We start from the raw sequence: 142,036 nt of genomic DNA, 5'->3' as shown, positions 1-142,036 counted from the left end.
CCCAGAGCAGAGCTCCAGCAGTGACCACCAGGACGGAGCGGCCGCTCCACGTGTCTGAGCTGGGGGAGGCTGCCAGCGACTTGCAAAGATTGATGTCATGCCCTGCTCTGTGATGTCACAATACCTTTCCCCTGCACCGGCCATAGGACGCCCAGCCTGCCCTGGTAGATTCCCTGGTAGATTTTTTAGATTTGGATCTTGTCAAGGCAGAACATTAAAGCTCAGAGAATTCCTTCACTTGCCACTCCAACAAAGCAGGAAGCTAACACGGCAGTAGCTGGAAGGTTTTGGAAACCTCCATGGACACAAGTTTCATGAAACAATCTGATAACAGCCAGGTACACTGTGCTTTTTTCTAACTTCAGCTTCATCTCCATTTTGATTTCCTATCAGCAGCACTTTCAGCCTAGCAAACTTAAATACGAGAAGCATGCTCTGCTATTCGTCCACAAAAAAAACAAATGGGATTGTCATCTAGATTTGGAGCAACATGGCTCCTGGGCATGGAAGAGGGCCCCCATGCACTCATCTTGGGGATGGGGACCCAACACCCAAATCCCACCTCCCCGTCCCACCTCCGCTTCCTCCCATCCATAGAGTCATAGCAACACAGAATGGTTAGGTTTGGAAGGGTCCTTGAAGATCATCTAGTTCCAGGCATCCACAACCTCTCTGGGCAAGCTGTGCCAGCAACTCACAGTAAAGAATGTCTTCTTAATATATGGTCTAAAACTACCCTCTTCCAGTTTAAAGCCGTTTCCTCTCGTCCTGCCTCTATTTTCTTGGCCTAACTCCCCTGCAATGCACTGCAACATCCACAGCTATATCAAGTTGCCCAAGGCTTATATCCAGCCTCACCTTGACAGTCTTCCAGGATAGGGCATCATCCACACATCTGGACAACCTTTTCCAGTGCCTCACCAACCTCACTGAAAGAGACTTTCTCCTTACATTTCACCTGAATCCACCTGCTTTGAGCTTGAAACCATTTCCCATCCAGACCCTGCCCAAGAGTCTGTCCCCATCTTTCCTGTAGCTCCTCTTTAGATACTGAAAGGCTGCTCTCAGGTGTCACAGCCTCCTCTTCTCCAGGCTGCACAGCCTCAGCTCTCAGCCTGTCCTCATAGGAGGAATGTTCCATCCCTTGGATCACTTTTGTGGCCCTTCTCTGGATGCACTCCAACAGCTCCATGTCTCTCCTGTTCTGAGGACTCCACATCTGGACGCAGTACTCCAGCTGAGGCCTCATCAGCACAGAATAGAGGGGCAGGATCACCTCCCTCGCCCTGTTGGCCAAGCTGTCTTGGATGCAGCCCAGCTTACGGTTGGCTTTCTGGGCTGCAAGGGCACAGTGCTGGCTCAGGTCCAGCTTCCCATCCAGCAGTACCCCCAGGTCTTTTTTGGCAGGGCTGCACTCAATCCTTTCATCCCCCCCCATTGCATTGGTAGCAGAGGTCACCTCAAACTAGGTTCGAGATCTTGTATTTGGATTTGCTGAACCTCAGGAGTTCACCTGCGCCCACTGCTCAAGCCTGTCTAGGTCCCTCTGGATGGCATCCCAGCCCTCTGCTGTGATGACCACACCCCAGAGCCTGCTATCCTCAGAAAACATGTTGAGGGTGCTCTTGACCCCACTGTCAACGTCACTGATAAAGTTATTAAAGAGTTTTGGTCCCAGCACTGACTCCTGAGGGTCACCACTCGTCACTGATCTCCATCATGGAGCCATTGATCACCACTCTCTGGACTCGATCCTGCAGCCAGTTCCTCATCCATTGAACAGTTACCAAACCCATGTCTATCCAATTTGGAGAGAAGAACGTAGTGGGCTACCGTGTAAAAGGCCTTAATGAAGTCCAGATTGATAACATCACTGGCTATTCCCTTGCCTGCCTATGTTACCCACCACGGTGGGGTGGTACACCCTCCTGGAACTTTCTTCAGAAAAGGAAAGCCCTCCTGGACTTCCCTTTTCTGGTTGAGATACCCGTAGAAACCTTTTTTGTTTTGTGCCTTTTGCCAGTTGCAGACGGGCCATGGCCTTCGTGGCCCCATCCCTACACACCCCAGCAGCATTCCTGCACGTTACAGCAGGAGCAGTGGCTGACACACCAGGGGGCCGTAGTGCACAGCACCGCACACAGGCTGAAAGCACGCACACACGCCGGGGACACGCTGGGCTCCTTGGTGGGAAATATGAGAGAAATACGCAGCGCCCCCTCCCTGCCCAAACGCAGGCGGTCACCCCGGGGGATGCGCGAGCGACAAGTGGCCGCGCGTCCCTTCCCAAAACACAGCACTGTGGCGTCCCGTCGAGGGACGAAGGCAGACGGGCGGCCCGAGCCGCCGAGCCGCGGCGTCACCAGCTCCCAACCGCCATCGCAGCGCCGGGCAAGGGGACATTTCTGCGGAGCCGTCTCGTCCGGACGCCCGTCGGACCGGGCAGCGGCGGGACGCGACGAGAGCCGAGGCACGGGGCATGGAGCGGTACTTCTCGGCCTCGCAGAAAACGGAGCAGGAGGTGACGTTCCCCAGCCTGCTGCGAGGGGTCTTCCCGCAGGACGGCGCCGACCCAGGGCGGCGTGGCACGGGATTGGAGATTCATGATCCTTGAGGTCCCTTCCAACCCTGGCCATTCTTTGGTGCCGTGATTCTGTGACCCAGCCGCCGGCGGCCCCGCGGACCTGTATGAGCGCTACCAGCTCCTCAAGGCCATCAAGCCCGTGGTGGAGCGAGGCCTGGCCTCCGTCACCGATCAGAGCCCCACCGGCAATGCTGCCGCCGACACGGCCCCAGATGACGGGGCGGAGGAGGGCGGGAACCCGCGGGACGGGCGGCCGCGGGGGGTGGCGGCGGGTCGGGGAGGGGCGGAGCGGCGCCGCCCGCGTCCCGAGTGGGGCTGGGGGGGCGGCGAGGAAATGTTTCCTAATCGTGGAATCACGGAACAGCCTTGTTTGAAAAGGATCCTCTGGTTTCAACCCCCTTGCCGTGGGCAGGGTGGCCAAATAACACCCAACGTGAACCTCTTCTGACACAACCTCTCATCCTATTGCTGTTACCCAGTAGAACAGGCTGACCCCCACCTCACCATAACCTCCTTTCAGGCAGTTGTGGAGGGCAGTAAGGTCTCCCCTGAGCCTCCTCTCCTGCAGACTGAACCATCCCAGCTCCCTCAGCTGCTCCCCATCAGGTGCTCCAGACCCCTCATAGCTCCGTTGCCCTTCTCTGCATACACTCCAGGGCCTCCATGTCTTTCTGGTGGTGAGGAGCCCAGAACTGAACACAGCGCTCGAGGTGCAGCCTCACCAGAGCTGAGCACAGAGAGACGCTCAGCTCTGCTCCAACAGCGCTGGCTGCACTGTTGCTGGTACAAGTGTTTACCCTTTAACCCCATCTGTTCCTTGTCTTAGATTACAGACTCTCAAAGCCTCTTAGCAATAAGGCCTATCACGGAGTCTGCTGAGCCCCTTGATGAATCCCTCACAGTTACATCCTCCCCAGCACCATACCCTTCTATATTAATAAAAAAGTGTGCTTCATACTTCATAGCATCTTGTACCATTTTCTGTATACGCTGCAGCAAGCACAGAACACAAACTAGAACGCACACAAATGCAGTGAGACAAAAGAGGGTGGACAGTGATAAGAAGAGGGGGAGTAGTCTTAAACTGAGACAGAGGAGGTTTAGGTTAGATCTTAGGAGGAAGTTTTTCACCCACAGGGTGATGAGGCACTGGAACAGGTTGCCCAAGGAGGCTGTGGATGCCCCATCCCTGCAGGCATTCAAGGCCAGGCTGGATGTGGCTCTGGGCAGCCTGGGCTGGTGGCTGGTGACCCTGCACATAGCAGGGGTCTGGATGATCTTTGTGGTCCTTTGCAACCCAGGCCATGCTGTGATTCTATTTTTTGCAAGTTCTCTCTCCATCTTGCCCCCAACGACACCCCCGAATATATTCACAAGTTTCGTTTTTAGCTTTCCATCCTCCCTTATAACTTTCCCCTTTCTCGTTGATTAGCAAACTATTACCACAGTATAAAATAACAGCAGTTATTAATAGCATAATCATCATAACTCAATCAAAGCCTCAATTGATAACATGCTAAACATGAGAGTCACATAGTGGATCACCGTGTTTTGAGTCGATATGCACACACTCACACAGGCATCTGTTTTAGACAATTCCGCGAGTGGGAAATGGAAGCTTCCTAAGCTCATGTATTATTGCCCATCGACCCTTGGGAGACTGCAAACTGCCAAAAGGAGAGAGGAGGAACATGCCCACGATGGGTGCAACAGGCAGTGCCAGCAGGGCATCCCCTGCTTCAAAGTGCTCTGTTCCTCTCTCACCCATCACCGATTCTCTCCTGCTTTTATTCCTCTCAGGGTCTGCAGGGTTTTTCCGTTTGTCCTCCACATCCGCATGGCCAGTGTGTGATACAGAGCCCAGCTGGAATACCTGCTTGTAAAATAGAGCAAACCACTAAATTAGATCTCTTTACAAAACAAAACGTTCACAGAAAGTTATTTACAGCTATAGTCACTTACTCCTATTGTTTCTTGCTTTACCCTTAGATCCATTTTTTTTTAAAATTTAATTGGTAAGCTTTTTCTTGTTGGCCAGTAGCTCCTACTACTGCTACAAAAATCATCCATGGGTGGTAATTCTTGGTGCAGCACAGTGAGAGGCACCCGTATCTACCAGAAAACAAACATCTTTACCCTTCTCTCCTAGCTGCAATCAAATCCTAGCCATTGGTCTGCTGTGATCAAACTTCTCTCTGGCAAGCTCTCCAAGCTCCCTTGCCCGTGCTGCCAGAGGTGCAGACTCCCTTGCTGCTGCAGAACAAGGACCTTTATTGTAGGTTCTTACAACCTTTTATACACACACAACTGGTTACGCCTAGCAGCCTTGTGTGTGAGCTTTTTTATCGTTAGCAAGATCACAGAATCACAGAATCACAGAATCACAGAATTGTAGGGGTTGGAAGGGACCTCCAGAGATCATCAAGTCCAACCCCCTGCCAAAGCAGGTTCCCTACACCAGGTCGCACAGGTCGGCATCCAGGCAGGTCTTGAACATCTCCAGAGAAGGAGACTCCACCACCTCCCTGGGCAGCCTGTTCCAGTGCTCCGTCACCTCACTGTAAAGAAGTTCTTGTGCATGTTTGTGCGGAACTTCCTATGCTGCAGTTTCCAGCCATTTCCCCTTGTCCTGTCTCCACTCACCACTGAAAAGAGTCCGGCCTCGCCATTCTGCCCCCCACACCTTAGATATTTATAGACCTGGATCAGGTCCCCTCTCAGTCTTCTCTTCCCAAGGCTGAACAGACCCAGTTCACTCAGCCTTTCCTCATAGGAGAGATGCTCCAGGCCCTTCACCATCTTCGTGGCCCTCCGCTGGACTCTTTCCAAGAGATCCCTGTCTTTTTTGTACTGGGGAGCCCAGAACTGGACGCAGTACTCCAGATGAGGCCTCACCAGGGCAGAGCAGAGGGGGAGGATTACCTCCCTCGACCTGCTGGACACGCTCTTTTTAATGCACCCCAGTAAGCCATTGGCCTTTTTGGCCACAAGGGCACACTGCTGGCTCATGGCCAACCTGTTGTCCACCAGGACACCCAGGTCCCTTTCCGCAGAGCTCCCCTCCAGCAGCTCATCCCCCAACCTGTACTGGTGCATGCAATTATTCCTCCCCAGATGCAAGACTCTACACTTGCTTTTGTTAAACCTCATAATAATAATATGACTTTCTTATTCCCACTTCCAAAGTTCCTCATTCAGCTTCTGTGATCAGAGGTGGTTCCCTTCCCCCTCAGCTTGGTGCACCTCCACCAATGCTCCATTTCCCTGCTGTTTGCACACTGCTTTCAATGCACTGGGGGCAAAACCCTCCCTGGGCCCTTCCATCTCCTGCTCTAATGCAGCAGCTGCTGTTCTTCCCAATTTCTTTCTTTCATTACAATCCCTGTTTCTGTATACTCTCCAAGCCCCCTCGATTAGTTTATCCGGGTCCTTTACTTTGCTTCCTTTAATCTGTGCATCATGGGGAGAAAATACAGACATTCTCGCTCTGATTAGCAAAAGACCTTGGGAGGTGCAAACAAGTTCAGCAGACATGGAGGGAGAAAACCAGAAGATTGTAACTGTGCCACCAGACAGAACCTATCAAAATGATCACAAGATGTCTGGTTTGTACACCTGGCATGGCTGTGAGCAGATGCTACAAAGGTCAAGCTGAGCAGGCAAGCCCTGCTGAACCTGAGGTGTCTGACAGAAGTGAGTGGCAAGGAAACACGGGTCCACGTGTGACAAAGGAGCAGAAGGTGGGCTGCCAAATAATGGAAGACTCCAAATGTTTTGTGTTGTCCTGGCCAGAAACAAATGGGGGAGATGACCTGTGCAGAAGGTGTGTGGGACTGAAATGTTTCTGCGATTAGAACTAGCAAGGGGAGTATTTTATGGTCTGTGCTGTCACCTAGTGACCTTTATTGGTACTAACAAGTCTTTCTTCATTCCAACAAAGGAGGGTCTTTAATAATCCTCATCACTTGTCCTTTAGCTAAACTTTCCATACTTATGCATGCTCAGTAGTTAAGATGAAATAATAAGTACAAAAATGGCAGCTTCTGTATTATAGGCTATTCTGTTTTGCCCAGAGGCCCTCAGCAAAAGACCAACCTAGGGCCTCTACATGAGCACAAACTGTCCCACTTTTGGATTAGGAGGAATGCAACAGATACCCCCCTACATCTTTCCTTCCAAACTTATCTCTGTCTAAGGATAGCAGGTGTCCAGGAATAGCAGCCTAATGTTGCGTGAGCAAATGTGAGAAGTTAACTAATTAGCCATATATGCTTAGCTACCAAGAATTTATGTTTATCCAATATCTGTATGTTTAGCTGAATGTTGGGAAGATTGTGAACCTGAAGTACTCAACCAGTGAGGAACCAGGGGTGGAAAAAATAAGTGTTGAGCAATAGGGCATAAAAGATGTAGCACTGTTTTGTGCAGGCGCTCCTGCTCCTGCCATTGCAATTGTGGATAAAATCTGCTTTGTCACAGATACTCCCCCACACCCAAATCCTTTCCCAACACACATCTTTCCATTCCACCCCAGGCCCATAATGCTGCATGGAATTGTTGTGGCTAAAGAAGGACAGCCCCTGTATCACAAGACAGTGGAGGCAGGGAGGAGGGCTGCAGGCTCCTTGGGCTGTGCTTTGGCTCGGGCCGGAGAGGCTCAGGGTGCCCATGGATGTGTCACCTCCGGACATCCCAGTGCTCAGTACTGCTATAGAACATGGCTGATAAGAGCTGTGAGACGTTCCAGATCCGCTCTGTGACCTGGGATGAGCACCAGAGGTCCCTGGCAGCCCGGCACCGTGTCCCCAGGCAAGTGTCAGCCCAGGGTGGGATGCGGCTGATAAGAGGCAGGTGGCCACGGGGCGGTCATTGTCCTCATATGGCCAACACGGCTGGGAGCAGCAGGGACAGGCGCAGCAGTGGTAGGGCCATGCTGGGCTCTGCTCAGCTCTGAGGGGCTCCTGGGCGCAGTCACTGCTGCCAGCACTGGGGGGAAAAGCTCTGCTGTTCACAGAGCTTCACCCAGCAGGATGGCAACACTGGAGCTCCATGTGACAACAGGAGATGAACCAGGAGTGAGAGAGCTGGGAGTGCAGGCTCAGTGTCAGAAACGCAGTGGATAAACCACAGTGCTGGTCCCAGCGTGTCACCAGCCACAAACCACCTCATCGGATGACCAGGACACCACGTCCCAGTCATACCACACCACAGCACTGGGGCTACACGTTACCCCGTGGGATGGGGAAAGAGCATCCATGAGGGACACGGGGGGATCCCTAGTGGGGGAGGACATGGGACGATAATTTTTGGTGTGAGGGTAGCACAAGCAGCCCCAGGATGTTATAGGATATCCACTGTTGGGGATACCCATATCCGGGCTGGACACAGGGCTGGGGCACCTGCTCTGGGTGACCCTGCTGGAGCATAGGGAGAGCAGACCATCTCCTGATGGTTTTGGGAGGTCCAGCAGCACACGTGGAGGCTGCATGTAGTGCTGGGGAATTACCACCGCAGTGCAAGAGCTGGGGGATGGCAGTGCTGGGCAGGAAGGGGTGAGAGGCCTCGGGTACCTCACCACCCTGCTCCATGCGTGCCCAGGGACATGGCAGCATCACAGCCAGCTGGGGCTAAGGACAAGGGTGTGCTCAGATGAGGACAGGGGCACAGAGCCAGGGACACAGCACAGCTGAGCCCAGTAGGGCTGGAGCCAAACCCAGCCTAGCAGGAGGGAGCAGAGGGATAGAGGAGCGGGGACGTTCCTTGACTCTATAAAAAGCCTCCATGGGGCCGGGCAGCGGCGGGACGCGAGGAGAGCCGAGGCACGTGGCATGGAGCAGTACTTCTCAGCCACGCAGAAGATGGAGCAGGAGGTGATGTTCCCCAGCCTGCTGCGAGGGGTCTTCCCGCAGGATGGCGCCGACCCAGCCGCCGGCGGCCCCGCGGACCTGTATGAGCGCTACCAGCTCCTCAAGGCCATCAAGCCCGTGGTGGAGCGAGGCCTGGCCTCCGTCACCGATCAGAGCCCCACCGGCAATGCTGAATCCGACACGGCCCCAGATGATGGCATAGATGGGAATCTGGAGGAGCGGCTGTCCCACCACATGAATGGTTTACAGCAGGTTCTGACCGACCTCACCAAAAACACCAAAGCTCTCACCCGGAGGTACAGCCAGATCCTGGAGGAGATCAACCTTGGTGAAGGTCAGAGCAGCTCATGAGCTTGCATGCGGAGAGTGCAAGGTAGGAGCGTGGGGAGATGCAGAGGCAAGGCAAGCTGGTTGGGGGGTAATTTACGTTGTCTTATTGCTCCATCATCTGGGCGTCTTTCCAATGTTTGCATCACCTCCCAAAATCCCAGGAGTTTTGAGTCTCTGTCCTTTGCACTTCGTTGCTCAACAGATTCTGCTGAGTTTGTCTTTCTCAATCCCCCAGTGGCACAGGCTGCGTCACTGAACAAGGGTCACTCTGGGAGTTCCATGCTGACCCCAAGACTCTCCTGCTTGCAGCACAGACAGTGTCTGGCTGCTGCTGGGTAAAAGATCCCAAACCATCCTCATGGAGTAAAGGGCATTTTGGCATTTTCGGTCTCCAGATGCCTAATTTGACATTCCGTCTGCCAACAGCTCTACTACCTCATTCCTCCCCCAGAAAGCCAGCCCAGGCTCTGTGCTGGTGAGACTTTCACCCCTGGGATTCCATGGCCCTTGCACTCCACCACAGACACAGGCTCAAGATCAAACCAAGCTCTGATGGTTCTTGCAGTGAAACAGAGCATAGAAAGGATGTTCTACACAAAAAGTCAGCTCTCATTTTGGAAGATACATGACCAGGAATGAGGACATTCCAACCAAACTGTGTCCATTCTCCCCACAGGGTGGTCTGACATTTGCACCCCAGCGGCAGCTTTACTCCTGTGCCAAGTCCCACCGAGGAACATCTTTTGTGTCCAGCACAGAGCTTGGTGTACCATCCAAGCTGTCACACGGCTGATCCTCCCAGCAAACCTCATTGCTTTGTTTCACCTCCATTTCTAGGGGATTGCCTTGCAGCAGGCAGGGCAGAAAAGAACGTTTTCTGTTACTGCTTCTTAGAAGGCGTCTGTAACCTTGAAACAAAGCTTTTGTTCTGCATGTGCCTAAACCACCTCTCCACTGGTTTCTTTGATAATGTCACCAGTTCCCAAAGTCAGTGATCTGAAATAAAATGCAAAGCCTTGAGAAATGTACATGTGTGTTTTCTACAAGCCATCACTTTTGCAGAGCTACTGTCCCCTAGCCCACGATGACAAGGAGCACCTTGGCCACCAAGGTCAAACTCTAGTGCAGGGAGGTGATCTGGGTTTCTCCTTTGGAGAGTGGGAATTGGGTTTGTGCTGGGATAGTTGTTCCCAAAGCTCTCTGGCTCTCACATTTTGCAAAAGCTTGGAGCAATCCTCCTGGTTTTTGATCCAGGTGCTGGGAGCCTGTCCTCCAGCATCTTTCCCCCCCTTCCTATCTCCTCCTCCTGGATCACCAGCTTGTCCACATCCCAACCAACCTTTACGTCCCAACCCAATCAGTAGCTGCACACATCTTCCCCTATCCCACACTCATCCAGCCCTTCATGCCATCTCCATCACATTGTGCCATCACGCCATCTCCACCACAGACTGCCCTAGGGACAATTCTGCCTCCTCTCCACTTGGTCTCCACTGGGGCTGTGGCACCCTCTGGAGCCAGGCAGAGAAGAGAGCGTGGAGATCCTCTGACATGTTGAATGGGAAGGCGAGGGCCGTGCTCACCCTCCGTTCCTTACTGGGCAGCGGTTTGGTGCTCTTTGCACAGGCTGTGCCCCCCCAGAGGTGTCTCCCAGATCAGTCACTGTGGAAAAGCTACTGAACTGGGCACTAGAGGGAGTCATCCCCATGCCTCTCTGGGCCTCTTCAAAAGAAATCCAACTGCTGAAACACAGATGTTTTGGTTGAACAAACCCCAGTACTCCATCAGGTTTCAGTTTTGATTAAAGAAAACAGAGATTTGACAGCATCTGTGGAAAGAGGATTGCAACTGCGCCCGGGGCTGTGAGCTGTGTTTGTGCTGCACATGCTCTCATGTGCATCCTGCTCTGCTGGGGTTCCTTAGGGAGAGACATTTCCTGTAAGAGGCCTTGTACTACCCAAGGACAAAATAAGGTGTCTACAAACTGCTGTGAAATTGTTCCCAAGCACCCATCAAAGAAACAGGGCAGGAGTGTACAGAACCAGAGCTTATCTCTTATTAGGCACGAGGATTTCCTCTTGACTGAAGATGCAGTCACACAGTCTCCCAAAGGTACGCAGCCAAAGTCTGTTTTCTCTTTCTTCCCTTATTTCTGTGTGCCTAATTTGCAGAACGTGGTCTTATCTCTCAACTTTGCTTTCCCATTACCAGCCCCATGTTTCCTCTTCTCCACCACTGGGAAGAAGTAAGCTGTAGCCTCCGTGAGATCAGGCATAAACCCACTGGCTGGGTTTCCCTTCTCCATAGACTACACCAGAATGCTGTTCTGCAGATTGTCCCTTTCCTGGCTAGACAGACAGCATTAGCCTGAACTTAGACTGGAAACAAGCCAAAGTCCCTCAAGATCCAGCCGACTGGATCCATGCCAATATGTTTAATAGGGTCACTGGGTGAGAAGGAGCTGGGAATTTTGGAATTCAGCTCTGCCCACACCTTCCATGAAGGCACATCAGGGACATGAGGACAGAGAGAAAGAAGGGAGCACGGTTGCATCTAGTTTGGCTTCTTGCTCCAGGAAGGTCTACGAGCCAATTTGAATGTGATATAAAAAGAAGAAAGAAGTCAGTGGGCATGATGATCAGGAGACTAATGTTTCTTAGGAACGTGGACATTGATGGCTTGTTGGGTGTTTCACCAGACGGGAATATGAGGGGTTGAGGCTGTACTCTGGGTATACCTATCCCCATTCATTCACTGGTAATGAATGGAGGTACTCAGCTGTCTTGGCTTTTGTTGTCCTGGGGCCTGTCCAAAGGCACGTGCTAAAGCCACCCAGGCACACAGAGCTGGGTGGAGCAGCTAAATGGCTGGAAGGCCCTGGGTGGAAGCGCTCGTGGTGTTTGCACAGTGGCTGGCTGTTTGACTTAGGAGTAGCTCCTAAGTGCTCCACACTGGTGCAATTTCTCAGCAGATCTATAGCAAATGCTGCTGGATTTGTTTTTTGGCTGTTCTGTGCCTCATCCTGCTAGGCTAGAAATTTGCCTACATTCAAGTTTCCCCATGCTGGAAATTAATGGCTGTACTTAGCAAATGTCCAAGGTGCATCCATGCAGGCTGCAGTCTAATGAATAAGGTAGAGCCATATCAAATTCATGGAGAAGTGAAGACTATGAAGAGATGGGAAGGCAAGGCAAGCTCTGGGGCAGGCTGCCTCGACAGGAACCTTGGTAGGTAATGCAGCTCCAGTGCTGGGATCTGTTTCAGAAACCCTGTAACACTGGCTGTACACAGGAGCTTTTCTCAAAGGAAAAGTGGTGAGATGATAGCAAATAGTGCCCAAATAAGAGTTTAGAATAGCTGTGCCTCTCCTCTTTGCCAGCCTGTTGCTGCTGTTTAATATTACCTGGCTTGTTCCCCAGCTTTCCACAGGAATCTCCTCCACTGAGACCCCTTGGAGCAGGTGGGGGCCCTTTACACCAATTTATCCTCACTCCCAGCAGTAATAACACTAGTGGCTGCAATATGACACAGGAGATGGGGATCAGATCTGGATCATTGCCTCCGTGTCCCAGGCAAATGGACCTAAGCTAAGTGGCTTTATCTCCTCAGGAAACTAAGATGTCAGACGCAAGGAAATAAAAGACAATCAGGAGCTGCTCTGTGCTCCCCTCAGCTGTTTCCCCTGCATTTCTCCAAGCTTCTCATTTCTCTTTCTGATTTAGCAGCTGCTTTCTGTAGCCATTTAATTCTTTTTTTTTCCCCCCATTGGATTTAATGTATTTACTTGTACTGGGGCGCAAAAGCCAAAAAGGAATGTTGTTGATCTAACTCACAAACAGAAGCTGCCAATCCAATGTGCTAATAAATCTGTTAAAAACACTTGTATGGACAATGCTGTTTTCCAATTTGATGCATTTACCAGCACAAATCTGTTCCAGTGCATTGTTATCTACGCATTTATACCATTTTCAAAAACACAAATTTATTCCCCACAAAGCCATTGTCAAGTTCCTCCTTCCTCAGCAGGCACAAAGTTCTCAGCTTGTAATAAAGCTATTCTTGTGACTCATAGCCCGGTTGTTTGCACGTGGCTCGGCTGCAGGGTAATCCTTTTCAGCAATGGAAGGAAGCCTGTAAGAGCTTGCATTCTTGGAGATGTCCTTGGAGATGGGGACAGAAGGAGACCTATTTCTGAAATGCCTACAAAAGCAATGTCAGAAAAAGAAGCCGCTCTAAGGGTAGGCAAGAGGCTCGAAGCATTATTGTGTGCATGGAGCCAGCAGAGGAATGGAGAACATCTCATGGTCCTGTTGCTCGTCCTCCTCAGGTTCCATGGCCCATTTTGGCAGCCAGCCTCTCCAATTGGTCATGGTGACCTTCTCTACGAGAAGAGGAAGGGATCTGTAAAGGTGACACAGCTGCAGGTTATAGCAGTGCTTCAAGCTTCTTGCCATCCTACTGGCTAATCTCTCCTCATTCATAGGGTGCCCCAAAAACCACAGCAATTCCATGTTTTCTCATTCTAGCTCACTCCTTTGATAGGAGAAGCACCAGTGTTCTTCTAGATGAAAGGCAATGGCAACTACAGAAAACAAACACCAGGACCTTCACCCACCACCACATCTTGTTTCCCCCTGGCTATCCCCCAGATTCCCAAGTTCTCAGATCAGCACCTTGCTGATTCTTCTCAATCTACTCAGCAAACTTCCTCAGAGATCTCCTTCCCTGCTCTGCAGCAAGCAGGTTGGTCCCCAAAAGACCATCAGTGCATCAGAGACAGCTTTCAGAAAGGATGAGGGATTTCAGGGATCCGAGTCAAGCGGTAACAATAAAGCCCAGCAGAGACCCTGGGTAGGAATTCCAGCTTAATACAAAGCAAATTTCATTCCCCAAAGGGAGAAAGCCAGCTAAAGTCCCAGAAACAGCACAGTGGTGGCCAAGGCCTCCCAGGGAGTGCGGAGCAAGAGCCACAATGGGGTTGTGGGAATCCCAGGACAGGGTTGCCCAAGGCTACGGAGACATTCGTGCTTTTGGCTTTTCACTTCTCTCCCAAGGGAAGAATGGAATTTGAACCAGCCTGGGTTAGCTGATACCAGCAGCATGGAGTGCTGAGAGCCCTCCAGCCCCCTCCAGAGCCATGATCTCACTTTTGCCTTTCAGTGTTTGCTTCCCACCCACTGGTTTCCTCAGCATCACTTTGACCATGGGGGTAAAAGGAGGAGTGATGAACTACAAAAGTGACTGTTTCCCCTTAGTGCAGGCCCAGAGGGCTTTGATGCAGAGAGATGACTCCCTGCAAAGCTTTCCATGGCTGGGACACCATACAGATCAGATGTGTGGTCCCAGTAATCCAGGCTGCCATCTCTGATGTGACTGCCAAAAGAAAGGCACAGAGGCCCAATGGGTAGGTAGTGGTATGCCAATGGCTTGGGCTGTGAGACAGCTTTTCCTCAGGCCCCTTCTTAGATCAGATGACTATGGCATTTTAAATCAAATCCTTACCAAAAAAGAGAGAAAAAATGTGCATAGCAGGACTGAAAAATGACATCTTCAAGCGAGTGGGATTAAGAAGTTCCAGAAGAAGCCTGAATAATAACAATCAGATTCTCCACATAGGTGGCAAATTCCAGCCAAATATCTCAAAATGCCGATTCTTTGTTCTATAGTGTGCTGGCAAAAGCGTCCAGGATGTAAAAAAGGAGTGAGAGAGTGAGGGAACCTGTCCAGTATGTCCATCGGACTGAAGAAATGGCTGTAGTGGGCCTTGTAGGGTAGAAGAGCTGTAGATGACAGCTAGCAGCTATTCCTTGTGCTGATGTGGTGAGAATCTGATTGCAGCATTGAAGTTTGTTCTCAACCACACCAATCTCCTTTGGTTGTAACACAGGGAAATTGTCCACATTCTGTCCATCCATCCAGTTCTACAGCTGCAAAAGAGAAGGCTGTCATCTCCAGCACTGAAACTGTGTCAAAAAAGTATGGGTTCCACCTCTGTCAGTCATATGTAGGACACTTGGATGAGCAAGATGAATGAGTGGGATTTGCAGGAATTTAAGACTAAGAGCACTCAGATCTTCCAGCTTTTTTTCCAATAAGTGTTCATTTTTAAAGATGTGTCTGAAGAAGAGCAGCTAGCCCGTGAAAGGTCGGGAGCACAGTCTTACAGGGAGTGGATGAGGGAATTGGGATGGTTCAGTCTGGAGAAGAGGAGGCTCAGGGGAGACCTTGTTGCTCAGCAAATCCCTGAAAGCAAGTAGTGGTGAGGTGGAGATCCAATAAAAACGATAGAAAGAGAGGTGATGGCCTCAAGTTGCTCCAGGATGGATATTAGGAAAAATTTCTTCTCAGAAAAAAAATACCAAGTACTGGAAGAGGCTGCTTAGGGAGGCGGTGCAATAACTTCCCTGGAGGTGCTCGAGAACTGTGGAGAAGTAGCACTGAGGGACATAGTGGGCATGGTGGGCATGGGTTGGGCTTGTACTAGATGATCTTAGAGGTCTTATCCAGTCTTGATGATTTGGAAGCATGTCTTGGTTTCAGCTGGGATTGAACTGTTTTCTTTGTATGATGCTATGTTTTGTTTCTAGGAGAAATGCAATGTTGATGACACACCAATGTTTATAGTTGCTGCTAATGAGGTTGAACAGAGCCAAGGCCATTCTCAGTGAAGGGCCTAAGGAACTGGGAGAGAACAGAACTAGGAGGGACGACTTAAACTGGCCAAAGGGATATTCCATATTTATGACATCATGCGTGTGAAGGGGGTGGGAGTTGATCTCGCTCTCTTCTTCTAGCTGGGCACCAGTTGGGGACTGGTGAGCAATTGCTTGTGCATCACTTGTTAAATACATTCATATATATAAATATTTGTCATAATTATTATCCTTTTCTCTATTTTAGTAAATAATTCTATCTCAGTCCATGAGTTCTAACTCCCAGTGGGTGCTCAGCCACCCGGGGCTTAAACCACAGCACTGATTCCCTTTTTCCCTTTTGTTGCTGGTAAAGGAAGCAGCCTGAAATGAAAGACAGCAAGGCTGGTTGAGCAGATAACATTTTTCATGAGACCAACAGATAAAACTGGAAAAAAAAAAAAGAAAAAGCACACAAGTAAGCTGAAAGAGAAGCTGATAGAGAAATCAGAGCCCGTGTGGTTTTGTCCATCTGTACCAGTGGAGATTCAGGACTGGTTTTATTTACCCTGCACAAATTACTCTGAGCCTGGAGACTGCATTGGCAATGAAGAAAATAACATCACCTGGCTTTATGGCCAGCACCCTGCTCTGACACTGCCAGGCACAACGGTGGGATCGGTGAGATGGTTTGGGACACGCATCATTAAAAGAGCAGCATGCAAACGCTAAGAAGCACCAAAAGTGTGTACAGGTTTTGATCCAACTCAGGCAGAGGCTGTGGGATTCCTCAGGAAAGCTGGGCCTTCTTTGGAAGGGCTGATTCAGCTCTGACATCTGCAGGTGAATGCGTGATGGCAGCCAGCCCAAATCCGCCCTGCTGCTGCTTGCTGATTGCCAGAAAACAAACGAGCAAACAGTTCCGCTTCCGTGCTGCTCCCTCCCCTCTGGCCAGACCTGCAGCCCGTGCTGTGCGTGGGGCAATCTTGAATTTGAGGGGCAGCAGTTGGGCAAGAGCCTGACCCACTGAAGGAGAATCTGCTGAAAAGAGGGCTGGAGCACAACGAGGAGAGATGAGCATTTCCTCGGAGCACAAGCCCATCGGGAAACAGGTTGCTGGCAGCCAGCATATGGTGAGTACAGTGCAAGGTTTGGGGGCATGGCCCCTTCTGGGATCAGAGAATCCCCTTTGGGTTAGTTTCAGCATTCTTTTGCGTCCATCTGATACTTTGAAGGCACAGGGACATGCCAGATGTGTGAGCAAGGCGGGAATTCTAGGTGAAAAGCTGTGTTTGACTCCAACCTGTTTGCACCAGCCTGGTTAAAGCAAGGCAATGTCCCTTGGAGGTGCACAAAGCTACAGCAATCAACCTCACTGGTTATTTTTCTCCTTTGCAGACTATGTAATTCATTTGATGTTAACTTTAATTTGCCAGATCCCTGAGTAAAAGCTTGCTGTGTATTCAAGGGTTTTTCAGTGGTCTCCAATGATGAGTAATTTGCTCGGTGCTTAAGATGTGCAGAATTAGCAGGTGGGAGCAGTGGTTTTTCAAGCTTTAAGGAAAATCAGTGTTAACCACAAGACAAGGGGCCTTTTACTGAGCAGAAAACAGACAATGTTTTACTTTTCCCTCCCTGGACCTATTACTAACTGGTTTGCCTTGACCTTCCATCTTAAAAGAAGAGGCTCAAAAGCATGAGACCCTCCTGACAAACAATGCCTGACAGGAGAAGCTGTTGTTACCACTTGGACTAATGGCAGATTTTCTAACTGCTAGGCTTTGCTACAGAAACAGCTTTGGGCCATGCTCTTTACACTACATATTGTCAGACAGAATCCTTTTATGTTCTCTTGGCCCTGGTGCAAATAATTGCCCTGGAGATGAAGCCACCTACATTAGAGCAAAGCAATTCTCCAGCTGGGTCTTTGTTCTGAATCTCCTGTTGTGTCCTGGTTTCCCTACGCTGTGAACTCACTGCAGCTAAACCTTATAGCTTGCAGTCATTTAAAAGACATAATCTCCCTCTGCTATGAGTTGTCTGTTCCTGTCCCCTCATTTTGCTAGCTCTGGTGCTAATTAAATCCTCTGCGAGCCACTTCAGCTTGCTAAAATGAAGGAGAAACAGAGCTGGCACAAAGTAAGAAGCAGGGACAAGGAAAGACAGGGGAGGGGGCAGCAGGAGCCTCCCCTTTGTCCTGGTGTAACAGTGAGATCAGCTCATGTCATCTCATCCTGTGGGTACGTACCCACAGGGCACCACAGGCTGGATCCAGCTAAGCTCTTAGGTACACGCTGAAGCATGTGACTGGTAGCACTGAAGCAGATCGCTGTGTGATCAGATCCAAGAAAGAGCAGGTGAGCTCCTGGAGAAAAGGGTTGTTTATTGACTCAAGCCTTCCCAGTACAGGTGCGGTCCTGGCCAGGCATATGACTTGCATTACTGGACTGGCAGAGGGAGGGAAAAGAACTGCCTCATTTCTTCCTTCTCCTCCTGCTCTCCCAAGTCCTACAAAAATGCAAAGATGGCTGTTAAAATTCTTCAGCATTGAAATAAGTCAGGAATGTCATCAGAAGTGACTCCAGGTTCAGCTCTCTGGGCATTCAGGCCTCTCCTGTTTCAAATAGCAGTGGCATTAATGCACAGTGAAATAAAATAAATAGAGGTAAAAATCCAAACATTAAATCTTAGTTCTTAAATCCACATCAGTTGCACAAACTATTTTGCCCTGTCCCTGCAGGTGTTCAAGGCCAGGCTAGATGGGATCCTGAGCAATGTGATCTAGTGCTTGATCTAGTGATCAGCAACCCTGTCTGCAAGAAAAGGAACTGGAACAAGATGATCTTTGAGGTCCCTTCCAGCCCATAGAAGCCGTTCTATGATTCTATAATTCTATGATTCTCGTTACTTCCTATCAAATGCACAGTTAAACAGATATTGCACTGCACCTCAGATATCAGCAAAATGACCCTTTCCTAAGTCCTAAAGGTGTGGTGAAGATGAATCCATTCAAAAATATCCATGCTTCTGCTGATCTGGGTACGAGGGCCAAATATAAATATCCTGCGGCTGCTTTTAGCAATACGTGGTGTGTGGTGTAGATATTCTCACCTGTCCTCCATGGGAGGGTGGACAGGCACTGGAATGGGCTGCCCAGGGAGGTGGTGGAGTCACCGACCCTGGACCTGTTCAAGGAACATTTAGATGTTGTGTTGAGGGACGTGGTTTAGTGCGAAGTATTGGCGATTGGTGGATGGTTGGACTGGATGATCTTATAGGTCTTTTCCAACCTTGGTGATTCTATGACTCTTCCTGCTTTTTACACTGCCACGAGAGCTTCCAGTTGCAATTGTATTTTTTCCTTGATTCTTCTGTGTTGGCAACCTCCAATGGCTTACATGTGTGGTTTTTCTCCCCTTGTGACATCTGTAGTTGCCACCAATCGTGGAGCTGAATGTCGGCGGGGAGATGTACACGACAGCGCTGAGCACCTTGAAGAAACACCCCGGTTCCAAGCTGGCAGAGATGTTCACCGGCCAGCACAAACTCAGGACAGACTCCAAAGGGAGGATCTTCATTGACAGGCCGGGGACCTACTTCAAATACATCTTGGAATATCTGCGCAGTAACCAGGTGCCCACCCAGTGCATCCAGGATGTCTACAAGGAAGCTTTGTTCTACGACATTGAACCCTTAATCAAGCAGCTGGAGGACTCCCCTCAGATTTTTGGGGAACGTGTGGCAAGGAAGCAGTTCCTGGCCCGTGTGCCCAGCTACAGTGAGAACGTGGAGCTGATGATCCGCATCGCACGGGCTGAAGCGGTCGCGTCCCGCTACTCCAGCGTCATCATATGTGTTGTCAAAACGGAGGAAGACGTGGCCAGGTGTCAGGATGCCTTGAACAGCTTGGATATGGATAAAAAATCCGTGGTGAAATTTGGCCCCTGGAAGGCAGCTCCAACTATTTATGATTTACTGGACTGCATTCAAATGGACGTGAAAGACAAAGGGTACGAAATCTCCTTACATGCTCACGGTGCTGAAAAAGGGTTTCGCTTCAAATCCCAGGATTTCTTCCACATAATCCGGTTCACCTGGTGGTAGCAAAGTGCCTTTCTTGATGGAGAGTGGAAGAAACCAGTTATCAAAACAAATGAACTTGGGCTGTGGAGACTAAGCCCTGGACTACTGGAGGGACAGGAAGAAACGCGTGGGCCCATAAAAGTCTCTTCTTTGGTTGTTTGCCAAATTAAAGAACATTTGAGAGCCACTGTTTTGTTGGGCATTAACGGTTAACTGTACAATTTTCAAGGTATGTGTTTTGAAATGGGAGCCAGACCTGAAGTTGAGCAAACTGCACTCAACCTAAGAGAAATGAGTATGTCCAAATGTGTCTTGTGGACACGGGAAGTTGGTCTCTCACTAGAAACTGGAACTAATTACTACCCCAGAGTCCAGAGTTGCTAGTAGGGTTAGGAGCAGCACGTGGACAGGTCTCCTACTCTGCCTTATTTTGAGTCATAAATACTGAGAGCTACAGAGCCCATTCACCCTAACCTGCTGTCCTCAGAGCCTTCTCCTCACTGTGAATACTTCTCATAAGTTAGGATCTGCTGTATGGAGTGCAGCAGTCTGGTCCACAGATTTATTCTAGGTAAAGACAGACAATGGTCTGTCCATAAAGCACACAGACTAATCTTTAAATGCTAGCTCACAGCTGCAATGTTGGAAAAAAAAACATCTTTGAGAAGCAACAGATCAGATTTTGAACTATTGTTGAGAGAAACGAGGGGAATACATAAAAGCTTTCTTCTGATTAATGCTTCACTTATGTTTCTCATGTATTGCCAGGCATGACCTCTCTGATGAAAAAAATTGCATCTGCACCGTTTCAAGTGGAATCCCTGAAAGCTGTGTAAATACTTGCTCAACTTAGATTTGGATCTTTAATGATCTTATGATTATATCTTTTATGGGCCCCTTCGAACTGGGGATTCTACAATTTTATGAAGAAGAGGTAAAAATCACTGATGAGATGTCACCTAAAGAACCATACTTCTCTCTCATGTCACCCTATTTCAGTCTTTCGTCTTGTGCCATTCACTGTTATCACAACACTATTTTTAAATGTATAAGTTTAGGGAAACCCCCCTGTGATTTGACTGGAAGGAAATGCTACTGAAGTGAAAGCCTGGGGCCCAGAGGCGATTCTTAACAGAACACGAGTTGGTTCCTACACTGTGTTTAAAAAATCTGAGCATTCCAAAGTTGGTATTTTGTTTGTTTGTCTTGTACTTTTTTACTGCAGACGGCCATTAAGATGGTTTTAATAACTCTGGGATGTTCAAGTCATCACAGCTAATTTGATTATGGATGTATTTCCTCTACAATGCTCTCAAATGGTCTGATCTGGACATGAGGAAGTATTACTTTTCAGAAAGGGTGGTCAGGCACTGGAATGGATGCCCAGGGAGGTGGTGGAGTCACCGAGCCTGGGGGTGTTCAAGGAAAGGCTGGATGTTGTGTTGAGGGACGTGGTTTAGTGGGAGCTATTGGGAATAGGTGAACGGTTGGACTGGATGAGCTTTTAGGTCTTTTCCAACCTTGGTGATTCTATGATTCTATGATTCTATCTTTGGGTGGTGCTGTGTGGAGCCAGGAGCTGGACTCGATGATCCTTATGCCCCTTTCAGCTCGGAATATTCTACGTTTCTATGATCTTTTAGCTGATACCGGTGACACTGATAGACAAGTTGGAAAGCTTTATACTCCAATCCCTTCACAGATCATTATATCCCTAAGATGTCCACGTGCAGCTATCCCTGGCTGTCTTACATGCTGTATTTCTAACTGCCTCTAGACAGATACTTGTCACAGGGGCTCTTTGGTGCTGCTGCCCCCCTTTTCCCCCCTCCTTGAAGGAGACACACTTGAAGGCTGCATTATGTGTTTGGCTGTGTCCAATGCACAGCTTGCCTTTAATGTCCCGGAGACACACAAGGTCAGGCTGGATGGGGCTCTGAGTAACCTGGTGGAGCTGTAGGTGTCCCTGTTCATTGCAGGGGAGTTGGAGCAGATGATCTTTAGAGGAGCTGGGAGCGTGCGAGGGGTCACTGCTGCTGGAGGTGCTCAGGTGGGATCTGGCACTGAGGGTCGTGGTCAGTGGGCATGGGGGGCTGGGATGGGGGTGGGCTTGGGGATCCTAGAGGTCTTTTCTATCCTTAATGGTTTTGTGACATGATGAAGAATTTTGTTGCAACTGGGAAGAGAAGGGATGGCTCTTCTTTGTGTGTCCCTGCGGTTTTGCGTTATCTTTTACTGGGCACTGGGAAAAACCTGAGGGAGACACCAGCACTTCTCACACATAATATTAAATTATAAACCCGCAGCTAAGCAGACTCGCTGGGGTTTGTGTGATGGCATCCCCCGTCGGAGCTGCTGACACTCGGCTCCGTACGGCGCGTATTGATGAGGAAAACCGAGCTCCAGCGCACCCGCTGGGTGACGACACCAACCCCGAGGCGGAGCAGGCCGCAGCCGCCATCTTGAACGCAGCGCGCGTTCTCATGGCAACAGGAGGCCTCCCAGCCCAGACCTCCTGACCATAGAGCGGAACCTCCAGCTGGAAAGAGAGTACTCTCCGTTCGCTACGTCACGAGAGGGCGACTCTATGGTATGGCGGCGGGGGGAGGGGCGCGTAGGGCGGCCGCGACATGGCGGCACACCTGAAGAAGCGGGTGTACGAGGAGTTCACCAAGGTGGTCCAGGTGAGCGAGGAGAGCTCCGAGCTCTGTAGGGTGATTCCGGTGAGTGTGGGAAGGGCGGTGGTAGCAGCCTGGGGCCTAATCCAGGGGTGGCTTCCTGGGAAAGGGGAGCGTTGGGGCTGCCTCAGGTTTGGGGTGGGTTACTGCAGGCCTTGGGGGAGATGCGGGGGATGTGGTGGCCTCAGCTCGGGGAGGGAGAGGACAGCTGGGAGGTGTAGGAGAAGGGGTTGAAAGGGGCAGAGCAACTTGAGGAGATGTAGTGCTCACCTGAGGGTGGGAGCTGCCCCACTGGGCTGGGAAATCTAGCCTTGCAGAGAAGAACCTGGGGGTCCTGATGGATGAAAAACAGAGCGTGAGCCGCAGCGTGTTCTTGCAGCTCGGAAAGCAAATGGTATCCTGGGCTCCATCAGAAGAGGGGTGGCCAGCAGGGACAGGGAGGTGATTGTCCCCCTCTACTTTGCACTTGTGAGGCCCCATCTGGAGTACTGTGTCCAGGTCTGCAGCCCCCAGTACAAAGAAGACAGGGAGCTGTTGGAGAGGGTCCAGAGGAGAGCCACAAAGAAGATCAGAAGGCTGGAGCACTTCCCCTACGAAGACAGAAGGCAGGCTGAGGGAGCTGGGCTTGTTCAGCCTGGAGAAGAGAAGGCTGTGGGGCGACCTCATTGCAGCCTTTCAGTGCCTAAAGGGAGCCTACAAAGAGGATGGGAATCAACTCTTTGAAAGGGTAGACAACGGCAGGACAAGGGGAAATGGTTTGAAGTTGAGGGAGGGAAGATTGAGGTTGAATGTCAGGGGGAAATTCTTTACAGAGAGAGCGGTGAGGTGCTCAAACAGCTGCTCAGAAAGACTGTGGATGCCCCGTTCATCCCCAGAGGTGTTCAAGGCCGGGTTGGATGGGGCCCCGGGCAGCTTGGTGTATTATTAAATATGGAGGTTGGCAGCCTTGCAGGGGGGTTGGAGCTTCATGATCCTTGAGGTCCTTTCCAACCCTGGCCATTTAATGATTCTATGGAATGTGCTTCCAGAATAGATACTGTTCTGTGACAGGCAAGGGAAAGGGCGGTGTTTGCGGTGGGGTGCAGGAACTCCCTCGGGCTGCCTTTGTGGGAAGCAGTTTGCTCTGGGAAGGATTTGCATGGTGTTTCTGAATTGTGTTGCTCTGCCTCTGGCCCACAGCAGCAGCATGAGGACCTGTCTGCTAAGAAACTGCGGCTGACCAAGCCCAGCAAGTCAGCAGCGCTCCACGTCGACCTTTGTAAAGCCACCTCGCCTGCAGATGCCTTGCAGTACCTGCTGCAGTTTGCCAGGAAGCCTGTGGAAGTGGAAAGCGTGGAAGGGGTTGTCCGAATCCTGCTGGAACATTATTATAAGGTAATGAAGCTGGGAGCCAAAGATCTGCCAGAAACCCCATTCTGACCTTTTATCTTTGGATAGGGTTGGAGGTAGGATGGGAAGCTGCTGTTTCCTGTGTTGCCATCTCAGTTGCCAACAGTGTTGCGTGAGGACAGTGAGTGGTTGTAGTCCTTCACCTGTGTGGTTACAGCTCATGTCACTTGGTTTTAGCAGTTTCAGGACTCGGTGACAGGGAAGTGAGCCAGGAGGTAATGGCCTCAGGTTGCACTAGGGGAGGTTCAGGTAGGATATTAGAAAAAAATCCCTGAAAGTATGCTTATGTAATGGCACAGGCTGCCCAGAGAGGTGGTGGAATCACCGTCCCTGGAGGTGTTCAAAAGCCATGGAGGAGATGTGGCACTGAGAGACGTCTATGACTGGGTGACTGGTCTGATAGATGAGGGAAGGGCTGTTGATGTAGTCTTCCTAGACTTCAGCAAAGCCTTTGACACGGTCCCTCACAGGCTTCTTCTGGGGAAACTGGCTGCCCGTGGTCTGAACAGGTATACACTTCTTTGGGTAAGGAACTGGCTACAGAGCCGTGCCCAGCAGGTCATGGTGAGTGGAGTGAAGTCCAGCTGGCGACCCGTTTCAAGTGGAGTCCCCCAGGGGTCGGTGCTGGGGTCCATCTTGTTTAATATCTTTGTTGATGACCTAGATGAGGGGATTGAGTGCACCCTCAGCAAGTTTGCAGATGACACCAAGCTGGGAGGTGGTGCTGATCTGCCTGAGGGTAGGGAGGCCCTTCAGAGGGATTTAGACAGGCTGAACCGCTGGGCTGAGGTGAATGGGATGAGGTTCAACAAGGCCAAGTGTCGGGTCCTGCACTTTGGGCACAACAACCCTATGCAGCGTTACAGGCTTGGGGATGAGTGGCTGGATGAGTGTGAAGAAGAGAAGGACCTGGGGGTGTTGGTTGATGCTCGGCTGAACATGAGCCGACAGTGTGCCCAGGTGGCCAAGAGGGCCAACAGCATCCTGGCCTGCATTAGAAATAGTGTGGCCAGCAGGAGCAGGGAGGTGATCATCCCCCTGTACTCAGCACTGGTGAGGCCGCACCTCGAGTGCTGTGTTCAGTTTTGGGTCCCTCACTACAGGAAAGATGTTGGGAGCGTGTCCAGAGAAGGGCAACGAAACTGGTGAAGGGTCTGGAGCACAGGGCTGATGAGGAGCGGCTGAGGGAGCTGGGATTGTTCAGTCTGGAGAAGAGGAGGCTCAGGGGAGACCTCATTGCTCTCTACAACCTCCTGAAGAGAGGCTGTGGTGAAGAGGGATTTGGCCTCTTTTCCCAGGCAACGAGCAGCACACGGGGCAATGGCCGCAAGTTGTACCAGAGGAGGTTTAGGTTGGACACAAGGAAGAACTTTTTCCCTCAGAGAGTGGTCAGGTACTGGAATGGCTGCCCAGGGAGGTGGTGGAGTCGCCGTCCCTGGCAGTGTTCAAGAGGCGTCTGGATGACGTGCTGTGTGATGTGGTTTAGTGCTAGTGGTGGCAGTGGTGATGAGGAGACGGTTGGACTGGATGATCTTGTAGGTCGTTTCCAACCTTGTGATTCTATGATTCTATTACGTGGTCAGTGGGCATGGTGGGACAGGCTGGGGTTGGACTTGGTGATCTTAGAGGTCTTTTCCAACTTGAATGATTCCATGATTCCTGCAGGTGATCTGCATGATTAGTTTGCATCAGCTTAACAAGGAGCAGGCGGCATGACAAGAAGTTTTCCAAGTAACCCAGTTGTCCAAAGCTGGCTCAACTTTATCTAAATCCTGCTTAATTTCTTTTAAGAGTACGGAAATTTTTTAGCTATAGCTTACAATGCAGACCACTTCTAAAAGACACTGCTGAAAAGCAGAAGTGGTAGACTTTTTTTTTTTTTTTCTTCAACCAACAAAAAATTTTGAACAACAAGATAAAAGAATGGATGCTTTATGCTGTCCAGATATTGATCCTTCACTTGATAACTCAAATTTGATTGTTGCTAACAGAAATATGTGCTATTTCTTGTAAACGTCCTTCTGCTATTCTTTCTTTTCTTTTCAATTGGATCTTCTCTACTTTCGTAGAATGGCTTGGGTTGGAAAGGACCTCAAGGATCATCAAGCTCCACCCCCCCTGCAGCATCCAGGGCCACCAACCACCATATCTAATATTAGACCAGGCTGCCCAGGGCCCCATCCAACCTGGCCTTGAACACCTCCAGGGATGGACGGGGCATCTGCAACCTCTGGGCAGCTGTTCCAGCACCTCGCCACTCTCTAAAGAGCTTCCCCCTGACATCCAACCTAAATCTTCCCTCCCTCAACTTCAAACCATTTCCCCTTGTCCTGCTGTCATCTCGCCTTTCCAAGAGCTGACTCCCCTCCTGTTTGTAGGCTCCCCTTAGGTACTGAAAGGCTTTGAATTGATGCTAGAGCTGTAAGGATTTTGTCAGTCTCTGTATTTGTTGTTGGAGCGTGACTGCCTGTTGTTATTGTTCCTTCTTTCGTTTACAGTATGATGGGCAAACAGGACAGTTTGGGATCTGTCCTCTGAAAAGCATCAGAAAAATCATCAGCCTCTTCCTCTATGCTTTTCTGACAGTTTGCTGACAGTTGTTTCATTGTCTCTGGGCTGGTGGCACAGAATGAGCTGGTTGTTGCTGGCAGAAATGGTGTGCCATCAGACAGTGCCTGAACGGATCCCAGAGGGCTCTTTCCAGCTGTTGAGGGTTGTTGGGTTGAGGGGTTAGAGATGCAGTGACTTAAGGGCCTGCTGCTGCTCTTGGAGTCTCTCCTAAACGCTGTTGAAAGGTGTCATTGCTGTGATAAGAGAGGTGCAGAACTGCAGTGCTGAATACAGAGGTGCATTGGAGAGAGTGTAAAATCCAGACTCCTTTGTGTCCTTCTGCCTTCTGTTGGATATCCTTGCAATGTGAGGATGGAAGAGGGCTTCCAATTAGGACTGAAGTGCTGAGTGCACAGGTCTGTGGAATACTCCTATTTACAGCCCTTCAAAATGCATGAGCTCTTAAAGAACTTAAAATTAATGATAATTTGTGAAGCTTATTTATGTAATCACCACATGTGACAGCATTTAGAGATGTATCCAGCTAACATGTGCTCCTATTTATTTTTTTTTTAACCTTGCTGCCTTGGGTTTGTTTGCTTTGTATCTTTCTATCTTATATCTGCTTATATCTTTCTAGCAGGATTCCTCCTTGCTGTGAACTTTTTCTCTAGGCTATGGACCCCAACGTTTAGCTGAAATCCAAAGACCATCAGTGTCAGTTCATCTTCTAAAATCCTCCCATTTGTTTATTTTAACTTACAGGATAGGAACATTTAACAGGGAGTTTTTCAGAATCCTGAAACCCTGATTATTTAAACTTTTATTTTCAAACAATAATGAGTAATTACTCAGAAATTAAGAGGTAAAAGAGTTAATTTGTAGTGTAGTGGAAGCTGCAAGAAGAACACTTTGGTGTGATTGACTTACTGCAAGGTGGAGCATAGAGGAGGAAGGAACCTTATGGCAAAGTTTGGTCCCTTGTGCTGAAATGTGAGTGGATCCTGCCTCCCTGCAGAGTGTTTTGCTCTCCCAACTGAAAAATGAGAGAATAATAGAATTGTCTGGGTTGCAAAGGAGCACAGTGCTCATCCAGTTCCAACCCCCTGCTGTGTGCAGGTCACCAACAGCAGCCCAGGCTGCCCAGAGCCACATCCAGCCTGGCCTTGAATGCCTGCAGGGATGGGGCATCCACAGCCTCCTTGGGCAACCTGTTCCAAGTCTCACCACCCTCTGTGGGAAAAACTTGCTCCTCATATCTGTTGCTTCCTTCCAGGAGAATGATGCTTCTGTAAGACTGAAGATTGCTTCCTTGCTGGGTTTGTTATCGAAGACTCCAGGATTTTCCCCAGACTGCATTGTGGATGATGCCATCAACACACTTCAGAATGAGAGTAAGTTGAGTTTTTTCAGATGCCTTTCAGGCCTTGCTTGAAGTGGAATCTTGTTAGGAGCAGTGTTTTTCCTTAGTGTACTGCAAAGCAGCTCATCAGGGCATTAGTGTAGTAACATTGGTTTTCTAATAGACAGTGAAGTACAGGTGATTCTGTTTGTGTCTTCATTGAAGTCCGTTTTTATTTTCTGTTTTATATTCACTGCTTGTATGTTCTTGATGCAGTTTAATTTTATTTTAGTATCACTTAGTGACAGGTGAATCATAGAATGTCTTGGGTTGGAAGGGACCTCAAAGATCATCAAGCTCCAATCCCCCTGCTGCAGTCAGGTCTACCAGCCTCCAGATCTGGTACTAAACCAGGCTGCCCAGGGCCCCATCCAGCCTGGCCTGGTACCAAGGTGATTGGTGGCTTTAGTATGTTATCTGCAAGGAGAAGCCAAGGAAACTGGGCTTCTTTTCTCCTCTGAAGGAAAAGGCTCCAGGAGGACCTTCCAACCAGAGTGATTCTGTGGTTCTGGAGCTCAGCAAAGAGGTGCATAACCTTTCCCTGCTTTGTTTTGCAGAGTCTCACCAAGTCCTTGCTCAGCTGCTGGACACCCTGCTGGTGATTGGCACAAAGCTCCCAGAGAACCCATCTGTCAGGATGAGGCTGGTGGAGGTAGCTTGCAAGGTAAGGCTGCCTCCCTGAAGACATCAGTACTGCTGAAGGGCAAAGCTCTGCTCTTGCATGCTGAATTTGGATTCAGTCTGTTTTGGGAGAGAGCTCAAGGTACTACATTTTAAAGGAGAGCAACTTGAAACCAAATGTGTTGTGAGCACAGCACTGGGTGCAGTTGACAAGTCTGTAAACAACACTGGATTCACTGCTCTCTCAGTTACTGCCTCTTCCTTCGTATGCTTTTGTAAGCATGTCTGCTTTCTGTAGCTGTTATTTAGAAATACTCTTCCTGTTAATAAGTTGTTGATAGAAAGCGTTAAAGTAATGTTAAGCAAATGTGTTAATAATCTGTTTAAATATTTATCTCTGCCAGAGGAAAAAGTACGTTGTCAGTATTTACTTAATCTTGTTCTACTAAAATATTAATATTTCATAATTGCTGGGAATTTTACTCTGGCTGTTTTGAAGAGAGGAAAGAACAATTAAAAAACCCAATTAGATCTTTTCTTCTCTTGTGTCCCATAGCACCTGACAGATTCTTCCCACGGTGTAAGAAATAAGTGTCTTCAGTTAATTGGCTGTCTTGGACCGGTGGAAAAAGGTGTTGCAAAAGAAGCTGAAAGCCAGGCTGCCAAAGATGTCCAGAAGATCATAGGAGATCATTTTAATGACCAGGACCCTCGTGTTAGAACAGCAGCTATAAAAGCCATGGTAAGGAGTGCTGGTGCGATGGAAGAAATTGTTTGGGGTTTGATAAGAAAGATGGGAAGGATGTGCAAATTAATCCAGAAGGGTCTGGACTAAAGCTAGTCCATATGCTGAACTAGTGCCAGTTTAACACATCAAAATTACTTGGAGAAATAAGGTAAGTTATGAATAGAAGAAGTTCATGAGATCTCAGAGTGATTCATAATGGTATGTTAAGGCAGTATGGTTAGGTTGCAGTTGGACTTGATGATCTTGAAGGTCTTTTCCACCCTGAGCAATTCTGTGATTCAATGAGATCTGCTTCTGCTGTAGCTGAAGAAGCTTTTTAGTTTGGGATATCGTGGTATGATTGCAGGTAAGGTCTAGTGAGAAGTCTGCATTTCCTGATTCAGGGTCAGTTGCCACAATAATAAGCCCCTATTCTGCATTTAATAGAACACTGATTGTGACAGGAAACCTTGTGTGTTTAAATCTGAAAACTTGTGTGCTTTTTTTTTTTTTTTGGCAATGTTTTGGTTACTGATTTTCATGTGGGATTCAGCAAATTCAGAACTTTTTAGCTTTGCAGCAATAGAAGCATAGGCAGTGCATTAAGAACTTTGCTTCGTGTGAGTTCCTGTGACTGTATGGGGGTGTAGCACTTTCTCTGCTACTCTTAAAGTTTATAAAGTTACCCCATCTAACTTGATGGTGATCAAAGGTATTTGAACTGACACCATTGAACTGTGAAGAAGGAAACAAGATGCATTAGAGAGGATCAGACTGCATGTGAGTCTGTCTGGGATCTCCCTCTGCTGGAGGCTGCACTCATCCTTCATTTTCATTCTATTTTGTTGCTTTCTTTTTTTTTTTTCATAGAACTTCTTACACCTGCCACCATTTCTGCAGTGACACTGAATCAAATCCATAGCAAGATTTATGACCTTCAATTTAATAGTTTCACTACAATGTCAGCTGTTTTGCTTTAGTTTGGAGCTTGGAAGCATCCTGAATGAATTCAGGGTCCCTAACTGTTCCTAGGGTTTTTAATCACAGTTTTTCCTTGCTACTGTGTTGTTTGTTTACATTAGGAGTGTTTAGTAGGGCAGGTTTTGCTGTTCCTCTGGCTGTGAAAATGCACCGGTGGTGCTGCTTTTTAGTCTGTGTCTGAGGGAGTGGTTGAAACTGGCCAGTGCTGAAAAATTGCTTGAAGGCTGAGAGAATGGGCAGAGTGTTCATATGAACTGTATTTTCCTAAGCAATCAAAGTGTAAGTGGCTGTGAAGTTTAAGGTTACACTGAAGTCAAGGTTTTCTTTAAGATACAGCCAAGCTTGAGAAGCAGCTGAATTACAATAACAGTTGAGAAATGCAAGCAATTAATTTTATGCAAAGCAGGAAAAACAGTGATGAAAACTTATTGTGTGTTATTGAAAACCATCGTTTGATTTCATTGTTGTTTCTTTCTTTTGTTGTTCTGGTTTTCCCCCCATAGCTTCAACTTCACGAGAGAGGACTGAAACTGCAGCAGGCCATTTATGGTCAGGTAAAACCTCATTTTTTGTTTCTATTTATTTTGTGTTGGTTTGCATACTTTGCTTTTCAGGATTCTGGGATGTTGTGCTTCGAGAGGTGGAAAGCTCTGAACAGAGGGAGGGCATTCTATGTGCATGCTGTGTGTTCTTTGCAGTGCCACATGGTAGCAAATAAAAATGAGCTTTACAACTTCAAGTGCACTAATGTGTGTGCTGTGACTGAAACTGATTGTTTGCTGGGGGGAGATAAGCATAGGAGGAGCAAGGCATTGCATAATTCTTACTGTCATCTTGCAATCTCAGTGTTAAATCCTTGTGCATTGGAGGGTGTTACGTGAGAGGGAATGGCCTCAAGTTGTGCCAGGAGAGGTTCAGGCTGGGTATTAGGAGAAATCTTGTCTCTGAAGGAGTAATCAGGCACTGGCACAGGCTGCCCAGAGAGGTGGTGGAGGCACTGTCCCTGGAGGTGCTCAAGAACTGTGTGGATGTGGTCAGTGGTGGGAGTGGGGTTGGACTTTGTGATCTTGAAGGTCTTCTCCAACCTTCATGATTCTACGATTCTGTGGCTGTTTGTTACAGAATCATGGAGTGGTGTAGGCTGGAAAGAAACTTGAGAGACCATCATCTCATTGCAAATCCCCTGTCATGGACCAGAACGTCTTTTGCTAATCAGGTTGCTCAAAGCCTCATCCAGCCTGGCCTTGAACATTGCCCAGGGATGGGGCATCCCCAGCTTCTTTGGGCCAGTGCCTCACCACCCACATAGTAAAGAACTTCTTCCTTGCATCTGCTCTAAATCTCTGCTGTTTTAGTTTAAATCCATCACCCTTTGTCCTGGCAAAAAGGTTGCAGAGCTGCAGGCTGTATCAGATTACTCTTAGGAAATGTTCATGCTTTGTGTTGCCTGCAGAATGCGGGCAGTTTTGGAGCTATACCTCATGTGATTAACAGTCTTCATTAGGATGATCAAACTTGGAAATACTTGTTAGTAGAAGGGAAGATTTAATTTGTCCTTATTTATGATCTGAACTGATATATGCTAAGGATCATAAATCAGTGGAAATTGATTATATTGGCTGCAAATCTTTCAGGCTTGCAAGCTGTTGGCAGACGATTATGAACAAGTGCGCAGTGCTGCAGTTCAGCTAATTTGGGTCCTCAGTCAACTGTACCCTGAAAGGTATGTGCTGTACACAGAGGGACTCAAAATGGTGCCACTGCAATATCTTAATCCTGGGTGTTTTGTGCCAGAAAGTCTCAGGAGAAGCAGTTAGAGGAATGCTGTGTACCAGCTGCTGACACTTGATGAGAATGCATTCATTCGATTGAAGTTTTTGTTCCTGATGCTTACTGTGTGTTGATGGGAATTCAGCACAGCTCTTAGTTGTATGCCATGCTGGATGAAGCCAGCAAACTGACTGACTTTTTTTCTCTGCTAGCATTGTCCCCATTCCTTCTTCTAATGAAGAGATTCGGTTGGTTGATGATGCGTTTGGGAAAATTTGTCACATGGTTAGCGATGGTTCCTGGGTTGTGAGAGTACAAGCTGCCAAATTATTGGTAAGTCTCATCCTTCTCTGTGGGATTCACGTTGCACTACTTAACTCTTTAAAAAGAAATGGGGAGGAATTTAGAAACTGCTCGCATAAATTCATGTCAGAATTCGAAGCAGGAGAAAAGCTGAGTGTGGGGTGTTGGCTTTGTTTCTCTCGGCTGAACTCTGTGGTGATTCCCTCCTTGAGATTGCAGGGTTGGTATCCCTAAAACAAGTACTTGGAATAACTGCCCCCCAGCACGTTTTAACAACTGAACCCAGTAAAGTCTGTATTAGATTCAGTGAGAAAATAAGCTGTTCTGATAATCCTCAGCAAACTCTGATGTAGGGTTTGAGTGTTGAGCACCATGTGAAGCTATTAGAAAGGACAAATATTGTCAGGTCCTGAGTTGGGATATATCCAGAAATTGTGTGGTGGAATTTAGAGTAATCCTCTTGCTTCCTTTTGAGGGATGTTTCTTTTTCTCTTCAGGGTTCTATGCAACAAGTGAGCTCCCATTTCTTAGAGCAGACCCTTGACAAGAAGCTCATGTCAGATCTGCGGGTACGTGAACACTCAGTGCTCGAGTTGTTTTGGCTGTGTGTAGAGTACTCAAATCACACAACAGGTGTGGAAATGCAGAGCCTGTTTGCTTAGCACGTCCTTGCCTCAGGGCTGCTGAGAGTTAATTGATGATGACAGGTTTTCTGTTAGATTAAAGTCAGTGAAGCAATTGCCAGTTTTAAATTTCATTAACCGAGCCGTGTAATGAAGAGCTTGAGGCCATTCAGGTTTTGTGGATGAGAGGTAAATGTTTGCGTTCCTCTGACGGCCATTTGGCTCTAAGCTTTATTGTGTACAGAAAGTTGGCATCCTAGTTTTGGCAGCAAACTGATTGCAGCATCCTGCAAGAGCTCTCTGGTAGTCATCTCCCACCTTAGGAGCAGTGAGTAGCTGGAGAATGGGGCCCTTGTGCAAAAAGCTTTTCAGTAAAACTCCTTCCTGAAGCAACTTTCTGAAGGTATTGCATTCAGTTTCTCAGGCCTACAAAATAGTAAGGAGGCAAGAGCTTCCAGCTATGCCTGTTTTAAAATTCAGAAAACCATCTACTGTTCTGATCAGTCACCTTTCATGTTTCCCATGGTTGTAACTGTGAGAAATGTATTTGGGCAGAGGAAGCGCACGGCGCACGAGCGAGCCAAGGAGCTCTACAGCTCTGGGGAATTCTCAAGTGGCAGAAAATGGGGAGATGATGCTCCCAAAGAAGAAATCGATACAGGTGCTGTGAACCTGATTGAATCAGGAGCTTGTGGAGCCTTTGTTCACGGTCTGGAAGATGAAATGTATGGTAAGTGTTAATGCTGTGACTGAATTGCTTGGGGTGTATGGAGGGGCCTTTTGTCTGTTTGGGGGTCAGGAGGTTAGAACCTTTGTGTTGGGAGGCACACACACGTGTGTGTTCTGAAACATTCTGATGTTTCAGAATCCAATGAACACAAGTTTTCTTACAAATTCCAATCTCAGGTTGTGCCTAGCCAACTAATGCCCATTTCTTCCGAGCTAGTGGTACTTTTGGGTTAATTAGTTGCTTCTCATCAGGTCTGGCTTTCCTAATGAGGTAAAAGACAAGTTCCATCTCACAGGGGGCTGCATAGGCCAAGCTCCTCTTGGTCCCTGCTGGCATGAATGTTCTTGCGCAGTTGGAACATGTTTTACTTGAAAATGAATTACTGGATTCTTGTGTTTTCAGATACGTAGATTTCAGGTGAGGGCTTGTTTACGTCATGTTATTGTAGCTCTGTTTCTTGAATGGAAATGCCTGCATTTCACCATCACATTTACCTGCTCTGTGGTGCTATTGCACCAGGTCTCATGGTCTTGCTGTGATGGATGTGGAGGCCTTTGTCTCACCCATTCTAGCAGATTATATCTGGCCTGCTCTTTTAAACAGGGGAAATTATGAGTGTCAAATTGGAACACAAGCATTCTTCAGCTTCTGAGCATGGCTGTAGCACTGACTGTGCTGATGATCTCAGGAATGTCTGTGTTCAGCCTTTTCTAGCCCAGCTTTCCTGTGTGTAGAGCAAAGGTTTGCAAAAGCTATTGAGAGCCATGAAGAGGTGCAGCTCTGATGTCGTTCCTGAATTCAATTTTAAACCTTGCTGGAAGGATGGCAGTAAAGAAGTCAGCAGAAAAACACCATAACAAAAATATCTCTGTAAGCTGTGGTGTAAAAGTTGATTTATTATTCTGTGACTCCTGCAAATTAAACCACGTTTTCCCAATAGCTGAACTCTCCCTGAAGCTCGAGCACGCAGCCTTGTTTCTTTCTGACTGACAGTGTGGCTCAATCCATTGTCTGTGAAGCATTCTCCAGTTTGATTATTGGGGAATGTCAGTAAAATGGGCAGATGTGGAAAATAACCAGAACTCTGAAGAGTGTACATATGTCTCCACGGTGGTATTTTAAATACTGCTGAGCTGTATTCTTCCTTACCCACGGCGCTGCTTCGTTTCTTCAATTCCATCCTGTAACTTCAATCTAAATGAATGTGTCAGCTCATGAATGCACTATTGGCAAATGTTTTCTCGGGGTTTTTTCTTCTCTAATGCCTCTAACAGCACCGTGGTCTTAATGACCATGGAGACTCAGCGTTGTGACACGGGCTTTGTTCTGTGGAAGTGGAAGGCTCGCTGTGTTTGCATTTCTCTGCTTAATCAGAATCATCAGGAATCAAAATGTTCTTTAAGAACAATAGGCCTAAACGTTACACGCAAGTTGAAATGAATGTTTGCAAGATGAGCTAATTTGAATGAAAAGTAGAAGTATGTTTTAAACAATGTTTGCAAGACATCTAATTAATCTTCCCTTTTATGATCCCAGCACATGAATGTTATGGAAGCTAGCAGGAATGGCTGTGGGGGGGAAGAATCTTCATGCAAGTCTGTCATATTTGGGTCTTCTTTCAATTCCTACTATGGTTTACAGCAGAAACATTCTCTGGACGCCTCTGTTTATTTTTACTTTTGCTTGAATTATGAGTCATTTTGATAATAGGGCACACCTTTGTCCTTTCTTGTGAGGAAGTCAGGAAGCAGGGAAAGCTCATTCCGTGTGCTGGTAACACACTGGTACTCTTGGGCTTTTCAGCAATTCACAAAGTGCTACGTGGCTACTTAAAAATGCAGTGAATGCTCTTAGCAATTAAAATGTCTGGAAGAATGAAGAGAGCAGTTTAATTATCTAAATTAGCTTGCTTAAGGTACCACAGTTACGGCTACGCTTGCAAAACGTGCCATGAAATGCATAATATTTATTAGCTGGATGGATGTGGCTCTGGGCAGCTTGGTCTGGTGGTTGGCAGCCCTGCACACAGCAGAGGATTGAAACAAGATGATCATTGTGGTCCTTTTCACCCCAGGCCATTCTGTGAGCTCCTGTCCTTAGCCCAGTGCTCCACTGCTACAGGGCCTGGCTGTTGGTGGCACGTCCTCTTAAACAGCACTAATGCCTGATTTCCCCCTCTCCTAATAGAGGTGCGGATTGCTGCAGTGGAGGCCCTCTGCATGCTGGCTCAGTCCTCACCTTCTTTTGCGGAAAAATGCCTGGATTTTTTGGTGGACATGTTTAATGATGAAATTGAGGAGGTGAGGTTGCAGTCAATACACACGATGAGGAAAATTTCCAACAATATCACGCTGCGGGAGGACCAGCTGGATACTGTGTTAGCTGTTCTGGAGGTAAGGCCTTCCCAAGGGGGGAAACATTACATTCTTGCTTTTTCTTTGTGTTGTTTTTTTAAATAAATGATATTCAGATTAAAGGCTCGCTGTCCTTGCTAACTGCTGGTGTGTCACATGGATTTCCTTCTGTCTCATTTTCTGGTCCATGTTTGTGATGTTTCACGTTGAATGCAACTTAATTTTCTTTGTTCTACCACTTCAGTTGTACCTTTTGTTCACTGAACAGAGCCAGCACACTGGTCTGAGATCTCTCTCTACTCTTCCAGCCCTTGATTTCTAGCACTCTCCTTGGAATAGTTCTGGCCTTTCCTGACCATCACTATCTCAGCCAGTTCCCAGCTGCACGTGGTAGACAAATCTCTGCTTCTTTGGGACAATATCTCAGCCTTGGATGGTACTCAAAATGCATTCTGTGTGTCTCTTTACCCACTGTTTGCTTGACCCTGTGCTACAGTGACACCCCTCAGTTGTGCTCCAGGATAAAGCAAACTAAGGCTATGTTGGATGGGGCCTCGGGCAGCCTGGTCTAGTATTAGATATGGAGGTTGGCAGCCCTGCCTGCAGCAGGGGAGTTAGAGCTTGATGGTCCCTTCCAATTCAAGCCGTTCTATGGTTCTCTGATAATCTGCTTATCTGTCTGTAACAAGAGCTGTACGATACGACCTGAGATTGAAAACACAGCAATGAGTGTTGGGTGCCTCTGGTATTTGTGCATCTATTTCATATTTGTTTCACTTGGGAACCTCTGCATTAAGGTATAAACGTGTAGGGCAGTTACACTGGTGTTCCTTTTTATGCTTGTGTTATGATTTGTCGTCTATGTTACGATAGCTGAAATATGAGAATTATCACATTTTCACTGTGCTTGCTTCAGGAAGGTGCTTGCTTACTTGCTTTCTGTTTCAGCAGTAAAATCCAGCTTTTGACACCAAAATAAAGGATTTAGGAGAACAGCATGAACTTTGGTGTCTGAATTGTTAATGGTGATGGTAACTTTTGTCTTCATTCATCTGCTTTTCCTTTACCTGAATAACTATCAACTGCTCCTTGCTTTTTTCACCAAGCATCGCATTCTGCATGTCGTGGTGTTGTGGTTCTCCCTTCCTGTCACCTTGTACACCTCTTTGGCCCTTGGTAGTCTTCTGCCTTGCTCATCTCCGTTCTCCCTTCCCAGCAGTCCATGTAACACACCTGGATTATTTTATTTCTCCAGCCACTGCATCAGCCTTCAGAGCACGTCGTCTCACTCAGTGACAGCCTGCCTTGCAGCACCAAAATAAGGACCAGATGAGCGTAACCACTGCGTTTCCCTCCTTTGTTTGTGTATGTTGGCTGTTGTTGAAGAGCCTCTATGAAGGGGGCTGTTCTTTCTTTTTGTGGAAGACAGTAATGAATGTGCTGTTGATATTTAGCAAATTATGCTTTTAAAAAAATCCTCTATTGAAATGCGTCTAAGACTTGTATCCTGTCAAATTTTCACATTCTGTCCGCCAGTGCCACAAAAATGACAGCAAGGAAGTCTATTGTATTAATTTGGAACTGCAAGGTGGTATTTGGCAGGAGGCAAGTAATGAAGCTGGAGTTCAGCCACGCTGCTTCCAGAAATATGGCTTGAAGGCTGCATAAGCTTCTCTCTGCAATATCACTGGCCTGAAGTTCAGTGGAGGTGCAGTGTGGCTTCAGAAGTGATGCATTAAGGATCCCATGTTGTCATATCAAAGCTGATGATGAGACTTGTAGCTTGTGTTACATGTTTTTTTTTTTTATTGTACACCTATAAACAAATAGTTGGGTCAAGTTCTTTCTATTCTCTTACTGCTCACTGATGCCTCTAGGATGAATTCAGCCAAGGAACAGGATCTCCTGCCTTTAAAATAAGTGTATACCCAGGCTTCTCTCTCTCTGAGCATTCAGAGGCTCTGATTTGAGGGTTTTTGCTTTTATTTTTTAGGATTCTTCAAGGGACATTCGAGAAGCTCTGCATGAGCTGTTGTGTTGCACCAACGTCTCAACTAAAGAAGGCATCCATCTTGCACTGGTGGAGCTGCTGAAAAACCTAACCAAGTATCCTACAGACAGAGAATCCATATGGAAGTGAGCGTGATCAATGTCCTCGTGTGTCTTCTTGCTTTTCTGCTTTGTTATAAAGTGGGGCATTAATGCTATACAGACTGGAAGGAGCAATCCTTGAGAGCAGCCCTGCAGAGAAGGACCTGGGGGTCCTGGTGGGTGAAAAATGGAATGTGAGCCAGCAGCGAGCTCCTGCAGCTTGGAAAGCAAATGGGATCCTGGGCTCCATCAGGAGAGGGGTGGCCAGCAGGGACAGGGAGGTGATTGTCCCCTTCTACTCTGCTCTTGTGAGGACCCATCTGCAGAACTGCGTCCAGGTCTGCAGCCCCCAGTACAAGAATGACAGAGAGCTGCTGGAGAGGGTCCAGAGGAGCCACAAAGAGGGTCGGGGGACTGGAGCACCTCCGCTAAGAAGACAGACTGAGGGAGCTGGGCTCGTTCAGCCTGGAGAAAAGAAGGCTGCAGGGTGACCTCATTGCAGCCTTTCAGTACCTAAAGGGAGCCTGCAAACAGGAGGGGAATCAACTCTTTGGAAGGGTTGATAACAGCAGGACAAGGGGAAAGGGTCTGAAGTTGAAGGAGGGAAGATTTAGGTTGGATGTCAGGGGGAAATTCTTTACAGAGAGAGTGGTGAGGTGCTGGAACAGCTGCCCAGAGAGGCTGTGGATGCCCCGTCCATCCCCAGAGGTGTTTAAGGCCAGGTTGGATGGGGCCCTGGGCAGCCTGGTCTAGTGCTAAATGTGGAGGTTGGTGGCCCTGCATGTGGCAGCAGGGTTGGAGATTCATGGTCCTTGAGGTCCCTTCCAACCCAGGCCATTCTGTGATTCTGTGATTAACCAAACATTGAACTAGCTAAGGAGGTAACAGCATTCCTCCTCCACTCTAACTCTGTTAGAGAGAATAAGGTTATTCTGTTAGAATCATAGAATCACAAGGTTGGAAAGGACCTATAAGATCACCTAGTACAACCATCCTGTTACCATTGCTGCCACAAGCCACTAAATCAAATCTTTTAGCTCCTCATGCAGACAGTTATTCTGTATTATTATTATTATTCTGCAAATACGTGGAATAGCAGGTGTGTACATAGATTGTACGTGTTCCTGACTGACATAGAGACACTGTACTGTTCTTGCTTGCCAGTGTTGCTGGTGGTCATTCAGAACTGATGACCATGGCAGGAAAACCTTATTGAAAGCAAAGCATTCTCAGAGTTTCCAGAAAAGGTTCTTCCAACTTTTAGTAGGAAACATCATCTATTCCACATAACTAATGTTTTGTGCTCCATGACATGGCAATATTCTCTAGCAGTTGCTTGTACTGATTGTGGGAAGTGGGCTGGCTAAGGGTATTGTGCTCTTGGAGGGATTTTTCTCATCTGTGAGTGAAAATAATGAACGTTTTGGGGGTTTTGGGTTGCTTAATGGAGGCAACAAAGGAAGCAATGCTTCCACACACGTGGTTTGAGATGGAATTGTTGGTTATTATTGGAAGCTCTTCTTTTTTTTTGGTCTTCTTTTTCTTCTAGTGTACTCTTACAGTGCTGTTGGAGTTTGGATTTCTGGATCTTGTTTTGTTGTCCTTTTACCTCCTCACACTTCTGGCTTTTCTGAACAAAAAAATGTATGTGCTTGTTAGCGTTTAACTTGCAAGTTTTCCTTAGGTTGTGTGCCTGCAGGTGTTAACTGTCTCTTGGATGGCTTAAGTGAACAGATTTTATCCTGAAGAGGCAGAGTTGCCATGAGTTTGCACGTAGTCTTGAGCAGTAGGATTCTGGTGCTGACCAACTCCTCAAAGTTCCACTGTAATACAAAACAGTAATGCTTTAAAATGTTGTATTTTGCAGTGTATGTGTTTACTAAGAAATATTTTTGGTCCATGTGTTTACAGGTGTTTAAAGTTCCTGGGGAGCAGGCATCCCACTCTGGTGCTCCCTCTGGTCCCGGAGCTGCTGAGCACGCACCCGTTCTTTGACACTCCAGAACCAGACATGGATGATCCAGCTTGTATCCTTGTGAAGAAGGCAGCTGATCTGTTTCACAGTCAAACATTCAGTGGTGTTTTCCCAGTGCTTGAATTTGTTAAGCTGTTTCAAACTAGCACGGTGCTGTAGCTGTCCCTTTGTGACTCAGCAAGCAATGGACTCACTGTCAGCAAGGAAGGTTGAGGGAACTGGGCTTGTACTTGGGCTTGAGGGAACTGACTTGGAGAAGAGAAGGCTCTGGGTGACCTCATTGTGGCCTTCCAATATTCGAAGGGAGCTTATAAACAGGAGGGGGAACGGCTGTTTTCAGGGGTAGACAGTGGTAGGACAAATGGGAATGGTTTTAAACTGAGATAAGGGAGGTTTAGGTTAGATCTTAGGAGGAAGTTTTTCAGCTGGAGGGTGGTGAGGCATTGGAACAGGTTGCCCAAGGAGGCTGTGGATGCCCCATCCCTGCAGGCATTCAAGGCCAGGCTGGATGTGGCTCTGGGCAGCCTGGGCTGCTGGTTGGCAACCTGCACACAGCAGTGGGTTGGAACTGGATGAGCACTGTGCTCCTTTGTAACCCAGGCCATTTTATCATCTGGAACAATCTTCATAAATACCAGAGTGGTGTAATCAGCTTTTTCATGCTGTGTGAATGATCTGGTTATCAAGCAATGTCTCAAGGTTGAGGTTTTGCAGATGAGCCCTTTGATGGGAAAATTAGCTTGCACTAATTTGGGAGATGCTTTCGCTTTTAAATAAGAGTGGTTTTCTGTTTTGTTTGCTTGTTGGTGAAACTTCTACTCCTCTCCCTGTTGTACAGTTTATAGAACAGCACTGTCACTTAGTGTAGCAGTGACTGAACTCCCATAATGCTATAAACTTGGCTTTCTGAATTAAGTAAGTCAGAAATCCTTATATTAAATTCAGTGCTTCCGAGTGCACACTGTGATTTTTGTACCGTTGCTCTTAACAATGGGAGATGCCTCAGAAATGTGAAATACCATTTTTCTATTGTTCATTCTCCTCACTTTCTTTCTGTGCAGCTGCAGAACGTGCTGTTATTTATGGTGCATGCTGAGAGATGTTAGATGGGAACAGCTTGTTTGAACTGCCACGCTGCTCCTTGTTTTTCTCTCCATTTGGAGGCCACCAGCTAACAGATCAAATGAATAGCTGGTGGGGATTGACAAGGGCTGGGATCAGGTGGAGAGGAAGTTAATCTTAATTTGGATAGCAGTGTCATACATCTGTCCTAGGAGTTTGGGATTTAAGGAATTTGGGGGGTGAAAAGCTCTAGTTTACCTCAGTGCACCTTAAAATCATAGAGTGGTTGAGGTTGGGAAGGATCTCTGAGGTCATCTCGTCCAACCATCAACCCATCCCCACTGTTTCCCTTTGGGCCACATCTTTGCAGCTCTTGAACACCTCCAGGGATGGAGACTCCACCACCTCTCTGCTCGAATCCAGGAGATGTTAGTTTAGAAATGTTCTGGAGGTGACTCGCCACCATGTTTTATGGAGAGGTGTTCTGGGAAGCCAGGCTGAGAGCCAGAAACGACAAGGAAGGCCTTCAGTGAATGAACTGGTAGTTAAAAATGTGAGGATTTTAGATTCCAAGTGGCCAGCAAATCTTAATCAACAGTAAAGCTGAATCACTTCAGCTGAAAACCTGGAAGGGATTTTGGGTGAAGGAGAGGAACTGGTTTGGCAAGTTGAAGTCTTTATGCTTGGTAGCCCACAGATAGAGAATATATTCAGGAGATGAGAAATTACGTTCACATCTCTGCTGTGCTTAGGAGTGCATCTGAACCCATTTCTTCTCCGCGCAGGCAAGTGCCCTGACCTCGTCTGCTTTGCATTGGAATCTTTTTACTCCTGCTAGAGATCTTATGTTTTGGGGCACGCTGTTGCAGGTGAATGTCCCAGCCTTTGGACCTGTTGATTGAAGCCTTTGGCTGCCCTCTGTATTTCTATGGCTCTCAGACCATGAAAAAGGTTTTCCTATTCCAGAATCTTTGTCCTGTGGTGTTCCTTTGGTTCACTGTAATTCTGCTGGCCAGGCTGGACTGGGCTCTGAGCAACCTGATCGAGCTGTAGATGTTCCTGTTCACTGCAGAGGAGCTGAACTAGGTGACCTTCAAACACCCTTCCAACTCAAATGATTCTGTGATTCTATGATGCTTTTCAGGGTGTTCGCATGGGAGGAATTGCAACGATTTTCAAAACCTCAGAGGCAAACGTTTAATTTTAAGTGTTTGGGTGCCAAACTGGTAAGCACAGCGTGAGCCTCAGGGGAAGCTCCACCTATTGAGTTGTGCATTTATGATCCTTGGCTCCTATCCTGTGTGTTGCCTCTGAGCCATCCCCCGTTGGCAGTAGCAGCCCTTCTCCAATATGGCCCTGCCTGTAGTGTTTGCACTCTGTACTTCAGCTGCATCTGCTCAGACAGCTGCCTCCTTGGGTTTTGTTCAGCATTCTCCAGCAGTAAAGAACTTACTAAAGAACCACCAGCAAAGAAAGGGTTGTTGAGTTATTGCTATTGGCCTCGCCATCCCCAAAGAACTCTTCTGGTCGTTGTTTATTTTTCTTTGACAATCCGTTTCAATAGACATTGCTGTTCTGGTTCTGATTTTCAATGCTGCTAAAAGTTGCCCAACAATGCCAGCGCTGTTTTCTGATCACACGTTCAGACATTACGCCTATCTTCGTGACAGCCTCTCTCATCTGGTCCCTCCACTACGAGTAAGTTGAACCACCAAGGCTTTTGCTTTGTTGGGAGTATTGTTGGTTTCTTCCATGTCTGCCAACGGGTAATGATTTGACTCTGGATTTCTTTTTCCCCTCAGCACCAGTGAGTGAATATTGAAACGTACCTTAGCTGGGGAGAGCCAAATATTAGATTGTTACGATATGGATTTTGTAATATTTTGTTGAAGAAAAATGTTATTGCTCTCGAGCTGGAATAACACATGCTCTGCTGGTTAGAAAAGAATGCTGGGAGGCAGGATTCCCAGGAGCTGTCACTGCGTGGGGAAGGGGAGCTCAGCCTTTGTGGATGTTACAACATGTAGCACGCTTAACAATTCACAGCATTGAACATATTACAAATCTAGCTGTGGTGTCCCTGTTCATTGCAGGGGAGTTGGACTAGACGGCCTTCAGAGGTCCCTTCCAACTCCAAGGATTCTATGGTTTGACTTAGATCTCACCTAAACAGTTTATTCGTGGCAGTGGTGCGTTCCGTGCTCCTTTAGAGCATGCTTTTCCTGCATGGAAGTACAGGTGGGACTGAAGGCAGTTGTAAGTCTTAGTGCAGTTCATAAACTTGATTGCATGTGGTCTTCCTCTGATTCCACTGTTTCATAGGTGAGGAGGATGCTCAAAGGCACACTGACATTTAATCTCAAGATCTCTAGCTATGAGTGGGTTTTAAATAGAGAGTATTAACCAATAAAGCCCTGGCATAAATGTTGAATCTGAGAAATAAAGTTGGAGATCTCAGTTGGTAGCTGTTAAATAACACAGCAGCGTTTTGCAGTGCTGTTACTGATGTTAGACTTGTCTCTTGTGTCATGTTTGTCTACGCTTAGCTGCCAGGTAGGAAGCTGGTCTCCTCCCCCATCTCTCCCAGCATTGCACCACATGAGGACCCTTCCCAGCAGTTCTTGCACCAGAGCCTGGAGAGGGTGTACAACCTCCAGCACCTCGACCCGCAGGGCATCCAGGAGCTGCTGGAGTTCACCATTCGGTAAGGCTGCTCATCAGAGGAGTCAGGATTTGCAGCTTCTCTGAAGTCAGTTCTGAAGATCGGTGTCATTCTCAGTCCTGTCCCTGCACATCTCTCATTTTGGTCAGATTATTTGTAACGTGTGCACACAGGGCTTTTTGTTTTGGATGGAGAGAAGGGTTTTTCCCCCCTTGGTCTCCCGGTTTCCAGGCCCCATGGCCTCTGATTGCATGGGTGAGAAGCTGCTTCTGCTGCCTTGCTGGGATCCTTTCATCAGTCCTGCTTATAAAGGGGTTGGGTGTTCTTCATGAGTTAGGAATTCAGAGATTTTCCTGAAATACACAGTATTATTGCACGCTGCTGTTGCATACATGAGGGGCCTATTCTGCCTTTTCCATTTATCTCAGCTGATTTAGACAAACAAAACACTTGAAAGGATCATTGCAGAGAGGATGAGAGAGTTATTTTTGAAAGCCAGAAAAACAGGCTCAGATCCCTTATTTGGAACACGAAATCCCGAAAAGGCTTTTCCCTTTTTCCCTACATTGCCCCCTTTTTTATATGTGTAGCTGTAAACTGCTTTTGCACCCGTCTGCACTAGAAATCCTGACTGTGAAAACAACGTGCTTTATCCTCAGCTGCTTTAGAGCTATGGTGCACAGCCCAGAACATCATCTCACAGCATCCAGTGCACAAAACGCTTTTAACAGGTTCTCTCTTGGCAGAGCATCCAGAATCTGACAGGCATAGTGAAACTCTGGGCACCTGAGAGGCTGTGAGTGCCTTTGTTTCTTCACAGCAGTCCTGTCTGAGATGGCCACGTGCACAGCTGTGTACTGCACAGGAGAGTGGTGCTTTGGAGCTGGTGTAAATTGTTATTGTTCCCTGTTGTGAGGTGTGGGAATTAAGCACCAAGGAGCCTGTCCACACACAGCAGCCTACTGAGTATCTGTTCCTCAGGTTTAAGGTTGTCTTACAGTGGCAGCTATCACAGAGTCACAGAATGGCCCAGGTTGGAAGGGACCTCAAGCTCCATGAAGCTCCAACCCCCTGCCATATGCAGGGCCACCAATTTTACATTTCGTCCTAGGCCAGGCTCCATCCAATCTGGCCTGGAATACCTTCAGGGATGGGGCATCACAGCCTCTCTGGGCAGCTGTTCCAGCACCTCACCACTCTCTCTGTAAAGAATTTCCCCCTGACATCCAACCTAAATCTTCCTTCCCTCAACTTCAAACCATTTCCCCTTGTCCTGCAGTTATCTACCCTTTCAAAGAGTTGGCTCCCCTTGTGTTTATAGGCTCCCTTTGGGTACTGAAAGGCCATACCTCAAACGTGCTTGATTGCATGAGCCCACCGTGTTCCAATCAACCTTTCCCAGTATGAGCAGTTGGATTTCCCAGCAGCGGAACACAAATGGGTCATTGGCTGCTGTAGAAACCTGGAGGGTTTTTTTTTTAAGTTAAATCTGGAACTGCTGCCCTGTTTGGTTCCCACAGGGCTGCAGAGCAATGTGGGTTGACAGGCTTACTGCTTCCACTGCTGCGCTTGTGTCAGCCTCTAAGAAAAAAGGAGCTGCCAAGTCCCAGGGTGCAGCCTGTTTTGTAGTGCATGCTTTCCTACTTTTTCTGGTGCTCATACCAGGGATAAGGAAAAACAAGATGTGGGAATGGCTGGCCTCAGCATTGCTGTTGCTGCATTCTGAGCGCATTTAGATTAACCTACTTGCTGTCTCAACGCTTTTTTTCCCTCTTGTTTATTTCAGTGATCTTCAGAGGCTTGGGGAGCTGCAGTCAGAGCTGGCAGGGATGGCGGATTTCACTGCGACGTACCTTCAGTGTCAGCTGCTCCTCACCAAGGTCTGATTCAGCAGGGTGTCGTGGGCTGTGCTTCAGAACGTCCCAGGCAGCTGCACACTGTTGTGGTGATCAGCTGAGAGCTGATCCCTGGTGAAAGTGCAGATTTGGTGGATTTCTGGGGCACCTGCTTCACTTCTGGGGCAGAGAATTGATAAAGTAACTTCAGTAATGAATGCACCATTGCATTTCTGTGCCAGTGCAGAATTTATTTTCTGACAGTCACAGTGTGGAGAACCGCTCTGCAACCTTTCACGTTGAGAGAGTGCTTTTCTTTCTGCTGGTGACCACCGAAATGCTTTTGGTAAAACTGCTCCTGAAAGTGGAGTTTCTGCAGAGTGTGTTCTGTAGACAGCGTTTTTGGCACCGGTGCCAGCGCCATTCTTTAGACTTGAGTGAGGGAAATATCAGCTATGCTTTGCAATGTTGAAACGACCTGTCTGTTCTGTATAAGCAAGTGAAGTGGTTATTTTGATACTGTGGCAGCAGCCCTCTTCAAAGTCAGCTCCTTGCTGAAGCATAAACTCGATTTTTGTTTTGCTTTCCTTCTTGAGCTATAAGCTGGCAATTTACCTGAGTTTCCTAATACTCTTAAGGTGTTTGAATGTAGGTAGGTAAAGCAGGACCTCACAAATGAGTTTCCAAGAGAAATAAGGTAAAAGCTTTGTTGTGTAAAACCGAAAGTGATTTGAGTTTCTTAGCTGAATGTGTAACTGTCAGTTGGGATGTGTTACAGCAGCCCTCAAATCCTCAGAATGCATTTATAACCCAAAAAAAGTATTTTAGAGAGCTGTTGTAGGCTTTGAGTATCTTGATGCAGCAGGAGGTGTCAGTGCCCATCACAGGAGCTTGATCTGCATGGTCTTTAAGGTCCCTTCCAACCCATGCTGGTCTCTGATTCTATGAAACGCAGAGATTTGTCAACGCAGAATGTGCAGTCCATGCAGAGGGCTGGCATTTGGAAGCGGCTTTGTGTTGCCTTTCTCCAGGGCTTGACTGGACTGAGCCATCCTGCCTTAGCTAAGAGAACGTGAATGTTTCTGTTTCTGGCAAAGATGAGTGTTCTGTTTGGGAGAAGTGGGTGAACACTGCACCAAACATTCTTTGCTTGAGCTGCAGAGCAGTCAATAAATACATGGGTGATACAGAGCGAGTAATGTGGCTGAAATTAGAAGTGAGTTTTAATGCCACAGAGTTAGAAATTTCAGTGTGACAGAGAGAACACCAATGCCAGAACACCCTTCTCAGTAGATTTCTTTCCTGTCAAGCTTTCTTAATCCTTTCTTAACATAAACCAAAGAGCAAATTTCTTTTTGTACAAATACCAGCAGCTTTGTTGCACTCAGTAACTTCAGGATCTTGCTGGGGGAGCAGGGAGTGGGAGCTGTCAACAGGAAGGCTGAGGAATATTGGCTGTGTGGGTGTGTTTCTGAGGACAGTTATTGTTTCCAGTATTTCAGTTCCAGGGGTGCAATCTGAGGATGCCCTGCTCTTAGTCTCAAGAAGGTGATAATGGTTTATAATTTCTCTGATCAGTGACTGCATATTATCCTTAAATACTGAAGAATTTGCAGCTTAGCCAGTCTCTCATTCGTAGTTTGGTTAACGTTATTCCCAACTCTGTGTAGGATTTTTTTAATGTGGGTGTTTATACAGAAGTGTGTAGTTTGGAAGCTGTGGTTTCCCATACTGTGTTTAAAAGCAAGAAGAAACCTTTAGCCTGCTCTCTGACAGCTTGTTGGCATATAGCAGAGACAGGGCATGCCCCCAAGCGCTGTTTATCTCGCACAGTGTTACAGTGCTCAGACTGAAATGATTATTTGTCATCCCTTTTTTTTTTTTTAATGGTTTTCTTCTGTAGGCCTTGCAGGAGAAGCTGTGGAACGTGGCAGCTCCTTTGTACCTGAAACAGAATGCGTTGGCATCTGCTGCAGCAAAACAGGTGAGGCTGAAGCACCTGAAGGCGAGTCCTTGGATTCCAGCCTCCGTGGCCTTGCAGTACTTAAAGTGTTTCTGACTTTATGCTGTAGCCTGTCCAAGTAAATCCTAGTTCCCCAAAGTGAAGTAATTTCTTTCAGTTTCAAAAGATCAAATGAAATAGCAATTGAAGATTTAGGACCGCAGGAAAAAAGCAAACATGCCACGTATCTTCCAGAGTAATGAGAAAGAAGATTGGAGAACAGTGGACTGTTGGCCTCTGGGGAACTCCATGGAGTGAGTCCTCTTAGAAGCCGTTTGTGAGCAAATGAAAATCAGGAAGGTGATTGGGATCAGCTGAAATGCATTTTGAAGGGTGAATTATGCCTGACCAACCTTACTGCTTTCCACAGTGACGGCACTGGTGCTGTAGACATTAGATATTGGATGTCACAAAGCCTGACTTTCTCAAACCCTTTAGCACAGTCTCCCATTACTTATTACCAAAATGGCAAGATTCCACATCAATAAATGGATGATAATGTGGATGGAAAATTGGCCAGACTGCCTGGCTTAAAGCATTGCAAATACTGGCACAAAGTCCAGAGTACCCTCCACAACCCTGTGGATAAAACTGAGTTGAGGAGCTGGTCTGTATGCTTGGAGGGCAAGGCTGCTGTTCAAAGGGATCTGGAGCAGACTGAAGAAAGGGGATGACAGCAGCCTCATGACAGCAGCATGGGAGTCCTGGTGTGCAACGAGTTGAACGTGAAGCAGCAAGGAAGGCCAACTGCATCCTGGGCTGTCAGAGCATGCCTTATCCAGCAGATCTGGGAAAGTGATCTGTCCCCTCTACTTGGTTGTGAGGAGATCACATCTGGAGCAGTGATGTGCTCATCTCCATCCAAGGAAGGTAATGCCAAACTGCAGCGAGCTGAGCAGGGGGCCTTAAGGTGGCTGAGGAGTGGAGCAGTTTTCCTGCGAGGAGAAGTTGAGGGATCTGGGCTCATTCAGCCTGGGGAAGGAGGCTGATGTACTGCTCTACACCACTGCCTTATCTGAGGATATGGATCGCACAAACAAGGACTCTTCTGAGATGTGCTGCCGTGGGACAAGAAGCACAATGGATACAAGTTGGAATATGAGAAATTCTGAGTAGATGTAAGGTAGCAAAAATTGCCATGACTGTCATTAAGCGCTACAATGGATTTCCCAGACTGTTAGTGGGGAATCTTCATCTTGGAAGTGTTCACAGAACACATGGCTCTGGGTAATTGGGCTAATTAGACCTGCCTTGAGGAGGGGACTGTGGTAAATGAGCTCCAGAAGTTCCACACAATCCTGGTTATTCTTATTCTCTGGTATTTGATTGGCTGATCCTGAAAAAAAAAACAAAGCGAAACTATTTTTTAAAATAAAGAAATGAGAAAGCAAGCTTTAAATAATCTGGATTTAGGGTAAAAACAAATTTGTGGGTCTGCTGGGAAGCCACGCTGACATTTTGATCCTCCAGTTAATTAAAATGTATTAAGATGCAGCTACTGCTGTGCATCAAACCCTTCTCTGCTGTTGACAATTGTCCCTGGAGATGAGTAGATGCAAAAGCCTATCAGCTTCTTAAATCTTCTCTAATTGAACTGTCTTTCTTGGGTGCCCTTCTTAGTAGTGTGTGAGCCCCCCCGGGAAGGTTTATCTGTTTTGATTCTGAATGTAGATCACTTTCCATCAAGCAAGGTGAGAGGATCTTTATTTAATAAAGTCCTTGCTTCTGTGTGGTTACACTGAATGCAGTGGTGTTCAGTAACGCCACAGCATGCTGTGTAAGCTTTTAACTGTGTCGAAAATAACACAGGAGGATGCTTACCTTGTGATGGTTCCCATTTCTAGCAGCAGCACGTGAAGTGTTGTTGAATGTGAAGTTGTTTCTGTTTAGTCTGGCTCTGAAACTGAACCTGAGCAGAGCCACTGGTGCTGCTCTGCTGTGCTGCTTGGTTTGTATTCCAGTGCAACCAGCAGGAGCTGGTGAGAGCTCCAGCCCAGAAATGTAAAATACAACATCACAGGGTGTGTTGCCAAGAGAGGGAGTGATGGATTTCAGGCGAGGAGTCACAGATTGGTTCTTTGGTATCTTTTAGTATTAAGTACCGCCTCGCACCGTGAAATGTTTCATCACAAGAATGGTGCTCATGGATTAATGGTTCCTCACGTGAGGAAAAAGTGCAGAATCTTGCGACCGTGCTTGGGCAACAATTAACTGAGCCTGATGGTTTGTTGTCGTGTTTGTGTTGTCTGACAGATCTTGGAAGAAACTTACAAAATGGAGTTCATGTACAGCGGTGTGGAAAGTAGACAAGTGGTCATCATTCACCACATGAGACTGCAAGCAAAAGCTTTACAGCTCATAGTGACTGCACGCACCACCAGAGGGTAAGGGTGGTGCCAAGGGTCACCTGCAAGCTTTGTATCCTTGAGCTTTGTTTTAAGAAGCAGCAAGGCTAAATTAGACACTTAAAACACCATGGAAATGCTGATGAGCATTTGAAGAATGAAGTTGAGTTCGTTCTTCAGTGCACGTAGGAGAACATAAATATGTTTGTTGGCATCCATTTGCTGTGCTGTCATAGAGTTCCATGAGATCTGTTATGTTTTAAAGGTGGAAAGTTTGTTTTGCAACAGTGGCTTTGGGAACTTAATGCCTGTGGATGCGAATGAGAAGGATGTATTGTGGAGGGGGTTATGGGTGTGGAGAAGATGACAGTTCATTTTTTCTTTCTCCTGTGGGAATCCATTTGTGGTCTCAGATTGTCTTTAAGGTCTTACAGTTTCTAGGAGCTTGAACTGAATTTCAAAACTCAAATGCTTACGGCTGTAGAGCCAGTTCTCTTATTTTATTTTTGGATCAAGCAGTGTTATCTCATTACAGGGTGGAACCCCTTTTTGGGATGTGTGAGAAATTCCTTCAGGAAGTAGATTCCTTTCAGAGGTGAGGAACAGCATTGCTTCTTCTCTTTGTGCTTTTTTTGTATTTTGTATTGAAGCTGGTGATATTTCTTCCACATGTAACCTGCTATTGAATATGCCACTGGTAGCCAGGGAGCAGAACTGCTCACTTCCTTCCTTTCTTTCCCTCTCGTTAGACCTCAGGATCAGCAAAACTCATCACTTTATCTTAGGAATGCAACCCCTACAGCAGCGATGAATTCCATAAACTGGAATCTGAACGTTGGCAGAGCTTGTTGCTTAGCTGTAAGGTCACCTAGAAATGCCTGTACACACAAAATCCCCCTGTGTAGGTTGTGCAGCCTCAGCATGACAGATGTTGGCTGCACCGCATGACAGAGCAGTAGAAATGTGCTGCCTGTGTAGAGGCAATCACAGAAGCACAAGGGCGCACGGTGCTGCTTACACACTCTTGGAACATAGAAAGGAGCACGTGATTTTCCTCTGCCTTTGCCAAAGCTTCTGTTTAGGGAGTTTGAACTTGTGTAGAGCATTAATGGGATCTTGGAGAATCTCACTTGTAGGGCTTTAGGACCAGAGACTCCTTTTTTGGGGGGGTGGCGGGAGGGGGCGAGTCCACTATTCCTCCCCAGGCTTTTCTAGACTCAGCTGGAGGTGAAAATACAGCACAGTGCTGGGCCTAATGAGCACAGAAGAGCCCATTGCCCAAGAGGCTGCTCCCCTGCAGGAATGGTGCACGTCACTTCTCTCACCGATCGCACCAGGCATTTACTAGGCTTACAAAGCTGTCCTGCTGAATGTGGCAGGCATGTTGCTAACAATGACAAATAAGCCATCAGGGAGTCAGTCTAACAGCATTTTCTGCATGTGGGGATGTACAGGAGAAGACCGATTTTTGCTTCTGTATAAAGAACAATACTGGATGATCTGAGAGGCTCTTGTCCCTTGATATAAAATGAATTCTAGTTTCTGTTCCTCACCTCCAGAGCTAGCTTTTTTTTTTTTTTTAACTGATTCTAGTTTACTGTTAAAATTTCACGGTACAGATGTAACACTCCCTTACAAAGATTGGTAGAGCAAAGCCATTCTCCAGGGAGGTCAGAGAGTTCACGTGGCGGTTACATTCTGCAACAAGTCAGCTGTTGGGTTAGCAGGATGGAAGTGCACAGCATAAAGGATGAGTGTCTTTCCTGAGATGTACTGATCTCAGAAGTTTACAAGGCAGCAGTAATAGGAGCAGCACTGTCACCTGACTGTTTATTTCTTGAGACGTAGGGATTGAATGCTGAGTGCTGGAATTGCCTGTGACCTGTCACTTCATTCAATTAGCATTCTTGCTATCAGAACAGTGTTACAGCTGCACATGCAGTCTCATATAGATAAATCCTTACAGCAGTGAGCTGCCATGAGTGTGTTTTTATAGGCTTTTATTTACCTCAACATTTCTAGCTCGTTCTGTAAATCTTCCCTGCTGGGCTCTGTATTGAGGCAGGACCTAAGAGATGTGTCCTCCAAAGCCCTTGGTGTTGACAACTTGAAAATAAGTAGCCAAAATTATTTTAATATGAGAGTGCATCGGAAGTGGAATCTCCATATCTAATGTTGTCATTGTAACTAACCATAAAGATCAGCTTGGCTAAAGATAATGGGACCACTGAAAATGTTGAAATAAGTATTTCATTTTTTTTTTCTTTAAATTATTTTTTTAAAATACAGATGTTTCATCTCTGAGCTCCCACAAATGCAGGGCAGTTTTGTAGATAAGCTGCTGGACTTAATGCCCAGACTGGTGACATCCAAGCCTTCAGAAGTGGTCAAGATTCTTCAAACGACGCTGCGACAAAGTACCTTCCTCCACCTTCCTCTTCCAGAGCAGGTCAGTTTAGAATGCAGTAGCTTTGCAGACTGTCTTTGGCTGCCACGTAGTTCGTGACGGACCACAAAGCTTTTATGCTGCAGCTTTCTGCTCAGTTGCAAACGTTGGTTCTTCACGCGATCGCTTCTCCTCACCTATCATCTCCGGGATTAAGGCTAAAATTCAAGATATTAATTCTTGGCAGCATGTCAAATGATGTAAAGCTCATGCATAGTTCCTCTGTTAAGAACAACAGTGATTCTTTTTTCCTTTTTTTTTTTTTTCTCTTTTTCCTCTCCTTTATTTTCACCAACAATTTTGCCTCTTCCAGCTCCACAGAGCCAGTGCAAACATCATTGAGCCGACTGGTGAATCAGACAATCCTCTGAGGTTTACATCAGGGTTAGTGGTGGCATTGGATGTGGATGCAACCCTGGAACACGTGCAGGATCCCCAAGGAACTGTTAAAGTTCAGGTAAGCAGCCGGTTGACAAAATTGCAGACAAGATTTTGTTTTGGGGGGAGTTTTCATGAGGACATGAGGATGTCAATACTTCCTGGTTGCAAACAGTTGTACTCCTTAACACTCTTGGACTTCTGTGGTGTAACCTCACATGCAAAACTGTATTGCATATAGTGCCTTGGGCTCACTTCTGTTGCTCTTGGGAGTTTGAGCCCTTTGAAAGCATTCTGTGCTCCGTATGTGCTACACTGCTTTCACATGTGTGCCCAGCACACTATGGACAAACACGGGGGTGAACTTCCACCAGCTTGTATATTGGGAAGAGGAGCAAAAGGAGGTGTTCTGAACCCCAGAGAAGTTAGTATGCCTTTGGCTCTCTGTATTTAACACTCAGTTTTCTTCCTGCTGTTGAATCATTACCGTCAACTAAGCTGCAGCTAAGAAGGGTATGGTGTGATTCAAGTAAGTATGCGGATGTGCTGCTCAGCAGAGAAACTAGAAGCTTGACAGTGTAGAGGAAGAAGGTGATACCTTCTGCTGCATGCCATGGGTTTAAATGGCCAACACAGAATCATGTGTTCTTTACATCTAGATCAACTGGGCTCCTGGTTCTGAGCTAAAGCACAGCTTCTGCCTTCAGACCTTGAACAAAGAGCCCAAAAATTCTGTACATTGTACAAAAGCCCAGTCCAGTTGTCATACATCTGTTTTTGTTATTTATTTTTTGATAGGTATTGTATCCGGATGGGCAAGCGCAGTTAATCCATCCTAAGCCAGCTGACTTCAGAAATCCTGGTCCTGGAAGGCACAGGCTGATAACTCAGGTCTACCTCTCACACACAGCCTGGACAGGTAATGTTATCAATACGAGTTCATGGGATTGTGTTGCTACATATTTGAAAGGTGGGAGTGTGTGATTCCCATCTCTTGTGTGCCCACAGCCTTGGGAGCTTGAGGATGGAGGGGCGTTACAGGGGGTGTAGCATCGCTCAGGTTTCTGTTCTTACAGCCTCTGAGCAGTTGCATCTTACCAGAGGACTTTGAGTTGGAAGGGACCCTTAAAGGTCATCTAGTCCAACTGCCCTGCAGTGAACAGGGGCACCTGCATCTGCGGGGACATCTTGTTTGATAGGATATGGGGTCCTGCAGGTGACAGAGAGGCTGCTGTCCTAAAGAGAAGGCCCTTGCTGTGCACCAGGGGCTGCACATGCAGTCTTCCAGCATTGGGAGCTTTAAAACGGAGCGTGTTACCCATAGCTGTGCAGAGCAGGATTCATTGTAGGAGCCAGGTCTGCATCCTCATTTAAAGGCAGGGAGTCCTAATGAACTGATTCATTGTCATTCATTGTTTTGGATCTGACAGGTATTTGAGCACAGCAGAGAACCTTTGGAACTGTGTGTACTCAACAGCATAGTTTCACTGTTAATTAAACTTTCGCCCTTTGAATGTCCTAAAAAAACACCCTGTATCTCTGGTGACTCCCACATCCACGTTCAGTCATAGATGGCATTCACACTTCTCAATGAAACCGCTGCAGTAATTGGCTTGTGGGCTTCAGACAACAAAAGCAAATATATTTTTTGCAGCTGCCTTTCTCCCGTTTTCTTTTAAACCCTTCACATAATTCAAGTATAGGGTATATATTTTTTTTTTGAGCACTTTCTCCTGTTTAATAGGACTTGGTGATTTATATTTTTAATTAGTGGATTTTTTTTCAGTGCCATGTTCCCTTTCAGTTGCTCCATTTTACATAGCACCTCCATGGTGCGTTCGTTCACCTTGCTTGTCTTTCATTTCTGGAGAAGAAAAATGGAATTGTCAGGAGTATCAGGATTTAAAAGTTGGTTCTGCCAACACAGCAGGAGCTGAACTTGGTCCTTATTTCTGCTTTTGCAGTGTGTGCTGGAAGGGCACTTCAAATGGGGACCTATGGGATTCTGTTCTGTTCCCTTAGCAGTTATTTGAGTTAAGAACTTTGACATTGGTGCTTAGGCGTTTCACAGGTGGTGAGGAAATCAAACTGGGAGGGGCTGAGAGCACAGGGTCAGTTGACAAAGTGGGCAGATTTCCTCAATGCATGAAAAAGAAATTCATTAAGACCATGAAGGACAGTATGGGCTTACAACGGAGGACATCCAAACACAAAGCATAGATTAACTGTTGCATAGCAGAAGCAGTGACTGAAAGCTACAGATTAGAGCTGATGCTGTGGCAGAACAATGAGTTTTAGGGAACTGTTAGCTGAACTGTGGTGTAACTGTGGGAAAAGGTAATTTATTGTGCTCCATCCGGTCAGTCTGTGTGATCAGACATTCAGCATTGCTTCTTGATGACAGCAGCACTTGGGGATGTGGTCAGTGGGCACGGCGGCGATGGGCTGACAGCTGATGATCTTAGCAGTCTTTTTCAACCTCCGTGATTCCATGTATGGTTTGTTCTGTTCTCTCCTTTCAGAGCCGTGTCAGATCGAAGTGCGGCTGCTGCTGGCCTACAATTCCAACAGGAGCAAGGCAGCAGCCAAGATTGCCAAATCCACCTGGAATGAGAGCACCGAGGCTCTGCCGCAGCCAGAAAGTGGCATCGAGGGGACCATCCCCTTCAGCAAACCTGTCAAAGTGTACATAATGCCCAAACCTGCCAGGAGGTGAAGTGTGACGCTACAAGAAACACCTTTGTGGGATTGTTGGATAAAATTGAAAACGATATTCTGTGTTCCAAGGTACTGAAACCAGACGTCGGCCATAAAAGTAAAGCTGATGAAGAACAATTGGGCTCCTCTGCTACACAGCAGGTGGACCGATACAGGAGTTATTCAGATAATTCAGGATGGTTTCAAGAAAACACTGGGGGTTTTTTTTCCCCATATTGAATCAACAAAGACAATTCTCAGTCAGCATTCCAGCAATAACTGCATTGGGCCAAAGTCTCTTCCCGGCCTCTGGGTTTTCTGCTGAAGCTATTTACTACGTAAATGTTGAGGCACATAAATCCATGCTTTTGTAATTCTCAGAAACTTGTGCATTGGTATCAATTTTTTTTTTTTTTTTTTAGCAAAAGCAAAAATAATTCTGAAGTGCTGTTGTCCTGGTGTAGGAAATGAATCTCCAAGTGGAACTGCCAATCGCTGCAGGCTACATCCTGAGATGTGCCCTGTACAGCTGTGCTGGAGTTGGGACACCTGGGGGAGGGCACGGGTTGTTCATGCTGGGAGCTGGTGCAAGTAGCAGAACTTGGTGAGCAGGACACACAGCACTTCTGGCAGGCCTGGAGGAAAGCAAGAGGTTCTAGGGGAAGGAGGGCTAGTGGCTAAACAAAGAGCAAAGAAGTACTTTTCAGTCACACAGAGATTAGTATAAATGGTTACGCAAAACTCATTATGTGCTTTCCTACAATAAAATTGGAAAACTGATCCTAATCTGTTTATTATAAGAGTAAACATGCCAGCCTGCATGGTCTAATAAGAGATTACTGTGAGGCTTTTGTGATACTTGTGACTTTTTTTTTTAGGACTGACAGTTTTATGGCTATGAGGCTTCAGATCCAAACATTTGGCTGCTTTAAGTATTCTAACATCAAATAGCAGTAAAACGAAGAAACCCTCTTACAAACTGTTTGTGTTTCACCTTTAGGGCACTGGCTTGAAAAGCTGCATGTGTAGCAGCTCAGTTGTTACCACTGGACTTCAGCATCCTCAGTTCATTTGTCTGTGGGCAGGGATTGATGCATGTTATTAGAAACTGTACTGCTGCACATTTCCAGTCTTGTGATGAGAGCATCCCATAGCTGGCTTCTCTGCTGGGTACCATCCTGGAGCTTCCTCTGACTCTTAACTTGAAGTGTGGAAGAAATTGGAGCTTCTCCTCTTCATCATAGCTTTCCCCCGCTCAAGCAGGTGTCTGATTCATCACTTTAGCTGAACTGAAATGTGTCCAATAACGCTCTGTGATGATTGGAACATTCAGTACCATATGTGTTTTTCTTTATTGTGATCTTCCCAAAATTCATTTGCCTTTGATTTCCCTGCTGCTTTGATAATCAGACTCATATAGACATCCAGTCTATAAAAGGTTTTGTTAGAGCTTCTGTCTCAGTGCTGACTTTTTCCTCCTTCCTTCCCCCAGCTCTGAGAGGTGCAGGTGTGGCACTGAGGGATGTGGTCAGTGGGCACAGCAGTCAGGTGCTGATGGGACTTCATCTGAGAGGTCATCTCCAACCTCAGGGATGTTTTCTGATTCCGTTCAGGCTTTTCTGCTGAACACTGTTGTAAGGGGTGTTGGTTAGTGGTTTACAAATGTGTTGCTATGCTTACCTTTACCTTAATTAAACGTGGCCTAGCTTTGTGTGCCTTTAATGGGAGCTTCATAACCAGAGCCACTTAAGTTCACTGGAATTAATGAGGTCAGTTCCTTAGAACTTGGAAAGTAAATAATGCAGTCATCAAGAATGCTGAATACATCTATGCATTAAGAATAGAGTTGATGGTTCAGGTACTAACTCAGATGCAGCGTGGCTTCCAAAGAACCATACTTTCATCTTAGTTACATGCTTTTAAAACTGCACACTGCAAAGAGTGCAAAAAAAGACATCCCATCCTCCCCAAAGAAGGAAGAATGGGACAAGCATTGAAATGCAGCCACGTGGCCTCTTCTTGGGCTCCAGAGCATGGGGATGGCTTTCCTCTGGTCTCCTCTTTGGCTGAGTTCTCAAATCTTTTGAAAAAATCAGAGATACAATCACCATTTTTATCTCACGTCACTCGTGTTTGTTTAGTCCTTGCAGCAGGCGCTAGGCTGGGGTGCAGGCTGGGGTTAGCCTGCAGTTAGCCTGCAGTTCACTCACGCACTGTTACTGAAGGCTCACACACAAGTCTGAAGGCTCATAAATGCTGCCTGCCATCCCTTAAAAATGCTGCTCGTGATGCGTTTGGTTTGTTGGAGCCTTTTTACGGCCTGTGTCTCCCTGTTGCCAGCTCAGGCGTGCTGCTCCTCACAGATAAGGGCTGCGGATGGAGGCTCAGCAGTGCAACAGCTGGGTGGAAGCTCACTGGCTGCCAGCCCAGCCCTGCTCTGTGTAATGAGGGTGCCGGGGTGGGAGATCGCTTTCCTGGGGGAAGCATAGAAGGAATGGAGAAGCCCTGCCCTACGAAGATTTGGGCAATGAGATTGTAGTTCTAACAAATTATTGATGGCATTAGCTGAAAGCAGGGGCTTAATAGAGCATTTTGAGCTCGGGTTGAATTTTGATGAATCAGTCCCAGCTGTTTACACTTTGCATCGAGGAGGAAGGAGGGCTTTGGGTAAGCGGAGCAGCCCAAGCTGGGCTGACTTCTGTAGCAACAGACAAAGCTGACTCAGGCAGCAGTGACAGAAGGTAAAGATGGAGAAGACCTGCAGTGGGTTTTCTCCTTGAAATTCTGTACAGGCAGGAGTGAGGCTTCACAATTTACTCTGAAATAGGGAAACCAAGACCTAGCAGTAACCTTCCTCTGCAGGCTGCAACACCCTGCTTTAGAAGTGGAATCTTCTGTCTGCTACTGGTTGCCAAATGAAGGGAACAGTGAAGAGGCTGCAGCACAAAGCTGGGCAGGGCACACCTCTAAGAATCACCTGGCAGTGCAGAGCAGGCTGTGTTCCTGCTCTCTGGAAGGACACAGTGTGTAGCAGCAGTATAGGAGCCAGTGGTGCTTTTCTCAGTGCAGGGACTGGGCCAAGCAGTGCTTTTGAAGGAGGCTTCATCCAAAAAAACTATTTCGGTACCGTATGAAAGTAGAAAACAACAAACAAAACCTGCAGGGAAAAGATAAGGCATTTACTTCTCCAAGCAGAGTAACAGTGCTTAAGAAACTGGAATTATCCCCTTAATGAAAGCCTCTTCCTGTTCAAGGCCCAAAAGATGATGAAATAACACAAATATCGAACTGTGATCAAGAAGCAGCTGCTTTCCACTATCAGCCAGCACAACGAACACAGGGCTGCACACAGTGCAGTGGCAAAGGTGGTTTCTAGGATTCTCTTGAGGCTGCAGAATTCTGGGCCTCAGTTATTCAGAAAAATATCATGGTGTTTGCAAAGAGGGAACACAAATGTAGCTGAAAAGGCAGTTCCTGCTGGTTTAGCTCAGGTTGTGCCTCAAATACAGCTACACTATTAGAAAGAATTGCTGCAATTAAGAGATGGCAAGATAAAACTTACGGGCACTCAACTTTCCTTTGCCTTTATGCCACGCTGTGTTTTATGGATAAAATGATTACTAGAACAAATAGTAAGAGAGTGGAGTATTTTGCAAAGGGTCATTCTTAGGGCTTGGGAAAGTAATTGACTTCTCACACCCATCCGAGCTTCTGTGCTGCCCCCTGGTAGCTCCAAGTACCTCAGGACTTTTCTCAGCATCATCTCTGTTCTTTCGCTTATAGGCACAGACTTCATCTGCACCAATGAAGAATTTAGTGAGTTTGGTGGAAAAGAAAGGAACCCACAATAAGTAACTGGTAATATTAATAGAAGTAGGCGAAACAAAAGGAGAACAGCAACTAAAAGAATTTTAATTTTTTTCAGTGTAACAACACACTTGTAATGTTTACATTAGCAGCTACTGCTGGGTAAGAATTCTACCTCTGTCCCCAGCTTGCTAGCAGCAACTTATACTGATTTCCTACAAGCAATTCTGTGACAGATCTTCCTGATCATTTTAAGCAGGTAGGGAGCTTCACACAGATACATATTCCACAACTCAACATTCACATTTCAATTAATGATAAAAATCTTCAAGGCACAGGTTCTGTTCCTTCCCTGTAGACAGCTTTATCTATGTCCCGTGTAAAGAAAAGTGTCAAGTGATACCCTGAGCGAGTTCACCAGCAGGAGGCAGAGCTGTTGCTCGGGGCTGCCTTGTGTTTTGTTTTATTGAACTCATTTATAAAGTGATCCTTTGCCACCACTTCATAGCTACCACTTGACTGTCATCATCAGATATTTTCTGGCTACGCTGCAGTAACTGATAATGTAATTCTGCACCATTTCATAATGAAAACATTCACAACTTAGTGTCTTAATTTAGCCAAAAATCAACCAGAGTTCATGAATTTAGCCCAAAAGTAACCAGAACGCACACAGTCTACAGAGGAAGATTAGGTCAATCCCAAGAACGTATGCAAATTGTTCTGCAGTTAAAAGCTTTCATTAACAGCACTCTGTTTAAACCCTGAACTCATAAAGTGCCCTCGCGTTTGAGCTTTGCAGCGCACATTAATGCACTGGCACGCACCTCCCCGCTGCGCCGGCTGTAATTCGATGCAGCCGAGGCGTACCCGGCGCTGGCTGAGGTCAGGGCGGGCTGCAGAGCGGCGCTGCTTCAGCACGTTGAGTGGAAGACTCCCCCCACTTTGACGCCCTGAGCAGCCAGGGCATTGTACTCTTGCACTGCCTTCTCTGTCTGCAACACCAACACATCGATCCCGTTCTTCTTAAGGTAGTCCACAGTAGACGGAGGAACCTCAGAAGAGAAAAGGAGAAAGCAGTCGTCAGCTCATTCTCCGATCTGCAGCAGGAGGCTGCTGGCATTGCTTAGCACTGATGCCATCTGTTCGTAGGTCCACTTAAGTTATTGATAGTAGACAAACTGCTAATGTATTTTTAAGATTGATGCCATTTTTTCTTTTCAATGAACCCAGCATATGCAAACTTCCCATTTTTCCTGAATGCAGTTTAAAGTGCAGCTTGTTCTTACAGAAGGGAGCAGAATTTGAGCTAAAGATAATAGAAATGAGGTGTTAATTACTCAGCTCACAAAAACCTGAAGAATTGCTTCTCATGAAGGGAAGCTCAGCCCTTCTCAGCTTTCTATAACTGGCATACCTGCTGCAAGGACACTGCCAACATTCGTGACAAAAAGGCCTTAATTATCAGAGTATTTACAGCAGGCTAGAGCTAGTTCACAACCTCTTCTAAGAGCAGGGACTAATGACACTGTTAGAAAAAAGCTCTTTGTTTAACTTGCTTCTGTAGCAGAACGTAAAACTATTTTCTGTTGACACTGACACCAACAGTGAGGAGCTCAAATGCTGCTGCTTTCAGGAAGAGAATGACTCCTGGCAGCAATTCAGTTTGGTTAATTCAGCAACCCCAAGTTCCTTGCTTTTAGTAAAGCCTCATGGATTTTTTAACCCATCCTCCAGAAGAGAAAGGCAAACAAACAGCTCTAGTTTATGTTTATTGGGGAACAAAAACCTACCTGCAGAGCCTCGCTCATGCCACGGCCAATAACGAGAGTTTTAACACCCTTCTTGACAACTTCTTCAAGGTCAGCAGGCTGCACTCCTGGAGAATGCTAAGTGCCAGGAAAAGAAAGCAATAGTCTGTGTGCTGACAGCATCAGCCAGGGAGGATGTGCCTGTGTTTGGATCAGTCCTTAGAGCAGCAGGATCAAGGAGCTATCCCAAGGTGTAAACCAGCTCTTGTGTGCACACTAACGGTGGCAATTTCAAGAGGTATTTTACCCTCAGATGAAGGATGACAGTAAATCAATGGATGGCAATAAAGACGTTTTTCTTAAGTAGGTAAAAATGAAAAGATATGTGGTACATACCTAAAGCATCTACGTCTAACAACTGGCATTCTATCAGCATTAACACTGAGAGCAATAAATCACAGTGCACTGCTGTTTGTTTTCACAGTGAACAGAACAGAACCTGCTTTTAATACGGACTGTGGCAAGCTCAACTTTACTCACTTGAATTGTAACTAAAATGATTAAATTCCTTGCTTGTTTACTTTGTAAATCTCATTTACCGAAGAGGACTGAAATGCTGCTTGGCTTCATTCCACTTAATATCTTCAATTTCTGCTCTATTCTCAATTTTGAGAAAGAAACTCTGAAACCAAACTTTTTCTAAAGAAAGAAAAATGATCTGTAACAGGATTTTGATTGCAAGCTCATTATAGTACTAATACACTTCAAACATGCAAATCCAGAAATAGACACGTGATATTAAATTAAGTCATCATTATGTCACACTAATTCTCTCCTTAGCTTCAATTTTAATGTATTATATATATATACATACATATATATATATTATTTATTTATTTATTTTTAAACAGGATTCTTAAGTATTTTTTGGGAGGACTGAGACCATCTTCTCCCATGAAGGGAGTAATGCCATAGTGGACTTTTGCAGAACATTATTTTTATGGGGATGCCCATAAATCTTTATCCCCTGCACTCACCGCTACGTTGTTTCAATGAATGAACAGCAACAAGTCTGGCATTTCAGCAAGAGATGGTTCACCTTTCTGGTTCTCCAAGTTGCATTCTCTGTAGGTGCACTTAGATTTGATATCCATACCTAAACTGCCACTTCAGCTGCAGAGCTTTATCAGGCCAAATCATCGCACGTATGCGTTTATGGCAGAACAGGTAATGATTTGCCACTGGGGTTTTTTAAGGTAGACCTAAAGTTTGGACAAACAGGGGCAGTTTACTGCAATTACATTGATTAGATTGCTGGGGAAGTTTGCTATCCTGTAGTAGGTACTGCTGAGCCATGAAAGCCACAGAACAAAAGGATTTGAGCTTGTTACAGGAGGCACTCTGGTAAGGGGGCTTCCATCAGTAGGAAAATTCTATCATTGGAGAAAAGATGCAACATGATGGAATAACTGTGTCACTGCAGGCAATTCCTGTGACAGCAGGAGGGAAGTGGAAAGGGCAGCAGAATTTCTTGCCTGTTCTGCTCTCCGGTCTTCTCGTCAGGACTCTTTTTCTCCCTTTAGCAGATGGCACTGAAATGCAGCCAGTCAGGGAGGCTGCCTTTTATCCCCAAGGGTTAAGGTCATATGAGCTATTTATTAGCGCTTAGTAACAGAATCCTGCACAGCAAGTTGCACAGTTCTTCCTGATGAAATAATTACCTACTAGGCATCGGTTTGATAGCAGAGAAGGAAAAGGTTTACTTCTAGGTGAAGTGGAGGACATGAGGAGCACTGCCTTTCTGCCAAACACGGGGAACAGCTCCACCTAGCCCCAGGTAAAACGTACCCAGCAAATGTGGACACACCGCAGTCTACCGTGAAGAAATACGCAGCAAATGAACCCAGTGAATTCTGATGTTTCCAGCAAAGATCAAATTAAATCCTTTGTAATTTTTCTAGACTCGGAGTTGCAGTCTAAAAAGCTTCTGTATTTGTTGCTTGCATTCAATTTTAAATTGAAATCACCAAACTCTGTGGCTGCCATAGCTGTAAGAGCAACAGAACTGTCCCCAGGAAGAAGCTTTATGAGTAGCCTCTGTGGGAAAACCTGAAGTGGTTTGTTTTTATTTTACTTAATGCTGATGCAGAATATCTGCTTCTTTGAATAACCCAACTAGTCTTCTCTCATTTTCATTTAACAAATCCAACTCTCCTGGTGAAATGGAGGATTCATCCAGGAACTTATCCCGAGTTCAAGTCTTCCCTATCACCTGACACCTTCTGTCTGAAACTTTAAAAGGAAGACACGTCCCCCTAAATGTTAGTAGGTGGTTCTAATCTGAAACGGAGTTTTCAAATAGTTGGAAGGAAATAAAAATGTGATAGAGCTGGAAAGTATTGGGAATTTTTCAGCTCTGCATCTCCAGCCATATATGTATTTGAAGCAGGAAATCATTACTGTTAAAACTTGGATTCCTCTTGACAAACAAAAAAGTTACAGCTCCTCTCAGCTCAGGCCCTTCAAACAGCCCAAAAGTGAAAACTTCACTTTTGCTAATCAGACCATAAATGAAAGGCTATTGAAAAGGTTATATACACAGCTGTATTTCTCTCTGCAAACCATTTATACAGCAACATTACCTTTCACTTTGCATTATACACTCTTTATAGACTGACAGCTTAACAAATTCTATACCCTAGAAGATTATATTGGAAGTTCCCAAACCAAAGTTCTGCCAAAATGAATACAGCAGTGACTGGAAGGGCCTACATGGGTACAGCTGGCTCTAAGACCTGATGTGTTTGCAGGTCTTTTTTGCTTTGACCTTTATGGATTAAGTTTTTCTTCTTAGCCAATACAACTATCTTAGTGTAAGCCCTGATATAGGATGAATTTATCAACATTTAATTCCTAACACAATAGTTATCACGCTGCTTCTAAGTCCGAAACATCAATATTATTGCCTTACTTGGATACATTCTGATAGCATTTAAAGCTAAAGCTTGAGGGATACAAAAATTATAAGGGTATTCACTTGGTAAAGGGCTATGAATACAAGTCCTTGTGTGGTTAGCCAGACTGAGAGCTTTTCATGGAGATACTAGCACATATGACAGTGTATCTGCACACCTTTACTCAAAAATCACTAAGAACCTCAAGGAAAGCAATATAAACTAACCTGCATGCACGGTTCTCTTCCAAACGTGTAAGCTCAGTTCCTGTGGATTTTTTTTATTCACATAAAGATTGTCTTGTGGGATAGAGACTAAATTATTTACTACTCTCACAGTCCCATTTAAAGCGCGGGATGGGCAGAAACAGCAAACTTACACTAGTGCCAGTTTCTCTCCAATCCCAGGTCCGACTTCCTCCCGGCCACACTTTGCAGTCCTTGTATGTTGTAGAGCAGCCTTTCACCTTCATCTGCCCCCAAGAAAGGGAAGCAATTTCAGGGGAAGACATTGCTGAGTTGAACCAAAGTCTGAAAAGTAGATATTTGATGCATAACATCAGGCCAATGTGCACATCTAAGTACTGTCATTGCCCCAAGCAGCTGAGAAGAAACCCCCGTGACAGACTTGATCCGTGTCATTTTGTGGCACCAGAACTGAATGACGGATCAGATCTGTTGAATTACCAGCTGTCCTCCTGAGGGTTCTGGTAGGATTCTGAGCAAATCATTCTACAAATCAACTTTCAAAACAATCCACGGGGTTGAGGTGCCTGAGTATCCTTTCAAATCAGGGTTTTAATCTTTTCCCTTAGGATACAACGAAATCTCTGATACATACACTGTTTCTTTGGCCCTCTAAACCATACTTACGTACAGGCTTATTAATTTAAATTAATAAGGTTAAAACAAACAATCAAACATGCTGTTGCTTTCTTAGCCTCAGCAGGAAGCGAGAAGATTTGGATCTTGAACAGGGAGTTTAAACTAAAGGATTTTTTTGATCTTTGCACTTTTATTGCTAAAAGGCAACACCCAGCAGAAAACAAAACAATGGCATTCCCACTTGCTGTAGCAAAAGACTTTCAGACACCCAAAGGACGAAGCCTTCTCTCCCATGGCATTCCTTACAGACACCAAGTCTCCCCGTGTCACTTCTCAGGATAAGTTAAGCACACAAATAATGTCTTTTTTCATACCTCAGTCCTCATTGTTTCAGATTAAAGCAATCAATCATTTCCAAACATTTTTGTCTTAGACAAGGAAAACAGCTTAGTCTTTGTCTTTTCCACCATCTTTTGCTTTCCTGAAGACTTAAGATAACCATCCTCAAGTCTTTTTTTCTCCCTTTCTTTTAGGTTAAATAAATCTCTGCTCCCTTTGGCCTTTCCATCAGTCACATTTTCTAAATCTCTGCTTATTTTCTCATTTTCCCCCTCCTGACAACCAGCAATTGGTATGCATCTTCCTTTGAAGTCTGTTGCCTAAAACCAGTTAGAGTGCTCCAGCTGAGGCCTTATCAGAGCTGCTATAGAGCAACTGCTTTCTGTTATTAACCACAGTCATTTTCAGACCAGCTATCACAGTCACAGCTGGGCATCAGCACGACAGAGACTGTGCCTTAGAAAGCATCGTCTCACTGCACCATGGGAGTTTACACCCTTTTCTCAGCCCTTCAAGGAACTGCAGTCTGGTTGCTGATGGGATTCTGGCACTGGATGGCAAGACACAAATCAGAGGTACCTTGGAAATGCTTTAGATTAGCACAGCTGCCAGCTGCTGCGTCTGGAAGGTAATGGCCTTCTGAACTGTAAGGGAAGAAGAGGATGGTGTGAAACTTGCATGACAAAGATAGAAGGTTATTTCTGCAGCAAAACTGTGCTCATGGCTCGTCCAGAAACCCTCAGCAACAGATCCTTCCAGGCATCCAGATTCTCAGAATCCCGGTGGCACCCATTAAAGGAAGAGCCCTCAGCAAAGAGAAATCTTTGGATTGTCTTCCTATGCTGCACGCGCTACAACAAGCGGCAGCACGACGTGACATCCATCTCAGTGCCCTGCTTCTAGCAGCACATGAAGGAAAAGCAGCATTACTTTGGATTCAGCGCAGCTCTGAGGCTGCCAGAGAATTGCACACAGGGCAATTATTCCTTCGCTGCTTTGTGAGTTAGTGAGACAGGTGCACTGCCAAAGAGGAAGCCAGGCATGCAGCTACAGGGCAGTGCAATTTGCCCGGGTTAATACGTTCTTGATTTGTTCCTCGCTCATCTGCAATGCGATGGGTTCACACAAAGGTTCATTGGACCACCTTCCCAACAGCGTGGTGAAATAAGATGACAGCGCTGCTCCCAACTGAGAGAAGCTGCCCATTAACCGAGGGGAAAGGCAGAACCGACCACCCAGAAGTGGCAGGAGCTGAGACAGACCTGAAAGCCATCAAATATGATCCAGAGAGCAAAAATATTTCCACAGCACTGACAGGGAGCATCGACAAAGTGTGAAGGAAAGCATGTGAAACCAAAGCGAGGAAGAATGAACTTCTTAATGTGGCCTTTGGACATTCTTCGCAGAGGGCACAGTCCAATCACCAACCAGCAAGGATCGGAAAGGATTTCCTCAACAAATATTGGCTTTGAATATATATATATAGCATATATATGCTATGCTATCTACCGCAATGTGCACCGAAAAATCTGGAGGTATCACGTGATAAAAGCTACGAAGGGGAGAGAGCTCCTGATACCCCACGGGAACGCTAGCTGAGCGGCAAGGCCTAAGCTCCCAGCGTTCGGAGGGCAGCCCTTCAGGTCCCAGGGTCTCCCTCTGCCCCGCGGCCGCCGCTGCCCGCCCGTTCCCGCCTGTCCCCTCAGCGCTCGTGGAGCCGTTACGACCGTTACGCGCCACACTCACCCGCCACCCGCGCGACCCCGACCCCAAAAACCGCCACCTCGGCCTCACGCGGGTGGGGAGCGCCAAGCCCCGCCTACCGCCCCCTCATTGGCCAACGTCGCCTCCCGGCTCCACCCCCTCTCCGCAGCGCTGTCGTTCCGCCTTCTCCCATTGGCCGCGGCGCCCTGAGGCCCCGCCTCCTTATAAATAGCCCCTCCGCCCTCCTTGCGCCCCGCCTTGTTTTCATTCCCGTGCCGCACGCGGAGGAGAGGAGCCGCCCGGAGACGCTCTGGCCGACGCCTCCCCATCTCCCCGCCTCTCGCGGTGCACTGTGGGATCGTGGCGGCGCGCAGCTCGGCAGCGCCCCCTCCCTCCCCGCCCCCTCCTCAGCTCCTTCTCCATCCCCGGGTCCAAGATGGCGGCGGCGGCTCCTCCGGCTCCATCGCCGCCTCCCCCTCCTCCCGCCGGCCCGTGCTGCCCGGGCTCTTGGCCTAACTTCGCCGTCGTTTGCTCTTTCCTCGAACGCTACGGTGCTTTGCTGGATCTCCCCGAGCTGCCTTTCCCCGATCTGGAGCGCGTCCTACAGCCTCCACAGGAACCTGGAGACCAGGGTGAGCGGCCTGGGGGTCCCTTCCCTCAGCTCTCCCCTCCCCTTTCCCCTTCCATCCTTCGTCCCCGCGCCTCAGGGAAGGGGCAGGCCGCGCTGTGAGGGGCTCTGGGGCTGTGTGTATGGGGGGGGGTGGGGGCTGGGGCTGTTCCCCCCCCGCCTCCTCCCAGCCCCGGGGGTGGAGCGCGCTGAGGGAGAGGAGGGGCCTGGGATTCCCGGAGTGAAGCCTCGGGGTGTGGGGGGGGGAAAGATGGAGCCTCCCGATGCCTCTTTCACCCCCCCCTCATATAGGGGTAGTTGTTGGATGGGGGGGGGTGCTGCCTTTCTGCCCCCCCCAACCCTTCAGTGAGGCGTTGGAAGGTGGTGGCCCCCCTCAGTGCTGTGCCCCCCTCCATCAGCTCCTTGTTATTTAAGCTTATCTTAAATAACTATTTGTTTGTTTGTTTGCTTGTTTGTTCAGGCCAATGGTGGCAGCATCTAGTCTTCTCCCCCTCCCTCCTTCTCACTGCTTGAGGGTTGCCACTTTGCCTCTCCCCTCTCCTTACTCCCCAAGCCTGCGTCCCTTTCTACTTCTTCCCTAAACCAAAAAGAGTGCGGAGTGGTAGTGGGCAGTTCTCTCTGCCTCTCCCGTTCTCCCCCCCCTTTCCTTTCTCCTCTACATGGGGTGGAGAATGAAGAGGGGTCTGCTCCCTGATCTGTGTACTTGGGAGGGGGGGGGAAGCACGCAGAAGGGCCTCCCCCCCGCCCCCCTTCCAGCGCTGCTATTGTGGGTGATCTCCTCCTCCTCCCACCCCCCCACACAGCCATTGTGCTGTGCTCCATCCTTTCCTCCCCCCCCCCCTTTCCTCCTCCTCTCACAGCTGGGATGGTGGCTCTGAGCTTCTTCCTTGCTCACCCCCAGTGACACCCCCTGAGTTGGCAGAGACAGGGGATGTCCTGCCTGCTTCTCCTCTCCTCTCCCTTCAGCACACCAAGGGTTAGGTTTCCAGACCCTGATCTCCCTGTGATGGCTGCAGGAGGGCCTTGGGCAGCAGCGCAGGGGCCTAGGGGAGGGATGCCAGCAGGGATTCGGAGGGGAAGGTGCTTGTTGCTCTCTGCCTCGATTATTGGTTTGCTTGTTGCCTCTGCACTCTTGCCACATAGGGAGACTGCTGGGCTCACAGCGCATGCTCGGCAGGCCCCATAGAAACTTCCTGCTGCTGGAGAATCCCAGCCCAGGGCTGCTTTGGGGCCAAAAAGAACGCCTTTCCCCCCAGATCTGACTCCTTCCTTGTCATACAGCCCTCTTTGTAGGGGTTTGGGGATAAATCAGTGTGGGTGTGCTTCCCCATGGAATGAAATTGGTTTCCTTTATGTAAAGTGCACGCATCCTATCTGTGAGTTCATCCCAGCCAAAATGTAATGCGGTTCATTTACTGCTCCTTGTGCTGTCCTGTACCTAATGAATATGAAAAGAAAAAGTGGGATCCAAAAATAGGGTTAACTTATGGAAACATAGGTGTTTATTTTAAATTTCCCTTGCATTCCTCTGCCTGTTACATAAAAGGTAATTCACAGAAGTATTGTTCTGTTCAAGTTTTGCTGAACTTGTGAATAAAAGCCGCTGTCATGCTTAAAGTTTGAATATGTAATGAAAATATCAATTTGAAATAATGTCTGTAAAGATAACTAAGCTTAATGTGTGAAAAAATGTCAATTATCATGTAACTTTTCTTGTGTGCGGACTGCAGAATAAAGTAAAATTAAAGGTTGAGGTAGTGAGCTGTGTTCTAAATGTATATATTTGATAAAAATATTTCAGTTCCTGATGTGTTTGGGGGGGCATCAATAGAAAGACAACTCAGCTTTTCTCTTGAGTAGCTGCTGAATGAAGTTCATGGTAGGGGTGAGTTATGGATGTTATGGGTGCCAACTCTTTGCTTTTCTCTTGAATGGGGGAACGTGGCTGGTAGCTGCTGGCCACAGTATTTTAAGCTTTTGGAAAAACAGTTGCAGAGACTGCATTTCTCTGTGTGATTTTGACACGTTAGTTCCCCAAGTGCTTGTCTCTGCTGTGTGTAAGTCAGAAAGTTGCTAAGCGTTGTTTGAAAACTGAAGAAATGTTCTCCTGAGCATCCGTTGCACCAACAGTGTGTAGTTTTTCTTCGGAGAACAAAAGAGGTTTGCATTTCAGTTGTATGCAATTTCACTTTTGCTACCAAGTGGACAGTGGACTTACATTGACAGAAATATATGTATTAAAAAACCTAAACAAATAGTCACAAAACTTCAGGGTGTTTTTCTTCTAAGCTTAGAATCTTGAATGGGTTTTAAATCCCAACTTGCAGGTAATGTCTCTGAGGAGCTTCCCTCCACGTTCATTTTGTGATGAAGGAGAGAAGTGAATAATTTGGGGTGCACAGTGGTTAGAGCTCATGGTTTTCTGATGGTCAGCTGCTCCATAAGTTTGTGTTTGATTCTTTTTATAGTTCATGTCTGCAGTTAATGTTTGAAGATGTCAGTGTAACTTCTAACCACGCACCTCAAGGAGCTCAAGTTTGAGCATTGTTCATTAGCTGTATAACAGCCTCGCATTTTCCTGTTAATAATGAACAAGCTCTTTGTTCTAATTGCTAAAGAAACAAGGTGTAACCTTCTGCAGGAAGGGATGCTGCGTGGATGTAGAGCTGGCATTACAGCTAGGAAGAGGGCAGATCTTTCTGATAGGACTCTGAGATTTCATTCACGCTCAGTGTTTGAGCTGTGCCATATTACCTCTGCTACAGTGACAACAGTGCTGGAGCATGAGTGGATTTCCTCAGTTGTTTGGTTTGCTTGGATATTAACTGTGTGGGCAGAGGCGTGGTCTTGTCAAAACGTACAAACCAACTTAAAAGATGTGCTTTGGGATCTGGTGGGCAGCATAAATCGTGCCTGAATAGCAAGATGGTGACGTGACGTTGGTTTTGCTGGTCATCGTTGGGTGGTCTTATGGGGTGGGATGAATGTGTGCGTGTGGAAGCAGCCTTCAGAAATCTGGACAACGCAGGAGCTCAACCAGTGCTGGTGGTTGATTTGTAGGACGTGACTGTTCAATTAAAGTCATGAGACTATGGTCATTTAGTGAATAATTTGCTGTAGGAAGAATAATGGTCTTGCCCTTAAAAATCGTGGTTCTTGCTTTGTATACAATATCAAGGCTTGGGTTACAGTTACAACAGTCTTCAGCTTGTTTGGAAACGAAGAAAGTTGATTGCTTCTTCGGTTTGTGGCACTGCTCTCTTAAATGCTTGCTAATTGACATGCCTCACAGTAAATTGTTTCTTAGGATTTAGTGAGGGATTCAGTGTATTATGTTAACTCTGAATTATGAGCACTGAGCTGTCGTTACCCCCCGTGTTACAGTACTTTTAGATGCAGAACTAATCCTAATAAGGTGGTTCTAGGATGTGGGGTAGTACCTTATCCCTGTATCTGCTTGCTCACAGGAGCAAAACTGCACATTGGACCAAATACTGGCAGTAAAACAATAGTTGTTCTCATGAACACACTTAGGACATTTTACGAGGAGCTTCAATTGTAACAGAAGAACAGTTTAATATTTTAATATATATATGATGATGGGGAGTAAGGACTATATCTGCATTTGGGGCTGTGTTTAAGGAACCATGATATCAAATCACCGCCTCCTTTGTGTTTGTAAATAGCTTGAGAATTGGTATAAATGTTAATTAAGCACTTTGTCTCTTGTGAATGGAAATATTAGTAGAACGTTAGCTTGCACAACAGAGATGTAATTTTACACATGACTACTCAAAAGGCTTGCTGGTGTGCCAGGTTCCCTAGTGCATGAATGGGAGAACTTCTCACTGAGGTGAATGGCTTTTCCCAAAGCCTCTTAGGCTCTGTTAGCTCCCCAGTTTTTGCAGGCTTTTCTTAGCACTGCGGCCTTTCAGTTGTTGTTGATAGAATGGTAACAAGTCTGCATGCTGTGTGTATTCCAGCAAAGCAGCATCAGAGTCTTCCCAGCAATGATCAAGCTAAAGGTGATCTTGAGAACAGCAAAAAGAAGATGTCTTGGATCTCCTTAGCTCCTTGGCAGTCTCCTCCTGATAGATTGAGCCAGCCTTGATGTTTGTCTCTTCATTACCAACCAAATGTGTTGAGTTTGGAGTTTGATAATAACAGCGCTCTTTGTGTGCTGGCTCAGATTTCAGTGGTGTAAAGAGGTGCAGTGAGACGCAGGTGCCCCATAGTAGGTTCTTTTTAGTAAATCTTTCCTCCCCCTGTTTAGCTTTGTAATGGGAGCTGAGGTTAGAGGCAGTGGGAAACCCGTGCAAGTCATTTATGGCTTCTTTAAATTTTTTAAAGTATACCTGATACCACATTGTGGAACTCAAAGTATGTTTTCCTTGGAGCTACCACGCTTCAGATCAGTAAGTTAAGTGTTATAAGCTGCTTTATTTTTCTACATCTCCTAGACATCTCGCATCTTTTCTCTTTTTCTGAGGACGTTGGAGGCTGAAGCCCTTTGTTTCAGTGGATTATGTCAGTTTTCCTATTGTCATCCCAATAGCTTTGGAAAGCTTTACTGCTTTAAGCTTAATGGTTCTCACCACCCTCTGAAGAAATTAACGGTGTTTTATATGGCTGCTGAGTACTTGTATGGGAGAAGCATACCTGGAGCTCTGTGCCTGTTTAATATAGCAAACAAAAGCCAACAAGACCTGATGACTAGGAGTCTAACAGACTTTCATGCTCAAGAATAGGAGTGTTCATCTTGAAGAAGAAAACGTTCTGTTGGTGTGATTGTTTCTGTTTGTTTTTAATAGTTCAGACCAAGCCTGTTTGTACAGTGCTGATCAGAAGTTATGAGGTTTGATGTGACTTCAGGCAGATGTCATGATAGACTGCATAGCCTTCAAAATCCACGGAGGATTGTTTAGTGTTTAAAGGAGAAAATAAATGTGATATGGAAGTAGTCAAATGCTAATTGAGTGACTAATATGGTGCTTAAAAGCTTCTGTCTGGTTTCAGTGCAGAAAGGTGTTTGGGGGTTGGTCTCGATGATCTCTAGAGGTCCCTTCCAACCCCTACAATTCTGTAGTTCTGTGATTCTGTATATTCATGTACTGCCCTCTCATGTGGACTATGAAATTCTGGCATCTACTATTGGTGATGGTCATTCTGCTGGGTGGGAGGAGTTTGTTCCCACATCAGGTAATGCTGGATATTCATCATCAGACATTAAGTGTGGGTATAACAATATCCTAGGGTTGCTACTGCCGTCAGGATCTGTCAAGTAGTCCAAAGTTTCTCTTATCAGCTCTGTGGGGCTGTGCTTGTATCTTGTCGTGCCCTGTGTGAATAATACATGTAACTGCTGCTTTAAATCAGTTAGCTGTCACCTAAACACAGGTCAAACTTGAATGCATGTATAAATATATATATGTGAAGTAGATGGCTGCTGTCCTGCTGTACTGAGGGACTGAACCAAACTTTAAACATTGTCAAAGCTGTTAATCCACCTGTTAGGAAAATGCAATCTATTTAACTTAACAAGAAGGTATTGTAGAATCAGAATGTCAGATTTGATCCGTGGGCTTGCAAATAAGTGTGTACCTAGTGAACTTATGGACATACTGTGTTACTGCTGTTCTTGTCTCATTCTGGAGGATGACAGAGGTTGTGCCCCTCTGCACAGAGGTTTATTTCAAGTTATGCAGCACCACGTTTCTAGTCATTGAGGTAACTGGTTTGCTGAAGGTGGACTCCAGCTGCTTGGAGCTGAATGTCAGAGTACATCAGGGCTACATTTGGAGGAGGTAGGAACCAAAAATAATTGTTCTCTATACTCTCCTATATAATAAACTTTTCTTGTCTGCATTTCATTCATTTTGGATTAGTGTGACTTTAAGATCAGTGTGTCTTACCAACATGCACTTTGAATTTCTTCCTTTATGAATTAAGTTATCTTGGAATTAATTGCTTCATAACAGAGTATGGATGCCCATCTCTGTTTTAACTATTCCTATTTTGCTAGTTTTCCATGGCAAGACTTCTTATCACTATTGTAGATTCATCGGCGTGTCATCTCACCTGGAACTTGGGCTGGGAACACCACTGTGAGTTCCAGCTGGGCTCCACATTTCTTCAGATCCTGTATGGAAGATGGACAAACACAGTACTTGAGCAGGTCCAGTTTCTGTCAGTAACACTGCTCGTGGGAAGATCATCACAAAATACCACACTGAATGAAGAAAAGGAACTCGGAGCACAGATTTCTGCCCTGACAGAACACCGGGGTCCTCCTGCTAGAACTCAGCCCCACCAGGACTTAACTCAAGTTTTTGTGCCTCCCTTGAGGAAGGGTGATGTGCTTCTGGTGGGTGGCTTTGTTCAATTCAGACGTGCTTCAGATGGTGCAGAGCTGGAGAAAAGCTTTTCTGAAAAGGTGATGGTACTCCTAAGTCACAGAATCTCAAGGATTGCTTACTTCTAAACAAGTTTGTGAGGTTCAGGAATGCAAGTGGAAGTTCTGACTGGTGTGAAATTGTTTACTGAAAGAAGCTCATGGGCCCTGTTGTCGGATATCTGCATGAAAGAGCTTCACAAACATCAAACTGAGTTTTCAGTGACACCATGACATGGAAGCTAGGAGTTACGTATTGTCAAGCCCTTGGCCTTATTTTGGCACATTCAAAATAGCATCCCCAGTGGGAAACTTAAGCTTCAACAAGGTTCTTTCCTGGCAGAAGATGCTGAGCGCTACTAAACAGCCAGGTGGCTAAAGGAATCTAAGCTGTGCTTCATCCCAATCTCCAGGAGCATAGAATTCAGGGCATATCATATTTGGCACCTGTTTTGTATTGTGTATTAGAGGTAGGTGCTGCTGGTCCCAGTTGGATGTGCTGTGGGAAAACAGCTACAGAATGTGATTTGACAGCAGCAGGAAAACCCTTCCAGATGGAATCAGCCATCCATCAGTCTTGTGTCCTTGGCGCTGGTCAACTGCAGGGATTGACAAAAGCTGTAAGAGTTTCTCCAAGTATTTTTCCAGCATCCAGTAGCTTATAGCCCAGAGGTTTTTTTTTTCTTCTCTTTTATTATTTTAAATCTATTTTTCTTTTTTTGTCTTTCCCAGTGGACTTGAACAGGGCTTTTTTTTTTTTCTTTTTCTTTGGGATTCGTTCATGGTAATACTATCAATGTGAGAATGGTCAGCCGTGTGCCGTTACTTGTGCTCTCTGCCTGGTACCCCCACTTCTGAGCCCATTTTGAAGGTTGCATTTAGATGAGCTTGTTTATGGCCCCTGCTAAACTGAGAAACCCAGGAGAACTTCTGGAAATTTCATGGTGTTGTTGATACAAAGATTAAAACAGAATATCTGTCTGTGGTGTCCCCGTGCTCTGCAGTAGCTGATAGATGACAGCTCCCAGGAAGAAATATGCCTGAGTACCTGGCAGGTCTGGGTGCTTTGTGGCTTGGTAGTAATGTCCTACTGGAGGCAGAAGGCAGGAGGGACAGCAAGGTTTCTTTTTGGTGGTGCAAAGGAGGGACCAGAGCCATCGAGCTGACGAGAAGTGATGGGAAGAGGAATATGTATGGTCCTAAAAAGAGTACTGGGTCAGTGTGCTCACTGGTTCCTCAAAGCTGGCTTTCTTGGGGTTCTCTGGAAGGATCCATGTCAACCTGAAGATCTCTTCAGGACCCTGCAGCACTCGTGAGCTATGGCTGTATTCCTCTGGTTTGTGCTGTTTGGACTTACTCAGCCCTTGGTGTGACTGCTCACCAGAGGGACAAGTGGGCATGGTGGCGTTCCTCAGTGCTCGCCCTCTGCTGTGACCAGTCCCTACTTGGATGCCAGTGGTGGGACAGAGCTCTGTGTCTGTGGCTTTGGAGCTTAATGAAATTATCTATTTTGATCGAGATACTAAAATTGCTGGGAAATAAATAATAAAGTCTGGATAGAAGTGTGTATTTTTGTGCTTCCTTCCAGCCTTGCAAAAACAGCATAGGTTTTGTTTCGGCTGTAGAACACAGCCAGGTCTGTGGCTGTTAATAACACTGTGATGTTCTTTCCAGCCTGTTTAATTTCATTTTCTCTCCTTCCATCCCCACCCTTCTTCCCCAGTCAATGAACTCTCCTTTGCTCTGGTTGTTCTGCAAAGCTCCACAAACACATTGGCATTAACAAGTTTTCTTAGCAGCCTGTAGCATTTGTCAGTCTCCCATTCGCAGTTTGCCATCAGCCTGATTCAGTCATTTCTCTTCCCCAGGAGTGACACACAGCTCTTACAGCTGAGGTGCTGGAGGATTTCAGAGAACTATGGGAGAAATTGTGACCTTGTTGAGGCCTGTAATGGTCAGAGGGAAAAAACAAACTGTTTCTCCAAGCGAGGCAGGGCCCATTTCTGAAGGTTTTTATGCTTCAACAGCTGCACCATAAGCATGAGATTTCTTTCCATCACGATCAGTTAGGCCTTGTAGAAAAAATATTTTGCCTTTTGACTGTCTAGGCTGTGCCACTTGTCTCACCTTGCAGTCAGTCCTAGTTGGCCGAGTCCTGAAGCTGTGCTATGTTGAATGAAGTTGGTTATTAAACAGAACTTGGATGTGAATAATCACTTTGTTTCCTCCTCAGTTCTGTGCCCCTCTGGTACACCTGGCTGTTTTCCAGCTCATCTACAGCTATCTGGTAACAGAAGTGCCAGGGCACGTTTGTTGCCTTTTAGTGTTAATGACTACCAGGATTATAATGGTTTCCTCCTGAGAAAAATGACGATGGTTCACAAAAGCCAATTAATTTGTGGATGGTAGAAGTGTATAAAATCCTAGTTTGACCCCAGAGCTTGTGGTGTGATGCTGTTAACACATCCCAAGAAAGCATCCAAGGTGGAGGACTGCATATTGGGGGTTCAGCTGGAAAGCTTCCCCTGCATCAGGTGAAGAGCAGGGCTGTCTGCAGGGCTTGCTGGAAGGGAACTGGCGTGGAAACATTCCTCCATTGCTGGAGGAGCTGCCACGAAGGGGCAAAACTGTCCTTTAAACCATGTTTTTAAACTTAGGCATTCTGCAGCTAACGGCTGACCCCCTCAGTGACACAGTAGCAATCTGCTTTGGTTCAGAAAGGTTACAGTGGGTAGGAAAAAACTGATACAGTAGAAGAGAGCTTTTGGAAGAGGTAAGCGAGCCCGGAAGCAGTCAGAGGTCAAGGAGGAAAAATGCTGAATGTGTCCTTGAAACAGCCTGCTTGCAAAGCTAAAGGAGGACTCTGAATTCGTGTCTGCCAAAATGGAAGCAGGATAAGTGAAGATAAGCTTCAGAGCGGGGTGTTTTGATGCCAAGCAGAAGCTGTTTGAGGGGTGGAAATTGAATCCTGACAAAGCCCAGGAGGATGTACTGGGAGCTGGCAGTGGTGAGAAGGAAGTTAGCGAGTCTGAGGTGGGTTTGGAGAGAAAAGGCGTAGAGAAAAGAAAGCAGGCTGGGAAACGGATGTCTGAAATCGTTAGCTACAATAATTAAAATAAGGACACTGCTGAGAACTTAAGTAACCTATTTGCATAATGTATTATTAGGCTAATTTGTGATATCCTCGTTCTAGTTCTGCTGCGTTTCTGGCAATAAAGATGAAATACGATAAAACTGATGTGTTAGGAAATGATGTACATGCTAATAGTATGAAAGCGTGCTGCTTTGCCAGGCTCAGATAGTCGTCTGGCTTTCTGCAAGAGTTTAGAAATACAAGTAGTAAAAATATAAAGGCTTGAAATAAGAGTGCAGAAGTGGAAAACAGAGCAACTAGCACAGAGCAAGGAGCCTAACAAAGATTGAGGGGATCAAACTCAAGAAGCTTTTACGTCTGTTTTTGATAAACTTTATGAAGTTGTAGTTTCGTACTTCTGATGTTACATTAGTTTTTCTCCAGAGAAAAAGATGATATACTCTCTTTTTCTGACTTCTTTTAAGCATGGATATACGGGTTGCAGCTGATGGAATACTTAGGTATATACGCAGAAAGTCTTTCAAGGAGGTCACTGGTTACGCTGGTTGACATGTGTTCTGCTGCAACTTCACCTGATGTGTCCAAAACAGGAACTATCATGCCCATCCTTGATGTGATTCCTTGTGGCAGGAGGAATCAGGTGAGCCATGGAGCGTGCAGTTTGCCCACACCGTTTGCAGCCCGACGTGGTAATGCACACTGATGTTGCCAGCGGTCTCTGCTTTCTCCACCCTGCTCATATCCATCCCTGGCAGAGGAACAGACATGGTGGGGCACTCAGCCCTTGTAGCCAGCAAACTCTCAACATGTATCAGCATTGGAGTGGTAATCACCCAAGCACAAACTAATTAACCAACAGGAAGCAGGCTGGAGAAAAGAGAGTTTTTGTTGTGGTAGAACTAAAGAGGAAGTAAAGAGGAATTTCATATTTTTATCATTATTATTTTCTATGGCATGGGTACTTAACTTTACTTACTAAGAAAACAGAAGGAGATAAGATGAGTGGATGCTGATGGCTTCAGAGATGTGCTCCCACAGATTGGTGTTCCTCTGCCCTTGTAGAAACAACAGTGGTGTATTGAATAAAACTTAAAGGTGATTAAAATTGAAATGTCTTTCACATGTGGCATAATTGCAATTGATTGCTGCAAGTTATTACTGAGGCTAGAGCAAACAAGATTTAGCTGCATATTGGATGTCAGGGGGAAATTCTTTACACAGAGTGGTGAGGTGCTGGAACAGCTGCCCAGAGAGGCTGTGGATGCCCCATCCATCCCTCGAGGTGTTCAAGGCCAGGTCTGGTCTGGTATTAAATGTGGAGGTTGGTGGCCCTGCGTGTGGCAGGGGGTTGGAGCTTCGTGATCCTTCAGGTCCCTTCCAACCCTGGCCATTCTGTGATTCTGTGCTAAGGTATACTGAGTTGTAGTAAAAATATTGAAAAATAAAGCAAGAACGTGAAGTTTCTTGCTTCGAAGTTAAACCAGGCATTGTCTAAGAGGAGTATTTGAAGGTGCCCTGGGGGTAGACATTCTCAGCCTTGTGCTTTGGGGTTTCTTTGCCCACATTCTGAAGCAGCAGATGGTGGTCACTGCCCAACACCTGGGTTGTGTTCATTGTGGCTCTGATATGTTTCATCTTTCTCTGTTCCCAGTGCTGTGCATGAACGCAGCTTCCACTGCCAGGGTTTGTTCCCTTTCTGTCTGCCTGTGTAGCAGGGAAAGATTTAGGGAGACTGTTAAACTGCAGCACCTTCCTTGGAGCTGCAGCACAGCCTACTCGGCTCTTTCCAGTTCCTGATCGTGTGCCCGTGTGCTTGGCTGTGTTATGGCTTTGTATCTCAAACCTGACTTCTGAGTAATGGCCGTATGTTAGAATGAAACCCAGTATCCCTTCAGGGTGTAACCATCTTTCCTTCTAGCTTTGTAGCTTCAAGTCTGCCTAAATGGATGGGAGGTAACACTGACCCCAAAGCTGGCAGTTCTGCGTGAAGCTGCGACAGCCCCAAGCTTAGAACTGCTCCTTGCAATTAGTTACATCATCAGGGTAGATATTTTGGTGTTGTTCTGACTTCAGATCTTTGTTTCAAGGATTGAACCTTCTGTGAATTCTCACTTTGTCTGGGATTCTGTTAGCAGCTCACGTACAATTTGCTTGTTCTGTATGTCTGAATAATTGTATTTTCTTGAGACCTAAGCTTAAGAAAGTTGGCCAAACCCTGCACCTGTTTTCTATTTACTACTAGCACTTAGTCAGGCAATTATCTCAGTTTTACTTCTAAACATTTCTGTTCTCACTTGCTCCCTAGGTTTCCTAAGAAATAATGGAGAAAAGTTGCTACTAGCTGTGAAAGAATTGTTAAAAAAAAAGCCTCAAATTCTGTGTTAATTGGATAAAACTCATAAAATGTTATGCTTGTGATTTCATCTGCAGAATGACTTTCATCCAGCTGTATGGCTGCCTTCCTTGTCAGCTGCTGCAAACATTGCACTTCTGTGAGTGTTTTGCCCAAACCTCCAACATGTGCTGCATCTTTTTCTGGATCTCTGTGTTTCTGTAAAACGTTAGAAATTTTCACTTGAACTGCTGATAAAGTCAGGAGCTGACATTACCTTAGAGCAGAACAAATGTGCAGTTGCTCCGTGCCAGCTGACAGGGAAGTGTGCTCTGTGCAGCAGGATGACTTGGTTTTCACCCTCATGTTTTGCTTCTGCAGATCCTTAAAGAAGTCTCACGTAATGCTACTGTTTGTAAAATACCAGATGCTTAGTCACAGTACTCCCTTTTCTACATGAATTCATCGTATGTATCATCATATATTCATGATAAATTCACGGCGTGGTTACACCATGGGATTTCTTTAAGATCCACTGAACTGACAACATTTTATGTGCTGTGACCTGAGTTTGCCAGAAGTGGTATCTGCAATATTTGACAGTCAAAGAGAATCAGGCAGGGCTGCCAACCTCCACATTTAATACCAGCTCAGGCTGCCCAGGGCCCCATCCAACCTGGCCTTGAACATTCAGGGATGGACGGGGCATCCACAGCCTATCTTGGCAGCTGTTCCAGCACCTCACCACTCTCTCTGTACAGAATTTCCCCGACATCCGAATTAAATCTTCCCTCCCTCAACTTAAAACCATTTTCCCTTTCCTGCTATAATCTACCTTGTCAAAGAGTTGAAACTGCCAAGAAACATTATATCTGTACAGTTGCTGTGTAATTGAAGGATGAGATGGTGCAAGTTTTCTAATTAACTACAAGACTTGATAGAAAGTGCAGTGCAGAAAAAAATAAGCCCACAGGTGAACCCCAGCATATAAATAGTCTGATAAATGCATGTGAGGTCAACAATGACAAGAGAAAGTACTTGCCTTTCTATATCGTAGAATCAGTGAGCTTGCCAGGACCCTGAAGGTCATCGAGTCCAACGATCAGTCCCTGCCCACCACCACATCCCTCAGTGCCACGTCCATGTGGTTCCTGAACACCTCCATTTTGAACCCCCAAAAGGGCAGAAATAGCTGTCTGGTAGAACTCATCTGATAGATAGAAAAACAAACTAAAGAATTCTGAATGTTTTCTGTGTTTTCCACTGAGGAGTGGTAACATAACCTGGGCCATGAAACTTGGTGTAGAAAAGTGGTTTTATTCAGCCTGCTCTGCATCTCTTAATGTTGCCTTGTTGTTGAGGTGAGAGGTGTTTGCAAAGGTTGGCTTATAGTGCAATCAGCATCCTTCTGTTAATGATGAAGAAAACTGTCAGCCAATACCTGAGAAACTTAGCAGAAATGCCAGCAGACGGATATTTCTAGTAACTAAACAAAGTCCAGATTTAAAAACCATTTTAATTTGTTCTTGTTTTCCTATAATGAACTAAAAGATGACTTGCATTCAGCTTACTCTCTAACAGTATGTACATAAACTTGTTACGTTTGTCATGTGCATGAAGGGGACTCTGAAACAAAACCAGAGGTTTCTCAGCTACTGAATATACACTTTTCTGGTCATGTCTTTCATCCTGATTTTTTTCCCTGCACTGAGAATACTACAATTCCATTTTAATATAACAGGGCTTATGAGCTTATTCTGAAAGTTAAATGCTGCCATGCTTAGAGAATTGATTTTTGTCTAGCAGAAATTTCTGCGCACAGGTAAACCTCATGAACTGAGACCACGTTTGCAGTGATAGTTCAGTGTCTGAAGGGGAGTGTAAGAGTTTACTTGACTGAGACTAATCCATCTCAGTAGCTGGTAAGGTTCTTATACCCCCCAAGACCTTACGTGCATTGGTTGCCTGATGCCAACAGAATGAACGTCCCCATGTTTACTGAGCGCAGCCCCTCTGGCTGATGTCAGATGCCTGCTGTATGATGAGTTGACTCTCTAGGAGTGTCCTGTCCATGTGCTGTCTATGGGCTGACCAGAAGTAGCTCAGCACTCTGCAACACCTCCCATCAGGATTCACACCCGCTTCTTTCCTTTCTCAGTTGGTTTGAGGCCAGAACTGCTGCCCTTACATGGCTGGCTCCTTGTGTTTCTTGTGCACAACATTCTTTTTCCTTTCACTTTTATCGTGGATTCTCTTTATTATAGGAGTATTGAGTGATAAGGAAGGAAACGAAGAGATTTTTTTGCTCATGGTCTGAAAGTCTTGGATAGTTACTACTCTTACAATGGAGACCCAGGTGCCTCGGCAGGGAACATCCATCCTCCCAGAGAGGCCCTTACCTGCTGATTTTCGCTGGCCAGAATGAAAGTTGCTTGTTTTGCCATGTCTTCACATTTACAGGCTGTGCTCCCAGCAGCTTCAGAGAGTCAAGTGCTTGCCTGTGCATGAATTAACGATCAGTTATTTCAAATCAAGACCTCTTGACTTGCTCAAGTGCACCATGTGGTCATTGGAAGTGATTTCCCATTGAACAGCAGCAATTTGTTACGATTTCCATTTGCTTTCAGTACCTGTTTCCGTGTGGTCAGCTTGCATGCACGCTGCTGCCACAGTCTCATTTTTCTTATCCTCTCTTCCCGTATGCAGGATGTGGGCTTGGGCCTGTTTTGGATTCAGTACATTTTTTGAGACAATAAGCAGGACTTTTATTTGCTGTCTTTCCTCTCCTGGGCAATTTCCAGTTTCTAAAATAAACGGTGTGCTATTTTCTCTTGTGTTGTTTTCAAAGTCATTTTCCTTTCTTCTTTTTCTATCTCCGTTTCATTTTCTCTGTGTAGTGCAATGTGCTTTTCCTCCTTAATCCTGTGTTCTCTGATAGTTGCAGCTCGTGGCTGAGTACCGAGTCTACTTCTTCAGCTTCCAGAGTTATGTCTCTTCTGGTGCATGACTGATGGTGTTGTGGGCATTAGGGAGCACGAGAGATTGATTTGCAGGCAGTTGGAGAGGGTAGGAAGAAAAACATGGGAGGGAAAGGTGCTTAGTAACACATTGGACAAATGGGTCATAAATTCCAAATATTTGAAAATAATCTCATCGCTAAAAGTAGAGCTGAATTCTAAGGTCGTAACCTGGTTGGCTGTGACAGCAAGGCCTTGTAGGCTGGTGACACAGCTTAGTCAAAGATCTTGGGAGGGGGAAAGGCTTCTGTGTCTCTGTTCAGAGACCCTGTGGGCTGTGATGCAGCTGTGTGTGGTGGTGAAAGGGACGGTGGGGTCTGTGGGATGGGTGGGAGTCAGCAGGCATCAGAATGGCACATGGTCTGCATAGCTTGGGGAAGCAGAGACTTCTCCAATAGGTGTTTGGACAGGAAAGAGATAGAAAGGTACTTGCTGTGTCTGAAATGATCTAACTGCTGAGCATCCACATTTCAAAGGATAGCAGTGTCATTTAAATGTGAGCGTGGTTTGTTTGTTGCTCATTCCTGCCAAAATCTTTCTAGGAACAGGATATAAAAAAACCTGCTTGGTGACTTGTTCTTTCTGTTTGGATTTTCTGTTTAATTACAGCTTGTTTGATTGCTCTTTTGCTCTCACTAGGAAGATGGAGTACATTTTCCCCCCTTTCCTCCATCTCTTTTTTTGTACGGGCGCACAGCTTGGAGATAGGATAGGAATACTCATCAAGTGAATCAACTGGAGGATGAGATATTTAGGTTGTCCTTTGGAACAGAAACTACTGCTTTTTATCTTAGGAAATGACATAGGCATCAAATACATCAATTTCTTTTTTATGCCAGGCTTGAATGAGCACATGAGTGGAGCTCACAATGTTCTCCATAAATCCCATTATCAATAGCCATTTTTTAGATGTTCACTGTAACTCCTTGCCTGGTTCACACTAGATGTTTTCTGTGCTTTCAGTTTCAGCACATTCATGACAGGACCATCATTTTTCTGTCTCATCCATGAAGTTTTTAATAACACATCCCAACTGCAGGGATCTTTGTGTGCTTCTTCTAACAGTTGGGGTGAGAAACAAGTGAGGTAGTTCCTAGGGGGGAATATTTATGTTGGCATAAACCAGTGCTGCTGCTGAAGATCCCAGCTTCTTTTTTCTCCTCAATATTTCACTTCCTGTAGAATAATTGCATCCTTAAGGTTGGAAAAGACCACTGAGATCATCTAGTTCAACTGTTCAACCCATCTCCACCAAGCCCACTAGCCATAGCCCTCAGTCCATGTCCACATTTACCCTTTTCTTGAACACCTCCAGCATCAGTGACTCTGCCAGCTCCCTGGGCAGCCTTTGCAATGCATCACTACTCTTTCTGAGAACATTTTTTTCCTAAAATCCAACCATTCCAACCGATCCAATGGAGAACTTACCTTTGGTTGCAACTAACATGGATGTCGTGGTGTTTGCCACCCCAAACTGCTCATGGGCCTTCAGATTTGTGCACACAAAAATAGAAAATAGAGAAGTTGTTTGAAATGTGGTCACTTGTCTGTTTGGGTGCTCTGGTCCTGATCCCTCCAGCTGGCAGTGGAGGAGATTGGAACATCACAGAATTGCTCAGCTTGGAAAGGACCTTCAGGATGGTAGAAGCTGACTGATATTTGCTTGCCATTAAATTGCTAACATAGGGTGCTACTACACACATATCAGTTTTATATGATTGAATATGGTGAGCTAGTAGAAGAGGTGGGAGATATTCATGATCCCATTGATCTCAACTGCCCGCATGCTTAGCATGGTTTTATTTGACAGTGAAGTCCTACCATGCTGAGGTCACAGCAGTCGTGTCATCTGAAATCAGCCAAGGGAGAAAGGCAGAAAGGTGCAAACTGTTAATGGAAATACTTGCCCAGTTTATCTTTGGATTCACTTTTTTTTTTCTTTCACGTACACAGCAAGTTAGCATAGTAAAAGGGTTTACTGGTATAACTGGGAGGACCTGTTTGTATTTGCAAAGCATGCAAACTGCCAGCTGTTTTTGCATCCCAAAATGTTGCTTCTTGCTCCCTTCCCAATGCTCCTCCAGGCCCGGGGCCTTGTGCTGCTTTTTCTGTTTTCCTCCATTATTTCTTCTGGTTTCATTCAGCTAGGAGTGGGTTAATTTTGGCAGGGAAGATGACAGGAGGTCAGGTGAGGTTGTGTGGGGAGGTGTTGATGGGTAGCCACAGCCAGCTCTATGCTGGTGCTGAAGCTGAGGCTTTTCTAAGCAGGTGACAGGGCTTCCCTGTGTTCCTATTTCTTCTTCTCCATTGAGATTTTTTTTGTCTTTTCCAAGTTTATTAGCACTAACTGATGGAGTGAACACTCCCTGAAATGCTGGGATGGATGATGTTCAGAAGATGTTTGCTGATGCCCAGACAGGGGCATGCCTTCCAGGAAAGTGCAGGACTTGACAGAATTGCCTGAACTGCACCAGAAGTCCAAAAATTCTGTACCCAATGACTCATTCTTTCTGACTCATTTCTTCTTCCCATGATAAATCTATATTTTTGAATATCTAGCAGATGGCCGTGGCTTAATTTTACAAGTTTTCCTAAAACAGGCATTTTTTCTTTTAAAATAGCACACTTTTTTGTTAGCCTTGCACTTGGAGTCCTAAGTCTTCTCTACCACTGAAGTGTACTCTGTCAAGTTGGGCCTCATGATTTTAGAGAGCTACTATATTGCTTTGCAGAGAAACCAATGCTTTTTGAACATCTGGGTATGTCATTCACATGTTGGTGTACACTGTCACACTGTTTTGGCAATAGCTTTACCAGAAATGACTATTCTTCAAGGAAGATTGCATGAATTTTTCCTTCCTTATGTGAAACTTAAGAAAAGTGAATGAGTGATTACCCAGGAGTAATTGCATCTTACGTTCGTTATTTTGAATCTATTCCAAGTAGGATCAGAGGAGTATTGTAAAAATGATCCTTATCAATGTCTCTCTTCCTGGAACTTCATCTTCTGAGCACAGGTAAGCAAGTTTGAAGCCATGCAGGTCCAGTGTGTTGCTGAGATGGTCTGGTTTGCTGGTACACTTCCCCTTGTTTCCAACTGGGTGCTCTGCCTATGGATGGATCTCCCATCACTCTTCAGCCTTCCTAACACCTCCTCTCTCCATGAAGACTGTTACAGTGCATTAAAAAAACAGAAGTGATGATAAATACATGTATAAAGGGTTCAAAATGCTGTGAAGTTTCTTTGTGAAGGTAACTGTGTGAGTACATCACCAAGATCCCAGAAGTGCAGGACCTGAAATGCTAAAACCTTGGGAAAGGAGTGAGGTGGCAGTAGGTGCTGCCCAAGGATGAATGTACCAAAGCACTTTCCAGGGTCTGAATTTCCCATTTCTTCTAAGGCAAAGACTTTCTGGTGACTGGGAATTTGATTATTCAGAACAAATCAGTCGTGCTTCCTTAAGCCAGGATTCCAATCAATACGTACCTATGAAGAGACATTTGATTAAAAAGAAGAAAGAAAAAAAAAAGCAGAACAGAAGCTTTGATCCAGCAAGGTTTTGAATATTCTGGCTCAGTTCCACGTTACACAAACACAAGCTGAGGTTTAATTGTATGAGTTGCCTTTGGTAGAATTGCTCATGTGTATAAAGTGCTTTGGGCTTAATTTTGTTGGTGCCAAGTGCTCAGCATCCATTGGGGTTAAGACCTTTTGATCTCATTCTTTTTAAGATATGTGGTGGTTTAAAGTTGTGAAATGCACCAATTTTGGGGAGAATCAAGGGGGAGATGTGTGAAGTTTCTTCAGTGTGCAGTGGTAATGGAAACAATAGTAACTGAGTGAAAGAGAAGAGGTCTGGACTGGCCTGGAGTCGTTGCCTGAGAATTGCTTAGGTTTACAGGAGGTTTCCTTATGGCTACCAGGCTGATTCTTTCTGTATTTAATGGGAACTGTGGTTGTGTATTAACTTGCTGGCTGCAAACCAGCAGCAATGATCTTCTGAAATTAAAGCAAGCATCTTCAACAAACTGATGCTTTACCAACTCACACTCACCTGAAAACAGAGGCATTTGAAAGACAGGCATCAGTGAGGTGAAATCAAGTCAAATAATGGAAGGATTCACAAAGAGACTCAAAGATTAAAAAGACCAGGAAAAGAAGTATCTCAGTAACGTCTGCTTTAGAATGAAGGTGTTTTATGTCCCAGCTCTTTATCATGTGTCAAAGAATACTGCTGAATGAGCAGAAAAACGTAAGTAACGATCGTAAGAGTTCTTAATTCAGCTCTTCAGGTGTGTGTGCGGAGCTGAACGAAAATGCTTTCACAAAATAAAGGGGTATGCAAACAGCATCTAAGAAAGGATCTAAGAAAAATTTCATTTCCTTATGCTCTTCTCAACAGACTGTGAGACAGCTCTCTCCATTGAGCACGTGTAGTTGCATTCATAATTATCATTCGTCTCTTTTTTTTCAAGTTAGAAAAGCTTCCCACTGATAAAATTGATGTTCTGCACGTTTGCCACTTGGTGGTGCCAGATTGATTTACAAATCACGGATGTGAGGCGAGGTGTCGAAGCTGTGTTTGAGAAGTGTGTAGTAAGCTATAATTCGGGTGGGAAGCATTGATTTTGTGCCTGCACTCGTGCAGCTGTGCTCAGCAGCACTTCTGGCCTCCATCCCTCGCTCTTCAAATCTTGGGCTCCTCTCTCCATCCGTCCAGCACAAAGGAGTTTAAATACATAGCAAGGTTGTATCCGTGAGGATAAAGTTTCTAGAACATTTCTCCCATAGCTTGCATCCAGCCAAAAATAGTTGGGATTCAGCGATATTCCAGGCATGACACAGATACCTTCTGCGTTTCTGGAGGCAGCTGCAGGTGTGCTGCTGGCAGTCAGGAGGTGTTGTGTCCGTAGATGTTTGACTGGCATGGGTCCCATGCAGTTTTTAGTTTAACACTGCCAAGAGTTTGGCGTATTTGTCATTGAGGTGGAATTCCTGGTTCAACAAAGGACAAATGATGGTTGGTTGGAGCCTTCCTGGCTCAACACAGGAAGGGCAATGATCATTGTAGATGTAAATCTAAACAAAAAGAGCTATGCAACTACTTTCATCCTGCTGTTGTTATTTTATCACAGGATCACCAAGGTTGGAAAGGACCTGCAAGATCATCCAGTCCAACCATTCACCCATCACCAATAGTTCTCACTAAGCCATATCCCAAAACACAGCGTCCAAACGTTCCTTGAACACCTCCAGGGTTGGTGACTCCACCACCTCCCTGGGCAGCCCATTCCAGTGCCTGAGAGTTACAGAGCTGCTCCTAGCAGACTTGAAGTGACTATGTTTTATTACAATTTCTGTTTTTCACTGTGTTATCAGTGTTTAGCGTTGAAGTGTATTTGCACCAGGCTTTATAACTTCTTTTTTTTTTTTTCTCTCTCTCAATGCTGCAGTTCCAAAAGAATTGGTGGAGCTTCACTTGAAACTGATGAGAAAGATTGGGAAGTCTGTCACAGCAGACAGATGGGAAAAATATTTGATCAAGGTACAATATGCATGTTGTATTATTCTGCACTGCTGGAATATGCTTATGATGAGCTGTTGTGTCAGCAATCCCTGGTATGAATTATAGTGAGCCTTGGGCTCTGCTGTGGCCAACACCGATGTGCATGCCCAGACTTCAGTTGCATAAGATCCCAGCTTAACTTTCAGGCTGCCTAGACTTGTACAAAAATCTCTAAAAATAAACGTTATCTCCTGCATGTATGAGAGTGTGCACCTTCATGCTTGCTAGAAACAAACTTTCTGAGCATTAAGGCTTTCAGTGTAGAAGCAGATTCAGTAGCCTGTGAACAGACTACATTGAGCAGGGAAATTAACATGGTAACTATTCATTTTAAAATAAGTTGGTTGAGGGTAACCATACAGAGCTCTTGTACCATGTGCTAATATTAAATGAGAACATTGCAGTGATTTAGATCAGCATGCTCACAATGGTACAGCTAAGATAAAATCAGTATAACATCAGTAAAAATAGAACATCCCATTTTTTTACCTAATTCTATCTATGGCTGTGCCTTTGTTGCTACCTTATGTGTGAATAGTTTTTATTTCAAACAATTTACACTGCTTCAGAAAATAAAAACAGACAATGCTCAAAATTTGGAGTTTGGCACTCTGGATACCTTATTCCACATGCCAAAATGTAGTCTTAGAGTCATCACAGAATCACTGAATGGTTTGGGATGGAAGAGACCTGAGATCATCTGGTTCCAACCCTGCTGCCATGGGCGGTGTTGGCAGCATTAGGTCAGGTTCCCCAGGACCCCATCCAACCTGTCCTCAGTATTGTCTGCACAACCATGATTGCATCTGTCTTAGAAATACAGCATTGTGGTGATGGCAGCAAAACAAATAATGATGTTAGCAGATCCAGTCCCAGTTTGCCCCCCTTAGTGCTATCTATCAAATTTACTGGGGTAGGAGTTTGCCTTGAGGTTTGTGTAAAATAGTCTTAAAATAATGATGTGTGTGAGACCACCAGGGCTGTGTCAAGAAATAGCCTGCTGAAGGGCCTAAGGTGAGATCTGACCTCTTCACCAGCTGTAAAGCATTTATGATGCTGTTTTGAGCTAATAATGTGATGTGTGCACCTTCTGTGTGTTCACGTATCGCCAAGTACTGTGAATACTGCATCGTATTCAATCCATTAACATACCCAAAAGCCATTCCAGCAAGCTGTGGAAACCTAACCCTGAGCAGGGGGCATATAAATCCCACTGAAGCAGTTGTATGGTAAGCAGAAAACGGGGAGAAAACAAGTGTATGAGGGAATAGTCTGGAAAATCCTCCTTTAGCATGGAGGGAGAGCACTGAGGAAACCTTTCCACCTGCCCCTGTTGAGACCAAGCAAGCAGTAATAACTTCTACTTCATTTAACTTGATACTTATTCTAGCCAGTGGTTCAAAGGAATCTCGAGAACAAAGGAATTTGAATATAACTAATGAGAGAGGTATGCTAATATTGCCCCCATTTCAAAAGGGTGTAATTAGTTTAGAAAAACAAGGAAGAGCTCTGGGAAATGTCCCAAAAGCCAGGAAAAATGGAAAGCATGTGGAACCATTGAGAGTGTTCTTGGGAGATATCTGCAGTGTTCTTAACTAGGAAGTGAACACTGCAGTTGAAAGCTCTTTCCCTTGTATGTCCTGGTGGTGAACCACCCAGTTTTGCCTCACCAGCCTACATACTGCTCTTTTTGGAAGCAGATGGCTGTAGGGTTTCAGGGTCTGAATTTCTCCAGTAGGAAGCATGGTTGTGTATGAGTGAAGTGAAGAAAGGGTTTGTCCTGCATGTTTTAACAGTAGAGAGGAACTGGCCAGCTTAGCTGCTTTGGGAAGCGTGTAACTGAATTCATTCAGACTGCTCTGTCTCCCAACAGAATGCTTTCACTGGCTCTTGTCAAACATATTTTGTGTTTTTGTACAGATAGAATTTCTCTGGGCTGGTGAATTCAAAGCCTTCAGCACTGACCACACCGTTCTGCCCCAGTTGTTCAGAGTTGAGGGCTCGGTAGTCCCACGTAGGCAGACTCCTCTGCTATGTTTGTCACCTTCCTCTTTTCATTGATTTCAGTGAAAGTGTGGAGTGAGCTTATAGGAAGTGTTGGATGCTGCTGTAGCTGCTTGGAAAATGTTTGAGAGACGTCCTGACATCTTTTTCGCAGGGTAGGGAGCTACTGACTACTCTTCGGTGTGGAGAAAGCAGCTGTTCCCATGAGCAGCAGGCTTTTGTTCGGTGTGAAATGTCCTTTCTGTGAAGTCAGAGACTGATATTGAGACAGTGTCCATGTCAGTGGGATCTGTAGTTCAGGGCTGTGACAGTACTTGTCAGTAGAAAGCGTGATCATCTGGTTTTTGATTGTCAAAATGTAGTCGTTTCAGTCTGAACAGATGCTTTATCAACTCGTATGTCTCTTGAGTTGTTGCTTTGACAATCATACGCTTCTGAAGCACATGAAACTTCTCATTATTGCTTTTATACTTAATGAGCAAGCAGTGAGCAGTGACTGGCTCTTGCCCTGAGCAGGGGTTTAATGTACAGTTGCCCAGAGTTCTTTGTGTTCCAGTACTGAAAATGAAGGAGAAAGCAGAATAAGCTTGTTTAGTGCTTGAGGAACAATTGCTTCTCTTGCTGTGAGCTTTGTGCCAGAGGAGGACCTGTGTTAATGCCTTAGCCTCAGATTAGGAAAAACTGCTCCTCAGCACAATTCCTTGTTATCAGAGCACATCTTCACCATTCCCGTAGGTCACAGAGTCAGAGTGTGATTTATGGTGTGGCTGAGCCAACCTAATTGCAAGCTGATGCCAACAAGCATGGTCCCACGTTTCCCTTTCTTGGTGCTCTTGAAGCTTACCCCAGAGCGAGCCAGTTTAGGCAACAGAGCCAGCAGAAAAGCAGCTCTCCATAACAAAAAGAAGTAGCTTTCTGCTATTTTACCTGCTTTAACTAACTTACACTTAGGCCAGTGAAGAACTCGTGTCAGTACTGGGAGTAGTGTGGCCATGGGGACAAAGAAGGGAGAACACCTTTTTTGGTTGTAGCCCACGCTGAGTTGTACAGTACATCTAGTGGGGAAATTTAGTGTCATTTTTCCTTCTGTTTCCAGAGAAAGCTGCTTTCATGTGTGGTTTCCAAGTTGTTCAGTAGCTTAGTGATAACATCATGTATTTGAGAATTTGGTGAGTGGCAGGCTATTGAGTTCTGATTGAGTTTGCTCAGCAGAGCTTTGGCTCCTTGTGGACTGCAGTGCAGAGGATGTGCTGATTTGGATGGCTGTGATTCAGGGGTGGCACTTCAAAGTATTCTCAACTGGAGATGTGGCTGTGCTAAACTCCTGCCTCCTTCTGATGGGTATTCCCACCTGAACGGGTTGGAGTTCTCACTGCTGAGCTTTGATTGAGAGTTCCTGCTGTGTTTTTCCTTTCCATGAGTTCTTTTAAGCACATTTGACTCCTTCAGGGAGGAGAGGGAATTCCTTCTGTGCTGCTGTTATTGGAGGTTCCTGTGATTCAGTCTCCGTCCTTTCTTGCTGCTTTTTTCATGTTCTGTGCTTTTTTCCTCTTGAATGCATGGAACTTATTTGCTTTTAGTAAATTGAGGTTGGCTGCACTTAAAATATTTTAAAATATTTATCAAATGACTCGAGGGCCAAGCTATTATGCCCGATAATTCCACAACAAAGAGTGTAAGTCTCATTTATCTGCAGTTGTAGGACAGCAGGATCCCAAGGGGGCTCAGCAACTGATGTGCTAAGTGCTGTAAAGATATGCTAAGAAATCACATCTTCTCAACAGAATTTATTTTCTAAATATACAGAAAAATGGAAGCTTTTGCATAGCAAAGATGAGAATAACTTCACAGATCAGAGTTGTGCTGCCAAACGTAAGAGTTGTAAAGTAGCTGGTGACAGGGTCTCAGTGGTATATTCTTCCATGGAGTTTTGCCAGTGCTTTCTGGCCTATCCTAGTTTTCTTTTTTTTTTGTTCAAGACTTTTTGACTTACAATCCTGACAACATCACGTATAATTTTAGTGCAGTAAAGTACTACTAATATAAAAGTTGAAAGTTACTTTTATTCACTAAGCCTACTAATCTCAGTGTTTTCTTTGTGACAGATATGCCAAGAATTCAACAGCACTTGGGCTTGGGAGATGGAAAAAAAAGGATACCTAGAAATGAGCGTCGAATGCAAACTGGGGATTCTGAAGGTATGCATTCAACTAAGTTTCTAATTGTCTTTTTCCTTACTCGCTTGGATATCTTAGAGATTTGACTTTCTCACTCACTGAAGCATCTTGCAGATTTCACTTGGCTGACCCATACCTGGATGTATTCAATCTGGAGCTGATCTTGGAACAGGACTGTTGTTCTTTGTAGTGGGACAGGCCCAAACAACGTCGTGCTTACTTTTCTTACTTATACTTCCACGTATTATTTCTCTTTATGTTTTTATGTTCTAACATTCTTTCCACTTTCTCGTTTTTTTCAGTATCTCTGTGAATGTCAATTTGATGACAATCTGAAGTTTAAGAATATAATTAATGAGGAGGATGCTGATGCCATGCGCCTTCAACCTATTGGTAGAGACAAGGATGGACTGATGTACTGGTATCAGCTGGACCAGGAGCATAATGTCAGGATGTACATAGAAGAACAGGATGACCAGGATGGATCCACATGGAAGTGCATTGTTAGGTATTCCTTTTTTTTTTTCCTCCCTTTTTTTCCCAATGTTTTGTAGGGTGGGATTCTTGTGGCTATGTGTGACTGCAGTTCGGAAATTCATTTCACTCAGTCTCCATTTCTCACTTACAGTGGGATTTTCTGCCTGCAAATATGTGATTTAATGAAAAAATAGTCCAGAAATATCTCACAGATTTGTACATGGTAGCTGATGACTTCTGTGCTCAATTAAGCCACAAAGGATATATGGAAAGGGTGCCGAGAGAAAATTGTTGTGAGGACAGTGCCTCCATGTTGCCTCCTGTCACACTTGTTCCCTTTGGAGATGGAGGGGAACTGTTCCTTCTTTAACTTCTGTCCTAAGAAGACAGTTGTAAGTGGACAGTTCTGTTCTTATGAGGATTACGTTGCGATTTGAACTTCATGGAAGTAAAAGCATTGCTGAGCATCCCAATGGGTACAGAGCCCTTCCTGGAGCAGAATTCAGCTCATAGATAACTCAAGTTGAGGTACATGATGGTGATGCAGAGTGACATGTGCATGACTCAGTGCCCCTGGGTCTCTGTTGCTTCATGTTTGGTCTGATAATATTTTAGTGATAGTTTAGCCTCAGACTTATGGATTTTTGTGATTTAGGTTAAATACTTTGTCGTATCCCTCTTTATGCACAGGATGCATGGACGTTAATAGAAAAATAATTAGTTCTACATATATACAGATATTTCATATCTAAAACAGTTATCTGTTTTTAGTTCATCTCCATGTAAACTTACTTTTCTTTTGACTAATTAATTGCAAGAGGATTTTAAACTGGGCCCAGCAGCATCGACTCTGACTAAATTAATACATCGAGGTGTAAGAATAGATCTAAAGAAGTTACATAATGTATATTATTTTTATTCTTCTGTTTGTATATTTTAATTTCCAAAATTTTAATCTAAATTTTTAATTTTCATGTTCATAAATAAACATAAATTTAATTTGTATAGCTTACTTAAATATCCAAAGCTCAGTGTCCAGGTTAGTCATACGGAATGTTTTAAACCACTGTCAAAGGGCCATAAAGTGATAAGCCTTACCACCACTGAAATTGAGACAGCTGTTGTGGGTGAATAAAAGAAATGCATCTAAACAAGCCAACCAATTGCTGAACAGCATTTATCATTTTCCTACATTCTGGACTCCAGGGATCAATGCCAAAAGCAGAGGAAATGGGACTTCCTCTGGGCAAGTTCTGACACTCATACTTACTGCAGAAAAACACAGTAATGCATGATGACATCCGAGATCCTTTTAAACCTGTGTAATTCTGTGTGTCAGGCTTGATGCACTTCCAGCCTTTTTTTTTCTTTCTTTCTTTTTTTTTCATTGAATCTAGTGGTTGAATGTTGACTTTGGAAAAGGAAATGTGAGAGTCGTGTGATTCTTGTCTGTTTTGAAAATAAAGAACCTGTTTAATCAACACTCAAACTCATCATCTGTTAAGGTTTTGGTTTTTCTAGTTAGATATCCAGTGCAAGGAGTTAAAGTGCACTGATGTTCAAGCACATAGAGATACACAAATAGCCAGAGCCCTCTGGACATCTCTATATTGTTTTCTAAGCACGTTAAGAAGAAATTGCAAAGAGATTCAGTGAGAACTGGTAAAAGAAGGATAAATAGGTAAAAAATAATAAATGGTAGCAGCTTGGATCCAGAATAACGGGACTTGAGTCTGGATAGATAACACTCTGCAAAGCAAAGTGATTTGGTTGTGGTGTGGAGAAGTTGGAAGATTTCTGAATGCAAAATTGCAGCTGCTCTGGTAGGACAGGCATTTCACTGTGCTCGTGTGTAAGGTTTTCAGGGCAGTGTTCATTTAAACAGATGGTGTTTGTTTATTTTTAATGAATCCCTCTGGGGTGAGTGAGTAAGTGGCTTATCAGACAATATGTTTTTTCTTCCATCATCCAGAAACAGAAATGAGCTTGCCGAGACCCTTGAGCTCCTGAAAGCACAAATTGATCCTGCCCTGCTGAAAAACAATTCTCAGCAGGAGAATTCATCACGTGAAAGCCCAAGTATAGAAGATGAAGACACCAAAAAGGGTGAAGAAGCATCTACTCAAGGTTTTCTGCCTTTTCTCACATTTTAAATGTTGTGCTGTGGCACTGTCAGAATTTTCAACTTGATTAAAAGTTACTGTTTTAGATTAGGACTCTCTAAAACAAAGACCATTTCTGTTCATAGTAAATCAAGTGAACACTGATAAATATTACTTTTTTTTTATAGTGCATCTTTAGGTGCAAGTTATTTATAAAAAGAGAGATATGTATAAATTGTTCTCCATTTAATTTTATTCATGCTGTACATTTTGTATAGTATTGTAAATATGCCATTGTATGTTTTTGTGGAGTACCCAACCGTTGCCCAACTTTTCCTGTTCTATTAACATTAAAATTTCAAAAAGAAAAAAAAAAAAACAACTTTGTGCAATGCCATGATTGAAGTCAATACAATCTGTGTATGTTATTTATTTTTACTTTTAAGTTTGAATCAGAAATACAGGCTTTTTCCTCACAATCTTGAAGAAGGCATGAGCTTTTGTTGAAACAATTTGAAATCCAAAAATATTTATACATTAAGTGGTCGTGAGCTGCCTCCACCATGTTATTTTTGCTAGTAAAGAATCCATTTTCCTTCCTTATTATCATGTCATTGCACATATTAAATATCTTGCCTGACTTGGTGGTTTGTGCATTGGTTTTACTTAGTATCAACCTGAAATATTTTGTTACAAGATTTTTCTTAGGTTATGAGAAGCTAAAAGCTTGTTATCCCAAGTAATTTTACCCTGGTTACTACCCTAATGTTAGCATTTGGTTAAGCTACAGGAAAGCAGTTACTCGATCAGAAACAAGAGTTAAGATTCCAGTGTGTTAATGTGTGCTTCTTCAAATCTGTGTAATTAATCTGTTAGCTGGAGAGGAGCTCTGCACAGAAGGACCCGGGGGTCCTGGTGGACAGCAGGTTGGCCATGAGCCGGCAGTGTAACCTTTGTGGCCAAGAAGGCCAATGGGATCCAGGGGTGCATTAAAAAGAGTGTGGCCAGCAGGTCAAGGGAGGTGATCCTCCTCCTCTACTCTGCTCTGCTGAGGCCACATTTAGACTGCTGTATTCAATTCTGGGCTCCCCAATTCAAAAGTCAGGGATCTCCTGGAAGGAGTCCAGAGGAGGGCCACGAAGATGAGAGAGGGCCTGGAGCACCGCCCGTATGAGGAAAGGCTGAGTAACCTGGGTATGTTCAGAAGACGACCGAGAGATCTGATAAATGTTTATAAGTATCTGAAGGGAGGTGGGAGGTAAGTGGATGAGGTCAGGCTCTTCTTGGTGGTGTGTAGCAATAGGACAAGGAGTAATGGCCTAAAACTTGAACATAGGAAGTTCCATACTAACATGTGGAAGAAGTTCTTTACAGTAAGGGCGATGGAGCCCTGGAACAGATTGTCCAGAGAGATGGTGGAGTCTCCTTCTATGGAGATATTCAAGATCCATCCATCCACCTACCATTGCCACCTACTGTAGGGAACTTGCTTTAGCAGGGGAATGGACTCAATGATCTCTTGAGGTCCCACCCAACCTGTGCCATTCTGTGGTTCTGCAGTTTAACTGGATATACAAAGTTAGCAAGATCTGTCCTGGTTCTCAATATCAAAGAGAAATGCTTCTCGTTCCTATTCTTCACAACAAACATTGTAGAATGGAAGAAATAAATGAAACGTTTAGATAAGTATAAGTTGAGTTTGGAAGTGTTAAAAGACAAGTGCAGAAATCGCAGTAAATTGTGACGAACACTGTGAGAATTGTCTCCATCTAAGACCAGTATCTACCTTTGCATGCATATGATAACACAATCTGTGTGGTTACTGATACTGCAGAATTCATTCTAGAGTGCTGATCTTGCTTTTGTCTGACTAAGAATTAGTCAGGTCAGCTTAAGTAACGTAATCGAGACCTCCTTTTGGAATATGATTTTACTGAAGTCAAAATAATTCATTTTATAACATCTTAACTAAAGTCTCCGCTGTAGGCAAGTCCCAAAGTCCTTTTGCACACTCCATTGTCACCAAAGTCATTGGCTCTGCTGCCATGCAGGATCATTCTTAGGCACTAGTCCCACAGACCTAATGATTAATGACATTATTTATATATGCTGAGATTTAATTGCAGCCAACATACTCACAGAGCAGCACTTTGATCAATTAAGTTTAATAATTCTTCCTATCAGTCATCAAACTGTCCTCAAGTTCTAGGAATGCATAAAAGCCCTTCAAAGGTTCAATGAAAATTTATCAGAAGGACTGAAAGCTGCTTTGACAGCTTTCCAAATAGCATTAAGGTTGTTCCTTCAAAAATAAATGGATCCAGTTCTTGCTTTTTTTTTTTTTTTTTTTTTTTAACCTAGCCTTCTTAACTTGAATTGCTGTAAGACAGTTTGTGCACCTGCTGAGTCACTGTGGCATATCAAGTGCTTTTTGAGCAGCTGGGAGAGTTAGAAAGTAGATCTTAGCACAGCCATTGCTTTATTAGCGCAGGAAGAGATTTGGGGTTCTGGTGATGTTAGTTTGGGAAAAAGCAGTTGATGATAGGAAGAAATGGTTCAAGTAAGTCAATCCAGAAAGATGTGAAGAGAAGGTGGAAGGATACGTGCATGGTGAATGTGTCACTGACAAATGCTGACAAATGTCTTTAGAGAGGTGGCTTTAATGTTACAAGAGCTCAGAGTGGTGATTACCTCTACGAAGGGAGAAACAAGCATCCTTCAGCCTTCAAACTGTTATTGCTTCTGGTTGCATCTATTGCATCTGGAGATGCATCTTGCACCCTTTGCTACTTGCTGAGGCTTATTTGGGTATGTTCTTTGTATTTAGAAACATTCTAAAATATATGACTTGCTTCTTCACCACTCTTTTCTTTTGTAAAATGTTTATTTTCTCTAAATGTAATTAATTCACGTTCTTGCCTTTCATGTTGGTAATCACTTTGGGAAGCTCTCAGCTTGGAAAAGAATCACACCAGTGTGGAGGGAGAGGGGAGAGGTAGAAGACAGAAAACATGGCTTTGTTGGGAGTTATGGCACCTGTTCTGCAGCATCTTCCAGATGGTAGAAGATGCTGTTACACTATCTGTACTGCATCATCTTTGCTTTTTCTAATTAGCTCTGTCCCTACCTGACTCAAAAAGCATGGCAAAATAAAACACCTGAGATGTTAAGTAGCTTCAGTGATGATAAATAATTGTATGAAATACAGAGCAACAGAATAAATGCAAGGGTTCTTCTGAGTGCTGTAACTATACTTTGGGCCCTGTTAATTCAAAACTGCTTGAGCAAAGCAGGCATGATCTAATTTTTTAAGCTCTGCAGGATTTTCTGGTGCATGTTTGTCTTAGAAATGGCAAATGAAGTGAATGTAGAATATAATCTGTTACATGTGTTTTGACTGTACACAGAAGATGTAGTCACTGCCCAGGAATAGAGAATCCAGGTGAATTTTCTGTTGGCTGTGTTCTCCCCCCCCAAAATGCTGAAATACAACAGCTAGATATTTCTTGAAATAAAAGTGTACAAACAGGGAACTGATTGATGTGAGTACCAGATTCATGGGAAGAGCTCTGAGTCTCCTGAACAGCCTGACCTAGGGGGTGGCAACCCGGCCCATGGCAGGGGATTGGAACTCGGTGATCTTTACGGTCCCTTCCGCCTTATGGTTCTGTGTGTAGGATTTGAAGAGCAGGGGATCTTACAGCATGGTCTGGTTTGTGAAAAAAACTCAGACACTCAAGAGAGATTTCTTGAAAGTTGATGCTCCTTGCACACTGTGCTTAGGTTTTCTGTGTCTGTCCTCTGAAGGTATTGTATTACAACTGAAGAGGGAATTGAGGTGGATAGGAGGATAAGTATAGAATTCTGCTAAAAGCATCTGAAATTTAGGTTTATCTTGGCTAGTAATTAAGCCAAATGGTGATTCTGTAGCTAAAAATTGGCAACCTCCTTGCTTAATGACAGCTTGAGACAAGCCAGGCTCCTAATAATTCCAGGAAAGAATATTTATTTGCAGGGAGCTTTGGGTTGTTGACTTTTTTAGATATGCCTTCATTTTGATGGATACTGTTTGTAATCCTATAGGTCCCCTGGTTGTTTCATCACTGTTTTTCTCTGTCAACAGAAAACCAATTAAAAATCAAAGAAGAAAAAGACGAGGTGGAGGAACAGTCAAAGGAATTGGAAAGTCTTCCTCTTCCTGTGGTCAAAGAGGATGAAAGCATGATGAAAATAGAGAAGGCTGAAGAAAAAGAAATTATAAAATTGCCAGTAATAGTAAAATTAGAGAAGCCTTCAGAATACAACGAAGAGAAACAAACCGTCAAAGAAGAAAGCGACTCCTTTAAAGAAAATGTCAAGCCTGTTAAAGCAGAGGTGAAGGAAAACAAAATAGAACCAAAAGACCTAAAGGAAGTAAAAAGTTCTACTGACAAAATAGCAGTTCATGAGCCCGAGAGGTTAGAATTTTGTGTTAATGTCAAAACTCCCCAGGAAATTGTGGAGAAATCTGTAGAAGAAAGCGAGAAACTTAAAAATGACCAGCAGGCAAAAATACCCCTTAAAAAGCGAGAGATCAAGCTGACAGATGACTATGACAGTCCTATAAAGGGGTCCCTGTGTAAATGTGTGACTCCAACGAAGGATGTCTTGAAGGAAGAGGGGAAACCAGAAGAAGAAACTTTTAAGAGAGTCCCTACAATTACTGCTTTATGTCCCGATGGGAAAGTGCTGGTAAATGGAGAGGTTAGCAGTGAAAAAATAACCCCAAGTGTCATACAAAATAATAGGTCTGAGCACTCGGTTGGTACAAAGGAAGACAGCAGCTCATTAAAAGAGAAAAACGGTAAAAGTGGGGAAAAGGTATCGGACTCCCTAAATTCTGTTAGTAAAATTATAAAAGCATGTGAGGTTGAGAAAAATGCAGTAAATGTGGTGAAAGAGCTAGGAGCTGTGGTCTCTGAGGTTTCAAATCAGAAAGTGCCTTTAAAGGAGGAATCTAGTCCCGTGGAGAAAGAGAACGTTGACAGTCCAGCTGCTGAAATGGTAGTGGAAGAATCTTCAAACTCTGAAGACTGTGCCAAAAAATCCGAAGAGAAACTAGCCACCATAATCCAAAAGGACAGACTGCCACCCAAAGAATGTTTAGAGAAGCTGGAGAAGCCCACAGATGCATCTGCTCCTGCAGAACTGCCCAAGCCTGCACCATCTGAGGAAGAAACCTTGGAAAGCAGAAGCGAGCCTGAGAAGAAACCTGATTCTCCCAAAGCTGCTGAGACACCTCCTCCATCTTCTTCTCCTTTGACTTTAGAGAAGTCTGTTTTGGAAGCGGAGGGCTCTGATGCTAAACCTGCTCTCCTTGAGGAGAGCCAAGGAGAAGAAAAATCCAGCCCTGAAAAACCAGAGGAAGAGCCTGAAGCTGCCAAGCCAGAGCCAGAGGGATTAGACGATGCCCATGCGTCCAACCTAGAGAACTCCTCCGAGAGTAAAAAGGATTCACCAACACCTAAAAGCAAATTTAAGTATAAACTAGTTTCTGAAGAAGAAAGCTGCACAACAGATAATAAAGAAATAACTTCTGAAAGACAGAAAGAAGGGATTAAATTAACTATCAGGATCTCCAGTAGGAAGAGAAAGGCAGAAACACCGCCAGAAGACGTCACTGCTGGCCGCACGTTAAGGAGATCCCCAAGGATATCTAAGCCTACTCCAAAAGTTGCGGAGACTCGGGATCAGAAATCTGACAAAAAACGATCTGAAGAGGAAGAGGAGAAACCTGCACATAAGCAGGAAAGAAAAGAAGATGCAAAAAAACAGGAGAAGGAGTCAAATTCTAAGGTTAACAAGGTAATATAGTTTTACTGTCTGGTGTTGCCGCAGTCTTTCCTAATAGGAGTATATGCGTTTACATAAGAATATTAAGGATTACTTCCCTTTGCTCAGCCTTTACCTGGAGCTAGATTTGCAGTCTGGTTAGTGGATTCAACCAAGTTAAAACCACCCCCTAAGAGAGTGCTAATATCTGTTGACTTAGCAGCTTCTAACATTTTTCATGTAAGCGAAACAAAAAAGACCAAACCAGTCCAAGTGAGTTCTTTTAAAACATGACATGATCAGACCTGAGTCAGTCTGTGTGGCTGAATGGAGACTTCCATTCTTCCAATGGAGAAAATGCTGTGGATTTTCTAGGTGGATGCTTGCTGGTGTCTGGCTGGCCAGTTTGAGAATGAGCATAAGCAAAGAAACAAATATTATGACTTCTTACATTTGGGATACATAATTTGCTCTGGGCAGAGGTGTCTTTTTCATACAAAAAGTTAAATGTGCATCTGTATAGTGCTTGTAAATCAATGTAATGATCAACAGCTTTGTTCATTTAACTTCCTGATGTTTCTGGATGTGCAATGCCAAAGAAAAGCAAGGAGGAAAAAGCAGCCTGTATTTTCAAGTATGCTCTTTTCTATCAACTTGAAATCCTCTTCATATTTCACTACTGTGCATTTCCTTATTGTTCCTGTAGTTTTACCAACACACGCACATATTCAGCAAGTTCTGAATAACCTTCATAAAATGAACAGTTTTACTGAATATTTATCTTTTTTTTCTTCTTGAAGAGGTTCTTTAAAGATAGATTCAAAATAAAGATGACGTATGATGAAGCCTCAAATTAAATTAATTCTCTCATGAATTTAAAGTACAGTTTTCTATTAAAGTTTAGTGAATAATGACATCACCAAGGAGACAGAAGTTAACGATAAGAACCTGAAATGAAATTTTAGCAGTATGATGTATTGCTGCGGTGTGAGCGTGTCCTGCAGAATGTTTTGTACAGTTTGGTTAGATAGCTGGTTCAGAACAGCGAGTAACCTGGTCATAAATGAAAAGTGTTTTGAGCTGAAAAACCTAGGGAGGGTATTTTCCTTTTTCAGTTTCCGGAGGGTAACAAGTATTTGTGAGAACTTGAATTTTTGGTATATTATTGTGAAGTTAAAATAGCCAGGTTGTAGGAAGTAGTTTTAACTAATGCAAAATGGGATTCTGAATTGTAATTGGAATTCTGTTTTTCATCCAAAATATATCTTAAACAAATGTCTGATAAAACTTAACACTTCACGTAGTAAATGAGAGAAGTCATTTTTCCAGTCCTTAAAATAAATAAATGTCCAAATAAGTCACTGGTAAGACATGTGGTTATTTTATTAAGGTAGGTATGATATAAAGGGGTGAATGCCCTTTTCAACTAGCATCTGATGAATCGTTTTTTTCCTTATGAAAAAGAATGGAAAAGTATAAATGTGAAAGCAGACTGTGCCCTTACATGGTGCGCTGATTTTCTTTCAGAAAACTCTGCCTGTCATAAAAGAGAGCTTCAAAAACACTGAAATTAATGTATTTGTTAGAGTGTAAGCATGTTTCCTAAAGCAAAATGAAAGAGATGAAGTGCATGTTAGAAAAGAAAAAAAGCCATACACCTATACATATATAAACCTATACATATATTCAGTTTGGATTATGGAGAACTATCATAAAAAAACATCAAATGTGGAATTCACCATGTTCACAAGGAGGCCTCAGTCACTGATCTGTCTTTGTGGTCTGAGATCTCATTTGAAAATTTCTCTGCAGGTAGATATGTAGTTTTCTCCCTTTAGTATCCTGTTGAACTTCAGGGCTCATTGAAGGTGTCTGTTCCTTGAAATGTTCTCTTGTGAAATTATTGCAACTGTTCTGATTGAGATGAATCACTTTACTGTAGAGAAAAATATCTTTTAGGATCTGGAAAGAAGCTGTAAGTTTCCTTTGTGTTTTCTCTTTGAAATGGTATCACTCAGAGGAGCAAAGTTCGGTGGACGGGTACACGAACACGTGGCAGGTGGAAATACTCAAGCAATGAAGAAAGTGAAGGCTCAGAGAGTGAAAAAAACTCTGATGAAGAGGAGGAAGAGGAAGAAGAGGAGGAAGAAGAAGCTGCACCTGCTGACGATGATGAACCGTGCAAGAAGTGTGGCCTTCCCAACCACCCTGAGCTGGTAGGCTTTGGGGGAAACCTTCTGAGTGATTCAGGCAGTTCTGGTTGATCAGAGGAGTGTCTGAAGGTACACCATTGGTACACCAGTCTTTGGGGTGGCCGTGTGTAGAAGCTCAACAAGCTTTCAGTGCTTCTGATGTTTATGGTCCTGGTTCATCACTGGTATTGGTACTGTCATAGATTCTTCTTATTAGAAGAATATACAGCCTTGCAGTGAGTCCACAAAATGAGCATATTCTCAGATGTGTGAAAGTTATCCCAGCATGGTTGAGACAGTTAGAATGTTAGAGATGTGTATTCCACCAGATGGTCACACAGTTTATGTGAGCATTATTGCTCAGTTTTAGTGGAAATAGCTTTCCCAACTAAGGAGGAATCGCAGTAGTTGGTTCTGCATACCCCAGAGAGTCGGTGAGTCTGTCTTTGCCACCCTGGACATAAGAACACCCCAGCTGAGGAAACTGCCTAAGATTGCTGTGCTTCCCTTCTGGCCTGCATGGCCAGGTTTCCTTCATGTGGATGTAAGTGCACAGGGAAAACAGTTCCCACCACATCTTGTCCAGATGTAGTTTTCTACTTAGTCCAGGGTCTGGAAAGCATTACAGGATTCCATAGTATGTGTACGCAGTCTGTGTAATCCAGTAGTGCTGAGTTGCCTGAGAGTACAACGCAAGATGAAATCTGGTGCTAAAGTGGAAAACTGTGATACATAAACTTGCTCATAAAAACCACCCGTGGCCTTGGAAACATCCAGTGATAAGTGATACAGGATTTTTTTTTGTTTTGTTTTGGCGCAGTCCAAAGTATTTATGAAGTGCTTCTGTGTTGGCAGGGAAAATAGTTCTGGAGCTTGTTACACGTTGCGAATGCCAAAAGATATTCATGATTTGTTTTGTTTCAACAGATTTTGTTATGTGACTCCTGTGACAGTGGATACCATACAGCTTGCCTTCGCCCTCCTTTGATGATAATCCCTGATGGAGAATGGTTCTGCCCACCTTGCCAGCACGTATGGTTCCTGTTCCCCTTCACTTTCAGCATTGCGGTTGTGGAGATTTGTTGGGAGTTTAACAGTTTCCTTCTTTCATCTTTTTTTTTTCTGTTACAAAGCAGACTGTGATGCATCGTAGAGATGCTGATCTTCCCCCTTAGCCATTAGTAAAACTGTTTTATGAGGTGGTTTTCCTTTCCCTTTCTTTCTTCTGTTAGTGACAAATACTGCATGTTGCTGTTTTTTTCTTATGCTAAGCAACTTAAAGAATAACGTAGCATTAACAGTATAAAATCATAATTTTATCCTAAGAAGCATCACATTGTCATCCAGGAGGGGGAAGCATAGAATCATAGAATTTCCCGAGTTGGAAGGGAGCCTTAAGGATCAAGTCCAGCAAGGAATAATCAGGGATCAAAGCAAGCAGCTGTTTCTGAAGTACTGTTCCTCCTTCAGAGACATTTGCTAAGAAGCTGGTAAAGAAAGCTGCCATTTCTGGTTAGCATCTCTTAGAAAACCCAATGTTTTCCCTGCTGAGTAATAGACAGGTATGAGCACTTTCACAAAGGTTACAAGCTGCTTCTTAAAAAAAAAAAAAAAAAAAAGGTTAAAAAAATGTTGTGCATATGTGTTGTTTAATTTTAAGTACATCTAAATAGCAGGAATTGCAGTGGTGGTGCTTGGAAGGATAAGCCAGAGAGAGTGCAGTGCTGTTCCTGCTAAATGAATGAGGAAGATCTCTGATCTTCCTTTCTTTTAGATGAATCCTTTGTCAAAACAGCTGTTGCTCTGCAAAATGCTTGCCACCTTGACCTGGTGTGACACAGCTGTATTGTGCATTGGCTTTCAGTTGTCTTCTGGGAAGTAGTTTGGGTTAAGTAGTCGTGATCTTGAATCACGAGAATGTTCAAGAATGTTTTCTTCCTTAAACAATTTCTTATTGCTGCTTGCAGTTAAGTCATCTCCTTGCTTGGTTGCTGTTTAGTAATTTTTAACATGAAAAATCACAGATTTGTGCAACTGTGATGATGATCATCCTTGGAAATAGTGTGATGAGGTATGGACATGAAACAAGGCACAGCTTGTCCATAAAAGGTCATTGTTCCACATGGCTCCTGGATTATTAAATGGCATTCTATGATACGGAATATTTGGTTAAAAATATTTGGAACCTTTTATCTGTGGTGTCCATAGACTCACATCTCTCCAAAGGTTAAGATAAATACCAGATAGCACTGTTAACACAGCTTCGTGTTCGTATGTTGCCATGAATAAATAGTGCACAAAGCGTCTGAGCAGGAGATGGAAACAGTTCTGAAAGAACCTAATCCTGTGTTTCATTCCCTTAGAAATTACTCTGTGAGAAATTAGAAGAACAGTTACAAGATCTGGACGTCGTCTTAAAAAAGAAGGAGCGTGCAGAACGCAGGTACTGCTGTAAGGCTGTGTTCACAGCACACTGACTGTACGTGCATTAAGGGAAACTGGAGCCCAGCCCAGTTTTGTCTTCACACTGATTAGTGGTTATTGGTGGTGCAGTGCTGGGAGGGCTTACAAGAAAGGTGGAAAAGTCCAATAATTAGAAAAGATAAATAGCTTGCGTTGAACTTGGGTCAAAGTGTCAGGAGGTGATTTTGGCTTTCCCACAGCTGTACTTAAATGGTTTTCAGCACTGGTTCAGCTGCATGTTATTAGTACTGTCATCCACGTGTAAATATCCTGCTGACAGCAAGGTTAAGCTCTGCCTTTGGTATAAAGGTAATCCAGATTAGTGTGGTTTCTGAATCTTGTTGCTTTAGATTCTGTTAAACTTTACCTGTTTTACAAGATGGTGCAGTTACCATAGTGCATCTGAGTCACAGATTTGGCTGACATTTTGCATTCACTCCAGCCATTTCCAAAGGCTCAGTGCAAACCAGTCTGCTGTGTTTGTGGGCAGCATCCTTAGTGCTTGAACATCCTACCTGCAGTTTTCAGATCTGGTAAAGAGGGACATGAAACAGAATTTGCATAATATACAGCTTGTGTGTTGAGCACTCTGTAACGTTCAGTGACATCTGTATGCATTATTAAGCACAATTTTGCATTAATTGTATCTTAAAAGGCAAAATTCACATGAAGATGAGATGTCTTTAAATACAGTAATTGGGCAGGTTTATATTTGTAGCATGACACTGACAGCACATGAGATACAGTGATTTGGTGCTTGGGAGAGTGGAGCAGAATCCATGTTTGTGTTCAGCCTCTGTCAGCCCTCCTGTCTGTGATTGCTGTTGTAGCAGCAACAGTGAGAGTGGCAGATCAGGTACCAACTGTTCTCAGCTTCTGCTCAGAGTGGTCTAGTAAAATTCACTATAGTGAAATTACCCTTGGTTTGCCAATTAGTGAATATGTAGCTGTGAGAACAAAGCAATTAGCTGATTTTGTGAGTGAGCTCAGCTTACAAACAGCCTCCATCTGTGCAGGAGTGTGGAACACAGAAGAACTCTATCTGCTGCTCTGTTTTATGGTGGGAAATCTCATTGCTAGTGAACAATATTTTTGGTCTTATTTGGTAAATATTCTGCTGGCAACCATTACTTGGAATGCATTTTTTTTCCATCCTGTCGTACTTCTTTGAACTCAGTGGTATTGCATGGGAATATGGCTTTCTAACTGTTACAGGAGAGCACACAATCAATACAGTAGCAGTCTTCAGTGTCTGAAACAGATGTTTCACAACCATTTTGCAATCTGATCCTCATTCCAAATTAACCTAATGTTTTCTGTTGTAAAGGTTTCCTTTAGAAAGAGAGAAGTGAGTTTGGGTTGTAAAGATTTTGTGATACAGTAATTGAATATCGAAGTTTTTCAACCTAATGGTGGTGTATTTTAGTAAATTGCCAGGTGAGAAGGCTGAAGAGAGCAAGAGTTGTGATGCTAGAGGAAATGACAGTCTGCTCTTTTTTATTGCTGTGTAAATTACAGTTGGTTGTTTGGGGCACAGGAACACTTTAATGTTTCTATAAGATCACACAGTACCTCTTGTCTGTTTTGCTGGGGAGGAGAACAACTGTCTCACCATGGGCACTCACACTTCACAGCTTCTTGTACTGTTATCAGATTCAGTGTTGGTTTTTGAACAGGTGACACTGTGCTTGTGCAGTTATTCCCAACCTTTCAGGAATCTGATTAAAATTGATTCAGCTGTTCAGCTGTGTTCTTAAACATCCCCAAAGTGCCACAGATGTTCAGTGAAAACTTTTCAGTTTCGTGACGACTCTGACAAATAACTACACCAAAGTCATGCCTTTATTGTCCTCCCCTTCCTGAATTGGAGGTGCTGCTGCAGCAGCCTGGCTGAATTTCAGGTGTCTGCACTTAAACTCCCGTAGCCATGTGCTATGACAAGCCAGAATAGGCATCAGAGCTGTTCTGGATGCCACTTTTAATGTTACTAGAGACTCTCAGACTTCTTTATAGAAAATCCTACTGGGGATTCTCTACTTCTTGCAGGCCACGTCAGGCAGAGCACTTCCTTTCATGTACTCCTAGCTTCCCTGTAGCAGTGTTTTCTAGATCCTTATAATATGTGTTTGTAACGAGTTGGGGCCCATCAGTGTCCAACAGTTCCAAACGTGTTGGTGAAGATGTTTACACTGTTGGATGGTGTTACTGAAGTGTTAGTGAGTGCCTGAGCCAGGGGAGGTAAAGCAGATCTCAGAGCCTTCGTGGATCATGCTTAAAAACAGCTGAATTTTTCTCATCCCTCCCATTTCTTCACGCTTTGCATTAAAAGAAATGAGAAATGGAAGAGACCATCAAAGACATTCACTGTATATTAAAATGTTTTCATTTGTAGTTCCTTTCTGATTTTAGGAGTTGCATTCCTTTCCTCAAGGTGCTACTTGATCGCGTTATTAGAACACAGTGACTGCAAAGGGTAAAATTTCCTCCTCATCCAATTAATTTTATGGTGCTCAGGATGGACGTTTCTTTTGGTCTGTCACTTTGGAGAGGTGATATTAGGAGGCACAAACAAATACTTTAATAGAAAACCAACATTTTCTATTTAGACATGATACGGAGTTGTCAAAGCTTATGGTCTTTTTGGCTTTAAAATAACCTAAAATCCATTTGTACTCTCCGTTAGTATTACTTTAGGAACTATATGTGTTTGTGTTATTTAATAAAAAAAATATGATGCTGGATTCTTTCAGTAGATGGTTCTCCAGAAGATTGTTGTGTAAAAATATACAGTGCAGAAGGCTGCTGCGAAAACTACTTTAAAATCGACATCGATTCTTTCCAAATTAATCAAAGTATTGGAAACCAAATTTTTACTCATAGATGCCTGTAATTATTTGCACAAAATGATGCACATTTGAAGCAGAGGTGTTGGGTCATAGAATCCTAGAATGGCTTGGCTTGGAAGAGCCCTCCAAGATCATGTGGTTCCAAAACCTTGCTGCAGGCTGCGTTGGTCAGGTTGCCCAGTCACTAGCTGAGGTCACCCCATCTAACCTGGCTATTAACGCCTCCAGGGATGAAGGGCAATTGGGTAGAGGTGTGGATGACTTGTGTGCATCCTGTTGCAAGTCCATTGTAATTGGGTGTGTGCTCAGTGCAGCTACGCAGGGTAACTGCAGAAGTTGGTTAATGCAGAATCTTTATCTCAGAAAATCAGGATTTTAAAGTTTAGCATTGGTTCTTGCATGATTTCATTTCAACCGTGGTGACGCTTCACCAGATCTTGAAAGCTGGAGATCTTCTGGCAAATGTCTTGTTCATACCTTGTCCCTGCTGCAGCTGTGTTCTAAATCACTTTTATTCAAAATAATGTTAAAATCTATAGAGGTATTGATCACTTTCGGAGTCCTTGCAGGTTCACCAGCTTTCTTCGTTACTTTCATTTATTTAAATTATCTCTCACGTTCATGGAAAAGGTTATAGATTGCCTACTTAGCCCAAAGATCAGAACCCAGTGATGTTGGAGAGGTGCTAGGATGTCTGAGGCATCTTGGGGCAGACAGATGTTCCACTGGAGCAGCAAGCAAAGGCCAGGAGCCAGACATGGCAATTCAGTTGGCAGTGGATGCTTGCTAAGCTGAGCTTGCTGCTACTGCCTGAGCTCAATTTTACTTTGATTGAATCCTGTGAGCTGCTGTGGACCATAAGGGCAGCCTACTTTTTCCTTACAGTAGTTTTTCTTATATTTGAGCACTGTTCTCTCTCCTGGTTCTCTGGACCAGGTGTCCATGTTTCTTCAGCTTTTCCTGCACTCCAGTAATTCCTACCAGCTCATCATAGAATGTCTTCATCATTCTGCAGGCTGTTCTCTTGCCCATGCATCCTTCAACCACCGTGCATCTTCAGACTCCATTCTTTGTGAGGACTCTTTGGAAATCACTTACCATATTCATACAGGAAAATATAATCCCATGGGATTTAATATGTAATTCCAACAGTAATAACTTTTCAGTTGGTGCATCCTCCTGGGATGGTTATGGTGCTAACTGCAGTGTTATTTTGGATATCTGCAGTCTTTCTGTGAGCTTATTTTCTTTTTTCTCTCCTAAAGAAAAGAGCGACTGGTGTACGTGGGTATCAGCATTGAGAACATCATTCCCCCACAGGTAAGTGACTGTGTCTGTGTTGTATTATTCTTTTATTGTCTACACTTCTCAAGGAAGAAGGTTCTGAATGGCATGTTAGAAGAGTATCTTGGAAAGAAAGATGAGTGTATTTGTAGGACAGAAACAATTCCAGTCTTCCTTTTAGTCTGAACTTGAGTTCAGCGGAGGGGCTTTGGGACCCTCCATCAGTGAAGAATCTCAGAATCAGCTTCTCCCATCAAAATTGGGATGTCAGTAGAATCCATTGGCGTTCTGTGAGTTAGAAGGGTAGGTATTCAGTTTCATTAACTCTGGTATCCATGTCTGAGCCGGAGTCACAGCCTTCCTTTACAAGCGATGGAGGGAGATGAGTGTTTTCTGGCTTTTGACAGGGCTGGGGGGTGCTTCCCTCCTAGAGATGCATGTTGAAGTTCCATTTGATGAAAAACTATCAACGTTTTGTGTTTTAGTAACAAATGCTCCCATGTGATTTGACTTTACGGAAAAGGAGAAAATAAATCTTTTTGTTGATGTGGAGACTGTCCTTTTCTCACTTCTTGAATACATTTTCAAGTGAATTTCTTCATGTCAGTCAGATGCCTTCATCCAAAATTATGTCATCTCTTCTTCCATGAGAGTTTTGTTTTAAACTTCTGTTTAGGTATAGACTTTCCTCTCTGACAGTAATAAAGCCAGCTTTCTCCCTCTGTCTCTGGATAGCAGATAAATGGTAACAGATTTTGCAGACTTGCAAGAGACTCTGGCTGAGAGTCTGAAACTCAACCCAGGCACGGATTTTTAAAAAATGAATAAATTGGAAAGAACATCATAAAATTAAACTGTGTGGATTCCATCAAAGCTGCACCATGTAAGGGCATTTGTAGTGGCTCAGACCAAAGCCAGCCCCCGCACAAGACACCCATGCTGTTGGCTGTATGGGTCAAAGAACGGTGTGGTGGCACAGGGGCAGAGTCACTGTACACAGAGACTTACCTGAGCAGTTTGTTCAGCTTTGCTGCATTTACAGGTGCTGGGAGCATCACCTGGCTGCTGTAGCATTAACACAGTGGTGCAGTGGGACCTTTGAGTGACGTGTCTGTGTTGGTGTGAGCACAGGCATGAGAAATCTGGAGGGAGTGAAGAGAACTTCTTGATACTTCTGTCTTATGTCAACAGGAGCCAGAAATCCCTGAAGGTCAAGAAGAAAAAAAGAAAGATTCCAAAAAGCACAAATCAAAGCTGCTTGAAAGGAGGTCTACCAGAACCCGGAAATGCATAAGCTACAGGTAGGCAGCCTGTTTAAACAGCTTATAAAAATAAAGCATACCATCATTTTCCTTCTCATTCATTCAACCTCCTGCTTCTCATGCACACTTTCACATTTAAAAGAGAGGCCAAATTAAAGTGTCTGTGTTGTTTCCTCTGAATACCAGTTATGCTGGATGTTTGTGAAACGGAGGTGCTTATTACTTTGTATACTGAAAATGGGATGCATAAGAAGTTAAAACACACATGGTGCTTTGTTCAGCAATGCTGGAGAAAAAAATGGTGTTATTGCAGCTCCAGCTTTAAGTTAAAGCAAGTGGATTACACTCCTGCTTTCTGTTGTAAGGAAAAACTTTTGCTTCTCTCTGAAGGCCTGCAGCTCCCATCTCTTTTTTTCCTCTTTGGGGACTGGAGAAGAGAACTGCTGCCTAAGAGCTTGTGTTTTTTGTCCCAGCTGCATTGGGAATATAAGGAGTCCTGCCTTTCCCACAGTGCTTGTTCTTTGTAGACCCTTATCGTAATAATCAAGAACGTTACAACTTCCAAAATTTTCCAGCAAAATGGTTAAACTCAGTCTGGTTGTGCCATTGAGGAGAGATGTGACCTTTGTGTTGGGTTTTCAACCTGCTCAACAAACTCATTCTGACCTTACTTAGCTATTGAGTTTCTGTAACTTTAAAATTAACAGCAGAAGCCACACTAACAAAAATGTCATTTCTGGCTTGTGAAGTGAAGTATTTCTATAAGGAACGTGATGCCAGGGACACAGTTAGATAGATTTGCTGCTATGTCTGTAGCAGGTCAGGCAGCAGCTGGCCACGAGTCTTACCTGTAGGATATCTGGCATGACTTCAGCAGGACACACATTATAGAGAGGCAATAACTGTTGTTGGAAATAATGTTTATTGTAATGTTGCTCCTGAAAATCAGTCTGTGATAGAAAATGGCAGTCTGTCTCACAGCCTGCATCACGCACGTAACTTTGAGCTGGTGAAAGCATTGCACGTGTCAGTGTGTCACTTCAAATCTGTGTGTCTGCAGTGAAGTCCTATTAGTGTCAGTGAGAACTGTGCGTGCTTTCCTTCCGAGGGGGAAAATAAATGCTAAATGTCTCGTTCTGCTTACAGACAAATCTGTATTGTGTAGCATTCTGGTTCTCTGAAGACAGGTTAGTTCCTTTTTTTGTCATCTGTGCTTTCCTTTTGTGAGAAGGTTAGCAAAACCCTGCTTTCTGAATACAGCAGCAGCAGTAGAAATGATGTGCCATTACAGCTAATTGACAAGCAGTTGTCAGCCCATGTTGGATTTCAGGTTATTTGTGATTTGAGAGCATTAAGTGATTTCTCACATTTTAAAGGGGTTTTTTTTAGCGCTCTAGAGGGAAAACAGTGTTTGAGTAATGTGGGACAAGTCTTATTGATGGAATATTTTCAGACTTACTTCCTTACTGTGTAAAGCTGCCTTCAATGTGACATACAGCTGTTCTCAGGATATACAGAAAGACCAGCAATCAATCACCTCATTTTAAAAGGTGTTTTATGGCTGCTGTTGGGTTATAGAGTAATACCAGATCTGTTCTTGTCTTCTTCTGCTGGAGGTTACAATGGAGGATGGAGATAAACATACCTGTAATCTTTCTTTAGTGCCTGGCAGACAAATCTTTGATGAAAGTATTGTCCCATGCACAGTCATTTCTATTTTAAAAACAGAGAAATGAGAAGAAAATAATCTGAACAAAATGTCTTTCCTACAAAGATAACACAAGTTGTACTTTTTGCATGTGATTTCTCAAGGCAGGGTTTGGGTAACACAGGTAACAGTCCCTTGTTACAAAACTGCAATTCCTAACTGCAGAAACCATCTAAAGAAGTCATCTTCTGTGTAGGAGGACTGGCTCCATTCTCCTCCATTTGCCATTCCCCTTCAGTGAGCCACTCCGTGTGCAGGGATTGAGGCAGGCTTACAAAAGCAAACTGCTTCTCTGTTTCCCATTTAGTTATGTAACATTACCTTATGGTTTATTTGTGTTGCTGTGGAGAGCTCTGTACAGTACATCTCCTGTGTTCAGCTTAGAGTGCTGCCAGTCCATAAGGTGTAATTACTCCAAGGAGAAATCATAGAATCACAGGGCTGGAAACGACCTGTAAGATCATCGAGTCCAACCATCAATGAATGAAGCTGCATCAAACAAATCCTGAAGGCAAATTTCAACAGGGTGGATAATTATCCCCTGGCTTTAATAGGTGCTTTCCTGGAAGCCTGTTTTGCAAATTGGCAGTGTGTATGTCATCCCTGCAAAAGGTGTGAGGGCATTGCTAACATTGGTGTGAAATGTGCCGCTGATACCATTGCAAATAATTTTCAAATTATGTATCGTTAAATTCAGCAGTGTGCCATGTAAAACTGAAGTGCTTTTCTGTTTGTGTAAATCAGAACCAAAAGGTCTGTCAGTGATAAATACTTTGCAAATAGAAATAATAAACATATCTTCTAGAAAATGGCTGTTTTCTCACGCATCTGCCCCTTTGTCTGTGTTATTCATGAAGCCCATCACCTATGCAGCATGGTTGGTTAAAGCAGTTGTAGATTTTGGGGTATGTTTCTGTAATGTCATAAAATCATAAAAAACTGTTACTTTTAGGTTTGATGAATTTGATGAGGCAATTGACGAGGCAATTGAAGATGACATCAAGGAAGCTGATGGAGGAGGTACGTTTCTCACGTTTGTTTTTCATTCCGGTGGTGGTATGAAGATTGAGACCAAATTTCTTTTGGTATGACAGGCAATGAATGGAGTCCTCTCCCTCACACTACACACGGTGTAATTTACAGTTCTTACTATTGCACTTTTAGGCTCACACTAAATAATTTCCCTTGGAAATGGCCGTGCCAAGCTGCCAGAAGATGCCAAAAAGCATTTGGTGTTGATAGTTAAATTCAACTTGTACATGTTTTAATACGTGAATACAGTAAATAATCATGACAAGACAGTTTTTAAGATTAATTCACTATGTTTTGAACTTGAGAGTTCAGCTAGCACCACTGACATCTGACACCTGTAAATATTGGGCTCAGAAACTTGTCCACCTTTGGACCCTTTGAAGGCTGGGTCTGCAGATACAGTCCTGAAGTGCTAATGCAGATCCGTGAGCACTTCCCAGTTATACATGAACGAAGAGCAGCTGCACTCGTTGCTGGTGAAGCACCACAGGGAACAACAGAGAGATCTTCCAAAGTACCTGAGACTGATGAATCCGTGCTTCTGCATCACCTTGGCTTGTGTGGAGACAACTGCTGTGGAACTTAATCCCTTCCTTACATGGCATCTCTACAGAGAGAGCAGTTTTCAGAAGGCCAGCAGATGTATGCAGACAATCTGAAACTCAGGTGTCTGTGGGTGTGTTACACAAGACCTTAATAAATGTAACTTAAATCCTCAACAGTAAAGCCAGCTTTTCTTAAAGTCGACTTATTGGCCAAACAGCAGCTTAAACACTTCCAAAACTCCCAAGAAGAGCATGGAGGCCTTAGGAAGAAGATGTATGTTCTGCTATCTGCCCTACTCAAAGAACACTGTCATTGGGGGACGATGTACTTTGTGGTTAAGTAGCAGAATGCCAACATTTACCTTCTGTCTTCTGTGTTGACCTCAGTGTTTCCCAGGGACCACAACTGGGGCTGATTTGTCAGGAATGAGGCTCCAGACAGCATCAAAAAATTATTCTGTTACAGAAAATAATCTGAAGCAGGAGGCATGGAAAAAAGTTAGGAGCAAAATTAAACAAAAATAATCTTGTTCTTATTTTCCCTTTTCTGTCACTGAATTCAGGCATTGGCAGAGGCAAAGACATGTCTAATATCACAGGACATCGTGGAAAAGACATTTCCACAATCCTAGAGGAAGAAAGGAAAGAAAACAAGCGACCCCAAAGGGCTGCTGCAGCACGGCGCAAGAAACGACGGCGACTGAACGACCTGGATAGTGACAGTAATCTGGACGAGGAAGAGAGCGAGGATGAGTTTAAGATCAGTGATGGGTAAGTCTCCAGTTCAGCTTCTACCTCGAGTCACTGCCTGCTTCGGGTTTCTGTGACTCTGCAGTGCCCCTAAAATGGTCACTGGAAGAATGTGTCCGGATCCAGAACACCACTGTACAGTGCCAGCAAAAATACTCCTGGCTTAGTTGAGTTTAGTTGTGCTGGAAAAACTATGCTTCAAATCCATGTGCTGCAGTCATCCAACCTCCATTTTAAGCAAAACCTATCCTTAACAAAGATGCAGCTAAAGTGAGGCGGGTTGTTCTTTGAAAATATGTCCTGTTCTCTGGGATCTTTATTTGGCCTGGTTGCCATTTTGAAATCAGGAAAGTAAAACTTCTCCATTTCTCCAGCATAGGAAACTTGACTTTTGGGTTCTGGAATCGGCTCTTGCCTTTTGCTTTCTAAAAGATAAGGTTTGAACACAGCCAAAGAGGGTTGCACTGCAGAAAACAAATGTGTGTTATGCAAAGCTTCACAGACTGAATGAATATTGCTTTGGCTCACTGAAATTATTTTTCCCTGGAATTTCTAATCTTTCACACTGGGAAACACGTAATGCTAATAATTTTAGATTTTCTTTATGCCTCAATGAAGAGGCATAGTTGAGCTTTTAAAGCTTTTAAAGCTTTACGCAGTAGAACACTCAGTGTACAAAGTTTATAGGTGACCTACACAACAGATGCAAATATCTCTTGAGCTTTATTTTTCACATATGACCACATGAAGGAATTTTCAGTGACATGGTGAATAGTCAGGCAGAAAATGCTGAAAATATCCAACCTGTGATTGGAGCTTTTGGAAGTCCCCCAGAATTAATAGCACATATGTCTGTTAAATTGTGCTCAAGCATTTTCAGCTCAGTTCTTTGCTGAATACCTTCTGAATGTAATCCTGGGATTTACATTCAGCTGGCAACCAAATGCAAGTGTCTGTGCACCTGCAGTGTTCCACTGTTCTTTTAAAAAAAGAACATGTTTTCCTCCCTCACAAGTGATGCTTGTGCAAAGGCGTTGCTATGTGAGCGTTACGTTGAAGTGCACAGTGTGAACACTCTAGAACTTATCCAGTTTAAATCTCACCTGTGGTCACATTTTGATGCAACATTCATATCCAGCCACTGTTCTGATCCACTGTGTAATGTCATGCATTGTAAAGCTGTCTTCCAAGAGAAAACAGAAGCTCCGTGTGGGTGATGGCAGTTTGCTCGCTCTGGATCTTCAGTACACATCATTTCTGTGAGATCCGTGCAGTTTTGCTTTGCACCTAACAGAGGTAGGTTCATGGAGGTAACGTTTCGATTCTTTGTTTCAGATCTCAGGATGAGTTTGTTATCTCAGAGGAAAACCTGGACGAAAGTGAAGATGATCCACCATCCAACGAAGACAGCGATTCCGAGTTCTGTGCCCGCATCTCCAGGAGACATCTCTCCAGGCCCATGAGGCAAAGCAGGCGGCTACGAAGGAAAACAGCCAAGAAAAAATATTCTGAAGATGATGAAGATGAAGATTCCGAGGACAATTCAAGCAGAGAATCTGGTGAGTATAAGTGGTCTTCTAAATGTATGGAATATTTTGTGCTGGAGAGAGGAAGAGTGGAAGTCTCAGTTTCCTGGCATGACATGGATGCTAATGGTTTTGGTTCCTTTGGTCGTGTGTGTCATCTTTGCTTCCTGTCTGTAAAGCTGTTTGCTGCTTGTTCTGCTGTGAGTGTTCTAAAGGAAACTGTTCCTGAGTACTAGGTTCTTGGCATTTAAAATCAGTCCATATTTAAATGTGTGCTCCTGTTATGTTGTGTCTCACTGTGTTTACAGAGAGAGTGGTGAGGTGCTGGAACAGCTGCCCAGAGAGGCTGTGGATGCCCCGTCCATCCCTGGAGGTGTTCAAGGCCAGGCTGGATGGGGCCCTGGGCAGCCTGGGCTGGTATTAAATGTGGAGGTTGGTGGCCCTGTATGTGGCAGGGGGTTGGAGCTTCGTGATCCTTGAGGTCCCTTCCAACCCCCTGCCATTCTGTGATTCTGTGATCTGTTTGGAACATGATTGCAGGGAATACAAAGGATAGAGGCAGAAATATTCTTCTTTCTATGTACTTAAAGACCTCCTGAAAAACTTAAAAATCCTCTTCTGAAAGAAGCATTTTTCCTCACTTTGTGTAGAAAACTTAATTCCTTCAGCTGCAGTCAGTTTTGTGTGGCATTCAGTTGTTAGAGCTTAGTTACCTTTTTAATGTTTTCTCTGTAGATAAATTGTAATTGTAAATTGTAGGTAAATGTTTTCATTGAATGTAGACAGGATCATGTTGAAGTAGGCTGATTTGAAGTTCTGGCTTCCAGAAGGAGGGTTAATGCATGAACAGATCAAGATAGTCACATGCACTTGCACTAGTTGCTGTCTTCCTGTCCTGAACGCATCACTGCACTAAATGTGAGCGGTTAGTAATGAAGATATTTGCAGAACCTTGAAGATCCAAAGAATTTGGCCATCTACTCCGTAATGCCTACAAGCAAGTTTGTTTCTTTGTGAACACGTATCTGCGAGAAGATCAGGCCCTGTTCTGTACCACCAGAAGCATCCTGTTTCAAAAAAGAGCAGGAAGAGGAAACACTGAATGCAGTGTAGTTTTCTTACTTTTGCAGCAAAGGGTTGGTTGGTAGAGCCTTGCCTCACTGATTGCAACGTAATTCCTTAGATGTAACTGCATATTCACAGCTGTTCTTCTTTACCTCTGTTGCTGTCCTCAGGATCCTGCCTGAGCTCTGTTTTGAGTTAAAGAAGCAATGTTCCCTGTGAGTGACTTTGTTGTCAGTCTCCAGAGATGGGAGCTTTTTCTGAAGGCAGTGTTTGGTTGCCTGGCTGTGACCCTTTCTGTAATATTTTAGGAGGTAAAGAGGATTGCTGCTTCGATCTGTCCCTGGTGTCAGTCAGTAATTTAAGAACAGCATGGATTGCATATAGGAATTTACTGTGATCTCAGGATAATTGCTCTGGCATGGCTCAGTGAAAAAGCAGCAGAAGTTGACTCAGAGCTGATGTTAACTGTTAAAAATGTAAATACATTCAATTCTCAAAGCCAATAGGTGCAGTAGTCCGGTGCAGGAAGAACTGAGAATGATGGTAAGTTTCTTCTCCATAGTTTTTGTTGGAAGTGAACTTTTAAGCCTAGATTTGTTGTAAATTATTTAATACTCCCAAGCCAGATCTTACCTGGATTCTTGTTTTGTTTCTGTTCATCTACCTGTTCTGAGAATTATTTGAGCAGAGTGCAATGCATTTAAATTGAAAACAAAATGAAAAAAAGAAGGGGCTTTCCTGGACATGGGAATGTATATGTCATTGACTCAGGTCACTTCAACTGTCAGGAATTGTAGAGGAAGCATCTTTGGCACCAGTAGATATGAGGGAGCGAAAACATGGGAAGAAAACCTGCTCTGGGGGAGATTGATGGAGAAGAATTTGTGTTTTAAAAGTAAGCAATTCGCTGCTGGCAGCGAAAGGGAGAAGTGATGCGTGAGCCTGGGACAGGTCAGGCTAATGAGGTGTGATGGCTGAGACTCTCCTCTGCTGGAAATGTGCCTGGTTTTATCTGCGCTGGTCTAAAGCTTATCTAAATAGCGCAGTTTTGTCTTCATGGAATAACAGACACGGCTGTTTTCTTCTGTACAGAGAGTGGTGATTACACGGATTACAGTGATGATGATTACCTGGAAACCAGGAGGAGAAGATCAAGAAGGAATCAGAAGAGGCAAGTCAACTACAAGGAGGATTCAGAAAGTGATGGCTCTCAGAAAAGTGTCCGATATGGCAAGGAGTTGAGAAGAGTTCATAAACGCAGGCTCTCCACTTCAGATAGTGAAGGTAAAGCACACAGTCTGATTTGCAGGAGCTGGTGTGTGTCTGCATTAGCCTAAGGAGAAAACTGTGTCTAATTCAGAGATGCCCAGAAAATTTTCATTCTAGAGTTCCTTGATGTTTCTCAGAAACTCGTTTCCTTGTGAAGCGGCCCACTGTGTGATGTGCCATTATGGTTACTCCTCAGAGTCACTGTCCCTGCTTTGGCCTCACAGGGTCTGACTTTACTGTGTCTGGCAATGAGTTGGTGGCATTTCGAAGCTGTAATTGATGTCACTGTTTTGCCACTTCTCTGTTAAGAGGCCACAAAACCTTCTCCACGAATGCTCAAAGATTCTTTTTTGCCTTCTGGTGCCCTGATTGTTTTCATAGGTCGGTGTGCCACCCTACCTTCCTCTGTGGTCGTTCAGCCTTTTCCAATGCAGCCTCCTGTTTGAAGGTGCTGCAGTCAGTGCAGGTGTGTATGACAAACAGAAAACCTGCTCACAGTACTGTCAGTCACTCCATGAGCCATTGATGTGCATTTAAATACCAAATTAGCTTGTGCAAACACAGCCACTGGCTTTGGGTCCTTTGAATTCTGGTGCCCAGCTCGTGAGAACCATCTGTTTGGCACTGATGTGCTGAGCTTTACAGGTTGCAGTGGGTGCCAGGGCACCTGTAGGTAAGTTTTGGAAGTGCTGGCCTGAGTCTGTAAAATGTTACAGGATCCTCTTCCATGAAGGGAAGCGAGTATGTAACGCAGCCGTATGGTATCTTGAAAACTTGATCTCATTCTTCAATATACAGTCTGTTCTCAGAAATAGGATATATAGGCTGTCCATTCACGATCTGCTACATGGTGGCTGATTTTTTCTTTGCTGCCTGCACTCGTGACTTTAAACAATGCCTGATTGATGGTGTCTTTTGTACACGAAAACCCATTCCTTCAGGTATTTTTGGTACTGGCTTTTTGCATACTAAACCCAATACCATTTAGTACCGTTCCAGTAGTTTCCCATGGTTCTAATGTAAAAAGTGTGTAACAGTTACTGGAAATGTAATTACGTTGAAAATACTCTGACGAAGTCTCTAGCAACCTGAACCTACATGATAATACCTTTAAAAATGGCAATTTGCATGCATTTCTAATGGAAATAGCAAGGAGAAAGCCAGTGGTGGTTGATTTTTCAGTTTGTCTTTTTTCACCTAAGCCACTTTGCAAAGAAAAGGCCTTCAACTGGGGGACAGCAGCCTTCCAGTCACATTCAAACAGTGTTCATGACTTGAAAGAAGTCCTGTAGAATTTGGTGAGGGGAGGAGAGTACGGTTGTGTGCATGTAAATGTATGTATATATATATTTTTGAAGGCAGTGCAGCCATTATTTCATAGAAGCATAGAATATCCCATGTTGGAATGGATCCGTGAGGATCACCGAGTCCAAGTCCTGGCTCTGCAGAGGGTCCTCACTTTCTGGAAGGCTGTAAAGTTGTGCTATTCCTGAGGTAGTTAGCACTCCTAACTTGTAGCAGAAGCCTCCAAAGCCTCCCGTAACGCTCAGGCTGAGAGCAGAACGCCAACAGATTGCTGGACTCTGCTGTTTGAGCAGTTTCTTCAGAATGTGAGGAGTATGCAAGAGTTTTGACATGGTTGGGGGACTGAGGAAGGAGACTGAAATGTGTGTGCTGAGAGACAGGGAGAGGTGGCGTTTTGATGAGTGTAAGTCATTAAAGAATAGGAGTGTAGCTGTTCCGCGTGCCCTCAGATTTGCTAACGGCTTTAAGTCTGCTGCTTGTTCCAGAGAGCTACGCGTCCAAGAACTCCGAAGATGACGATTCCACAAAGGAGTCGAAGCGACTGATTCGAAAGCGTCGGCGAAGTACGGATGACTACTCTGAGGAAGGAGAGGATGAGGAAGATGAAGAGAGGCCTGTCCGCAAGCGGCTCAACAGAATTGAAACAGACGATGAAGATAACTGCGAAAATGCAAACGATGAGGCAGAAAACCCTGCAAATAAGCTGCCGGCACCACAAGCTCCTCAAGACAACACCAAGAAGCACTGCTACCGGATAGAAAGTGACGACGAAGATGACTTTGATAACGTGGGGAAAGTAGAGAGCCCTTTGGACTACAGCCTGGTGGACTTGCCTTCCACCAACGGACAGAGCCCAGGTAAAACCATTGAGAACTTGATTGGCAAACCTAGTGAGAAGACCCAAGCCCCCAAGGACAGCACAGCCAGTGCCAGCCTGGCGCCCAACGGGACGGGGAGCGGGCAGGAAGTGGTAGGGCCAGAGGAAGATGAAGATGAACTTTTGAGAGTGACTGACCTTGTTGATTACGTCTGTAACAGTGAACAGTTATAAGACTTCCATTTTTGTGCTAATTTATTCCACGGTAGCTCATACCAGCGGGCCAGTTATTAAAAGCTGTTTTATTTTTCCTAGAAAATTCTCCACTACAGTATCACTTTTTAGAAGCAAGAATTTCACCAGTCCTGCAGTCTTTCTGTGAAGTGACCAGTTTTGAACTTTGAAGAAGAATTGCTGTAAATTCCCTCTCTTACCCCCCCTTTCTCCTTCCAAGTCCATGGTCCTGGGTAATTTCACTCACAAATACCTTATCACAACAAGAGATTTGTATATTTTTGGCTTTATATTTCCTGAGTGCATACAAATTTGTGGAAATGGGTGGCCTAAGAAAGCATTCCAAATCGGTCAGGGCCCAAACCGAAATTTGGGGTGGGTTTGGCTCAAGGGGTGGGCGGGGTGCAGAAGCACTTGTGCTTTAGCTTTTTCATATGAGATATATATTATATTTAAATGTTCACAACTTAGATTACAACTTAACAGACAGTCTCAAATTTAACGTCTGTACTGTCGCATTTTGTGAGTTGTAGGTTAACATGCCATAGCTCATTAGTAATCACCTTCATGGAAGCAGTTTGATTTTAATACAGGAGGCAAACAGAATTACTAGAGGCCGAGAAGGTACCATAAACAAGAACTCTACTATCCATTATGACTTGCAGACTTTCCTAATAAACATCCTTTAAAGTGTTTGTACAGTAAAGTGTACTGTAATGAAGTTTTTGACAGTTGAAACACGCTAGCAATGAATTTGCAAAGCTATCCCATGCGTAGTTCATCAGCTGGTCTTCTGTGCACGGTATCCAGTGGGAGGACGCAGCGATGCGAAGCTGGTCTGTAAGCAGGATGGCATCTTGGCGTGCTGTAAACTTTTACAGACAAAAGAATCCTGCAGTAGCTGCCTGGCCACTTGGGTTTCACCTTCCGTTGGAGCATTCGGAATGGAACGTGTCTGTACAAACTGCACTGACCACAGAATTGCAGCGCATCAGAGGATGGAGGGATTTTCCAATAAACCGTGACTGGTCCATTCATGTCCTTAGTATCTACTTCAAATTGAAGTAAACAAATGGAACAGTTTTCCTTTTGGAGGTTTTCTGTTTGGGGTTTGTGTGTGTTTTTGTTTTGATTTTAGTTATCTGCCTGGATGTATTAGCAGGTTTTGAATGTAGTGTTGGCCTTTGGCCATTAGAATTTTCTTAAAATACATTTTAATAATTGTCATGTGACCAAACTGATTTCAAGAAGGCAGTATTTCTGAGAGAAAACACTCGACTCCAAGACGTCTCATCAACTTTGGAGTGGGCCTGAGGTGATGTGTGCTTTCATTAAAAAAAAAAGGAGACTACAAACAAAACCAACAAACGTGGGCACATAAGAAAGAGCAGAGCTGACATTTGCTTTGGGTGGTGTTGAGTTTTCTCTTCATTTGGAATTAAGATGCAGGCTGTAGCATTTGTACATGTTGTAGCACACAGCTGAAAAAGATCTGCCAAACGTTGAAATCCAAGGAGGTCACATCTGTTACTCCTTTTGCTCTGAGATTTGGATTTTTGACTGGTGTTGATGTCCATTGCCGGCAATGGACGCACCGAAACTGCTGCTGCCACTGAGGAGTGAGTTCTCCTTTCCTGCCCCACCTGATTCCCTTCCATTATATTGTATTTCCTAGTCAGTCATGAAGCACTTCTGTTTTCTTCTACTAAAACCGGCGTTAGGCCTTTGCTAAATACCTCTCTAGAGTACCTGCACCCCAAAATGCCTACTTCTGGCCTGGAAAGTCTTGGTTTTGTTTCCCCACCTGTCTCTCCACGAGTTCAATCAGAACCACTCCGTGACTGTTACTCAATTGGGTTCTAGCAGTGCACACCTACAACTAGAATCGTCAGAGCTGCAAGAAAGACAGAACTCGTTCATTGCCTGCTGCTAAGCAAGCTTGTGATTAAGAAAAAAAAGAGAGAAATCACACTCTTTCTAAATGAGAACTGAACATCATTAAAGATTAAATATCTTTCCACCTTATCAATGCTAACTGTTAACAGATCTCACAAGCAGGTATTAAAACAGGGTTTAGAATGTTCTTGTAAGTGTATGTAGCATTTTAGCTACTACAATGTTTTTCTTTGCCTAGGTGATGCATAAATGTAGTGCTTCTCCATTTCTAGTATACTTGTGTTTTAAAACAAGCAAGAACACATGGCTTCCACTTTCTAATGTTAATAATTGCTGAGCATTCTTACTATTTGCAGTGCAAACTGTCCTGATTCCCATGCAGCAACACTGTGCAATCAGTGACTCCTCATTTATTTTGGCAGTGCCATCACCTTTTCTGCTGCCGCATGGAGCCTTTTCCTGTCTGATCAGTGCCGTAGCAAACGTTCTTGCTTGTAGGCAGCCCCAAATGCTGGATATGTAGTGGGTGAGTCATTGTGAATGTAGGAAAATACAAAGCAGTTAAAACAGCAAATATACCAACCAGGAAGAAATTGAGCACTGTGTTCAGGAGTGACGTAGCGGAGCAGAAAGCAGAAGTGAGGCACTGAAGTTTATGTCAAGAGCATCAGGTTTAACCAGTGTGGACAGACAGGTTGTTACTTTCTATTGGTGGGTTTTAGAAAACAATTCTCTGTCTTCTGAGAAGTTGCCTTCGGTAGCTGGGATATTTCATCCCTTGGGATCCCAGGGTCCCGTTAGTCCGTTGGGAATATTGTGCAAGGAGAATCTGCCTAGATGTTCTACAGAGCCCAGGATTTTAAAACTTCCATTTCCTCTTCTGTCTGAGGCTTCCAGCATGGTCGGAAATGTGAATCTGTTTGGCAAGATGTTTTCAGACACAAGGCCGGCTGGCTGCCGTGTGTGGCTCTGCTGTCGTGTCACGTGTACGTGATCCCAAGTGGGATCCTCCAGGTGTTGTGGTGTCCTTAGCAGCTTGTGCTCTCCTGTATGCATTGTGAGATCAGAAGTCACGTCTTCGACTGCTCATCTTCAGGCGTGGCTTTGGGCAAACAGAAATTCAGGGTGTGCAAGGAACAGAATGCATTCTGGCCAGGGGTTTATCACACAATGGACTGGGCAGCAGAAGAAGGAGCACCTGTTGGCTGAGCTGTGCTTTGCACACAGGTTGACACCGAAAGCTGTGTCTTTTTTAACTGCGGATCCTTCAGAGTATAACTGATGAGGAAGAAAGGGAACTGGTTTCTGTGGGTTGCGTGAGTCTTAAGAAGCACTGGAGAAGGGAAGGAACTGTAAACTGAGTGGAGGAATGGACGCTTTTGGGTGCCACAAAGATAAAGGATGGCTTTGCCATGAGCATGGGATGGATGTGCAAAGTAGGGCCACTCTGTGCTAAGGAATGCAGAGCGTTAATCCAACCAGAAGGGTGGGGTATTAAGAAGGCAAAATTCCATTGCGGTTGCTGTCTTCTGGTTAGATACTGAATCTTCTAAACCTTGATTTAAAAATGGAAAACAACATCACTAAGCTACCAAAAAAAAAAACCCGTAATGTTGAAAGCTTGTAGAAAGACGAGTACTGAACAACAAAGTCTCTGAGCTCTTAGACAGTTTGATTTCCTACATGTCAAATTACCTTATAAAATTACTGTATCTTCCTGATTCATTTAATGAAGCGATTGTTCTGTTCTAATGGCACTTGGGAAAAACAGAGATGCTTTTTCTCTGAATTGCTCATGTATAAATATGTCACCTCGAGATTTCTGTGGATTGAAATCTCTCGATTGCTCTGCAGGCAGTGGGAGCTGATGAGTGAAGCTCTTCTTTCCTGGTCACTGCTGTTTTCCGAGTGCTGGCCTGCGCTCTGAGGGGTCCCACTCAAAGAGCCTTGAGACAAAAATGTATGTTCACAAAAGAGAAACTGTATGGTAGCGGTGCCCTTCTCCTGTTTTGTCTTCATGTTTCTCACTTGAGCTGTTTGGTATCTGTGCAATGGTTTCAGTAGTCCATTGTCAGGGTGTCCATTGCACAGCTCTGTTTTCGGGTGCTTACAGCTTGGTTTTCAATGCTCTGCAGTAGGAAGGCCTGGTCGAAACTTTCAGCAAGTTGTTTCAAATTACTTATTTTCACCATTTTTCTTTTTTTTTTTTTCCATGGGAAGTAAATGAGGAATTTTGGTGGCAAGGGATTTGTGTCATCTAGTTCAAAATGGCAACGCATGGGCCTTGAGAATTGGTTTTGGTCCGTGTGCAGTGAATGCTATCCACAAGCTTGTGTTAAGCATCCAACCTGCAGCCTTGGATACGTATTTAGGTTTGCTTTCAGTTCACTGGGTATATAAAATCCTTTCGTGTATAAATGTATGTACAAATATCAAATGTCTTCAAACGGTAACTTTCTGGAAAACAAAATCTGTTGGATATGGTGGGGAGATCTCCAGCAATTCATGCAGAAAGAGCACAGCACTGCAACTCCTCTAGTGTTTAAGCCATCTACGGGAGCAGTTAGGACTGCTGTCTGCAATGTGTGGGATGAAGCCCACGTTTCCTGGGATCTTTTCCTCCTCCCCTTCTAGAACAAGTGGGGTAGGGATGATATCAATGTGTCAGAAGAGAGAAAATGAAAAACCAACAACAGAAACAGAACTTATTATCCAGCATATATTGAAGCAATTGCAATCCTCAGTGACCACTTTGTGATGCTGTAGAGTTGGGGATCTCACGGAACACTCTGGCTTCAGAAATACTTATCCCTGCAGCTGGACGCACAGCAGTCGGGGTACTGAGGATTACTGGCCATTTCTGATAATGTGCATCACTTACCAAGCTCTCATTTTAGGTTAGGTATAACTCATGAGATCGTTCCAAATGGCTGAAGCGTGTGCTTGGGAGGTGTTTGTCCCAGTGCTTTGGAATAATTTAACTTATTTTGTATATTGCAGAAGATGTATATTGCTTAGTATGACACTTACTTTAAAAAAGAAATGTGTACAGCTTCTGGGGGAAAGAATAGGACACTCTTAAGTAGAGAAGAAGTTTTTATAATGGAGGATGTGGTGTAAAGGCTCCAGGTATAACTGCGATTAAAAGCAAGTCCCACAGCTTGGGTTTTTGACTGTCGTTTTGTAAATGCTGACACTCCGCACCTGAGCTTGTGGTCAGGAGAGGGGATGATGATACAGAAGTTAGAGAGGACACGTGCTTAATGAAGGCAGGTGTGTCTGCAAATAGATCTACTATTGCTACGTATAACCCCAAAGGTTACTAAGGAAAACTGAAAGATAGAGTTGCTCTATTCCTTCAGTTGGTTTACTTTGTGCACTTGGCAGCACTTTGTGTATAGTCAGTCTCACTGGTTCCCCAGGTGCAGACCGAGTTGGTTTCTCCTGCTGTTGGAATGCTCTTTCCATTAACAGGAGATGGGGAATGGGTGGAGGGAAGCGGAATGGGAAAATGCGGATGCAAGCCCTTGCAATTTGCAAGATGGGTCTTGGACAGGCCTGAAAACTGCTTCTGATTTGCCCTTTAAAGACTGTACTTCAAATGGAAGGTCTCCGTGTGGAGAATCATCTTGACACCTCCTTTTCTCATCGTGACCTTCAGAGCAACAGGCAAAGCTGTTCACGGTCTCTTTCCTTGAGAGCAGTTCCACCAGCACAGCATGGCGTGGAGATTAGGATCAGTAGAGCACTGTGACAATGTTTGCCTTGGGGATGTTGGTTGGAGTCCACGCAGGTTCCTTTGTCCTTTGTTCCTCTTCTTACGTCCCACACGACTAAACTGATTAATGATACTTAGATTAGTCTGTCAGAACTTGACTTAAATGATCCTGAGGGGATAAAGTCCTTTTACTAAAACATGCAATAGGCCTCATTACCAGTGCACCGTTTGTTAGTTAAAAGTCTTTAACAGATCTGCTACTCAAGTTAGTGGTAGAAGAGGAAATCGAACCATACAGCTATATACCTTGTTTAGTTTTCCATTTCATACTCATTATATGGACTCTAAAGTCTTGTACAGTATCTGATGCCTACGCTGTATTCATTACAATGGTACTCCTCCCCCTAACCTGCACTAACACGATTTGTTTTTCATGCCAGTCAGGTTGCTAGTTGCTAGCCCTGCTTCACAGATCTGCAGCAGCCATCAGATGGCATTCAACTGATTCAAACACCTGATGTCACCGTTGGCAGTGTGATGGTTCTCAAATAGGAGCAGAGTTTTAGGTGGATGCTAGACAAGCGCTGGGTGTATTCACAGTCCCAGATAGCGTAGACCAGGTAATTGCTAGCTGAACGGCTGTCCTCCAATTCCTGCCACAATTAGATCGAAACTGCCGGATAGGTTAAAATCTCAGACACGCTTACACGAAATACAGTCTTGTCTTACTCCTGTGTGCTGTTCGTACGTTCACAGAGAAATCTGGAGTTAACATCACTCTCGTTCATGCTTGGCCTCGTTTTTCTTTTCTTTCTCTAGAAGTCCCGCAAGCCGAGCTCTGTGCAGAGCTTAACCCGTGCATTTCAGAGTCCTGAACCTTGATTGTTAAATCTCTTCCATCGTGACTTGCTCCAATATCAAAGGGAAAGGACCGAGGGGACGCACACTGTGTGTGCGGGAGGTGGGGAGAGAGACGTTGAAAAAACTGGAATTGTCGTTGTTGCACATAAATTGGGTGGTGCTGTCACTGTCCTTCCCCCCCCTCGCCAGAAATACCACGTGCATGCGAAACACGATGCATTAAAACCTTTTAAAACGGAAGTCATGGTGGCCTCAGTGCTCAAAGGGTTAACTGCAGTTTAATAACAGCTCATGTTTTTAGATTTGCAGTACACAACTGTTTAAATACTGTATTCCTTGTAAATGAAGTAAAAAAAGAAAAAAAAAAATGTTAAGGCTGGTGCCAATATTTTTGTTAATGAATTGTTCAGCGTTGTCTCACTACAGTCTGGTCAGAACTCTTTGTGTATAAGCTGGGCCTGAAGCCATTTTATAGCTTGTAGGCCTAATTGTGTAACTTTTCTTTCATAATGTTTTTGTTATAATATCTACTGTCATTTCTTTCATATAAATATGACATGTAAATTGTCATAATAAAAAAAAAAAAAAAAGAAATAACTGGATGTACAAAGTATAATGTGTATTGAAGCAACGAGTGCTCTTTCATGGTGGTCACCTCCATCCAGGAGGGATTTCTTTCAACATAAGCACCAAGAAATGGCTGCTGCGTTTTCCCAGCAGTGGCTCAACGGCTGCCATGGGAATGGAGAATTCATGTTTGGCAGTAATTTTGTTCAAATCCAGTTTTCCTTTCCTTGCCCAGCTCTGACTGACAATGAGGAAGACCTGATGGAATTATTCTTGCAGTTGTTCATCATTTTTAATCCTGACTTCAGGGTGATGTTGCAGTCAGTTGACAAAAACCAGGAGCGAGGATGGAATTCAGCATTTGCTTGAGGCTACAGCATGGTTTTTATTTGCCAGTGGTGAATTCTTGAAGGTGAGGGCCCACCCAGCACTTAGCAGTACTTCCTGCCATGGCCATGGAGTCCTCTGCTCGACTTTGCTAGCAGACATCCCCGAGGTTTCCATGTGGTACTAAGAAGAGGAGCTAGGTTCCTTTATTTAGTAAAGACTAAATGTATGTTGGCAGAGAAGCTGCGTGGCAATGAACACTGACAACATCATGAAACTTAACTGGAAGAAATCGGGGAGAGAAGCATGAACCGGGAGAAGTGTGATTTCTCTCAGCGTTAACCATGGAAGCCTGCTGATCCTTTTTCTTTTCCCAATGCACGTGTGGTCAGAGCCAGGCTGTGGTGCATTCCTGTAGTGATGAGAGCTGCATCCTCTTCCTTGAAAAGAAATGCCAGTTTTACACTTGTGTTTTCAATGGACTGAGCGTGATGATGATCATCATGCACTGAATGCTGAAGTGCTGTGCAAGCAGTGAAGAGAATCAGGCATGGTGAGCACTGTGTGCTGTGCTAAGATGGCTCTTCGCCACTCTGGGTGGGTGCTGGCTGATCCCTCCTGGCTCTAAACATGTCTAAATCCCTTTTGGACATCCAGCGTTCACTCATCAGTGTGGGGGTGAATGCTAAGTAGCTTTTGTAAGCTCTTAAAGCCGAGAAAAAGAGCTTTCAAATGGCGCCATTCTGTTCCGTTTGTGAACTTAGAGGAATGTCTGCCTACTCGTGCTAAACTGCCTTAAGATTCAAGACTTGGCACTGTGTCATGAAGTAGATGGGTCTTGTAAACCAGGACAATGTGGCTTTTTCCTCCTAGCCTCAAAAGCAACCTCTCAAGCTGGGCTTAAACCACGCTTTTACCTGTCTTCCTCTGGGAGGGTGGTCCATGACACACGAAAAACGCATTTGTGTGCAGGAGGAGAAATGAACTCTGTATCACTCCACCACAGGGGCTTAATTCAAACTCGAGCAACACAGAAAGATTCATGTAAAACCATTGGAAGGAGCTGTGACAATTTCCAGCTGGCTACAGAAGAGCTACAGATCTCCATGGCAGATGTGGACTGTCCAGTCAGGGAATGCGGGATAAGCAAGCAGAAATGCTGATTTCTAATCCCTGAGTGCAGTGAATGGGCATTTCATACAGCTGCACCTCACCCCGCCAGCTGCTGCCGCCTGGGCTGTGCTCAGGGACAAACTGTACCGCTCTGTTTCTGGGTGAGCACTTCGGTATCGCCTTGGCACGACACACGTGAAGATGGTTGAGAAGCTTCAGCTTCCTCATCTCTTCCCATCTCAATTCTTGCAGTGTTTAAATGTCATTTCATCACTGAAGTTGCTTTGATTTCTGCCAAGGTCATTGTTTCTATGAAGAGTAATTATCAGTTTAATTAGAATCCTAAATGGGTAGGAGTGGCAGAGTGCTCACAAAGAACCACTGGTGTTCTCATTGCCCCTGACTTCTTCATACATTCTCCCAGATTATTCTGCTGGAGCATTTTGCTATCCGAAATTATGAGCACCAAAATCCAGAGAAGGAAAAGCATTCAGTATTTTGATGGAAAAGTCTGTCAGCGTTCAAGAGGTGCCTGGAGAACGGCCTCACAAAGATACTTCAACCTTCTGCCAGCCCTGAAGTGGTCAGGCCTAGACAAGTGGTTGCACTAGATGATCTCTGAAGGTCCCTTCCAAATTAATCCCTCCCCTCCCCTCCCCTTCTCTACCCTCCCCTTCCCCTCCCCTCTCTCAGCCAACGACAGCACGCGATAGGCCACAAGATGGCGGCGCTGATGCACGGTCCTCCTACACCATAGAGTCGAATCCAGAGCGGCCCGACAACGCCGGCACTTCCGCTTCCGGCGACCACTGCTTCCGGCGGTGGAGGGAGGAGGAGGGGGTGGCTGCGCCATGAGTTTTCTCAAGCGGTTCCCGCCTCCGGCTGATGGTGTCCGCCATCGGCAGCCCGACACGGAAGCGGTGCTGGCGGGGCGCAGCCTGGGCGCCGGCACGCTCTACATCGCCGAGAGGTGCGCGGGACCACTGGGGGGTGAGGGCTGTGGGGACCGCAGTAGGCCGCGGGGAGCGCGCTGAGGGGCAGCTGTGTGGGGCGCAGCCCTTCCCTCGCAGCCCCCGGCCCTCCTTCACGGGGCGGCAGAGCTCAGCGCTGCCCCTCCTCGCGCTGTGAGGAGCCGCAGCCGCCTGGCTCAGACCGCTCTGCTCAGGGGCCGAAGGAACCGAGGGCCCTCAGCCGCTTCTCTTGTGTTAACTTAATTCTGTGGGTGCTGCACGTGGTCACCAGGCGTTGGTTAACGTGTTCCAAAAGGCGATAACTGAGATGCTGTCTGAGCGCTTCAGTTATCGGTTTTCAACTAAAAGAGGAGAAATTCAGGTTAGGTGTTAGGTAGAAGCTCTTTACTCAGAGCTTGGTGATGCCCTGGAACTGCTGCCCAGAGAGCTGTGGGTGCCCCAGCCCTGGAGGTGCCCAAGGCCAGGCTGGATGGGCCCTGGGCAGCCTGAGCTGGTGAGGGGCGGCTGGGTGGGCTTTAAGGTCCCTTCTAAGCCAAGCCGTTCTATGATTCCATTTATGACTTCTTTAGAAGTTCGGAACCCCAGCTTGTTCATTAAGGCAATACAACTTTCCTTGCTCTTTGAAAAGTGCTCTAAATGTGGTGCAGTTGACACGGTTGAAGGAAGGGATGCCATACAGAGGGACCTTGACAGGCTGAAAAGGTGGGCCTGGGTGAACCTGATGAGGTTCAACACAGCAAAGAGCAGCTTTTCACTTGGGCCGGAGGAATCCCAGGCATCCATACAGACTGGAAGGAGCGGTCCTTGAGAGCAGCCCTGCAGAGAAGGACCTGGGGGTCTTGGTAGAGGAAAAGCTTAATGTGAGCCAGCAGTGAGCCCTTGTGGCTTGGAAGGCAAATGGTATCCTGGGCTCCATCAGAAGACGGGTGGCCAGCAGGGACGGGGAGGTGGTTGACCCTCACTACTCTGTTCTTGTGAGGCCCCATCTGGAATACTGCGTCCAGGTCTGGGGCCGCCAGTACAAGAAAGACAGGGAGCTGTTGGAGAGGGTCCAGAGGAGAGCCACAAAGAGGATCAGGGGACTGGAGCACCTCCGCTACGAAGACAAGCTGAGGGAGCTGGGCTCGTTCAGCCTGGAGAAAAGAAGGCTGCAGGGTGACCTCACTACAGCCTTTCAGTACCTAAAGGGAGCCTACTAACAGGAGGGGAACCAACTCTTTGAAAGGGTTGATAACTGCAGGACAAGGGAAAATGGTCTGAAGTTGAGGGAGGGAAGATTTAGGCTGGATGTCAGGGCAAAATTCTTTATAGAGGGAGTGGTGAGGTGCTGGAACAGCTGCCCAGAGAGGCTGTGGATGCCCCGTCCCTGGAGGTGTTCAAGGCCAGGTTGGATGGGCCCTGGGCAGCCTGGGCTGCTATGAAATGTGGAGGTTGGTGGCCCTGCACGTGGCAGGGGGTTGGAGCTTCGTGATCCTTGAGATCCCTTCCAACCCTGGCCATTCTGTGATTCTGTAAATTGAATGCATTTCTGCAGCACAGAGAAATGAGTTGTCACACTGCTTTCAGACTGAGACGTTCTTGAAGTGGTTAGTGTTATTTGAGGACTTTCAAGCCACTGGAAGTTGTTAGTGCTGTTTTATCCCTGCTGAAGGGGAATCTGTCTGGAATTTCAATTTTAATGACTGTTTATGAGGGTGCATGGTGATAGGACAAGAGGGAATGGTTTTAAACTGCGACAGGGGAGGTTTAGGTTGGATATTAGGGGGAAGTTTTTCACACAGAGGGTGGTGAGGCACTGGAACAGGTTGCCCAAGGAGGCTGTGGATGCCCCATCCCTGCAGGCATTCAAGGCCAGGCTGGATGTGGCTCTGGGCAGCCTGGGCTGGCGGTGCACATAGCAGGGGGGTTGAAACTCGATGATCATTGTGGTCCTTTTCAACCCAGGCCATTCTATGATTCTGTGACTATTTTGTTGAGCTGCTTGGTTGCAGACACGATGGCTTCTGTTTGCACAGCATCTGCTCTTGCTGGTGCGGAGTTTCCTTCTAACTTGATTTCAGTAGATGTCACAAAGATCAGCATCTTTCAAGCAGCTGCCAAACACAGTTAGTGTGGGGTATCTGTGAATGGTGAAATCACTGAGCTGCATCCAGGGAGGGTCAGGGGGCTGTGAGGAAAAGGCTGTGCCCCAGTGGGCAGTGGACGTGGAGCAGGCTGCCCAGGGCAATGAGTGCCCTGAGTGATGGAGGGAAGCACTGGGACATCGCTCTCAGATGGAGGTTTTCTCGAGGAACAGTCTGGGACCTTTTCACTGGTTTTGCCCTTGATTTCTGCTGCTCAGTGTTTCTGTTTGCTCTCACAGAATCACAGAATATGGGGCGTTGGAAGGAGTTGGAAAGGTCCCACGAGAATTACTGAGCCCAAGCCCTGGCTCCACACAGCACTGCCCAAAATCCAAACCCGCTGTCTGAGAGCGGTGCCAAAATACTGAGCGTTTGAGGGCTGAGATTTGAGAATGTTTGATAATTAGAGCAGCAAACGATGCTCTGGCATCTCTGTAGTCGTCTTTGGTATGGTGGATATCTACAGAGAGTGGGAAATGAAGAAGTAAGGAGAGAAATTCAGTCTTCCATCCAAATGGGGTGAAGCTGAGATGTGCTTGAGGTGCTCAGGTTCACGTTCCGTGAGGAAAGATGGCCTTTCCCTTCAGCTTTGAGATACGCTGCAGCAAGGTTGTGCTGAGGCAGTTCAAGGATTGCTCATTAGCTCAGTAATTCCCCAGAACGTCTCACTTTTTGAGTTTGGTTTGGTTTCCTACAGGTGTGAGTCAGGTCCTTTTATTCTTCTCTTGATTTCTAACTTCTGTTGGTGGTTTTTTTTTTCCTATTTTTTTCTTTTTTTTTTTTCCTCTTTTTTAGCCGTCTGTCATGGCTGGAAAACTCAGGAGTTGGCTTCTCCTTGGATTATCCCACCATAAGCTTACATGCTGTCTCCAGGGACCTGAATGCGTACCCCTGGGAGCACCTGTACGTCATGGTGAATGCCAGGTTTGAAGGTAAGCCCCACCAGTGCAATCCCTTCCTCAAAAAGGGAACAAATTCTAGTTTTTAAAGCTTAAGCTCTTAATTCAAGCGATATCTTTTCCTTTTTTTGTAAGAAGTGGGAGATCATTATTGTGGCATTGAAGTTTTACCCTTGTTTATATCAGTGTTCTTTGGTATCCCAGCACGTGAATGGGTACAGCCAGGGCCACTGAAGCAGGTTCTCTCCTTTCTTAAAGCCATTTCAAACCACTCTGTTCTGCTGCAGCCTCCCTGTGATTCCTGTGCTTACGTATCATTTTTGCTTCATTACATTTATGCTAATGTTTCCACCCTCTGCTCCGGCTTCCTGAGTTCCTGCTGTTTCCCATTAGCCTGGAAGCCTGACTTCTACTTTCTCCTACATCTTGCTTTTATTTTTTCATTAAAAAAGAAAGACAGTTATTCATGTTATTAAGCTTAATAGATATTCATAGCATTCCCAGTTCTGCCAGACCCTTTAATGTTTTTAAGTCTCATCAACTCTGCTGTATTGTTTGAAGAGCAATGAGTGCCAAGTCTTGAGCAGGCCTGAAGAAAGATGTTATTTCCAGCTTCTAATTGTTACAGTGGTGCTTGGAAACATGTCATCTTTCCTGTGATAGCTCCTAAAACCTCAGTAAAACCTCAATAGATTGACATGAAAGAATTCTGGCCACGGGAGGTGCCCAGCTAGGGTGAGTCTGAGTGTTCAGCTCTCATGTCTGCCCCTGGCCTGTGGATTTTAACTGCTGAGTAGTGTTACATGGAAATGTCTCTGCTTTGTAGGCTGCAGGAGTCTTGATTTCAGTCAGGCAGGGTACATCCTGTTCGTCCTCGGATGTTTTTGTAATGCTCTGTGTGTGTATTTGCCTCGTCCTCAGCCTTAGAAGAAGGCAGGCAGGGGTTGACTTGGTTGAAAACAAAGAGCTGGACGTAGCAGCAGCAGCAAGCTGAGCCTGGGGAGCTCGGTTCCAAAGGGACTGGGTGAATTCCTTGGACACTGCATTGTTTGGGGTAGCAGGATGGCAGCTTCTTGGCTTCTTCATGTTCTTCGTGTTGCCAGTTCTCTTTGTAATGAAAGGCACTCTTTGTGGAACAGCCTTACTGTAGTCCTCTCGTTCTGTAGAAAGTAACCACGCAGTTCTGAGGCTGTCGGTTCAACCTCCCCAGCCACAAAGGGATGAGCTGCAAGCTGTGTTCTGCGTGGATTTTGTTTTTACAGAAAGTAGAACGTCGTGTTTTTGCTCAGTTATTCAAATATGTGGTGCACAGAAATCGGGAAGCAAGGTTTCACCCGCAGCTGACTTGGGCTGTGAGGAGACTTTCTGCTTCATTGCCTTGCTGGTTTGCTAAGAACACGAGAAATTGAGTGTGGCCTTCTGTCAGTGTCAGTTCTGTGAGAGGCCAGACTGGAAACGGGCTGATCTCACGGCAGCAGCGCTAGGGATCCCTGATATCTGAGACTTTTAAGAAGTTACTGATTTTATATGTACCTCAACCTCTCTGCGGGTAAGCGATAAGGATTCTGGATTACGTGAACACTGTAGGAAACTTGGCTCCTCAAATTGAAAACAGAGTTCTTGTGTGCATTGCAAGTTTTTCCAGGCTGCTGTGAGAGGACCTTGTTGTATGTATTGTATCCAGCATGGATGGGAGCGGGTTTGTCGCAGGCTGTGTCCAGGTTCCTGATTTGCTTATGATTCTAAAGGCAAAACCTGTCTTTTTTTGAACAAAATAAACATTTTTCTCTTTAATCCTGAAGAGGAGGAGACGAAGGAGGCCCCCATGGCTGAAGGGGAGGAGGAAGACAGCGATGACGATGTCGAACCAATTGCAGAATTCAGATTCGTACCCGGCGACAAATCAGCCCGTAAGTGAAGGGAAGCTGTGCTGCACCCGCTGTGAACGGCACGTCCTGCAGTGTCTGTTAGTTAACAGTGTCTGTTAGTCTGCTTAGCATTTCGTTGGGGGCGTGCTGATGTTTGATGCTGCCACTGGGAGCCAATCATATCTTGTCTTGTGGGGAGCTTTCAGCTGGATCCACGTTTTAGGAATGTGATGCATTAGCTACTGCAGGGGATCCTGAGGAGGGTAACCAGAGGCTGAGTTGTTGCCGTTGCCTCTGCTGAGCCTTTGTTGTCAGTGACAGGAAGCATGCATGGAGCACCAGGCTGCATCTAGGAAGTTTTCTTTTTCTCTGGCCTGGCTGCTGGCTTGTTGGATGATGAGTGTGAGCTCGGTGGCCATTCTGTTGAAATAAAAGTCTCTCATCACTCATTCCAGAATTTCTTGCTGCTGCCTGTGGGGTATTAATGGAAAAACAAGGTTTTTCTCTAAATCTCTGCAACTGACTGCCTTGATGTGTTTTTGGTACTGCTGCCTCTAGTATCTTATGTTTTCAGAATCTGGTCATGTCATGTCTGGTCACCAGCTGTTGTGACTTCATAACTTTGGAGTGTGCCAGGCCCTAACGTCAGATCAGACTTCTGATTTTCAACCCATGCAAGCAGAGCAAATATTAAAATGCAGTGTAAGAAGCTGCTTCTAGCAGCATCTTAGCTGAAGTTGCCACTTCCTAGCTGAGGTGGGAGCCTGATTCTGCAGGTGTGGTTCCTGGAAGTCCAGCTGTGCTGCCAGCTGCTGGGTGGAGCTGCAGGTTCCCCGCTCCTCAGTTGAGAGGTGCCAGCCCTACTGAGCACTTGTGCTTCACAGCAGCCAACTGAAAGCACTAGAAGGTAACTACTGGTGTCTTTCTTTTGGGCTGCTTGCTGAGATGATTCTGTTTTGTTCATACAGTGGAAGCCATGTTTTCAGCAATGTGTGAATGCCAAGCTCTGCACCCAGACCCAGAAGATGAGGATTCAGACAATGACTATGAAGGCGACGAGTACGATGTTGAGGCCCGCGGTTCGTAAGAGTTGTTTCTTTCCATACCTTGGGTACCTGGTACAACTTCTGTGCTGTCTGTTAGGAGACTGTTTTGATCTCTTTAAGTTGTTCTTTGTGTGTTACTCATCTTGCCCAAGCATTTCTTGTGCAACAGGCACAGTATAAAACATGGAAATCCACAGAAAAGCTCTAACCAAGTGTGGCCTATCGCTGGAATTCAGCAAAAAATGTTCTGATTCTCATAAGCTGTTTGCAGTGAACATCCTGGCACGAGTGTGTGTTGTCCTACTGAGCCAGACTCCTCAGTGTAGGTCTGATAAACGTGCCTTTGTCCTGCAGAGCTGGAACAGGGCGACATCCCCAGCTTTTACACGTACGAGGAAGGACTGTCGCATCTAACGGCAGAAGGTCAGGCCACACTGGAGAGGTTAGAGGGCATGTTGGCCCAGTCTGTCAGCAGTCAGTACAACATGGCCGGGGTGAGAACAGAAGACTCCATAAGGGAGTTTGAAGGTAAGATGCTCTTTTCTCTTCCTAAAGAATGCATGAGAGCAGTGGTTCTCCACTCTCGTGTCCGTGAACGCCAGGACTGAGCAACTACTGTGCTGTGGGTGATGGCAAACCATACTGGATGTATGGTTTTATTTTTCACAGCCGTGGGTTGTAAAAATGGCAGTGGTTCTGCATGCAGTACGTTGCCTGTGATGGGGTGTGGGCAGCGAGGGTTGCTGTGGTAAAGATTGTCAGTGGGTGCCATTTCTTCTGCATGGAGGAATTCAGTGTCACCTTTGCTTCATATGCACTGCTGTGTCACTCTGTCACGCTGCCCCTCTGCTGCCATCTGTTGCAATGCAGCAAAACATAATGGAACATCTGTGGGAAGGTTCAACCTCTGCTGCCTCACCACACCACCACCGTGCACCTCTGACACTGTGGGCCAACAGAGTACAAGAGGAGGCATTCCTTTTGGAGCAGCTCTCGTAATATACACAACATCATTAATAAAAATTCAAGTGTTTTGTTACTTAGATAATATTTTTCTTAAAACATTAAGAAAAGCAAGAAAAACATAAAACTAGTGACATATTTGACCTTGTTTTTGTGAAACTAATGCATCAGCTTCATTCGCCAGCAATGGTTGCAATTCTCAGTGAGCTCTCAAGGTGTTCATCAGGGATTTCTGATGTAATTTTGCTCTTCCTGTACTCCATCCTTGGCAATTGTTCACAAGTGTGCGTGCTGCCAAAAAGCCACGGCACAAATGTGGTTTGGTTTGAAGCAAAGGATCTTGTGCTCTGGTAAGAGAGGCCTTAGGGAAGTCTGGTAAAGAGACATGAGTTGATTTTCTGATCACAACTCGATACGTGCCACTTGAAAATTGGCTGGTAATGTATTTCTATCAACTGAAAATGGTGCTGCAGACATTAGCTGATGAATTTTTTGGCAATCTTAAAACCTATTCTCAAATTCCTTTATGAAACAAGCTGCTGCACGCTCCTCACTGGTCAGAGCTGACGTATAGAAATGCACACAACTGTTTGCCAACACTGTGCCCTGCTTTCAGTTGACAGTGTTAATGGCACGTGAGAATTAAAATAGAAGTGAACATCAGTCTTTTATGTCATTTATCTTTGAGCCATCTGGGGAAGTTTGATGAGCCATCCTGATGTTATTTGCTGCGGTACCGCTGCTTGGTTTTCTGTGCTTATTCGTATCCCCAGGGCTGCTCAGTTCCAGACCTGCTATCTAACACAGGGCAGTTTTCCTTTTTCTCGACTTGCTGGCTGCTGAAGGCAGTTTCAGAATGAAATCTGGCCTCTTTCTGCTTGAGCCTAACTGAAGTTATTTAAAGAAATCACATTCGTAACACAGAACTTTAATTTAAAAATTATTTTAAGTCTGATGCTGAAGTCCTTTAATAGGATAGAATGACTCGAGGTTGCAGGAGGTGGTGAAATCTTTAAGGAACCTACAGGTACACCTGAAGTAAGGCCATGGGCTTGTGAGCACATCAGTGTCTTAGGCCACTTTCTGAAGTTCAATTGAGGCGTTTCCTGCTCTGATCATCTCTTGTCAGCAGAGGGCACTCGCTCTCTTCTGTGTGGTAACACCTGCTGTCCTGCCTGCATTTTGTGTAGCCTTGGCTGTTCTGTGTTGTTTTTCAGATGGGATGGAGGTGGACATTGCACCAACAGTTGCAGGGCAATTTGAAGATGCAGAAGTTGATCACTGAGGAGGACGTATGCTGCTGTAAGTTCTTCTGTCTTCTGAGAGCAAAGCTTTTCAGTCTTGCAGAGCATTCCGTCTCTCATTTGTGTAATGCAAGTGACTGCAGATCTGCAGGAAATGCCTTGTGGTATCAGAAGGATGGTGACATAGAGAAGGAAAAGGTCACTGTAGTTGTTGCAGGTATGGGAAGACGCTCAGTGATCTGTCACACACGTGTCCAAAACTGACTGTGTAAACATCACCCTGTATGGGAATGCGTGTCTGGAAGATGGGTCAGCTCTTCAGTAGGTTAAAATTTGTCTCATCTTGAATGTTTTTGGATGCTGATATATGAATTTTGGAGGCAGTACTAGGAAGTTACCATCCTCAGTATCCATCATTTCACCCTTAGTGTCTGAGACTTCCCAGGGCTTTCAAGGGGCCAGAATGATCCACAGCACCACAAGTCCATCTCTTCTTTCACTCTGAGTGGAGCAGGAACTCTTCCTGATTAAACCTGTCCAGCCCCCTGGGTGGCACTGTGGTCAAAAGTGCACTATGGAGAATCAGCACCCTACTTAGGTGTTGGTGTGCCCAAGTGCCTACCAGCACTTGTACTGCATCACTCCTCTTGTGGCATTACAGAGTTTGTTTCCTGGCTAGTGCTGGATGGGAGAGGAAAAGCAACTTATCTGGGGAGCTGCAAATCCCAGTGGAGATGTGATCTTACCCCTCCTCCAGCAGTGCTGCATTGTCCCACCTCTGAACTGTCCCACTTGAAATGCCAAAGAACTTGTGGAGCAGACTGCGAAAAGCTGAGGGGAAGAGGAATGGGGCAGAGGAGGAAAGGGCAGAAATAGGAAGAAAGCTGAAAAAAGTCAGTGAAAATGGGTCAGTAGTAGTTGGAGATTATAGTGGTACTGAGGAAGAGTCTGCAGCTCTGAAAAAGGCTGTTATGGAGAGACTCTGTGCATCTACTCCCCTCTTACGTTCCTTATTTTAATTTGTTGCTGGACTCCTGAGGTTCTGAAAGGCCCCGAGTACCCACTTAATCTCAGGCGCTGCCATTGGTCCCCAATTAGTATTTATTATTTGGTGTCGGAGCTCTTCCAAATGAAGTCTAGGTTCTGGTTGCCCTACGTCTGAGCAGCTGCCTTATTTGATATAAGGTTATGAAATTAAGAAAACTCTTCAGCTGTGGTTGTTGCGACTCCTAGATTCTGAATGAAAAGCTTGGCTCTGATGGCTGTCTCCAAGATTATTTCTGCCCATGGTTTTTCAAGCTAAAAATAAGAATACCCATCTGTTTTAAATTCAGATCTGAGTGCTTGTTGTGCTGGTTTTAAGTTAAGCAGGTTCGGGGTTCTGGCTGGGAGCAGATCTCTAGGGAGCCTGACAATGCAGGTAGAAGTGGTTTGGATTGGTCTCCTAGCAGAGCACACAGTGCACTGTCAGAAGTAGTTGTGGGTGGTGGGATTCTCCCTGCTGCTCACCCTGGGAGGTGGCTGGCTGCAGGAGATCAGTACTGCCAGAAGTGGATGGGTAGAGTTCTTTGGCTTGCTACTAAGCTGCTGCTGACCTCAGGATGGAGCTGATCCCCATCAGGATGGATCAGGAGATCTGCACGTGCTGCATCAGGTGTTACACCGAGGCAGCAGCTCAGGAGCTGAAGAAGCTTTTAAATGCAACCATCCACCTCCCTGAGTCAGTGTAATTTAAGGAAGCTCGAAACTGTAGGCTGTACTGCAGCAAGAACTAACAGAAGGTGTGACGTAGGAACAGCTCTAGGCCTGTGTTCGTCATCCTAACAAGCCTGAGCATGAAGGCTGCTCGCTTCCACGTCCTGAAAACAAGGGCAAAGAGTCTGCTGTTACTCTCAGTAATCTGTGGAGCAGCTTGGTCCTTTTAGCTTCCTGAACTGCAGCAACAATTGGCAAGGACATCCTGCTGGTGATCCTTCAGAGAGCAGTGTCCTTGTGGGGTGCTGCTGGTGCACGTCGCTGCTCGTTACCCAAATGAGATGTGGCAGCTGCCTGCAGAAGCTCCTGGAAGACTTGCTGATGCGAGACATGGGCAGAGCTCATGTAACAAGAGGTGTTCTGTCTGTCACATCACGAGGCTGTTCTGAGCAGTGCTGTGTCTGTGCTGTGAGGGGGTTCCCAGGCGCAGGCACACAGCAGCTGACCCCAAGTGCTCGCTGTTCTCAGCTGGTCTGAGTTCAGATCCGCTGTCAAAGGCGAAGATGATGCCCAGCCGTTCCAAAAATGAATGCATTTGATGTGAAGTGCTGTCTGTGGCTGTGACCAATGGATAGTTGCTGCTCTATGTAAAGATTACTGATCTCTTCTTTTAATGCCAGTTATGTAAACTTTGGTGTCTTGTATCTTTCAGATTCTTCTTGTGGCACTTCCAGAGTAAGCTGTAGAACTGAAGGCGTTGCAGTGACTGTTGGCAGTTAATCTTTAATGACTCAAGCTCAGACATCAAGGTCTATAAATGCTTTTATATATGTTTAAAAAGGGTTTGACATTTGTGACCACTATGGGGTTATTTAAAAAAAAAAAAAAAAAAGCAAAACAAATGAATTCTCTCCCATCTAACCCTTGACTGGGGCTAACCAGGGGTCATTTGGAAGAAGCCTTTGTAGGAATTCTGGGACTTCAGAAAGAAGAGTGTAAGTAGAACAGAATCTTAAGTTTGTCCTGGAATTCTCCATATTTTTGTACCTTTGAGTAAGTGGAATAGAATGGCAGTGTTACCATGTGAAACTGGAAGGAAATAAGGTCAGCCATGAATTAAAAGCAAAGCTAAAGGTAATGCCCCTCAAGTAATTGCTTTTGTTGGTTCGCTGCTGTCCCTCTGAATTCTCTGGGAGCAAAGTTTGGGTAGTAGAATGGAGATGGAATGAAATCTCTCGAGTCCTTCAAATGAGAACTGTTTTGTCTTTGTATTAAATGTTAACAACATTGTTAAATAAACTTAAGATTTTTGTATCTCACAGTCAACTCTGCATTGCCATTCTCAGTCCTTTACTTCAGCAAGCTTCTGGCAACTCTGACACTGGCATCCATTGGCTTGTTAGCACTCTAAAAGAATAATTTAAAAAAAATCAGTGAAGCCATTTCCAGTGTTTACCCACATGTGAGAATATCAGGGCCAAACGTCTGTACAGTGCTGAGAGGTTTGTTCTGCTTCTCCTGTTTCACTTCTCTCTGCTTGGTGATGTTTTCGTGCTGGGGCAATGGCAGCAAATTTATTGTTTTGTTTTTTTCCCCTGGAAGTTTAATACTAAATGTTGTCCATTTTGATTTGAAGCTGACTGACTTGAAATTTTTTTTTCAACATAATGAAGTTGGTATATGAAGAGTTTTCCTTCCCTGTCCTGTGCTCTCGGAGTGTCACAGAGCGGTGCTGTCCTGCCTGGTATGTTGGGTTTGATTTTAAGCTATGTGAAAACGACAACCACTCTGATGAGTATTTGCTGATTACTTCAATTTGAGATTGTTAAAAAGTGAGCTCTGTCACTGACTAACAAGTATTTAGCATGTTAGGCAACAAGACATTTTTCGTGAAACTCCGTGGTCAGTTTTGCAATTCAGAGCACAGTGAACATGCAGAAAATCTATAAGCTAATACTTGGAATTATGGATATTCTTACATTTCTACGTTGCACAGCCTGCATGTGGACTGGTATAATGTGGGTGTTGGCACATTTCTGTTTATAAACATGCTCAGGACGATGGGAAATGGTTTTAAGTTGAAGGAGGGAAGATTTAGGTTGGATGTCGGGGGGAAGCTCTTCACTAGGAGAGTGGTGAGGTGCTGGAACAGCTGCCCAGAGAGGCTGTGGAGTCTCCTTCTCTGGAGATATTCAAGACCCACGTGGGCACCTACTTGTGTGACCTGCTGTAGGGAACCTGCTTTGGCAGGGGGGTTGGACTCGATGATCTCTGGAGGTCCCTTCCAACCCCTACGATTCTGTGGTTCTGTTGTGGATGCCTCGTCCATCCCTGGAGGTGTTCAAGGCCAG

The 142,036-nt window shown here is 45.0% G+C and overlaps 6 protein-coding genes across 8 annotated transcripts; 5 read left to right on the top strand and 1 right to left on the bottom strand.

Annotated features, from left to right (window-relative positions):
• Positions 1-8,412: 8,412 nt before the first annotated feature.
• Positions 8,413-8,802, top strand: LOC306953998 (thyroid hormone-inducible hepatic protein-like; the record flags this gene model as incomplete). Its single annotated transcript, XM_079545040.1, has 1 exon — positions 8,413-8,802. The coding sequence occupies one exon, from the start codon at positions 8,413-8,415 to the stop codon at positions 8,800-8,802; it is 390 nt and encodes a 129-aa protein (XP_079401166.1).
• A 7,684-nt stretch (positions 8,803-16,486) lies between these two features.
• Positions 16,487-19,517, top strand: KCTD14 (potassium channel tetramerization domain containing 14; the record flags this gene model as incomplete). The annotated part of the gene is made up of 2 exons (XM_079549105.1): positions 16,487-16,546; positions 18,846-19,517. The coding sequence occupies 2 exons, from the start codon at positions 16,487-16,489 to the stop codon at positions 19,515-19,517; spliced, it is 732 nt and encodes a 243-aa protein (XP_079405231.1).
• A 2,609-nt stretch (positions 19,518-22,126) lies between these two features.
• On the top strand, positions 22,127-55,136 carry INTS4 (integrator complex subunit 4; the record flags this gene model as incomplete). The annotated part of the gene is made up of 23 exons (XM_079544301.1): positions 22,127-22,180; positions 23,357-23,548; positions 27,390-27,507; positions 28,073-28,179; positions 28,693-28,878; positions 30,348-30,398; positions 31,479-31,567; positions 31,827-31,947; positions 32,415-32,486; positions 33,096-33,270; positions 35,458-35,663; positions 37,618-37,760; positions 39,627-39,742; positions 42,317-42,450; positions 43,299-43,456; positions 45,201-45,294; positions 47,153-47,233; positions 49,505-49,635; positions 50,132-50,191; positions 51,886-52,045; positions 52,356-52,499; positions 53,219-53,339; positions 54,943-55,136. The coding sequence occupies 23 exons, from the start codon at positions 22,127-22,129 to the stop codon at positions 55,134-55,136; spliced, it is 2,907 nt and encodes a 968-aa protein (XP_079400427.1).
• Positions 55,137-59,838: 4,702 nt separating this feature from the next.
• On the bottom strand, positions 59,839-64,140 carry AAMDC (adipogenesis associated Mth938 domain containing; the record flags this gene model as incomplete). Its single annotated transcript, XM_079547840.1, has 3 exons — positions 59,839-59,979; positions 60,718-60,813; positions 64,009-64,140. 3 exons carry the CDS (start codon positions 64,138-64,140, stop codon positions 59,839-59,841), a joined length of 369 nt encoding a protein of 122 aa, XP_079403966.1.
• A 2,789-nt stretch (positions 64,141-66,929) lies between these two features.
• Positions 66,930-120,394, top strand: RSF1 (remodeling and spacing factor 1; the record flags this gene model as incomplete). Its single annotated transcript, XM_079549574.1, has 16 exons — positions 66,930-67,128; positions 87,413-87,504; positions 91,635-91,727; positions 92,009-92,214; positions 94,156-94,310; positions 98,409-100,129; positions 102,115-102,312; positions 103,216-103,320; positions 104,652-104,731; positions 108,863-108,917; positions 110,073-110,182; positions 112,804-112,871; positions 113,992-114,199; positions 115,514-115,737; positions 117,862-118,053; positions 119,829-120,394. Exons 1-16 carry the CDS (start codon positions 66,933-66,935, stop codon positions 120,392-120,394), a joined length of 4,269 nt encoding a protein of 1,422 aa, XP_079405700.1. The 5' UTR covers positions 66,930-66,932.
• Positions 120,395-129,727: 9,333 nt separating this feature from the next.
• Positions 129,728-138,031, top strand: CLNS1A (chloride nucleotide-sensitive channel 1A; the record flags this gene model as incomplete). 3 transcript variants are annotated; one of them, XM_079538729.1, is made up of 6 exons in its annotated part: positions 129,728-129,846; positions 132,766-132,902; positions 134,672-134,779; positions 135,706-135,816; positions 136,138-136,311; positions 137,964-138,031. In XM_079538729.1, the coding sequence occupies 6 exons, from the start codon at positions 129,728-129,730 to the stop codon at positions 138,029-138,031; spliced, it is 717 nt and encodes a 238-aa protein (XP_079394855.1). The 3 variants fall into 3 exon arrangements, with proteins under 3 accessions (XP_079394855.1, XP_079394856.1, XP_079394857.1); XM_079538730.1 differs by lacking the exon at positions 134,672-134,779; XM_079538731.1 differs by lacking the exons at positions 134,672-134,779; positions 135,706-135,816.
• Between the last annotated feature and the right edge of the window lie 4,005 nt (positions 138,032-142,036).

This window comes from Tetrao urogallus (genome assembly GCF_951394365.1).
Source record: "Tetrao urogallus genome assembly, chromosome: 1".
NCBI lineage: Eukaryota > Metazoa > Chordata > Aves > Galliformes > Phasianidae > Tetrao > Tetrao urogallus.
Note: the sequence above shows the minus strand (reverse complement) of the source record. Positions and strands in the feature narration are given on the sequence as shown.